Genomic DNA, 144,179 nt, shown 5'->3' with positions numbered 1-144,179 from the left:
ATAGTTCTAATATCTTAAATTAACCCATTTCTATTCATCTATAAGTCGCCACATGGTTGTGGCTTACTGGTCCGCTAGCATGTTGTTCCTTCAGTGGCGGCTAGCGTCTGCTCTTTTTCTCCTTTCTCTTCCTGTCTGTTTGGATTTTCTGTCTGCCTCTAAGCTGCCTTGCCATAGGCCAAACAGCTTTATTTATCAACCAGAGCAACATATTTTCACAGCATATAGAAAGATATTCCCCCATCACAAAACCAGATACCAATGCCTGGAATTACAATCGTCCCAAACCCAGATGCCTAGACACCATTGTGAAAACACAATAACAGCTAGGACAATGTGTCTCCTTCAGAACCCAGTAACCCCACTCTAGTAGGCCTGAGAAATACAACACAGCTGAAGCACAAGACAAGGACTTGAAAGTAGCTATTAGGACCATGTTCAGGGCCCCTAAAGAGGGTATGGATGAATTCATTAATGGAGTCTATAAAAACACAAACAAACAGTGGGATGAAGTGAAGACAGCAGTTCAAGACATGAGAGCAGAAATAGAATCATTAAAGAAAGCTCAAATAGGTAAAACTGGAAATGAAAAACTTAGGAAGTCTAACAAAAACCTAAGAGTCAAGCCTTACTGACAGAATGTAAGAGATGGAAGAAAATCTCAGGCATTGAAAACACAATAGAATAAACAAGCAACTCAATCAAAAAACATGTTAAACACAAAAATTTAGCCACAAAACATCCAGGAAATCTAGGGAACTGTTAAAAAATTTCTGTGAATGAATAAAAAAAAATAGAGGAAGGAGAAGAAACATAGGTCAAAGGCACAAAAAATATATTGAACAAAATCATAGAATAAAATGTCCCTACCTTAAAAAGGAGTTTCCTCAGGCCTAAACATAATATCTCCATCAAATCCTTCCCCTCAGAGTTCAGGGAACCCTATGAAAGAGGAGGCAGAAATAGAGTAGAGTGAGAGGGGATGGAGGACACCAAGAAAGCAAGGCCCTCTAAATCACCATGAGCAAATCTCATATGAAGTTACAGAGACTGAAACAGCATGCACAGGGCTTTCACAGATCTGTATCAAGTCCTCTTCCTTATAAATTATGGCTTCCAGTTTAGTGTTTTTATTGGATTCCTGAGCGTGCAAACAAGTGGGTCTCTGATTTTTGTGCCTTCTTTTGGGCTTTGTTCCTTCTGTTGCTTTCTCCTATCCAACTTTGATGTGGTTGTTTTTGTTTTATCTTATTACAATTTATTTTGTAATATTTAATATTATCTTTTAGAAGCCTGTTTTTTTCTAATGAGAGACAGAAAGAGAATAAATATGGATGGGGGGAGATGGGAATGATCTGGGAAGGGTAGAGGGAAGGAAAAGTATAACCAGAATACATTATGTAAGAAATGCATCTATTTTCAATGGGGAGAAGGCATAAAAGAAAACACAAAAAGGAGTTGCCTATCTAGTTACAAGAAGCATATATAACACCAAATAGACAGGATCAGAAAGGAAATATCTGACACAACACATAATCAAAACACTAAATGTACAGAACAAAGAAAGGATATTAAAAGCTGCAAAGAGAATAGATTAAGTAACCTATAATAGCAGACCCATTAGAATAACCCCTGATTTCTCAGTGTATACTATAAAAGTCAAAGGGACTGGGAGGATGTGCTACAAATTCCAAGAGACCATAGATGCCAGTCCCGACCCCTACACCCAGCGAAACTTTCGATTATAATAAATGGAGAAAGAAAAACATCCCACAATAAAACCAAACTTAAGCAATAGCTATCTACAAATCTAGCACTGCAGATAGTGCTAGAAGAAAAATTCCAATCTGAAAGGAAAAAAATAATTCTAGACCAGCAAACCAAAAGTGGGGCGGGGACCTATATCATACCAACAAAATAACAGGAATCAACAAACATTGCTGACTGATAATTTTCAACATAAATGGTCTCAATTCCCCAATAAAAAGAAACAGACTAACAGAATGGATTGAAAAACAGGATCGGGGTTGGGGATTTAGCTCAGTGGTAGAGCACTTGCCTGGCAAGCGCAAGGCCCCGGGTTTGATCCTCAGCTCCAAATAAAAAGAAAAAAAAAGAAAGAAAAAACAGGATCCATCTTTCTTCTACATCCAAGAAATACACCTCAACATTGAGGCTAGACATCACCTCAGAGTAAAAGGATGGAAAAAGTTATTCAAGGCAAATGAACCCAAGAAGCAGGTTGGTGTAGTCATTTTATAAAATAGACTTTAAGCAAAAACTAATCTGAAGAGAAAGGGAAGAACACTAAAGAGTCATCAAAGGAAATATACACCAAGAGGACATTGAAACTCTAAATATTCATGTACCAACACAAGAGCACCCAAGTTCATAAAAGAAAAACTACTAGCAACTAAAATCACATATTGCCCTTCACACAATGAGAGTGGGTGACTTTGATACCCTACTCTGGAACAAGAAGACAGGTGATTCAGACAAAAACTAAACAAAGGAATTCTAAAGCAAAACAACATCATAAATCAAATGGACCAACCAAAAGAATTATAAACCAATAAAATATTTGCAAACTGAATCCAAGTACACAGCAAAAACATCACCTGCCATGATCAAGTAGGCTTCATCCTAGAGATGCAGTGTTGGTTCAACAATGTAAATTGATAAATGTCATATTAGTAACTTAGCAGCATACCTGAAAGCTCTAGAACAAAAAAGAAGAAATAACATCCAAATGGAGCAAATGGCAAGAAATAATCAAACTCAGAAATGAAATCAATACAAGTTTTTAAATGTTTAAAAAAAAAAAAAACTAAGAAACAAAAATACAAAGAATCAATGAGATGAAGACTTGGTGGCATTGAAATCAAGAACAAGACAGAGTTGTCCACTGTCCATATATCTATTCAATGTAGTACTTGAGGTCTTAGCTAAGGCAATAAGACAACTGAAGGAGATCAAGGGGATACAAATAGAAAGGGAATAAATAAAAAATATCCTTATTTGAAGATGATATGATTGCATACATAAGTGACCCTAACTAAATTCCTAAGGGAATTTCTATAGCTGATAAACACTTTCAACAAAGTTTCAAGATATAAGATTAACACACAAAAATCAATAGCCTTCCTAAATGTAAATGATAAACAGATTGAAAAAGAAATCTGGAAACGATGGGAGCCCACAAAAGCTTCCTAGTGAAATCTGAGCTTGCTTTACACAGCAGAGCTGCATTGGGAGATGGCTTGACCACATGCATGGTCACCAGGTGTTTAGGATGGTCTGCACTTGGCTGTGCTGGGGAGTGGGGAGGTTTTTTGCTCCACCCCTTGGCATTCCTTTAAAAGCCCTTTAGTAAAGATATAATGGGCTGGTAGGTTTACCCAGGTCCTTCCAAGCTATCCTATGTTTCTGTCTCTCTCATCTATATTTCTATCAATGTATTTCTCACTTATTCCTCCTCAAAGGTGCCCTGGGGGAAAATGCGGGAGCTGTCTCCCTCAGGAAACAATGTTTCACAATAGCCTCAAAAAATGTCTTGTAATTCTATCCAAGCAAGTAAAAGACTTGCATATTAAAAATTTTTAACATATCAAAGAAATAAGTCAGGGAAAGTATCAGAAGATGAAAAGATCTTCCATGCTAATGGATTGGTAGAATGCATACAGTGAAAATGTACCTCCTACCAAGAGTAATCTGAATATTTAATGTAATTCTTATCAAAAGTCCAACATAGTTCTTCACAGAACTTGAAAGGACAATTTTCACCTTCATGTGGAAACAAAAAAACAAAAATCCAAATAGCTAAAATGATCCTGAGAAATAAAATAAATGCTGAAAGTATCATGATCACCAATTTCAAGTTTACTACAGAGCTATAATTACAATGACAGCATGGTCTTGGCATAAAAACAGACATGTTGAACAACAGAATCAAACTGAAGACCCAGACATAAATCACACACCTTTGGACATCTGACTTTTTTTAATAAAGGAGGCAGAAATACACAGTGGTTAAAGCATCTTCAACAAGTAATGCTGGTCAAACTAGTTAGATGCATGTAAAGGAATCCAAATAGACCCATATCTATCACTGTGCACAAAGCTCAACTCCAAATGGATCAAAAACCTCAACATAAAACCAGATACACTGAACCTGATAGAATAAAAAGTAGGGAATAGCCTTGAACTCATTGGCCCAAGAAAAGGCTTTCTGAACAGAACACTGATAGCACAGGCACTAAGATCAACAATTAAGACATGGGACCTCATGAAACTGAAAACTGCAAAGGAGTTTAGACAAAGTGGCAGAGTGGGGAAGGATTTTTCCAACTGCATGTCTGATAGAGGGCTAAATTTCTAAATTATATAAATAATTTAAAAACCTGAACATCAAGAAAACAAATAACCCAATTAAAAATGGGGTACAAAGAGTAAAAATGGGGAACACTATGACTGTAGAGCATTTAAATGTCTTCTTTAGTCATCAGAGAAATGCAAATCAAAATTACTTTGAGTTCTCATCTTAAGTCACCCCAGTCAGAGTGGCCACAATCAATAGAACAAATGATAGCTCAGGCTGGCAAGGAGTAAGGGGAACCCTCATCTACTTCTGGTGGGAGTGAAAACTTGTATAGTCACTAAAGAAATCAGCATAGCAGTTCCTTGGGAAGTTGGAGATAAATCTAATGCAAGAGCTAGCTATAGTACTCTTGGGCACATACACAAAGAACCCTAAATCCTGCTACAGATATTTTTGTTCAACCATGTTCACTGCTGCTCTATTTGTAGTAGCCAGAAAGTGGAAACAGCCTAGGTCAGTCAACAGATGATTGGATTGGATAAGGAAAATGTGGTACATTCACACAAAGGAGTATTACTCAGCCAAAAATGTCATTTGCAGATAAATGGGTAGAGCTAGAAAAAAATTATTCTGACTAAGGTAACTCAATCCCAAACCACAAATACGGTATGTAATCTTTTGTATGTGGATGTTAGCTGTTAAGTCTTTCATAAGCAGGCTATAACAAGTACAACCACAGAGGTTACACACAGAGTAAGGAGATAGGAGGGATGGAAGGATCTCCCACAGAAAGGGGAAATAGAATAGATATGAATGATGGGGGTGTACTGGACTGGGAGGATCAAACAGGGAGGAGGAGAGAGGAGGGGTGTAATGGATGGAATATGGAGAGGTGCAGCTAAAATAAAGCACCATTTGAAGGATCATATGGAAACCTAATATACTATATGCATCTTAAAATGTGTACACATAGGAATGAAATCTAAGTTGAAATCACCAAGTAATGAGGGAGACAAATCCTCCCACCAACAAACAGGACCTCCCAGTGCTGCAAATGGGTGGCACCTAATTGAGTTGTTGGCCTAAGGAGTTCCATGGAAATGCACAAACAACCTAGGCTATTGCCAAGACTATTGGTTGCTCTCCACAAACTGATAGTAAGGCCTGCTGAAGACACCTACACAAATCACCAAACACAGACAAGTAGAGCTGGTGCCAAATTAGCACCTTCAAGCCTACTGACTAGTTAGTATTCATGGTACTGGAAGGCACTCTACATTGCTACCAACAGAGAAAGGTAAACACTAACCAAGCAACAAACCTTTTAATCTACAGTGGTGACCTTCCTGCAAGACAGGCTGGTACAGTAGTGGCAAAAAGCTCGTGAGTGTAACCAACCAATATGTAATTTGAAATAAGGCCCACTCCATGAGATGGAACTCATACCTACTGCTTATTGGGTGGTCAAGAATCTGAGACTAGATTGTTGTAGAATATTATTTTAAGGGGTGTTACTTTTGTTTATGTGACATTTGTTTAACTCTGTAAGGCTGTGTTAGTGTGCCTGTGTAAAACACCTGATGGTCTAATAAAGAACTGAAAGGCCAATTGTAAGGCAGGAGAAAGGATAGGCAGGACTGGCAGGCAGAGAGAATAAGAAGGAGAAACCTGGGAGGAAAGGAAGAAAGACCAAGGGAACGAGAGAGGAAAAAGGACTTCAGGAGCCAGCCACCCAGCTACACAGCCAGACATGGAGTAAGGAGGAAAGAAAAGGTATCCAAGAATAGAGAAAGATAAAAGCCCCAAGACCAAAGATAGATGGGATAATTTAAAATTAAGAAAAGCTGGCAAGAAACAAGCCAAGCTGAGGCCAGGTATTTATAAGTAAGAATAAGCCTCCATGTGTGATTTATTCAGGAGCTGGGTGTTAGGCCCTGAAAAGAGCAAAAACAACCAACAACACTAGATAGGCCATGAACCTATGGGAAAACCAAATACTACTATTCTACTAAAGAAAAATACCAACAAAATGACTCCTAATGATATTCTGCCACCCTCACAGATCAGTACCTTGCTCAGCCATCATTAGAGAAGCTTCCTCCTGCATCAGATAGGAGCAAAGACAGAGACCCACTGCTGGACAATGTGTAGAAAGTGAGAGACCTTGGAACGCTCAGCCCTAAATGGAATGTCTCCATTAATTCCCACCCTCAGGGTCCAGGGAAACGTGCAAAAGAGAAGAGGAAAGATTGTCAGAGCCAGTGGGGATGGAAGACACTAAGGAAACAAGGTCTTCTAGACATAACAGGACTGAGATACATATGAACTCACAGAGACTTCGGCAGCATGCACAGAGCCTGCACAGATCTGAGCCAGGTTGCTTCTAGTGCTGAGAGAAGTGGACATAAGCTCCATTCCTAACCCAGTTGATAACTGCTCAAAAAGAAAAAATTGTTTTCTCAATGGAGTCTCACTGGGTATAAGAACCACACTTACAGGCAGGCTCCATGGCCAGCAGTAGATGGCCAACACAAAAATGAACCCAGAGGTTTTTTGTTTTTTGTTTTTTGTTTTTTTCTTGGTTTTGTTGTTGTTGTTTGTTTGTTTGTTTGTTTGTTTGTTTTGGAGAGTCGTTCATTTGTTTTTGTTTGTTTGTTTAGTTCAACCTCTTTTTGTCTCAAAATGCTCTGTCTGGGCTTTTTTTTTTTTTAACCTTACAGGTCTTTTACTCACATATTATAGTTCCTGATTTTGTTTCTATGGGATTTCTGTGTGTGTGAATATTTGTTTATCAGTATCAGTAAGTGTTTCCTGCACTACTTCTTTTGCTGTTTTTTTCTGTTTGTTTGTTTCATTCTATAACATAAAGATATGTTTGCTTTTAATTTATATTATTATTATTATTATTATTATTTATTATTATTATTATTATTACTTTAGAAGCATGTTTGTATTCTAATGAGAGAGCAAAAGAAAGAATGTGTATGGGATGGCTGGGGAAGTGGGGGGATCTGGAAGGAGTTGGGGAAGGGGAACTATAGTTGGAATATGAGTACAAAAAATACCTATTTTCTGTAAGAAAGAAAGATATAAACCAAGGGTAAAGAATTGTATTTAAGTACTTTGAGGGGTTAGCATGTGCATACTGTGTAACATATCTCTAAAGGCAGGAGTAGAAGATAAAATAACACATATATTAAAACTTAGCCAAAAAACTAAATAAAAAATGTATCAATGAGATCTAAATTTTCAGCAGGGTTAAACACATTAAGAATGCTTGAATTGGGTAGAATTCAAAGCTCTCTTGTTGTGGTAGTCATAATTTAATTAATATATTGTGGTATTAGCACATAAGAACATCAAATTTTCCACAGAGGTTATCGGTTAAACCAACAGACAATATGAAACAAAAAAACAAATACTTCAATTGTGATGGCTACTCTTCATTGTCAACTTGATTATATCTAGAATGGACTACAATCTAGAAATGGAGGGCACACCTATGAGAGATTTTCTGCTTGGTTTGAAGTAGGTGAATCCACTTCTAGTCCTGACCTTTGAGGTAGGAAGACACACACCTTTGATCCAGATCTTAGGCCTTGCTTTCTTGTGGTAGGGGAGGCAGGAGGAGGGAAGAGGGAGATCTTTGATTGGTATGAAAATGAATGAAAAATTTTCTTAATTTGAAAAAAAAAGGCTGGAAGACACAGGCCTTTAACCTAAATCTGGATGTGGAAAGACACACATTTAATATGAGCCATACCTTCTGCTGGAAGGCTATATTATAAAGAGCATAGAAGAAGGAAGCTTTTGCTCCTTACCTACTTGCCCTCACCCTGTCAGCACAGCCATTCCTTCACTGACACTAGAGAATACTTCTTCAGGATTCCAGCGCATATAGAAAACCAGCTGAGACACTCAGTCTTGTAGGACTGAGCAACTACTGGATTCTTGGACTTTTCCTTCACAGCTAGACATTGTTGGGTTATCTAGACTACAGCCTGTAAGTCATTCCAATAAATCACACACACACACACACACACACACACACACACACACACACACACACATGCGTGTGTGTATGAGAGAGATTCATTCCATAAGTTCTGTGGCTCTAGAAAATCCTGGCTAATAAAGCAATCATATGAAATCAATGAAGTGAAACATCAGTTCCAATAAAAAGAATAAAAAATTCTTTAAATGAAAGAAAGCAGTCAGAAGAGGAGCTTGTTATGTAAGCCTAAGGCTAAACTTTTCCTTATTTTAAGAGCTAAGCAACAGAGTGGGAGATGCCCTTTCAGAGGGAAATTAAGAAAAGCCAGGTTACACTGCTTTGTAAGTCAATCTTAGGAAATTCCCAGAGGGTCATGATATGACCCAGGGAAATTCATAAAGTTTAGCCTACCTTCTGTCCAGGTATCAGAGACAGAACATGGTTCATTTTCCCTCTAGGCTTTATGTAAAAAGAGGTCATAGTAATGTTTCTTGGGGCATGTGGCCTTGCTCTTCTAGTGGATTCTGAAAGAAGAGACTAGGAAAGAATAGTGGAGAAGGAGGAGGAAGAGGAGGAGGAAGAGGAGGAGGAGGAGGAAGGGGGAGGGAGAGGAGGGAAGGTAAGAAAAAGAGGTAAGGGTGCAATGGGAGAGGACTTGGATTCTTTAGCACCTAAGATTTTCTTAGTAATCTCCCATCATTTAACATCTGTTTTTAAAATTGTAATACTATTTCAATTTTTCTCTTAATAATTTCTCTAAAATTAGCAGTTTCATGGTTATTGTTGCTGTTTTTCCCAGTACTTCATCTATCTTTCCTTAACTTTGAGTGAAATGTTGTGTCTTTTTTTTATAATTAGTAACTTTATTTTATTTGTTTTATTTTTCTTGAATAAAAAAAAAAACTTTTCAGGCTGAAGAGATGGCTCAGAGGTTAAGAGCACTGACTGCTCTTCCAGAGGTCCTGGGTTCAATTCCCAGCAACCACATGGTGGCTCACAACCATTTGTAATGGGATCTGGTGCCCTCTTCTGGCCTACAGGCATACATGCAGATATATATATTTATTTATATTTATATTTATATTATATTTATATGTATACATAATAAATAAATAAATCTACAAAGCTACACAGAGAAACCCTGTCTCAAAAAGCCAAAAAAAAATGGAAAAAAATGAAAGAAAAACTTTTCTCATACCATATATTCTAGTCATGCCTGATAGTTGAAAAGATATTAAATCAGACAGAGAGGTGGACAACAAGAATAGCTATTGGAAATACTACAAGCCCAAGACAGTGTAGCCCTGAGTCTCCAGTGTTCCAGCTCTCCACAACCATGCTGCTCTGCTCAGTCCATCAGCCTTATAGAATTCTCAGCATAGGTGTGTGTGTGTGTGTGTGTGTGTGTGTGTGTGTGTGTGTGTGTGTGTGTTTTCTGGAAAACTCAGTTTAGACCATTCCAAACTAAAATCTCCTTGAGGGGAACATTTTTCAGTAATGAGTTGTTGACTGAGGCTCATTTCCCAGGCACATGTAATATTATTTTTAGTTGGAATATAAAAACTAGATGCCATCTGTAGTAGATATTAAAAAACTGAAAAAAATCGTAATTATGTCGCTTATTCTTAAGGTTCAATTTTCCAGTTTCTGTATCTGTTGAGATTTGCTTCGTGACTGAGTATGTGGTCAGTTTTAGAGAAGGTTCCATGAGGTGCTGAGAAGGTATTTTCTTTTGTGTTTGGGTGAAATGTTCTGTAGATGTATGTTAAGTCCACTTGAGTCCTAACATCTGTTAGTTCTCTTATTTCTTTGTTAAGTTTCTGTCTGGCAGATCTGTCCATTTGTGAGAGGAGAGTGTTGGATTTTCCTTATGTGTTTAATATGACCTTTAAATATGTTAGAATATTTTCATTTGGGTTACCTTTACAGCCAGATACCTGAAATTTGTTATTGATGGACTGGGCACTCATTTCTAGTATCATTAAACTGTAAAACCTGTTCAGGACTGTTGGAGAAATCCCATTTGTCTAAAACCTTTAATGTTATCAAGTTTTAATTTTCTGTAGCCAGAAAAAAAACAAATAAGAATTGCTTCGTTCTGAGCACAAATGAGCAAAGCAGACAATGAATGACATGGAATGAGCTGCTTTTCCCTAACAGCTATGAGCAACTGCTCTTTTTTTATTTATCATTAGCTTTATTCATGTTCTGTTCCGGTGATTTGTCTTTCTGCCCAGATCACTAACTGCCACCCGCTCAGAATCAGCAGTTGATTTCACTTCATGCTTGCAAGAGGAAGTGGAACTGCATGCCCCCTACACTCTACCTTTGCTGCCGGCCTACAGATATGACTGGCTCCCCGTGATCTTGCCTGTTCTCTTCCTCTGGCTTATGCACATCTGGTTTCTTCTCTCCTCAGACTGCTGGCATGATTTATCTTTTCATCAGTAGCATCCTAATTTATAGCACATGGGTGCCTTCCCTCATGTTATAACTGGCATGCCCAGAAAGAATGTGGGCAAGATCATCACCAGCAAGCTGTTTCCAAGGGGACTCCAGATCCTATCAAGTTGACAATTCAGATTAACCATTACACTGAGACAGAGGAAAATTTTTATTATATCTCTAAAAGATATCTGAAATTGTAAGATGAGTAAACAGTAGCTTAAATTTATGCTGATTAAAAGAAACTCTAAATAATATACGTGAAAATCTTTTTGCTGGATTATTAGGGTGGTTTTGTTTTGGGGGACTACTTCTGATATGCAAGTAATGAATATGAGATTTTTATTATACCTGTGACATATAACATGGTAAATATATATAACTATATATCAAAGAGCTTTATATTAAATTTTCTCTCTGCAATGGAACAAAGCTTAAGCCTAATCCTCCCTACTAAGGAGGCTGAGGCAGGATTACAAATTCAAAGGCTGCCGAGGCAACTGTGTGAGGATTTATCTCAAAAAAAAAAAAAAAATGCAACAGTACTAAAAATGCAGACCAATATTATTAGGGCATTTGCCTAGCACACCCTGGGTTTAGTTCTCAGCACTGTAAAATAGATAAAGATTCATTAAAAATAGTTACAGATTCAAAGCACATTTGTTTCATACCTGTCCATCTAAAGCTTCCCAAAGGACACCAAGGCCCTACAGCAAAGGGGCCTATAATTTCATTGTTCAATCTTTTTAATATTCACTACTTGATTTTATTTGAGTTAAAATTTAATGGTAGATCTATCACATAATCCTGGCCAGTGTTAACTATTTCTAGATCCTATCTCTAATTTCCTCCATGCCTGTAGTTTTATAAATTGTCTTTAATTTCCACCTACTTTGAGAGTCTCAGTAAAAACACAAAAACAAAAATTTACAGTGATCATACTATGAATCAGAAGGTGGTCTAGATAATAGTGAATCAATGGACATAAAAGAAAAACTTTTAAATACTGCATACTGGGGGGTTTCTTCCCCATTTAATTTTGGTTTTCTTCCTGGTATCCCATTATTAAGATAATTCGGTGTGTATATGCTCTGGAAAAAAATCTATCTTTCTGTGTACAGACTTGGGAGAAGGGCAGAAGTAGATTTGGAAAGAATTTCTTTCCAGTCATATTTACATTTTTTAATTTTTGCCATAGTTTTAAATGTGCAGGAGACATTTTTAAAATGGCCCCAGACTTATTTCACATAAACACGAGATGTAGCCTTAGCATAGCTGGGTCAGTGTCAGACCAGGTTAAAAACTAACACAACAGCCAAGTGTTTTGTGTTCAATAGCCTGGTACTGCAATTTTGTGTATGTGTTTCTCTTACCAAAGTAAGGAATAAAAAGATCTAATGTATCCTATCTTACTGATTAATCGGTAGCCTTTATCTAATATTTAGGCTTTTAGGTAGTTTTCACCTTCATTTAAGGGGAAACGTGGATGCCCTTTTGCTACACAACAATATTGTAAGACCAATTAAGATGTCCTGTGCAAAGCTCAGAGCCTGAGAAGATGAATGAACACAAACATCAACAATTATTCTGACCCAGAACCATTTGAAAATATAATGTAGGGAAGGGAAGGAAATTCTAGCTCCATTGAGCTGACATTAAAGGGTTAAAATTTATCAGAATATTCCCTTGCTTGACCCAAAACTCCCATCAAAATGAATCTGTGGGCATTAGAACTACAGTTCTTTGATGACCATGATACTTCAAGTTCTCAACAAAAATATTGTGTTTTCTGATCATATCAGGATTACAATTTTTTTACTATTGTATTATCATGGTTTATTTTTGATTGCTGGTGTTCTATAACTAATATAAAAAAGATTACCTCTGCCCTGCCTTCTTTGTTTGCTAGCCAGAGAGCAAAGTGTTCCCACGAACTAAGTAAGAAATATGTGAATAGCCTGACTTGCTATAATTTGTTCTGTTTTCTCCATAGTACATCCAGGAGGCAAAGACATAATAATGTTTAAAACTAAGTATACATATTTTCTGTACTTCCTTACTAGAAAAAACTTGCCTGAATCTTAAATGTGTAAAAGAGTTTGGGTTAATAAGTTGTGATTAATAAGTCTTTATTTATAAAGGCCCACCATTTCAACACTAAAGAACAATAGATTATGAAATGTGATTCAAGTTTTGTTTAGCCAGGGGAAATCTGAGTACATGAGATTATGCTGCTATTAGTCTAATGTCTTAATTCTCCTTTCAAGTGACACACAAAGATTAAATAATTAAAATAAGATAATGCATTGATTCTGACTGGGGGTGGTTTTAAGACAGGGTTTTGCTGTGTAGCCCTGGCTGGCCTCGAACTCCCTCTGTAGACCAGGCTAGCCTCAAACTCACAAAGAAGCACCTGCTTCTGCCTCCTGAGGGCTGGGATTCAAGGCTTGCACCACTACACCTGGCACTGATTCTGATTTTTATAGCTGTCAAAATATCCAGTATGTAGATCTAAATAGTGACTGGAATTAGTGACAAAAAATGGCTTGTTTCTTGAGATTAAATCACAATAGACTATCCTGGGATATGTAGCCTGTGGTCACTAAAGCCAGCTCACCATGCATATTTAATAGGTATTCATATGTATATATGTTTGAATAAACAAATGTAGTTTATTCTCTTCTCCAAGAACACCCATTAAGAACATGAAAATAAGACACTGTGTTCCCTGTGACTTTAGCTCTTAGAAGCAACAGATGCCTTAACCTACTTTCAACTTTATCAGCCTTAATATGACAGACAAAATACCACAACCAAGCAGGCTGAGCAACAGCACACACACGCCCCTTAATCTAACTCCCTGGCATACACATGTTTGTATGAAAATGAGAGCATGCGAAAGATTATATCCCAATCACTCACATGCAAACCAATTGTGTTAGTATATTAATAAACTATTCACTTGAGTTTTGTATTTTAGTTTGGTTTGGTTTGTGATGGTGTTGAACTCACTATGTAGCCATGGCTGGCCTTGAAGTCCTGATGCTCCTGCCTCCACTTCCCAAATGCCAGGATTACAAGTGTAGTGCCACCACCTCTGATTAAATTATTCATTTGAGTGCTTTTCATTTTTCCTAATTGGAGCATTTTTTATTCTCTGAAGATAGTCTTTTGACTTGAATTTAATGCCCCTGATGCTCAATATTATTGTATTTCTGAGACAAGGGTGCAACGGAACATGTCTCACCATCACAGCTGTGTTGCCTAGAATACAACACAGATGCTACCTGTCTGCACAGGACTTCACTTCAAACGTGAGATACAACCAGTGTTACAGCTGGAGAGACCAGACACTGATAGACAACACGTCATTGCCATCTGGTAAATTTATGCTCAAAATCTGCACAATCACATTACCAAAATAAGGTTACATTAAAACGCCATGAACTTTTAAGTAGATCTATGATTTTTTTGCGGGGAAGAGGGGCTGCATTTATAGCTTTTCCTGCCTGCATGTTGGAATTTTCCAGCTTCCCATTTAGTCTGTGGCTTTTCAAGCCACAGCATTGTTACAGCTAGAAAATAATTAAATTACCACCCCATCAAGCAATGAAAAGTGTCACCTACCTTTCTATAAGGGTTTTCATACATAAAGTTAGGATATGCAAGTTTTGGGGGTGCCCTAACTCAGAGAAAATAGCCATGGGAAACCAATTATGTGGAATGATGTGGAGAAATTTATGTTCTTAGGTATTAGGAGTTCAAGGGTTAAAGTTTTGAAATACTGGAACCCGCCTTTTTTTTAAAGTTTTGTTTCTTTTTTATTTTAATGTGTGTGTAAGTGGTTCTTCTACTTGTATGGGATGCACCATCTGTATTCCTGGTGCCCACAGAGGCAAGGATAGGGCATCTGATCCCATACAATGACTTACAGATGGTGATGAGCTCTGTGTGGTACTGGACACTGAACATAGGTCCTCTGCCAGAGAGAAAGCATGAAGTGCTCTTAAATGCTGAGCCAGATCTTAGCCCCTGGAAGACTTACATTTAAAGAGAAGTATCTTGGTAACCACAAGTACCTTAAGAATTTGGAGGAAGCACTCAGGCCCTTGAGGAAGTATTGGCAGACCCACATAGCCTTTTCTAATGCTTTCTGGGGAACAAGGAGAGAGACTTGAGGAACGAACGTAGTCTGTGAATAGGGGAAAACGGCCCCCTACGATGACCTGCTGCTGCTCAAGCATGGTAAAGAAGTTCAGAGGCAGAGGGAAGACTGTCTCTCTGCCACCATGCTGTCCTGTAGTCATACTCTTAGTTTCTTATTACACTTCTCTGATCACTAGTCCTAGTGAGCAGACACTAGTCCACACATGTGTGCAGTGAAACCTAAATCTGAAGGAGTAAAAGCTCTTAACACTTGTCAAAGCTTTCCATGGAACTAAAGTTTGTGGCCAATGTTGAGAGCCACCATGATAGGAGCCCTCTAATAAATGGACCTCTCTTCAGCTCCAGAACCATAAAAGAGGGCAAAAGCAGGATATGGAGTCAAGATGATAACTGACTGACTCTCTGAAATCGGCCAACACTTCTCAGGAAAAAAAAAAAAAAAAAAAGGACAAACCAAGTTGCAGAAATAGTAACAGGAAAATTTTTGAAGTTTAGATAAATTTATGACAATATGGCTAATTCAGAACAAAATGTGAAAATGTATATGAGTCGAAAACTCCTAAGGACCAAAGCATACCATTTCCTAAGGCAATATATTATATAACCTAATCGTTTGACCTTTGTAACTTAGAGAAACTTAGAGAAAAGACTGAAGGGGCAGCTTAATGGGTAAGAGCACATGTTGCACAACCAAGAAGAACTGAGTTCAAATGCCCAGAACCCACATAAGAAGATGTGGTCCAATAAGTCTGCAATCCAGGGCTTTGGGAGAACAGAGAGAAGAGGATGTCAGGGGATTATTGGCAATATAGGTTCAAAGAAAGACCCTGACAGAGAGGAGGAAAATGAAGAGTAATAGAGGGAGATACCCAACCAATGGTCTCCAAACATACACCTGGGTGCATGCATCTTCACACACAATTGTACATATATACATGAATACACATATACACAAACAGACAAATAAAAATAAACCTATAGAATAATTTTTAAGGAATATGTAAAAGATACGATTTAATATCTCATCCTACTCTGTTACATATTTTTTTAAAAAATTGAATAATTTGTTTTAAAAATGTATACCTAAGATATTGGTAATTTTCATAAAGAAATAGGATATAGCTCATTTAATATCCAGACTTTATTCAGTATACAAATAACAAAATTATTTTAATATTAAATATGTTATCATCTTTCAACTGACTTAAATTTACTGTATGAGTAAAGAAATAAATTCTCCTTCCACCCTGAATCCTTGAATGCAAATAGCTAATTTTACAATTGTGTTGGCAGATACTCTAAATTCTGTATATACCTAATTAGGGCAAATATATATGAATCATCTTCAAAATCTGGTTATTACATAATGCAATGCACTCTGCACATACATCATAAGATTAGCCAGGGTTCAGACAATCAATATAAGGAAGAATTTGCAAACAATTTACTATGAGACAACCCCTTCCTTCTTCTCCTGTCCCAATGTGTGTCACATGGCTTGCTTCCCTGCCTCCCTTACCAGAGGTCCAAACCTATAGGGCTATCTAAAGTTGCATCTGAAATTCTGAAACTGTGAGTTAAGTAGACTTTACTATTCTAAGTAGACTTTACAATTCTAATTGCAAAATCAGGTAAAGAAGCAACAAAGAAAACTATAGGCCAAATACCTCGGATGAAGATAGATGCAAAAATCCTTAATAAAATACATTCACAAAATGAATAGAGACATCTTTCAGAAAGATCACCCACCATGGCCAAGATAGCTTTATCCTGGAAATACAGGAATGGTTCAACATATGTAGGTCAATAAATGTAATAAATCATACAAATGAGCTACAGGCAAAAATCACATGGTCATCTCAATATGCAGAAAAGGCCTTTGGCAGTGTGCCTTCATAATAAAAGTCTGAGAATAAGAGCAGAATAAACATCTTCCAACATAATAAAGGCTACATATGACAAACCCACAGCCAACATTATCCTAAATAGAGAAAACCTCAAAGCAACTCCATTAAAATAAGAAATATGAGAGCACTATCTACTGCTCCCATTCTTCTTCAATACTATTCTTCAAGCACTAGCTGCAGCAGTAAAAGCAAGCAAAGGCAATTAAGGGAACAAATAGGAAAGGAATTAGTCAAATTATTCTCATTTGCAGATTATATAATATTATATATAAGAGATGCTAAAAAAAAATTCTACCAAAAATTTCTAGCAATGATCAACAATTTCTGCAAAGTGGCACCATGCAAAATTACAAAACTTAGAGCCCATCTATACACCAGCAACAATCACACTCAGAATGACATCATAGACACACTCCCATTAACAACAGCCTCAAAGAAAATAAAATATCTAGGAACAAACCTAAGAACATGAAAGACCTCTGCACTGAGAAATACAAATCTCTGGAGAAAGAGATTAAGGATTGGTGTGTACTAAAAAGTGGAAAGTTCTCTCATACTCATAGATTGGTAGAATTACTATTGTATTGTGACAATTCTACCCAGAGCAATTTAAGATTCAACGCACTCTCAATCAAAATATCCAGGAGATTCTTCATGGAGGGGAAAAACATACTAAAATTCATAGAGAACCACAAAAGACCCAGACAGCCAAAGCAATCTTGAGCAAAAGAACAATGTTGAAGAGATTATCTTTACAGATTTTAAGATATATTACAGAACTATAGGCATAAAACAGCATGGAACTGGCACAAAAACTGATATGTAGATTACAGAACACAGTAGAAGACTGTGTACACATGTAAACATGAGTACACATAACTATAACTACCTGGTATTTAACAAGGATTCCAAAAACACACACTGGAGAAGAGTTTCTTCAACAAATGGCACTGGAAAAACTTGATGTTTCCACATTTAGAAAGATGACATTAAACCCATAAATATTACCTTGAGCAAAAACTCCAAATAGATCAAATTGAAGCCTGAAATTTTTGTTTTGTTTTGTTTTTTGAGACAAGGTTTCTCTGTAGCTTTGGAGCCTGTCCTGGACTAGCTCTGTAGACCAGGCTGGCCTCGAACTCACAGAGATCCACCTGCCTCTGCCTCCCGAGTGCTGGGATTACAGGCATTCACCACCACCGCCCAGCCTGAAATTATTTTTATTAAGGAATTTTTATTCATTTTACATACCAATCACAGATCCCCCTCTCCTCCCTTCCCCCACCCCTCCGGCATTCTCCCCCCTCCAGCCCACCCCCATTCCCTCCTCCAACAAGGTAAGGCTTCCTGTGGGGAGTCAACAGAGCTTGGCACATTCAGCAGAGGCACCTGAAACCTGAAATTTCTAGAAGAAAACATACGCCATACCTCTAAGATGTAGTTGTAAGGAAAAACTTTTGGGATACAACTCAATTTGCCAAGAATTATGGCCAATAGTTGATTAGTGAGATCTCATAAACAAAAAGCTTCCATACAGCTAAGGAAACAATCAATTATGGAAGAAGAAACCCACAGGGTGGAAAATAATTTTTGCCAATAAATACATCTGACAATAGATTAACATCTAGAACATATAAAGGACTCAAAAAAAAAAAAGAATGAAGTAAATAAACAACATAAATTTAAGGAAAAAAACTGTGGATCTGAACAGAGAGTTCTCAAAAGAAGAAATTTTAAAAAAAAATGGTTAAGAAATACCTCAAAAATGTTCGACATACTTGTCAATTAGAGAGATGAAAAGTAAAGCTACTGTGAGATTTCATCTTCCCTTGGTCAAGATGGCTAAAAGCAACAAAATAACTGATAAGAAATGCTAAGGGTGTCAGAAAAAAGGGAATGAATCCTCACTCGCTGCTGCAAACTGGTCTAGTCACTATGGAAGCCATTTTTCAAAAAGCTAAAATGGAAACTACCACATGACCCAGCCATACCACTCCCAAGCATTTGCCCAAAGGACTCAACTTCCACAAATAACTTGCTCAGCCATGTGCATTGCTGAGATAATCCTCATCCAGTAAGACATACAACACAAAATTTCTCCAATTTGAAGCTCCTAGCCCCAAATTCTTAGATTGAGTACATATAACCTGGAATAACTTGAATAACCAGGAAACTAAAAATATAGTGTGGGCTGGTGGGAGAAGGAGCACTGGGAAGCTGGATAGCAGGAAATGAGGACAATGAAGGTGAAAGGGGGGAACAGGGGTGTTCTTTCTGGGGAGGGGGAAGGAGTCAATCCAGAGGGAGAGGGAGGCCAGAAGGATAAATAACATTGAGGATGTTTGGAAAAGTCCTAGGAAATCATACAGTTGTATGTTTACCTAAAATTACATACATTATATTCAAGAGAGAGAGAGAGAGAGAGTGTAGTTTAAATGAAGTTATACCAATGTATCTACTATTAGAGGTGATAAGTTTCCACCAAGAACCATAGACTACCTAACAAAAACCCCAGTACAAGTTTGAGAAACCTCCTTTCAAACTGTTTCTCCCGGAAATGCAAGACACCCTCAAAACAATGCAGGCTATTGGTGTTGCCCTTGGTTGCTTAAGATGGCACATACTTCAGACACGGGATTTGGAGGAACCTGACCAGATCTGCCCTCTCTTCTCTGAGGACTAGCTCACATAGTTTCTGAAGGAGATATGTAAGCTGTCAAGGGAGGAAAACAGTTAATGGTCCTACCTAGATGCAATGCTTATAAACCACAATAATGACCGCATGTCAAGATATCCCCCAAAATTGCAATAGTAGCACTTATATCTTCCATTAATATGGGGTTAACCAACAACTGTCTAATTGGACTTAAGACCTGTTCAACAGCAGCCAAAACTATGCCTCGTTCTGTAAACACAGCTTATGAGCAGAGTGCAGTCAGTATACAGTCTTCCATTGGTTATTGGTTGGGGGTGGATTACAGGAATGGCACTTCCTCCCACTGAATTCCAAATTTCCTGACACTTATTAAAATGATATAGTGTTTGCATATAATATGTACACCACCTCCTATGTACCTTAAATCTAAATGCATAAAACAATACAAATGCTACATGTATTACAGAAATACTGTCATTTAGTGAATAAGAAAGGTCTGTACCTGTTCATTAGATGCATTTTTTTCCCTAATATTTTCAGACAGGGTTTTGATTGAATCCAAGGACATAGAATACGAACTGTATTCCATTTTGGAAGGCAACAGTTAAAAGGAGATGGTATATTCTCTCTTAACAGCACAAAAACTGAACTAACAGGTTGGGAAATTTAGTCTTGCTGCAGGAAGTCAGGAAGACAAAGGTGAGGAGGGGCTTAGAGCCAAGGAAAGCAGGTGACATTGTCAGAGCAGATGCGTGTTGATTTACAAGGTTATCTGGGTTCTTACTCATTGTTTCTTATTTCTCACATGATCTCCTCTTTATCCATCTATTGCCACCCCCAAGCACCCCATTATCTTTCTATAGACATAGTACTTACTAAATGCCTGTGAAGTGTATTCACTACATAGAATAAATCAAGATAAAAGCTACCAGCAACTCACTCAGAAGTCCTTTGAAAAGAGAAATGCAATTAAGATAGGTCACATGAGAGGCAGATCACATGACTGTTGAGACTCATGCTGCATGATCACAGTGTCTCCAGAAATGTTTCTCAAATAGAACCTTGGCCTCAGCTCCACCTTTCATTAAGGTTTGCTTCCCTCCTAGACTCATCTGTGGAGAAAGAGCAGCCACACAACCAGTAAGAGCCAGGACATCCATCTCCTCGGGATCAGAATTAGTGGAGGCAAAGATAATTAACAGATAATGTCAATGCAGTGAAGTGTTGTCACAAGATAATGGTCTCCTGCTGCTGTACAAATGTGAAGTGGAGCTCATTCTTCAGAAACAAATTTCAAAGTTGAGAAAGGGTTTTCTCCCCGTAAAATAATAACCTTTATACAATGCTCTATTGCAGAAATGTATTTCTAGCACATTGTACTTTGCTCTAAGAAAATGCTGAGAAAAAAAATAATCTTTGAATAGGGATGCTATAATTGTATCGCTTGTTATTTTTACAATAGTCAATGTTATGGTTATTCAACTTGGTCTGAATCTGGCTGGTTTTATTCTTGATGATCACAAAGCCTCTGGCGAAGACAGCTAGTTCTCCATGTGTGTGGGTTCCTTGTAGAAGCTCCCCTTGATAGTATTATTAGAATGTAAAAGCCTGACTGGCAGATTTATGCCCCACTCCACCCCCATTATCAATAAGAATGCCTTGCTATTAATGGCGCATTATAAAATTCATTATTACAGTTAATCAGCTATCATTAATTAACATTATATTATAATATGTATATTTAGGCAAATAGTTTTTCCTTTTAATAAATGCATCTTTCTAACTTCCTGATAATTGAAAGTAAGATCATAGCCCAAGAAAATGAGAACGCAATCAAATGAAATACAGAGGATAGTTTTTACAGAGATAAAATTATCTAAACTCATTTTAGTAGAATAATTTTGTGCCAGTTATCTATTTACTGTCTCCCAGATGAAACCTCTCCTTAACTCCCTGCTATGCAACAGTGTAGGGAAATCCAGAACATACACCTTCACTAGCAGACATGGCATTATGCTTTGCAGTACTCAGTGATGGTGGCCAACATCGAGACAGAAAGACAGGCCTTCTTTCCTTGGCTTCGTTGTGTTCCTTTTGGTGACCCTCAGAGTGCAGCAGGCAAGGGCACTTCCCCCATGCATAGCTTCTCCCTCAAGGCATGCTTATCATATTTCTGATCTTAGATTTCAGATTTTCATCACTAAGTATGCTGTTACAGGGCTTTCTTAAGTTCTTTAATACTGTGTGGAAGTTCTTCTTTGTCTTTGTGTTTCTATTGCTGTGATGAAACACTAGACCAAAGAGCAAGTTGAGAAGGAAAGGGTTTATTTGGCTTACACTTACACATTGCTGTTCATCATTGAAGGAAGCTAGGACAGAACTCAAACAAGGCAGGATCCCAGAGGCAGGAGCTGATGCAGAGGCCATGGAGGGTGCTGCTCACTGGCTTGCTTCCCATGACTTGCTCAGCCTATAGCACCCATGACCAACAGCCCAAGAATGGCATCACCCACCATGGGCTAGGTACTCCCCCATTAATCACTAAATGAGAAAATGCCTTAGAGCTGGATCTCATGGAGGCGTTTCCTCATCTGAAGCTCCTTCCTCTCTGATGACTCTATCTTGTGTCAAGTTGACACAAAACCAGCCAGTACACCTGACCTCTTGTCAACTTGACACACAAGCACATCACCATTAAGCCACATCCCTTCCTTCTTATTCATCCCCAAGATCTCACATTAAAATCATAAATAATTTTTAAAGTCCCACAATCTTTACAAACCCAATCTTTAAAATTTTAGTCTTTTTAAAATATCCAATCTCTTTTAAAAGTTCAAGTCTTTCATCTGTGGGGTCCTTTAAAAATCAAAATTAAATGCTTTCTTCAAGAGAGAAGAACCAGGGCACCATTACAATCTGAACCAAGCAAAACCAAACTCCAACAGTATGAAAAACTCAGTGTCCAATATATGGGATTTACTCACAATCTTCTGGACTCCTGCAAAGGGCTTGGGTCACTTCTCAGGCTCTTCCCTCTGCAGCACACACAGCTTGTCTTCTAGGCTCTGGCTGGCTCCACTCCACTGCTGCTGCTGTTCTTGGTGGTTATCCGTGGTAGTGGCATCTCCAAAATGCTGGGGTCCCCTTCTGCAACTGGACTGCACTTTCACCAATAGCCTCTTATAGGCTCTCTTCATGGTGCCAAGCCTCAGCTGCTATCCATGACCCCTTCATGCCTTCAAAACCAGTACCACCTGTGTGACTCTTACACATTACCAAGTCTGGCTGCCAGCATGAGGTATAACCTTGGCCACCTCTGGAAAACAGCCTTTCTGTGCTTTCAGGAAACAAAATCCTAGAAGATTTCACCTCAGTGAAATCTCTTCTTAATCACCACTAATTTCTTAGCTCCAGCTGACCAGCATCAAGTATCCCAACAAAGCAAAGTTTTGCTTTAGTAGTTCTGATAGCTTGTTAATCACAGCTGATTCTTCAACCACAGCTAACCAGAACCACAGAACCTTGATTCAAAATAACAAATGTCCCAATAGTCTTTATACTTCCCTCTGAAACTTTGTAAGCCATGCCTCAATCCTCTGTACTTCTCTCAATGTTCTTATCTTCCAAGTTCCCACAGAACATTCCACTGAGGTTTCAACACTCAGTGACTTTCTAGCTCAAAGTTCCAAAGTCCTTCCAGAATCCTCCCAAACACATGGTCATGTGTGTCACAATAATACCCCCACTATGCTGGTCCCAACTTGTCTTAGTCAGGGATTCTATTGCTGCAATGAAACACCATGACCAAAAAGCAAGTTAGGGAGGAAAGAGTTTATTTGTGTACACTTTCACATTGCTGTTCATCACTGAAAGAAGTCAGAACAGAAACTCAAACAGGGCAGGATCCCAGAGGTAGGAGCTGATGCAGAGGCCATGGAGGGGTGCTGCTTAATGGCTTGCTTCCCATGACTTGCTCAGCCTGCCTTGTTACAGAATCCAGGACCAAAAGCCCAGGGATGGCACCACCCACCATGGGCTGAGCCCTCCCCATTGATCACTAAATGAGAAACTTTGCCCAACAGCTGGACCTCATGGAGATTTCCTCAGCTGAGGCTCCTTCCTCTCTGATGACTCTAGCTTGTATCAAGTTGACACACAAAACTAGACAGTACATTCTCTTAGTTTACCTTGAATTTTTATTGTGAAAACATGTCAAATTTCAATAAATGACTGTTCTAGATGGTTCACACTGATTATAAGAGTTCTCTCCATGTGTCTCATTACAGTGATTTTTTTTTTCAAGTTGAAATACCCTGTCATTGCTGAAACGAACCCTCCAGGTCACAATGTGCAAGCCTTTCCTATTAATTAGACTTGGTTTGCTTGAATTGTATAGATTATATTTTCATATTTATTCAAAAAGAATTAATTTTATCTTATTGCAGTGTCTTAGCATAGCTCTACTAATAAGGTAATATTGACCCAAACAATGTAGCGTGACATATTCCTCCACTTTACACTCTTTGGGAAAGTTTCAAGAGGAGTAATTTTAATTCTTTAAATGTTTGATAGGGAAGACCTGCAGGCATCAGGCCCTGGATTTATTTTGTTGTTGTTGTTTTATTGTATATGTATTGGAATTTTATCTGCATGTATGTCTTCCACCACATGTGTAACTTGTACATGTGGAAGCCAGAAGAAGGCATCAGATTTCCTGGAACTGAGGTTACAAGGGACTATAATAGAACCCAGATCCTCTGGAAGAGCAGCCACTATTTTTAGCTATTGAGCCATTTGTCTAGCTCCAGGGTGTCCTCTTTGGAAGGTTTCTGATGTAAAATTTCATCCATTTAGTTGTAATGAGTCTATTTTGCTTAAGTCGGTTTCGATTCCTTAAGTACTCCTAAGAATCTGTTCGCCTCATTCACACCATCTAAACTGCTACCGGTATATTTTTATGGCTCTTAATTTCTGTAAGATCAGTATTAATATAATTATTTTTCCATCTCAGTTATGTTCACTTACTTTTGTTTAATATGTCTAGATAAGCATTGTCAAATTTCTTGCTATTTTCTAAAACTTGATTTTTTACTTTATTGACTCTACTGTTTTTTTATTTTCTATTTATCACCACTATATTTCTGTTCAATTCTGGCTTATTATTTTTATGTAATGCCTTAGAGCATGAAGATAGGTTTTTTTCCATGTTAGTTTTAAATGTTGACACAGTCTCAGCTAGAAGAGAATCTCAGTGAGGAATGATCTGGATGGGTTTGCCTATAGGAATATCTGTCAGCAACTGTCTTGATTGTTAATTGAGGTGTAAAGACTCACCCTGAACATGGGTGGCACCATTTCTTGGGATTGGCCTTACACTGTATAATAGTTGCTGCACAAGCAAGCAAGCAAGGATCCCTACCTTTATTTCCTCTCTGCTTTGAAGCGTGAATCAGATGCTTTAATTTCCTCCCTTGATTTGCTCATAACAATGGACTATAACCTGAAATTATTAGCTTAAATAAGCTGCTTTCCCTCCTAAATGGCCTGTTAGGATATTTTATCACAGAAAATGAAACAGTGCTAGGACAGTTATTGGTTTGACATCTTTTTTCTCACTTAAATCTATTCCTCCCCTACTGACCATAAGAAAGATTTTCTTATAGTGTGAGTTTGTTTTTCTACCAATAAATTTTGTTCTTAAGCAATTTCATACATGTGCATAAGACATTCTGATTATTCTCTCCTTACCCAACCCTTGCCAACCCCTTTTCTTCCTTTCAATTTTGTCCCCATATTCATGGCTTTATTTTAGTGTCCTACTGAGTTAAACCTGTGAACATTTAAGTGTTTCTCAGCCATTTCTGTTTCCTCTTTGAGAATTCTCTGTTTCGATATATAATCCATTTTAATTGAGTTATTTGTTTACTTGATATCCAGTTTTTTGAGTTCTTTGTATATTTTGGAACATTAACCCTATGTCATACATGTAGTTGGCAAAAAAAAAAAAAAATTCCCCATTATATAGGCTGCTGCTTAGTCCAAATGATGCTGTTTGCTGCCTGCCATGCAGAATCATCACAGATTCATGAGGTCCCATTTATTAATTATTGATCTTATTGCCTGTGCTAATGGTGTTTATTTAGAAAGTCTTTTCATGTGCCAATGAATTCAAGGCTATTTCTCACTTTCTCTTCTATTAGATTTAGTGTATCTTGTTTTATGCTGAGGTATTTGATCCACTTGGACTTGAGTTTTGTTCAGGGTGATAAGTATGGGTCTATATGAATTATTCTATGTGAAGACATCTACTTTGACCAGCACCATTTGTTGGAGATGCTGTCTTTTTGCCAGTGTATATTTCTGGCTTTTTTTAAATAAAAAATCGGATGGCCATGTATGTGTGAATTTATGTCTGGTTCTTCAACTCAATTCTCTGAATAATGTATCTGTTTCTGTGCAAATACCATGCTACTTTTATTACGATAGCTTTATAACACAACTTGAAATCATGAATGTTAATACCTCCAGCAGTATTTTATTGATCAGAATTTGGGGTGGGGGGGAACTATCATGTGTGTGGGGGGGGGGGATGTGCTTCCATATAAAACTGAAAATTATCCTTTCAAGATCTTTGAAGAATTGTGTGGAATTTTGATGAGATTGCATTGAATCTGTAGATTGTTTTTGGTAAGATGGCCATTTTTACTTTGTTAATGCTACCAATATATGAACATGGGAAATCTTTCCATCTTCTGAGAGTTCCTTCAATTTCTTTCTCCACTGACTTGAATTTTTTAGTATACAAGTCTTTCACTCACTTGGTAAACGATACCCCTAGATATTTTATATAATTTGAGGCCACTGTGAAATGTTTCATTTCCCTGATTTCTTTCTTAGAACATTTGTCATTTGTAAATAGGAGGGCTACTGGTTTTTGTGAATTAATTTTGAGTCCTACTTTGTTAAAAGTGTGTATCAGTTGTAGGAGTTTCCCAGTGGAATTTTTAGGGTCACTTATGTATATTATCATATCATCTGCAAATAAAGATAATTTGACTTCTTCCTGTGCAATTTGTATCCCTTTGATCTCCTTTTGTTGTCTATTGCTGTAGCTAAAACCCAAGTGCTATACTGAATTGGTCTGGAAAGAGTGAACAACATTGTCTTGTTCCTGCTTTCAGTGGAAATGCTTTGAGATTTTTCTCCATTTAAGTTGATGTTGGTTATGGGTTTTCTGTAAAGTGCCTTTATTATGTTGAGGTATGATGTCCCTCATATCTCTAATCTCTCTCATACTTTTATTATAAAGAGGTATTGATTTTGTCAAAGGCATTTTCTGCATCTAATGAGATGATCATGTTTTTTTTTTTTTTTCCTTTCAGTTTTTTTACATGATGGATTACATTTGCTGACTCTCATGTATTGAACCATCTTTTCATCTCTGGGATGAAGCCTACTTGGTCATGGTGGATGATCTTTTATATGTGTTCTTAGATTCATAAACTACTCTTAAGGGTAGTCTGCATGCCCAGAGTAGATAATAATATCTATCCTTGATATTGAGATGCAGCAGAAGGATAGATCCTGTTTCCAGAGTCATTCTGTTAGCTTTAAAAAAAAAAAAAATAGGGAGTGGAGACCATTGACATTGAGAGATATCAATGACAAATGATTGTTGATTCTTGTTACTTTGGTGGTGGTGGTGGTGGTGGTGGTGGGTCTGTGTGCTAGTAAGTGTGTGTGTTAGAGAGAGAAAGAGAGAGAGAAGGAGAAAGAGAAAGTGAGAAAGACTATGTATGTGTACTTCTCTTCTTCTGGTTTTGCCAATATGATATTATTTCCTATATTTTCAAGATTGTAGTTAACCTTTTTAGGTTGGAGTTTTCCTTCTGTAGGATTGGATTTGTAGATATTGTTTAAATTTGGCTTTATCATGGAATATCTTATTTTTTCCATCTATGCTGTGCAAGTTTTTCTGGATATAGTAATCTGGGCTGGCATCTGTGGTCTTTAAGTGTCTGTAGTACATCTATCTGTACAGGCCCTACTGGCTTTTAGAGTATCCATTGAGAAGTCAGATGTTATTCTAATAGGTCTGCCTTTACACATTACATAGTCTTTTTACCTTGCAGCTTTTAATATTATTTCTTTGTTTAGTACTTTCAGTGTTTTGATTATTATGTGCCAGGAATCCTTCCTGGCACAGTTTTTCGGTGTCCTGTATGCTTCATGTACCTTGATAGGCATTTTCTCCTATGATTACTATTGAAAATATTTTCTGCGCCTTTGACCTGAGTTCCTTTTTCTTTATCTATTTCTATTATTCTTAGGTTTGTTCTTTTCATAGAGTCCCAGGTTCTTGAAAGTTTTGTGCCAGGAGTTTTTTTTAGATTTAACATTTTTCTTTGACCCATGTATCCATTACTTCTATTGTATCTTCAATGCCTGAGAGTCTCTCTTCTATCTCTTGCACTATAGTGATGCAGCCTGTCTCTGTAGTTCCTATACAAGTTTCTAAATGTTTCATTTCCAGGATTCCCTCTGTTGGGTTTTCTCTATTGATTTTATTTCCATTTTCAGCTCTTAAACGTTTTATTAATTTCCTTCCTTGTTTGTTTGTGTTTCATAATTACTTTAAGGGATCCATTCATTTCTTCTTTAAAGACCTCTATCATATTTTAAGGACCTTGTCTTGTGCTATGTTTCAATTCTTAGTAGGATTGATGGATAATACATTTTCCTGGCTGTTATTGTGTTTTTTCACCAGCATCTAGGCATCTTGATTTGGGATGGTTGTAGTAGTTGTTGGTGTTGATATTTGGTTTTGTCTTTGTTGGGTGGGTGTTTTCTTCCTTGGTTTCTTTTGCCCTCTCTGGTTCTTAGGAGGGTGTTGTGGCTCTGTATTGCCTGGTAGGATATTCTTCTGGGGTCCTAATAGGTGTGGCCAGTGGAGTTCTGGGTAAAATGGATTTATAGGTATTAGGAGCTGACACTTAGGAATGGGAATGGGCTGGCTAGGAAATGAGGGGTTTACTGGAGGGAAGAAAGAAGAATTCTACCAGAATCTGCTTAATCTCCTGCAAATGTGGGCAGAAAGTGAGGAGAAGCCACAACAAGTAGTCTGCTACAGAGCTGGGGATGAGACTGGAGGATTGATTTTGGTGGAAAGAAGAGAGAGTTAAGCTCTGAATCTCACCTACCTGCTTAGCTGACTAGGGTGGCCTGTGAGTTCCCAAGAAATGCCTATTAGTGTTGGGAACTGGGATAAGATGATGATTGAGGGAAAGATGGTTGGAAGAGAAGGACTATATCCATTTCTTTATCATTTTTGAGACAGAATCTCACTCTATAGACCAGGGTTGTCTTGAACTCATGAAGATCCTCCAACCTCTACCTCCTGAGTGCTTGGTGTGTGCTACCACTCCCAGATTTAGTGACAGTGCTTTAGTGTAGATTTTTTTTTTAAACCATAACATTCTTCCTTTGGAGACATGAGAATTGTCTCCCTTGTATTTTAGGACCCTTTTCATTAGCAGCAGTTTTCATTAAAACTTCTGACGCACAAAGAAGAAGAATTACAGGACTTTTCAAAGATGCTCAAATTGTTCTCACAAATAATTTCTCGTAGTTATGGAACTGAGGAAGCTCAATAAGAACAAGAAATTGGTCCTAAAGATGGCCAAGAAATATGATGTCTTTATTGCTTCTGGTCTCTGATCAAGCAAATCCCATAAATTCTGGGCCTAGGCCTAAACAGAGCTGGTAACTTCCCTTTCCTGGTGTCATACAATGAAAACACAGTGGCCAAAGTTAAAAGTCTAAAGTCCATAATCAAGTTCTTTTGAAGAAGGCTCTATGTGATTGGTTATGTGAAGATGGCAGGTGATGAACTAGTCTACAACATCCATTTCAGTTTCTTGGTATTATGGCTCAAGAACTGGAAGAATCTAAAGGCTTTATATATCAACAGAACTATGGGCAAGCCACAACACCCACGTCAGGACACATCTTAATAAATCCTAATCCTACCAACCACAAGCAAATAAGAACAGAGAACACTGAACTCAGAGAAAGAATTGCCCAGCTCTGGGTACACATAAATAACCTAAAGCCTTGGTGTGTGTTCTGTGAAAAATCTCTCAAGAAGCCTTAGGGCTGAGAAACTAAACTCAAAATTCAAGCTCTTATCAAAATAAATGACTTACAACACAAGTTAGAGTCTTAGACTCAAGAGTCTTGGCAATTAAAGTGAAGGCACTTATTGGGAAAGATTCAATAGTGTAACTTGGGATGAAGGACCCTGGTGAGGCTCAGGATATTGAACTCTCAGATTACCATGGGTTTATTTTGACTGAGGAACTAATCTCCCTAGCATTAGTGATGGATGCATTCATATTTTCCCCCTCTGCAGTATTGCCCTCTCCAACCTTGCCTTGGGGAAATTAATCTTGCATTGCTATTGAAATCAGCAATGACCTTGCCTAAAAGAGATATCCAGGAAGACAATGCTGAAGCTCCTCGTGACCTCTGTATCTGCCCCTCTAGACATAAAACCACACTCAAAGCTCAACATACTACTAGAGAGGGAGAACTTAGAACCCTAAAGAACTTCTTGAGTTTTCTAATTCATACCAGTGTAAGTCTGGAAGTAATGTGTAGGAGTAGATTTTTTTAACAGTGTGGAATAGTGGTAAAAGGAACCTAAAAGTTCATCAGGCATATTTTATCAGTATGAATATAATAAGGAGGTTAGATGAATATATATTTCATTATCTTCTATATACACCTAACAAAATCAAATTACTACTCTACTATGATAGTTTAATAGAAATCTATGCCTAGAACTATAGGGTTATGTGGGAGTTAAATGGGCTTAAATTTGACTTAGGTAAGCTGAGTTTTGCCAGCTTGTGAAAACCCCTACCCCTTATCTTGGAAAAGCAAATATTTGCCAGAAACTGCCTAAAGGAGAGCTTGTCAGAGCTACTAAGACAAAGGTCCAGATGCAGATCCTATTTCTGTTTGCTAAGAAAAGAATCCTTTTACTCTCCAAAGTGTACATGTTTTTATTGCCACTTACAAATTGCTTTATTTAGGGTTACTATTGTTGTGCAGAGACACCATGATTAAGGCAACTTATAACAGAAAGCATTTAAGTTAGGGCTTGCTTACAATTTCAATGGGTTAGTCCACATTATCATGGTAGGGGAGCATGGTAGTAGGCAGGCAGGCATGGTGCTGTAGCAGTAGATGAGATCCTACATCCCAATCTATAGACAGGAGGCAGAGAAAGAGAGAGAGACTAGTCCTAGTGCGTGGGGCTTTGGAAACCTCAAAACCCAACCCCATTACATAATCCTCCCACAAGACCATACCTCTCAATACTTTCTAAACAGTTCCACCAACTCAGAACCAAAACTTCAAGTATATGTGCCTACAGGGGCCATTCTCATTCAAACCACCACATGTTACATATTCACAGAAACATAATACAGCAGCCCACCATGATATTTCCACAAGGTTATAACACCTCAACACCAGAAATGAAACACAATCAAAGCTGAAATGCCAGAAAATGATTTCAGAGTACTAATTTTTAATATGCTCAGTGATCAGATAAAGGACTTAAATATCAGGTGAGTTGAATAAAGAAATAAATTCAGAAACTAGAAAAGAAAATTGCTAAAGTGAATCAAATGTTCAATAACCTTGACAAAAATTTTAAAAGATGGAAGAAAAGTTTAACAAGGAAATTATGCTATGAAAATAATAAAATAAAAATTCTGGAAATGAAATAATCAATAAAATAGCCAAAACCTAAAACAAAAGAAGAAACCTAAAGGTGTGTTTTTTCACCAGCATCTAGGCATCTTGATTTGGGATGATTGTAGTAGTTCTTGGTGTTGATATTTGGTTTTGTCTTTGTTGGGTGGGTGTTTTCTTCCTTGGTTTCTGTTGCCCTCTCTAGTTCTTAGGAGGGTGTTGTGACTCTGTGCTGCCTGGTAGGAAATCTTACTGCCAAAGATAAATACTATCTTAGGGGAAAGGATGGAAAAAAATATTCCAAGCAAATAAACCAGGAAACAGGTGTTGTTATTCTAATACCTGACAAAATAGACTTCAAAACATTTTTTCCAATGAGATAAACATATTTACTTCATGTTGATCAAGAGTTCAATACATCAAGAAAAAAAATCACAGTTCTAAATATATAGGTACTGAATATAAGCACATCAAAATTTGTAAAGCAAACAATATAATATTTAAAGTCACAGATTAACACCAAAACAATACAGTGTGTGAGTTCCTTACCTACTCTCACCATCAGACAAAAGAACTCTTTAAAATAAATAAAGAAACACTGGAATTAAATAACATCATAAATCAAATGGACTTAATAGAAATCTATAGAATATTCCCTCTAAATACCAAAGCATACATATTTTCTTCAGCATCATATAGACCTTTCTCTAAAGTATATCAAATATCAGAACACAAAGCAGGTCTTAACATATATAGGAAAATTGATACAATATTCTGTATTCTATCTTAAAACAATGGAATAAAACTATAAATCAATAGCAGGAAAACTACTGATGGAGATTAAATAACACACTACTGTGTGACAACTTGGAATCAATAAATAAACTTAAAAATAAAAAATTAAGTGAAAACAAGATATCCAAATCTACATGATACAATGAAGACAGACCTAAGATGGAAGCTTGTAAATTTAAGTGTTTACATTTTTAAAAATCAGAGAAATAGAAAATAAGACCAAAAAAAAAGCAATCTGATGATGCATCTAACTGCATTGGTAAAACAAAAAACAAACCAATCCCCAAAACAGTAGATGGAGAGAAATCCTGAAGAAATTGGTGATAGAAAGGGGGGGAAATAGAATCAATGAAACAGAGCTGTTTCTTTGAAAAGATAAAACTGACAAGCCCTTAGCCAAATTAACCAGAATAAAGAGAGAAAAGACTCAAGTTAATACAACTAGAAAGGAAAAAGGGGACGTGAGGACAGATACTGGGGAAATTCAGAGAATCACAAGGATAGTCTTTAAAATGGGGTCAAGAGCACTAATAGGTTTTCTGTATCCTGATAATAGGTTTCTCTGCTGACACAGTAAGCCAGATCAAGCTGAACTGAAAAAGTAAAGGACCAGGTTTCTTTGGGCAAAGCAACACCTGGGTGATCTTCCATCCCCAGAGATAGAGGTGGGGGAAGAGGCAATTACATGGCCCATCTAAGGCAGGGTGCTCAAATACCCTGTGTGTGTGGTGGGGGAGGGGGAGTAATGATGCATCACCACAAGCTGGCTTTGTGCCCAATTATGGTACACTTTTAGGTGGGGTCTTGGGCTGCTGGCAACTTCTGGGGAGGAGCCATCAGGGATGAGGAATTCGGCTTTTTGGTGGTCGCCCTTGGAGATTTTCAGAGAGAGAGAAAAAAATGGTGACTTTCCAAGGAGTGATCTGGAAGTCCCAGCCAAACAGGTGGTACCACAAGAAAACCCACAGAACCAGGCAACCTAGGCTCATGGGGGCTCATGGAGACTGGACTGACAACTAGGAGCTTGTGTGGTGTTAGAGTCCTAGAGAAGTCCCACAAAAGACCACCATCCATGAATGCAATTAGCAAGACTGTTTTATTATCTTGAAAGTAAAGGTACCAGCATGCTGGGGCCGCACATCCAACATAAAGGCAAAATGGTGACCCGGAGAGAAGCTCACAGGCTCCTTTTAAACAGAGCTAAGGGGAGTTTCAGGGTCAACTACATAACTGGTTTATGCAAGCCGTGGTTACATTAGTATATTTTTAATTGGCTGAGGTTTAGTCTTTATCATTTTTTGGACACATCTACACAACCTTGGATATGTGACTCAGAAGGGGGGTGCTGGGTTTGTCCTTGAGACACTGTGAGGGTGACCTAGGCCCTCTGTGTTTGTTCTCTCCCTCCACCCTGAATGTAGATAAATGGCCCTTTGTTGGAAAAGACACCAGTTTGTCCTTCTCAGATAACTGGAACTTAAATTCAGTTGTGAAAGAAGAAGAGTTTAACCCCTTCATGTGGGACTGACCTGGGCCCTCTACATGTGTTACAGATGTGTAGCTTGGTCTTCTTGTGGGACTCCTGACAGTGGAGTCTGACTGTGTTGCCTGCTTTGGGATCTTAATCATCCTGCCAGATTGCCTCGACCAGCCTTAATAGAAGAGGAGGGGCCTGGTCTTAGTGCAGCTTGATATACAGTGGCTGGCTGGTGTCCATGGGAGGCCTGCCCTTTTCTAGGGAACAATAGAGGGAGAGGAGGGGATGTGAGGAGAGGGGGCAGGAGGAGAAGAGGAAGGGAAAATTTTGGTCAGGATGTAAAAACAAAATAGTAAATTTTTTAAAATTAAATTTAAAAAATTTATATTCCACTTAATTGGAAAGTCTAGAAGAAATGTATGAATTTATAGAAGCATATGACCTACCAAAATTAAATAAGACATAAAGTCAGTAATTTATACAGGTTTACAATAGCCAATGTGATAGAAGCACTAATTAAAACTTTTCTAACTAAAAAAATCCAAACAACCCAGGGCCCAACTGATTCAGGGTATAATTCTACAAGACCTTCAAAGAACTAACACCTCAAATCATTCCATAGTACAGAAAAGAAAGGAACAGTTCCAAGCTCCTGTACCATTATTATTCTAATACCCAAACTAGGAAAGGATGAAACAAAAAAAATGAAAAGTCATAGGCCAGTCACCCTGATGGAATATTCTAAATAAAATTCTTGCATTTTATCATTCTTAAAAACACATATTTAAAAAATCATCCTCATCTAGCTGGCTTCATTCCAATCAGTAAACATAATTCTTCACACTCAAGGACAAAATCACATGGACATTCAATTGATGGAGAAAAAAATAGATTCACAATAAGACAGATTCAGATGGAACAAGATTTTAAATGCTTTACAATGTGTGTAAAAATGTACGTAGGCTTGGAAGAGAGAGGAAAAAGGAATATATACAGCTATATAAAAAATAGTTTTTAAAAATAAAGTATTTAAAAAGATAGTAAAGGTAGTATAAAAAATAAGCCACATAAAGATGGATATTACACAGAGAATCTGGATTGTGTTGTCTTTGGGATTCTTAACTGCAGAAAAACATTTGATTAGAAAAGCTGTTGAGTTAAACAAATATGTATATTTTAAAGATAACTTGACTTCAAAATTTGGATCTAAGGATATGTTGCTTTGGAAAGGAGGCTCTTCTTTTGTTTCCACAGAAAGCCAGAGGCTATGGATTTGTTCCAGATTAAGATACATCAGGCTTGACCAGCCAAGACCTCCTGAAAGGTCTCCGATGACACCATGGCCCAGATGATCCAACATCCAAAACAGTTCCAAGGCAACTGGCTCAGATGATACACCCTCACAGACTACTCCATAATCATAAAATTTTCTTTGTGCCCCCAAAAGATGCAGCACCCCCTCCAGCAGGAAGTAGTAAGAGAAGCTACCCCCAAATTTCCAAATATACAAAGCAGGCTTTGGAGAGGGAATTGACTCACTCCTCTAAATCCAAGCATATTACTAAAAGAAAAGGTTAAGAGATTCTTGTGTCCCATATCAGAAGAGCCCTCTGGTGTGGGACAGAGAAAAACCAATATTTTTATTTAAAACAGATTGATTATAAATTCAATCTCTTTCTAAAGAAGAAAAGGGGATAGTTTAGATATGATAGGATGAAAAAGAAGATTAATGAACCTACTTTTAAAGAGTAACAACTTGTTTAAAATGTTTTACATTGCTATGGATTTTAGTTTATTGATACAAGTTTAAACTTAATTTTGTTATACTGTATATAATTTCTATTCTCAATTAAGGTATTATATTTCTGTAACTCATTTAGATTATAATGGATAATTAAGAAATATAGATTAATAATTAGTCTTCTATGATAGTCAAACTTGTAGCATGTTAGTTAAGTTTTCTATAGATATATAGATATCTATATAGATAGATATATTTCAGATAGACAGGTAATCTTCAAACACTTCAAAGACCTACAGAATATGGCATTTAAAATATTTTTAAAATTTAGACTTTCTGGACAGTGAGACATGTCTGCTCCTGGCAGCAATGATTTGCTTCAGAGAGGAGGATGGGCATCAAAGACACTCCATATGGAGTTTATCTTCACCTTGACAAAAATAGCCATTTGAGCAAGAAACTGTTCTTGCCTGGACTGCTTGATTGACTAGACATGCAGGACCCATAGAAAGGTGACCACTGAACTTTGCTTGGTGAAATGGTCCTTCAGATTCTTGCTTTGCAGAGGAAACTGCCAGACATTCTACAGGACACTGAGAGAAATGACCGAGAGACTCTAGCCCTGTGGGCTGAAGACAGATGCCCCAACTTTACAGAAAAAAACATTAGGTGACTATCCAGGCTGCCAGCTGTCTCTGTCCACTCTCGTAAGACTCTTGAAAGTTGCTTGCACCCTTCTCCCATTTCTTGAGTAATATTATATCCTTCTGAGGTCTTTGATGTGGTTGAAGACCAGATATTTATAGTTTTCCTTAGTTATGATAAAAGATAAGTTAGATATGAAACCTTAGACTCACGAATATAGGATCAATAGAATATCTTCTTTAATTTTGCCAAACATAAATAGACTAGATGTTGTAACTGTCATTCTTGCTTGATAATTGTTTTGTTATATGTAATTTTACTATATGAAAGTTAAAACCTTCCTTTTAAAAAAAAAGAAAAGGAGAAGTGCTGTGGATATCACTCTGTATAAATAAAATGCTGATTGGCCAGTAGCCAGGCAGGAAGTATAGGCAGGACAAGCAGAGAAGAGAATTCTGGGAACAGGAAGGCTGAGTCAGGAGACATTGCCAGCCGACACCATGAGTACCAACATGTAAGATACTGGTAAGCCACGAGCCATGTGGGAAGACTGATAGAAATGGGTTAATTTAAGATGTAAGAACTAGATAGCTAGAAGCGTGAGCCATTAGGCCAAACAGTTTAAATAATATAAGAGTCTATATGTTTATTTTATAAGTGGGCTGTGGGACTGCCAGGGCTTGGCGGGAGCTGGAAAGAAGCTCTCCAGCTACAAATCCATTCAACTGATGGAGAAAAGGGCCTTTGAAAAAAAAAATCAAACAACCTCTCATAATTAAAACCATTTGTAGAAACATAATAAAGCAATTATTGGCAAACTGAAAGCCACCAACCATTATGGTAAATGGAGAAAAAGTTGAAGCGACTGAAATCAGGAACAAATAAAGGTGTCTGCAATGGCCACTCCTATTCAATATAAAGCTTGGAGTCCTGGCTAGAGAAATCAGAAAAGAGAAGGAAATAAAAGGGACACAAATAGGGAAGGAAGAAGTGTAAAAGGGTGTCAGTGGAGCGCTAGGCACAAATGAGACGTCTACTACTCCTCACCACACACGCATGCACACACACACACACACACACACACACACACACACACACACACACCCCAAAAAGATGGTAAGAGCTAGAGGTCAGAGACAACTGATCAAAACATGTCTTCTAGATGTGACTAAACTGCCCTCTAAACTCATGGACTTGCAGTAGCTGTGGTTGCCTGAACAAGAGCTGCAAGAGATCCAGCTAGTTAACATTCTAACAATGGGGAAAGGGTTTGTGATCCTTTTCCTTCAGCTGAGAAGCTAGTGACAGTTGATAGCTTCTTGAGGAGAAAAAGACATTTTTAAGGGAAGGGCCCTTGATAAATCAACCAAGCTCTATTGTGTGGCTTCAACATCAGAAGTATATGGTCAGCACAAATTGGACTTGGTGGGTTATTTTCTTAAAAATGTTCAAAAGAGGGCACGAAACTGAGAGTGGGTAGTGAGGGAAGGGCGTATCTGGAAGGAGCTACAGGGAGGCACAGGGTGTGAATATGGTCAGAATACACTGTATGACATCCTCAAAGAACAAAAGGATATTTTAAACAAAGTAATAAGAAAATTATGATTCTGAGTTGGGTGTAGCACATAGAAAAGGAAAACATTAAGGCAAAATTAAACACTTGACTCTGATCTTCATTCAGGCTGAGATTTCTTCTAATCATCCTCTTAGTGCCCATCTGGGGACTGGGATCAAGTAATAGCCGAAAATCTAGCCTTGACAATGATTCCATGTATCCCTTATCTTGTGACTCTTTCTCCTTGAGGATTGGAAAAGGGCCTGAAAATGGGAAAAGAAGGAAATGAAAGAGGCTTGAGCAAACGGGGGTGGGGAATCACAGTATTGAATGTTCAAAATCACCACTAGGGGTTTCTCTTAGAATCTTCATTTCCAAACCAGTTTCTCTTACACGTCATACAAAAGCCACTGATAGGAATGGTTTTGTAGTGTGCTGTTGTTGTTGTTGTTGTTGTTGTTTGTATTGTTGTTGTTGATGCTGTTGTTGTTGTTTGACAGGATCGCATTCTGTAGCCCTGGCTGGTTTGGGATTCACAGATATGAGTGCCACCTTGTTAGGCATAAGCAGCATTTTTAAACTAATGGTGTTGAGTAACGTACTTGTAGCAAACACTTCACTACTTCAGGATTTCCTTCACTATGTGTGTGGATCAGGACATGAAAGCATGTTTGTACTGCTGCGTTTACTTTTTAAGTTGAAATAATTGGCAAGAAATAATAGTAATAAAGACGACTACAAATTTAAATCCTTGTCATCTTTGCCTTCAAGGGGTGGGGATGGAGGGGGGGACCATCTTGAATGTAGTGCTTTCACCAAACTGCTACTGCTCTGTATACACACAACAGGTAACAATGTTTTGATTCATTTGTTAATGAATGATTTGTGGAAAGAGCCAAACAACTAAGAGAAAAGACAGATCCTTAGGGCATTCATTTTAGATGAAAATATGAATAGCTTCAAACAAATGAGTAGTCATTTGAATCAACTGTTCCCAATCTGTGCTTCAAGTCTCCTTGAGGGTGGAGGGACCCTTTCACAGGAGTTGCCTAAGACCAGGGGAAAACACAGCTATTTACATTAGGATTCATAACAGCAGCAAAATGACAGTTACAAAGCAGCAACGATCTTATGGTTTGGTGGGGGAGGGGGGGTCACCACAAGATGAGGAACTATACAATAAGTCTCAGCATTAGGAAGGTTGAGAACCACTGAGAAGTTTACCCAGGTTACAAAAACACCAATGAGAGTAGCAGTGGGCCCAGGATATTGTAAACAAGTTGCTTTCAGAATGTGTTTGCTTAATACTGAAGCAGAGATCCAACAAGAGGGTTATTAGAGGGATCTGCATCACTCTACTCAAGCAAGTGGAGTCTGGAAGTTTGTTCCTCCACATAGCATTTTACTCACCAGCGCTTTCAAAAGCACAATGCACTGCACACTGTTCTGACCAGACTGTACATAAACGGAGGGCAAAGGCGATTGGGAAAGGCTCTACTAGCCATTAAATTATTTTTTTTATTTTTATCTGGAAACCACCACTCATTATGCAATAAAGAAAAAAAAAAAAAACATCACATGAAGCCTGCAGATTTGGGTGTCTCTTAGTCCGTGGTAAAAATAGTCTCAGACCACCAATTTTCCTATGAATCAGGTAAAAATGATTCAACTAATGACTACTTGCCCACAGCACAGCCTTGCCTAGTACTTACTGTGAGCTTTACCATATTGTCCATCCAACAGATGCGAACCATGAACTGACTACTAGTTTAAAACAAAATTATACATTTTGCCAGAATGGACAAACAAGCAAGTTCAGGATTTTCATTTTCAGAAATTCTGTCTCTCCTGCCTAATAATAGATAATCAAATCCTCGGTTTACAATATGGGAATAAACCATGTGAAAATGGTTTCATTTCCTTCTATCTCCTTTTACTGAAATGGATTTCTTATTCACATAATATATTCTGATTATGGTTTTACCTCCCTCAGCTCCTCCCAGATTCTCCCATACAAATCTACGCCCTTTCTTTTTCTCTCTTGTCAGAAAAAAAAAAAAAAAAAACAGGCATCTAAAAACTAATAATAAAATAGAGTAAAAGATAAAGAAGTAGGCTATGACAAACAGAAGAAAGAAAGCCAATGAAAAACACACATAGATGCAGAGACACGCATAAATCCTGCAAAACCACAAAATCATAAACCATAATATATACACAAAGAACTGTAAGGTTAAAAAAAAAAAAAAAAAAACCTGAGACAAAGAATCTCCAAAAAATTCATTTTGTGTTGACCATCTACTGCCAGGCATGTGACCTGGCCTTAAGTATGGTTTGTATACCCAGTGAGACTCTGTTGGAGAAAACTACATTTTCCTTTACACAGTCAGCAATCGGAGAGAGCTTCTGGGTAATGAAGGGAGGTTGTGTGTACTTCTTTTCTCTATGCTAGGACACCCAATGTGCCCCAGGCCTGTGCAAGCCATCTCTGTGCGATCATCCTCTCTGTGAATTCAAATGTGTGTTGGCCCTATTGTGTTTAGAGGGCCTTGCTTCCTTGGTGTCCTCCATCCACTCCGGCTCTTACACTATTTCTGCCTCTTCTGCAAGGTTCCCTGAGCCCTGAGAGGAGAGAGTTGATGGAGACATCCCATGAAAGACTGAATATTTCAAAGTCTCTCACTCTGTGCCCATTGTCTGGCTGTGGGTTGTAGTTAGAGTTTCCTGCCTGGCCCAGTCAGGACAAATCTCTCTTACCCGCCAGTCCCATAGTCGCTCAGACCCAACCAAGAAAGCACACAGAAACTTACATTGTTTACAAACTGTATGGCTGTGGCAGGCTTCTTGTTATCTACTTTTTCCATCTTAAATTAACCCATTTCTGCTTATCTATACTTTGCCACATGGCTTGTGGCTTACCAGTGTCTTTACACATTGCTTCTCATGGCGGCGGCTGGCGGTGTCTCCCCAGCCTTCTACTTCCCAGCATTCTCTTCTCTCTTGTCCCGCCTATACTTCCTGCCTGGCCACTGGCCAATCAGAACTTTATTTACACAGAGCGATATCCACAGCAGTGGGTCGTATTTATTCTCGTCTACTGCAGGAGGAAGCTTCTCTGAAGGTGGCTGAGCAAGGAAACACTGATAGATGAGTACAGTAGAATGTCATTAGGAGCCCTGGTCTATCTAGTCTTAGGTTCTTGACTACCCAAGCACCATTGTGTATGAGTTCCATCTCCTGGAGTAGGACATACATCCAATCAGATATTGGTTGGTTATTCCCACAACTTTTGTACCACTACCACCCCAATGTCTCTTGCAGGCAGGTCACAATTGTAGACGGAAGGGTTTGTAGCTGGGTTGGAGTTTACCTTTCTCCAGAAGCATGCAAAGTACCTTCCAATACCATGAACACTAACTAGCTCATAGGGGTGAAGGCACTATGTAGGCCACAGCTCCACTTCTCCATGTTCAATGAGTTGTGTAGTATCAATGTGTTGTCCGTATCAATGGGGCTTTACTGTCAGCTAGTGGAGAGCCACCAATAAATAATAACCTTGGCAATAGCTTGGGTTGTTTGGGAGTTTCCATGGCACCCTCTTCCATGGACAACAACTCTGTTAGCTGTAACTTATTCCTGGAACTAGAGGCTTCATTTGGTGTCCAGGTGGCGCTCTGTTTCCTCTGTTATTTGGCGATTTCAGTTAACTGACCTTCATATGTGTATATATTTTAGAAGCTTCTACTGCATTAAGCTTCGGTATGACCCCTCGAGTAGCTCCTAGTTTTAAGTGCCCCTCCCCATATTCCCTCTCTTTCCTCCCTCTTCCTTCCTCCTCCCTGTTTGATAGTCTGTTCCAGTACCCCCTCCCTTGGGGTGGGAATGAGAATGTCTCCTATGCCCTCATAGATCTGAATGGTTGCTCACTAGGAAGTGGCACTATTGAACACATTAGAAGATGTGCCTGGTAGGGAGTGTTTGTGTGACCCTGTCAGGTATGGCCACTGAGGTTTCTGGGGTAGAAAGTATTTCTAGGTATTAGCACCTGACCCAAGAAATGGGAATGGGCTAGGAGCAGTGAGGCTGAGAAGGTTCATTGGAGGGAGGAAAGCTGGGTCTGTTGGCAGGTTCTAAATAGTCCCCTGGGGTTAGGAGGCAGAGAGGTAAGTGAGGCCCTAGCAGGTGGCCGGCTTCAGGGATGGGGGTGAATCTGGGTAATTAGGCTTGGAGCATAGGAAGAAAGTGAAGATTGCCTATCTGATTCCCAGGCGGGTGTAGCCAGAGGGGTCCCCGGAGCGCCTCTGGAGTTTGGAGGCTCAGACGGATGGGGTGAGGGTCTAAGGCTGAGAAGATCTGCCTAATCCCCTCAGAAGGAGGCCGAGAGGAAGGTGAGGTAGCCGCGGGTGGTCTTGCCACACAGCTGAGGATACGACTGGGGAATTGGAGTTGGAAGACGGGGAAAAAGAGTGAAGATCTACCTGATTCACTGGCCCGTGTGAAAAAATGGTTTTTAAACTAGGTCTCCTAATGTTTTTTGTATCTTCAGCTTCATTTGTACCTTACACCCATTTGAATTAGAGAAATTCTGACGGGGGCGGTTCATGATGCCCCCAGTTAAAGCCTTTTGTTCTAAACAGGCTGAGAAAAACACTTCGAAGCAATTTCTTTACAATTAAGCGCGTGCCTGTAGTAGATTGCACATAACCTGATCCCCCTCTCTCCTCCTTTTAACACGGAAGTCTTGTCTTTGCACCGTTTAAGCCTTAGCAGAAGAGAAAGGGGGAGCAAGCCGCGCTTCTCAGTCACCAGTTAGGATTTTAATAAATAAAACCCTGACGGGTGGCATGCTTCGTTCTGTTATCTACCTGAGAGGGTTAAATGCAATGAATTAAAAATGTCATGTTCACAGCGTCGGGTAAACCAGCTTCGGGGAACCAGACTGCTGCTGATTAAGTGCTCTCACCCAGAAAGCTCCCTATCCCTAAATCATCATTGTCCCAAGTCCTTTGAAAACAAATTTTTAAACAGGTGTCTTTCTGCTTTGCGTGGATCTGTCCTTTGGTTACTCTTTTATTTAAAAGGGAAAGAAAAAAAAACAATATTTTCATCAGGTCTAGAATGGGGAAGGGCTAATTTTTTCTTTTCTTTTTTTTTTTTTTTTTCTTTTCCTTTTTCTTCTTTTCTTTTTAAGAGATGCAGAATCTAGGAGAGAGCAGGGAAAGTTGAATTGAAAGGGGGAGATGAGAAGAGGGTAACGGGCTTCAGGTAGGTGTGTGGGACCCGCGGGAGGGCCGGGTCGCCGCTGCCACCGCTGCCCCGCGCCAGCCTGCTATTGGCCGAGCCGCCTAGCAGCCGGGAGGCGCCGCTCCGCGCGCCGCCGCCCCTCGCTCCCCGCCGGCTGGGCTCCGCGCGTCTCCGAGCGCTCCGAGGAGAAGCGCAGACCTGGCAGCAGCGTCCGTCGGCGCGCGCCACCCTCCTGCGCCCTCGCCCGCCATGGGGCCGACTCGCAACTCCTAGGGCTCAGCCTCGGGCCAAGGGAAATCAAAGAAGCAGCAAAGAGAAGCCAAGATGAGTTTCCGCAAGGAGGATGGCGTGAGCAGCCTGTGCCAAAAGGCACTGCACATCATCACCGAGCTGTGCTTCGCGGGCCAGGTGGAGTGGGACAAGTGCTCGGGCATCTTTCCCGCCGACAGGGCCAGCCAGGGAGGAGGTGGCACAGGTAAGGGGATCGACCTGCGCTGCCCCGGGACGAGGGGTATCTTAGGGCAACCTTCCTGGCTGGCCCCCCAGTCTCGCCCAGCCGTGGCGACTTGCTGGCTTGGGTTGTCGCCAGCACCTGCTGGGTCTTTCTGCTCCCAGGAGCCTCTCGCGCTCTCCCACCTGCTGCTCTGGCGCCCCAGGGACTCAGTGCCCTGGCGTGTCCTGCAGGTCGCAGCTGGACCACCCAGCCTGGCGGGAGAATCTGCGCTTGGCTTCAAGGAACCTGCTCGTAGAGGTCGGGCTGAGTCGGCCCCAAAGACAGAAAGGATCCCTCAGCTGTAACTTTCAGATGCAACCTGTCGAGCTCTCTGTAGCTCCCAAGGCCTTTCATAACGCATATGTCAATTTTCTAGGGCTTCTTGGCAATGGTGGTTGAAGGGTAGGGATTATGGATAACTGATGCTCGGGTCACTTGTCAAGGAAACGGAAAAGAGATGCTAAATCTTTTCCACACTACTTACTAGCGTCCAGAACCGTGGAAGCAAATGGCGAGGGGGGAGGGGAGCAGGCGGGGGGGGGGGGGGGGAGAGATGTGATCAAATGACCCCAGGGTTACTTGATGGCATTAGGAGATGCCCTGTTTCCTTATGTAGGGTCTTGTCGCATTCACTTTGTTTTCTCCGGTCATTTTGGTCTCGGGGCAAGGATTTCTGGCTTGAGCGGGAGGATAACCAGGGCAACAGGTAAACGCAACCGCAAAGTCAGGCTCAGAAGAGAGGCGCGAAGATAGAAGGGGAGCACGGTTCCTTCTCCACCATTCACCCTGATCGCTAGACAAAGGAAGAGAAAGTGTTGTGGGGTGGGAATGGGTTCCGTTTAGCTGGCACTTAGGGTTGTTTACATGGACTGTCTCTGAGGTTTTCAAAAGCTCTGCCGATGGCAACAGAAGCAAAGAGGGGGGTTGTCTGGACCTGTCAGAAGGAGGGATTCACTAAGCAGAATGATACATTATTGCTGCTGTCAGTGTGATGGAAGCAGTCATTTTTATTTTGAACGTGTAAACACAACCCAATGTCATTTCTGTTGTTTGGTGGGTGTCAGATTCTTAAATGAAACTGAACAGTGGAAGGGGCCGTTTAAGTAGCGTGCTTGTGCTTCTTCTGTGCGTGTGTATGTGATATGCGTGATGTGCTAAGGGTATAAAAAAACCCGAAGTGCTGAGACTGTAGAGACCTCTATAAAGGAAGTGAGTAAGCTCTTCTGAAATGTCTTTAAGCCCCCATTAAGCCAAGGTTCAGAGTGCAGGAAGCGAGAATACTCAATTCCAAGGACATGCGTTTTGGTCACTAACATTTGATGCTGAGGCTGTATCTCCTAGTTCTTATTCTTTCTTGGCCCTTGTGACCACACAACAAGAAGTGGTGTCCCGGCTCTCATTGTCTAGCAATGCAGAAATTGCTTGACGATTGGAAACTGAAACAGGACTCGGTTCTAAACTGTCCAAATGTGCGATTGTGTAAAATTCAGGATAATGCACGGTATATAAACTGGAAAAAGAGTCTGAGGTTTTCCTAATCACTACAGTGCATCACTATAGTCCGAAGTCTGCAAGACATTCACTTTGAAACGAAAATGAAGAAAAATGACTCTAAAACAATTGTGTGAATATTTTTCTCTCTTTAAGGAAAATATGTATTATAAAAGTGGGATGTTCTAATATGTGAACATACAAAATAGCTCTCAGTAGAGAGTAGTCCCCAAATTGCATATGACATATGAAGATAAGATTACTCTGCTCTTTCCTTTTGTAAACTGCAAAACAATTAAGAACAAACTGTTCTAATTTTAAAGTGGCATTCCACTATTAATGGATCACTGCAGCAGAGTCAATGATTATTTGCTAAATGCTTAATTACATCAGTTAGGCACTCAGATGCACATTGTTCTGTAGATTTTCTTAGAGTGTGTTCCCTTTGTTAAGGTTCCTACATGAAAGCACTTCCAATAGTTGATGTTGACTGCATTGTAGGTAAGAGAGCATCAATGACTTTTATTGATACAGTAGGGTTCACTTTTAAAGGAACCAGTTCATGGTGTTGATTTTACATTACGGGGTGGTAACAATCTTGAGATTTGAAATCACATTCCTGTTCATTCTTTCATGTAGTAATAGCAAGAGAAAGGTTAACATAATCTCAGATAAAAGGCATTACCACAGTAAGGGAGTTAGAATCAGAGCATATCACTAAGACAGAGATGTGGCCCCTGAGGGCCCACAGTCCAGCCAACCAAGCCTAAGTAAATCATTGGAGATTTAGCTTGTAGCAGATAGTGCTAAGTAAATTGCCCTTTTAAAATGCCTTGTAAAAGTTACTATATGAATCAGCATTACTAGTACTACAAAGCACATTGTGTGTAAGTTTTAGAAAATTAGATGTGGAAGAAGTTTAAAAACAACAACAAAAAAACACTGATCGATTGATTGTCTTCCCCAAAATGGATGTTATCCTACAAATTCACTTAGTGCACAACATGATATAATTAAGAAAGCTTATGGGAAATGTAAAAAAAAAAAATGGCTTTGTCTTGGGTATTATTTCTAAAATATACTATAATAATATACATAATCATTTTAAAGTGGTTTTAGGCTCATTTCTGGACAGTATTTGATTGCTGCTTAGACGTTTATTGAGTTTAAGAAACTTGTATTGCTTGAAAGTCAGAGCTCCCAATCCACAGCTAATCAAGTTGAAGTTCACAGCCACATTCACATCACAGCTGTGGTTGGCTAACCTTAATATAAATATTTTAATGAGCTTTTAACCCATGAGCGTTTCAGATTTGGTTTTGTGCAATTTCAATATAGGAATATAGATTCTTAAAAAATGGAAAATTATTCCAAGTTCATTCTGTTCTCTCTCTAGAAGTGTATTATTGAGCAGCTATTTAACAAAAATTTTCTTTCTAATCAACATTAATACAGTTAATGTGCACATTAAGTCCATAATTCTATGCCTAGAAAAATCTGGGTACATTCTAAAGACTCAATAAGTATTTGCTGAGTGAGTAAAGTATCATAAAGTAAATGTACTGAGTTTATCGAAATTCTAGCTAAGTAGGAATATCTGTATAAAAGAGCTACCCTTTGAGTTATAACGAGGTTGTGTCCCAATTAGAAGCTGATAATAAAAGTCTAAAGTGCACTTAATAAACGCACCCTACTGAGCAGAAACTGTGATCATTTTATCTTAACCTATACTAAATAAGCACAAATCATTACTCAGCCTACAGCCAAGCATCTCAAGAAGGTTATACCAATATTGCTGAATTCAGAAAAGGCCAGCATTCCAAATTCAAAATAGGGTCTCTACCTTGCCTCTTGTACCATTATAAAATAAAAAAGTCATGAATCAGAGCCACTCCATGACAATTGTCTGTATTTTGAAAGCACAATAAGACTCTCTCTAGATTTACACTGGTAAGATTAATGTGCACTTTAAATCACTAGATTATTATGTCTTTGAAGACAGAGGTTTGTTTACTGTAAAATCCCCAGTGCTGGAAACGTCTGGGGCGCACCACTAGAGACTTGATTGATAATTTGTTGAAAGAACAAAATGGCTTCCTTAATGATCCCAGTAGCAAAGGAAAGCATGTGACTTTGCTGAAGCAGAAAGTACTCGATGTAATAAAAACCCACCATTAAAACTTTCGTGAGTTATTACAGCTTAACCAGGAGTCATTATTTTTTAGATATGAAAACAGAAGCAAAAAAAAAAAAAAAAAAAGAGTTTACACTTTAACCACAAGTCACTAGTTAATGGTGAATGTATTTAAGAGCCTTGGCCTTAAATTCCAGCCTTCTTAAATCCTAGTTGTTACAGCAAATACTGGTAAACATGGAATTTTAAGTATTTATGTACTGTTCGCTATAACATATGAGAAGATACCAACAAAATTTTTCCACTTACAATTAACTCAAAGGCAGAATTTTTTATGTTAGATTTCCTACCACCCAAATAGAACATGGGTTATTCATTTGTCATACTTGAACATATGCATTCATGTGCACTTAAGTATATACAACTATTTGTTTGCCCATACTCTGGTGTAGTGGGCTTCCTCCTCGCCCCCCCCCCCACCTTGTGGGCGTGACCGTTACCGAAGCCTCAATGGGGGTTGAAACTTCCAGGCCAATGCTGGGATGACTATCTACTACATCCTGGTCTAAATAAGATTGATTCATATGAACAATGAGACCATGTGAAACATTATTATTAATTTTATTGTGGATATATGGGTGTTTTTCCTGCATATAAATATGTGCACCATGTATAGGCAGTACTCACAAAGGCCAGAATGTCAGATCCCCTGGAACTGGTGTTACAAATGGTGGTCAGCTGTCATGTGGGTGCTAGAAACCAAAGCTGGATCCTCTGCTGAGCAATCTCCCCAACCCAAGATGAAGCATTATTAAAATGTATGTAATTTTTTTATTTTTTTATTTTTTGAAACAGGGTTTCTCTATGTAGCTTTGCGCCTTTCCTGGAACTTGCTTTGTAGACCAGGCTGGCCTCGAACTCACAGAGATCCACCTGGCTCTGCCTCCCCAGTGCCAGGACTAAAGGCGTGCGCCACCACCGCCCGGCTAAAATGTATGTAATTTTGAACTCATACAATTTCACATATGACTCTTTTTAAGTGCTCATCGATAAATGTATAATGGAAAAATTTGTTAGAACAAAATTATTATTTTTCTAATTTGTAATTTTTTTTAAAAAAATTCAGTAAATACTCTGATTAGTATATTTTCATGCCAAATTTAGGAACTAACAATCTATATTATTACTAAAATTTATTATTGTGAAACAATGAACACTGTGTGACAATGCAAAGGAGCTAAATTCCTCTTCTCAAAGATTCTGAAACATAATTAGTTCATGCACCGAAGAGACTGGATTCCCTGATAACAAGTATTTTAATAAAGGTCATTAAATTATACTTTCTCATTTCTCATTATACAGTGCCAATTGTACTGACCAAGTTTAGAAATTTAACTCCTGTGCAAAGGTATAGATTTTTTTTTTATTACTACCAATAGAATTCCTTTGCTTTATAGAATATATCATAAGGACCCCGAGCTGTGAGAACTGAGAGGAATATGGGTCCAGTAGATGGTCATGAAAAACTACTTGCACACAGTCTATTACCTGGGTGCTCAGTACTAAGTCAGCCCCATAAGTCCACGGGCTCCACACCAGCGGATGGATAACACTTACAGACACAACTGCACTTAGGTTGTGCAGGTTCGTTTCCTGGCCGTTACTCTTTGAACCATGTAGCGGTTATCTACATAGACAGCATTTACATGACTTCAGGTACTGCAGGGAATCTAAGGGTGATTTAAAGTGCTCTGGAGAATGCGTGCTGGTCTGGCGATAATACCCCATTTTATGTAGAGAAGGGAGCATCTGGAGAATCATTTCCACTCAGTTCTGTGAGGCAGTAAACCCCATCCCTCTCTGCAGCCCTCCTTCTTCTCCTCTGTGAAGTTGTGCTAAGATGGTGCTGTAGTCAGAAGGACAGAGTCACCTGGGATAGAAGGAAGAACGGAACCATTATTATGTTATTGTTGAATAAGAAACATGACTGCCACTTTTTTAACTGTCATCCCCTCCCTGGTCTTCCCTTAGTCCTGTTTCAGAACTCAGAATTATAGGAGCAATAGGCTAAATATTCCAATTTTATTGTCATTTTTAGTCTATTGCAGTGGGAGTTGTTAATACATCTGAAAGACAGTTTTAGCCTTGTGCTTTCACTCAAGTGTGTGATGATGCACCATTACTTTATATGGCACCAAGAAAACTAAGAGAATGTTGTCAATAAAGTAGGATTCAATGTTTTCTTTTATATTTAATTTAATTTATTTAAAAAGTTATTTCTTCTATTTTTTGAGCTCATAATATAATTACATCATTTTCCCCTTCCCTTTCTTCCCTTTGAAGCAGTGGTTCGCAACCTTCCTAATGCTGTGACACTTTAATACAGTTCCTCATGTTGTGATGACCCCCAATCATAATTTCTTTCTTTCTTTCTTTCTTTCTTTATTTATTTATTTATTTATTTATTTATTTATTTATTTATTTATTTTGGTTTTTCGAGAACACAGGGTTTCTCTGTGTAGCTTTGCACCTTTCCTGGATCTCAATCTGTAGCCCAGGCTGGCCTCAAACTCACAGAGATCTGCCTGGCTCTGCCTCCCAAATGCTGGGATTAAAGGCATGTGCCACTACCACCCAGACATAAAATTATTTTTATTGCTACTTCATAACTGTAATTTTGCTACTGTTATGAATTATAACATAGATATCTGTTTTCTGATGGTCTTAGGCGACCTCTGTGAAAAGGTCATTTAGCTTCAATGGGGGTTCGCGACCCACAGGTTGAGAACCACTGCTTTAAACCCTCTTACATAACTCTCCTTGTGTTCTTCAAAATTCATGGCCTCTTTTTTTCATTTGTTATTACATGCACATACATATAGGTATATATACACATGTATATGCCTAAACAGAACCTGTTCAGTCTATATGTTATTTGTATGTGTGTTTTTAGGCTAACCATTTGGTTTTAGATAATCAGTTGGTGTGCTATTCCCTGGAGAAGGCTGTTTCTCCCACTCCTGGCATTCTTCAGTTGCCTGTTGTTTTTCGTTTGTTTGTTTGGTTGGTTGGTTGTTTGGTTGGTTGGTTGGTTGGTTGGTTTTTAGAGGGATGAGGCCTCCTGGGCTTTCCCCTATCCACTTTGGCACATCCATTGTGTTGACCTTGCTTAGCTCGTGTTTAAGAAGTCATGTTGGTAAGACTTTATGGCTGTAGCTTCTGACATTCTGAGAAGACACAGTCCTCACAGCAAACTCCCTAATATTCTGGCTCTTCTGCTCCATCTTCTGGATTGTTTCCTGAGCCTTAGGTGTGGTAATTCAGTGTTTTCTTATCAGATGAAATTCTAATATCATACATGTAGAAAGGTGTCCTTTAAACTCAGATTTTTTTTAATCATGTATCACTTTCCTAGACCTGTTAAGAAGAAAAGAATCCAAAAGAAATAAGTAGATTGAAGTAATTTTAAAACTTAACTTCTTTATATTTTCCTTTACAGTGTGGGGAATTGAACCTAGGGTCCTGTGTAGACTGGCCAAACATTCTTACCACTAAGCTATGCCTCAGGCTTCAAAGCTAAAACTCTGAGTCCAATTCTTATTATTGGGAATCTCTGCTCCAGCCCCACTCCTCCCATCCAGACCCCCCCCTCAGAAAGCCCGCCAAGGGTCGGATCCTCTCCAAGAGATACACAGGACCATGCCTACAAGGTATTTAAGATGTGGTGTCCGGACCTGCCAGGTGATTTTCTCCTGCTGCCTTTCTCTGGAGTTGCTTTGCTCAGATTAAACCTGGTCTTATTATTTCGGCCTGATCTGATGTATTGCATTGTCAGAGAAACCAAATTTTAGACTATGGAAACCCTTCACTTATGAGTGGGTTTTTAATTCAGAATCAATATTGTAATTGTTCTTCAGCTGTTTTCAGACTGTGTCACAGAGAGAATTGGAGCTTCATTTCTTTCTAAAAAGAATTCAAATTAACTTAAAAATCCATTAGTTATTGTTCTATATAGCTTTCTGTACAAAATGTCGAGTGTTAGTCATGTTGCCAAATAGATCATAGACCACACCTTTGTTTCTGGCACCATATCACAGATCGACGTTTATTACCAATTTACACTAAGAACTTAGTGTATAAGGATGAAGTACGATATTACCTGAAGTACATTTTTCCACACTGAAATTCTTACATGGATTTGTATGTAGACACTTTTGCTTTGGGGCAGTCATAACAGCTTCCTGGCTGTTAGAAACTTTACAAAACTTTTCAAAAACATAGCTAGTAATAAATATTGCAGTGTTTCTCAACCTTTCTAATGCTGGGACTCTTTAATACAGTTCTTTACATTGTGGTGACCCACAAACATAAAATTATTTTATTGCCACTTCATAAATTTTGCTATTGTTATGAATCATAATGTAAACATCTGATATTTGGTATGTGGCCTCCCCCAAAGGGGTTGTGACCCACAGGTTGAGAATCACTGATATATTGCGACCTCAGCAATGGGAGATATTTTAAAATACACATTTTATCATCGTAAATATGATATTAATGCAAACTTTTTTCATTTACTGTAACTCAAAGGAAGGGCAAGGGGAAATGAAATTAAAATGGAACTCCTCGGAGGCACTGTGCAAGGGCATGCTGATTGTATTACATGTCTAATGTAGAAACGAAGAGCAATAATCGCTTGCCAGTGTTCAGATCCCTTCCCCTCATAGTTATAGAACTCCTTGTGCTTAGTTGAGGTTGTGATGTGAACGTCTGACTAAAGTGTGAAGATGGGAAGATCAGAATGTAAGCAAGAGTATGATATTCCAGCTATCAAGACTGTATCCTTCAACGCCACGCTGAGGTCTCCCCTCATCCTCCCTTCCCCTGGATATTTCAGACACCGGGGATGTGGGCATGGTAGCTTTCTGTGTAAAACTGGGAAAGAAAAACTGACCAGTGGAACAAAAAACTCCTTAACATTGCTGAATCTGCCCTTGGTGGCTTAAGTTTGCAGTCTCTCTCCCTTAATGAGAGGAAAATCTTCCTGTGTAAGCCACTATTAACTTGGTCCTTTGTTACAAAAACCAGAACTGCGACTTAACTATTACAACGGGAATACCAAATGAATATTATAAATAAGTTAGCTTCATCAATAATCCCCAAATGCCTTTTCATTTAATAAAATGCATTGATTTGAGTTTTATTCTCTTCTCCGTCACTCTGTGATATGGTGCCATAAACAAAGGTGTGGTCCATGATCTAGAGTCTGTGAGTTGCTCATTTAACATTTTGACACATTTGGAAAAACTAAACTGAGTATAATTTTTTAAATTAAAAGCTAAAATAAGATGTCATGAATTTGAGAGGGAGAGGAGACATAGTGGGAGTTGAGGAAGGAGGGAGGGAGGGAGGGAGGGAGGGTGGGAGGGAGGGAGGGAGAGGTATGATGTAGATGCATTGCTCATAAATGACGTTCTCACCAAAACGTTAAAACACTAAAATAATCCAGAAAGGCACATGTAGAAAATACCATTAACCAAACAGAGGCTGCTGAGTTGAGGGCATGACATTCATTGCATACTTTTCTAAGTGATTGCCACCAGCTGTGTAGGTTGAAGGCAGTCAGATCTGACATAACCCACAAGCCATAGTGAATCCTGAACTTCGAAATGTGAAGACCAAATCACTTGGTTTTCATCTAAGATTCCATTCATCTGGAAGTTTCTGAAGACCCATGCCTTCTTAGATGGATGGTCTTTCAGCTCTTTTCAGAACTCTGATGCTTTATTTTGCTGTATTAAAACACGATAAAGAGGAAGAGAGTGTGTACAGTCATGCAGACATGCCTTTGTACATAGCATTAGGACAATACTTATGCAAATGTATGTACTCAAACCACAGTTTTAATAGTTCTACTCTGATTGTCTGGAAGCCTAACATAATTTCTATAAACGTTACTTACCGCCAATCCTATCAAGATATAATGCAATGACAGTTGTATAATGAACTCTTTTAAATTGTCTGGAGACTTGGAAAATTTCAGCTCCAGAGAGCCTACCCCTCAAGCTTGCCCATTGTAGTGGGTAACTTGATTCAAAAGCAAGGTGCTCAGACTGTCACCTGGGCACAGGCGCTGAGCATTTTTGCTTAGTTGTCTCCCCGTCTCCTCCTTACCTCTCTTCTTTAACAACCTTGCCCAAACTCACACCACTGGGGTAAACAACACTGCCACAGACTACAAATTCCAATATTCCAATTCTCCAACCATGTGTCAGGCTTCTCACTTGGAAACCTCCACCCATTAGCCTATGCTCTCGCATGAATCCCCTTACTGAGGACAGACCCATCCTTAGGTTGTGCCATTTCATAAATATAAGCACTTATGCCCTTGGGGTTTATCACACTCTTCTAGGGAGCCAACCAGCAAACAAACAAAAGCCAGAGACATGGACAGCTCCAGCTGACTCTTGTACCAAAGCAATCATGGCTTCCAGGTTTCTGAAGCAAGCAGGTGTATACACAACCACTCTGTGCTTTTCTATGTAGTTTTCTCCATCCTTTCTTTATAGACTCTTTAGTTTTTCACTCTCTTGAATTCCCATAGACTATCCTAAATTGATTGACAATTGACTGGAAAGACAATAGTTCTAAATAAGAACTTTTTACTTTTCCTGTCCTAAGACTCTTCTCACACCAGCTTTCAGGACCATCGGGTCTTTCCTGAAAAGCAAAGTGGACCATAGCCAGAGGCAGAATCACACAGGTGCTGACAGATGTCCTAAGAAAACCGGATTTATCTGGAGGTACACAGACTGAGAGAGGCAGAGTGCCCAAACACCTCAGCTGCAAGGACAAGACTTGCTGCTTTCTGCAATCCCGTTTGTGCTGATAGCATAACCTGTCATTGTCAGAAAGGTCCTGGTGGTTTGCAGAGATACTTGATGGCTTCCAAATGATGTGATATTTTAGAAAGAAAAAATAGTAGAAGACAAATAGAAAATATACTCAGGTTTACACAAATGAACAGTTTGAATGTCAAGGCCATCTCTTTGGGATAGTGCTATTATAGGATTTTTCACTGAAACCTGTAGCCATTAGGAAAAGGAGAATATTTCCAATGACCACTAAAAACTATGCCCATCCCACATGAGCCTACAGGTCTACATCTTGGTTCTTGGCTCCAACTTTGTTAGAATAACTTGTTGAAAACATTTAAATATACAGAATCATATAAGGTAAATGGTACGGGAAATACATTAAGACCACAGAGTTGGGCCTGTTTTTAATGTTACTCCCATAATAACACAGGTCACATAGTTGGTAAATAACGACTTTTTTCATAGTTCTAAAGTTAAGAAGTCTGATATCAAGGGCCTTTGTGCTGGGCCAGAATTCACAAGCCTAACAATCACCCTCCAGTTACTAACCACTCTTGGAATGACATCAGCCCACAACTGAACCAGGGCCCTCACGACTACAGTACCTCTTAGGTAGCCCTACTTTGCAGCCCTGCTCTTCTGTGATAATGTTTCCAAGAGAAGAACTTGAGGAAATATTTTAGAAGCATAGTAGACATGTCATTATCTTTATTTGTCTTGTGAAATATAATTAATAGACAGAAAGCACATTATCCTCATAGGTTTTTCTCTTTTCCTCAAGTTATGGTAATAATATGTAATACAACAGTAAAAAAAATAAACTCTAAAATGTTAAATAAAGCCTTCCTTATCAATAGGCTACAAAATAGGAAGCATTCAGTAGTTGCTCTAATAAGCATAAAGAAATTTAAGAGAAATATTAATGTCTATCACAGCATGTTAGAGACATTCTATTTTCATAATTAGGTAGTAGAAAAAATGGAAAGTTATTCATTTCAAAATGGCCTCTCATTTCAGTCAGGAAAAACAAACCTTTGGAAGATTAGTGAAAAATTAAGAGACAATATTTTTCTAAAATTGTAGAAGTTTTTGTAAACCCATATGGCATCTCCTTTACAAGTGTGGAACTCATTTTGGAACTATGGAAATATCTAGGAAAACTAAATATGTACATAATCTATGACCACGCAATTCTATTTTGAGACCTTTGCTTTAGAAAATCAGTCACAAATATTCATACAAGGAGAAAGATATGAAGATGCTTAATGTAGCTGTGTTACACTCCCAAACTGGGCTTAAGCTATAGATCTTAATTAATTATTATAAAAAAATTACAGCAACATGAAATTTAACCCATTTCTGGGGAAAAATACAAATTAAAGGAAGAATTATGCAATAAACATAAAATATATATTTTTAATATATGTTAAAATAATATTATGTAATTGTAAATATTTAAGATTTTATAAGATATATTTTTGTATGTAGGTGCTAGGCTTAGACACATGTATCCAATTAGTATCAGTGGTTAATTCCAAAGAATGTGGCATTCTATATCCACAACAGTGTTTAAAAGAATTTGGAATTACTCAGCATTGGTGTACTGGGACTGCCATAAAAATATACTCCAGAATGAACGCCATAAATAGGAACTGACTTCTCCATCCAAGCAGCTATAGTTGAGTCAAGGTACTGCAGGGTTGAGTTCTTCTGCGGCCACTGATCTTGTCCCGTGTGCTGGCTAGATTTATGTCAACTTGACACAACTATGGTCGTCTGAGAGGAGGGAACCTCAACTGAGAAAATGCCTCCATAAGATTGGGCTGTGGGTCAGCCTGTAGAGCATTTTCTTAATTAGTGATTGATGGCGGACCCAGCCCATTGTGGGTGGGAACACCCCTGGGCAGGTAGTCCTGGGCTCTATAAGAAAGCAGGCGGAGCAAGACATGATGAGCAAGCCAGTAAGCCGCACCTCTCCATGGCTTCTGCATCAGTGCCTTCCTCCAGGTTCCCACTTGCTTGAGTTCCTAACCTGATTCCTTTGATGATGAACCATGATACAGAGTAGTTGAATAAACCTTTTCCTGCCCAGCTTGATTTTTAGTCATGGTGTTTTGTTGCAGCAATAGAAACCCTAACTAAGACAGTCAGCAATGACTGTCCCTACGTCTTTTTGTAAATTTTCTGTCTGTATGTATTTGTGTCCTCAACTCTTCTTCTATTTAAATGTGTCAATGGAGTAAGACAAGTTCATTGTAGTTGGAGTTTTCCTGCCTGGTCCAGTCAGGACAAATCTCTCTTACCCACCAGTCCCACAGTCGTTCAGACCCAACCAAGTAAACACGCAGAAACTTATATCGCTTACAAACTGTATAGCCGTTTCAGGCTTCTTGGTATCTACTTCTATCTTAAATTAACCCATTTCTGTTAGTCTATACTTTGCCATATGGCTTGTGGCTTACCAGTGTCTTTACATGTTGCTTCTCATGGTGGTGGCTGGCGGTGTCTGTCCTCCCAGCCTTCCACCTCCCAGAATTCTCCTCTCTGCTTGTCCCGCCTATATTTCCTGCCTAGCTACTGGCCAATCAGCATTTTATTTATACAGAGTGATATCCACAGCACTTCCCCTTTTCTTTTTTTGTTAAAAAAGGAAGGTTAACTTTCACATAGTAAAATTAGAGATAACAAAACAACTGTCAAGAAAGAATTACAGTTATAATATTAAAGAAGATATCCTATCTATCTTATATTTGTGAGTTTAAGGTTTTATATCTAACTTATCTTTTATCATAATTGAGGAAATTATAACTATCTAGTCTTCAACTACATCAAAGACCTCAGAAGGATATAATATTACCTGAGAACCAGGAGAAGGATGCAAGCAACTTTCGGGAGTCTTGCAGGGTAGACAGAGACAGCTGGCAGCCTGGATAGTCACCTAATGTTCCTTTGTAAAGTTGGGGCATTTGTCTTCAGCCCACAGGGCTAGAGTCTCTTGGTCACTTTTTTTAGTGTCCTGTAGAATGTCTGGCAGTTTCCTCTGCAAAGCAGGAACCTGAAGGACCATTTTGTCAAGCAAAGTTCAGTGGTCACCTTTCTATGGGTTCTGCATGTCCAGTTGATCAGCTATTTTTGCCAAGGTGAAGATAAGATATGAAGTGTCTTCAATGCCCATCCTCCTCTCTGAAGTAAATCAATGTTGCCAGGAGCAGATACGTCTCACTGTCCAGAAAGTCTAAATTTTAAAAATATTTTAAATGCCACATTCTGAAGGTCTTTGAAGTATTTGAAGATTACCTATCTATCTGAAATATCTCTATGTATACCTAGAAGACTTAACTAACATGGCTATGAGATGATTATCATAGATGATTAATTATTAATCTATTTTAATTATCCATTACAATTTTAAATGAGCTATACAAACATAATACCTTAAACACGAGTAGAAATATACACACAGTATAACAAAATTAACTTTAAGTTTGTATCAATAGACTAAAATCTATACCAATGTAAAACATTTTAAACAAGTTGTTGTTCTTTAGAAGTAAGTTCCTTAATCTACACTTTCATCCTATTATATCTATATCATATGCTTTTTTTTGAAAGAGATTACATTTATAATCAACCTGATTTAAATAAAAATATTGTTTTTTCTCTGTCCCACACCAGAGGGCTCTTGTGATTTGGGACACAAGAATCTCTTAATCTTTTCTGTTCACAATATGCCTGGGTTTAGAGAAGGAGTGAGCCAATTCCATCTCCAAAGCCAGCTGGGAATTTGGGCATAGTTTTTCTTACTACTTCCTGCTGGAGGTGGGCAGTGTATCTTATGGGGACACAAAGAAAATTTTAGGATTATGGAGTAGTCCATGAGGGTAAACCTCTGAGCCAGTTGCCTTGAAACCATTCTGGATGTTGGATCATCTGGGCCATGGTATCATCGGAGACCTTTCAGATGGTCTTGGCTGACCAAACCTGATGTATCTTAATCTGGAACAAATCCATAGCCTCTGGCTTTCTGTGGAAACAAAAGCAGAGACTCTTTTCTAAAGCAACATATCCTTATATCCAAATTTTGAAGTCAAGGTACCTTTAAAATTTATATATTTGTTTAACTCAACAGTTTTTACGATCAAATCTTTTTCTGTAGTTAGAAATTCCAAAGACAAGACAAACCAGATTCTCTGTGTAATATACATCTTTGTAAGACTGAAACGCCACTGTGGCTGCTGGCTCCACCCACCTCAGCTTCCAAACATGGTGGTGGTGCAGTTTACCATTAGCCCTAGGTCTGGAGCCATGTGTACCATCAACTATCAGAAGCAGTTCTATCAAAGCAGTGCATAGCTCAGAAACCTTTTTTTTTTTTTTTTTTTTTTAACTAGCAGAGATTAAATCCACCATGCAGCAGAGTAAAGTGACGCTTGTAGACTCCTCATTCCCGCCACACTGCAGGTCAGACGCACACTCCAGGAACCCGCCATAGTAGCTCAAACCAGCAGGCTGCCGCTAACTTGAGAGAGACAACTAGGAAGCTACAGTTCATATTTCTTGATTTTACCATAATTGCTAAAAGTTGCTTTTCTCAAATATAGTCATATTTTGAAGTATTGACCGTGATTACATCAAGAGATAAATTTAGAAAAGGATAAGAGACAGACATGATCAGTTTGTGATATATTCCTAACAATTTTACTTAAAACAAACAAAGGAAATTGGATTTATATTTGATATTGAGGGTAAACAAATTTGGTAATAGAAAAGTATAAGGTTAATCAAATCTAGAAAAATTGTCCTTTATTGAGAATCTATTTGACATTCAAAATTTTAATAATGCTATAATGCCATATGGCTAGCTTGGGTCACTAAGGTTAATTTGTATTTGTTTAGACTTTATGTTTTCAACAGTTTGAGACTTATAGAAAAACAACTTAGTAGAGACTCCTATCCTATCCATGTCCAGTTTCTCCTAATACTTATGCCTTACATTGAAATGACACATTTGTTATTATTCATATATTGGTATTGGGAGATTAACTAAAGCCCACACTTTTTTCTTTGAACTTTCTTTCACCTTTGGCTAATGGCCTTTTTCTATTCTAGGACTCTATCCAAGATGATTTACATTTGGCTAAGCCTGCTTAGATGCTTCTTGACTGGAACATTTCATAGAACTTTTGTTGATGACTTGATAATCTATAGGAGTATTGGCTGGGTGTTTTTAGAATGTCTATTTTTTGTAATTTGTCTAGTGTTTTTTATCATGATTAGACTTGGTATGAGGCATGATGACTACAGATGTAAAGGACTGCTTACATTATTCCATGTCAAGATTGCATGCTGTGGCCACCCGTCATTACTGTGGATTTCCATCACCTTCATTGCCAATAGTATTCTTGGAGGGAATGTCACCATGAAAATGTTCAGCCCACACCAAAGACGTGAGGAGTTACGCTTTCTCCTGTATATGTAGACTATATACAAAAATTGCTTAGAATTCTTCTAAAGGGAACTGTGTTGCTTTTCTCCATTTATCTGTTTATTTAGCCTCAACGTATAACTGTATTTCTTTCTATCATTTTACATAATAAACATATATTCATACTAATTATTTTAATGGGAATATTTTTTAATTCCTGAATAACAGTACTTTAGCCTATTCAGATTGCTATTGCAAAATATCATTAATTGAGCAGCATATAAAGAACAGGAATTTGTTTCTCAGAGTCTGCAGGCTGGGAGTTCAAGATTAAGTTACTGGCAGATTCAGTAGCTCATGAGAGCTTGTCTTTGTTTTCTTTTACCACTGGAGAATACCTAAGAGTGGATAATTTGTGAAGGAAAGAGATTCACTTTGGCTCATCATTCTGGAGGCTGGTGAGTCTACCTCCACCTAGTGAGGGCCTCTTACCACTTTGGCTCATAATAGACATTTAAAGTTGCAAAGCAAGGAGCAGTCTCACGATTTTAACGATCCACTATCAAACCCGATAGTCTAGTCCCCAAAGAGGTAAAACTCTGGTATTATAGTGGAGCCATTCCTGAAAACTCTATCCTTGTCACCTGCACACCTCCCACAGGGTCCTGCCTCCCAGCACCTGGCATTGAAGAACAAGAGTTCTAATTCATGCATTTTGGAGGAAACACATTGTAGTTGAGCCCTAATCTTGATTCACTGGTGGCAACTACTATCTGTAACCTTCTGTGGCAGAAGGACAAAAGAACTCCCTTGGACCTATGTTAAAGAGCACTTATAATCCCGTTCACAAAGGCTCTCCCTTCATGACCTAGTCCCCTCCCCAGAGGCTGTATCTTCTATGTGCTAGCACTTTGCATTGTTGTGTATGTAATATCTGAGAGAACAACTTGAGGAAATCAATGCTTTACTTTGTGTTTCAGCTCATCATGATGGCGCAAGAGACAGAGAAGAAGAATGTCAAATCTCACCCGACTTTCTCTTTCTTTCCTGTTTGTTCATTTATGTCTCTAGACAATGGGGTGGGGTCATTCATTCACATTCTAGGCAGTTTATCTCCCTCACCCCACTTAATCATGTCTGGAAATGTCCATAAACATGCCCAGGGGTGTGCCTTATAATCTTTGAGGTGGTTCCAAATTCTGGCAAGGTAACTGAAGTTAACCATCACATCCTGATGACATTGCCTTGGGATTTAGGATTTAAACGTAAGAGTATTAGGAGGACCAAGACATTCAGATGATAGTCCAATTCATTTATTAACTCAGGACTTAGAAATATATGTGTACTAGCTTAAAGTGGCATACATACAAAGTTATTAGGAAACATTTACTAAGTTTGAAAGCCTTATTATATTTTCCTAGCATGATGTTATTCTCACTTACAGTACAGAAAGATGGGCTCAGTACTTAATGATGTTCTCTGAACACACAGGGGAAGAAGATCATTAAGTAAAAGAGGAAGCAATGGTTTCTATTATATACAGCTTCAGAGTTTAACTTTCTGGCTTTGTGGCAGGAGGCAAGTTAGCCACCCTCACTTGCAAAATCCCTTGTGGTATGTTTGGGTATGATATGCATGTGTTCCCTGAATCCAGCTGATACATTTCCATTCATATCACCATTTATGCTTCTTATTTATGATGTCTACTGATGTTTCTTTCGGTTACGATTTTTTTTCCAGATGTTTCAGTCAGCCTGTTGGCAGTTGTCGTAAGCTTCTGTGGTCTAGCCTTGCTGGTTGTCTCTCTTTTCGTCTTCTGGAAGTTGTGCTGGCCATGCTGGAAGAGCAAGCTTGTGGCTCCCAATGTCAGTGCCCTCCCACAGAGCATTTCAAGCGCTCCAACGGAAGTTTTTGAGGCTGAAGAGAAAAAAGAAGTTGAAGAAAATGAGAAGCCAGCTCCCAAAGCTATCGAGCCTGCAATAAAAATCAGCCACACTTCTCCTGATATCCCAGCAGAAGTACAGACGGCTTTAAAGGAACATTTAATTAAACACGCTCGTGTGCAAAGACAAACCACTGAGCCCACGTCTTCATCCCGGTAAGGAAGGGTCACATTTGTGATCCCATGGGTGTGGTTTCGGAAGAGTAAACACATGAGTAAGGGAAGAGAACAGAAAAGATACAGGAAAAATCAACAACAAGAATGGGGTTGGGTGGGGTGGGAGAAGAAAGGAAGGAGAAACGGGAGGGAAGGAAACCTATAAGCATATAAGGTAGTCAAGAAACAAAGGGTAGGGCACAGAGGAGATGCAGAGGGAAAATGAAAAGCAAAGAAGCAGACAGGGAGTGGCATCTGAAAAGGACTTGGTAGTATTGGAGCTATCTCAGTGACATCACAGCACATTAGTTATTTAACTTTTGCCCTTGAGAGGTCCTCATCCCACAGCTTCCACTTGCAAATTTTCAATTCTGTTTTGTTCACTAATAAGTAGTGTACAAAAAGCCATTGAAAATGTGTATCACAGAGTGTGAGTACACACACACACACACACACACACACACACACACAAACGAGGACTGTCAAGCCACTTGCAGTAAAAACAAACAGAGGATAGCTTTTAGTCGGCAGTTAGTCAGCACCTAAATTGCAAACATAAAAATGCATTCTTTATCTGAGCCCATGTAGATGAAACTTTCATACTAGACAATTCTTCAGGAGCCTGAATGTCACAGGCATACCACGCAGCACGCATCTCTTTCTGAAATGTGTTTCAGAGAGATGAGTAAGAAACTGTAACCAGTGAGATAAGGAACTTTGGACAAGGAAAGCAGGTAGAACTGTCCCCTAGGCTAGCCTCCTATGCTGGTTAAAATTTATAATCAAGCCACAGATGCTAGCTAGTTTTTTTGAGAACATTTTTAACCAGTGGCACTGATGGTCATTTTAAACTGTGCATGTGTGTGAAATGATCCTATATGCCTCCTTGACTATTATGCTATTATTCCTGAAAACCACAAAGCAGTTTTTAAAAGGAACAGATCCCCCTGTCCACCAAGGATGTGTTCTGAGACCCCAGTGGATTCCTGAAAGCACCGAGCTCTATAGATGCTGTGTTTTCCTGTGTGTACACACCTATAGTAAAGCAATAACAACAGTGGTTAATAGTGAAATAGAATGGCAATAATTAAAACTGTATGAACCCAGCCCCCTCGTCTCAAAGTGTTGTATTTTATTATCTATATAATAGCTTTCTTCTTGTTGTGAAATGGAACAATGTTCCCTCTGTGATGCAATAAAGGGTAATGAATGATGCAGGTATTATGACAGTATTGGACTTTTACATCAGAGTAACTTGAATATAAGCATGGTGGTACATAGATACAGCTGTGTATCTGACCACCAAAATGACATGTTAGTGACTGAGAAGCAGGCTACATGAACGGCATGGATGTGATGGGCAGTAGAGTGAGCCGCATCCCCTGGAGGACAGAGCAAAGTGAAGGATAATTCATCTCACCAATCAGAACATTTTAAAATTTATGAATTGTCTACTTCTGGAATTTTCCATTCAGTGTTTCCAGCCCTCAGTTGGCCACTGGTAACCAAGACAACAGTTGACAAAGACCAGAGAACATAAAATAGGATGAGGAACCACTGTCCTAACAGTTATGAATAAATGGCAGCATGGTGTTCAGAATTAGTCAACTTGAGTTGAGAAGTATAGATCCCCACATAAGTTCAGGTGATGAAAATGAGGCAGGTGTTCTATTTTGGGAAACATCATAAAGGTGAGATTGTATCTCCAAAATACTATCTTTTGCGTATAAAGAGGCCATCTGATTATCCCTAGTTAAGGGAGAATAAAAGACTATGTACTGAAAACACATATGAAGGCTGAGCTTTGGCTATGGAATGGCATCTTGCAATCAACAGAAATAATTTAATCTTAGATATTTTAGTAACTATATGAAAAAAACCAGCAGTTAAGTCAGAAAACTTCTCTTCACACAGTCTTAGAAAACTTAAAAATAGGTTGTCCACATCTGGTATTTTCTAAGTGAAGAAAGACTGCACAAATAGTGATTTGGTCTGGATGTTGCTGTTTGATCTACTTCTTGAAGTGTCCTTGTCTAGATGGGAGGCTGTGAGAAAGGAAAGGAGAACTCTCCTTGCTGTACCTTCACTATCCTGCAGAAAGTATTAGGAATGGTCTCTATTATTTGTGAATTACCCAAAGCCCAGGGAGATTAAATATTTTGCCTGACATAATGAAAGCTTCCAGGACTGGTAATTCAGACTTATCTAGATGGATGGAACGTTTCAATTTTTTAGACGTGGGAATTATACAAAGAAAACTGAGTTACAAAGTCGGCTGAAGACAAGCAGTTTGGAGTTGAAAAATATCTTCCTGCTTGTTCCACTTAATTAAGGGTCAGAAATTGGGTGTGGCTACTGTGAGTGACTGGGGTCAGGATTCTAAATATTCTTGACATGGGGATGAATGCCTTGTAGAAAATTTCATCCTTCGTACTTCTCAAAGTTCCTCATCTCCATCGATCACTTCATCATGTTATGTGTTCCCTTTATATGAAGAAGAGGAGATTGCAGGACTTATTCTGCAGTCACCTTGGACACGACTTGAAGATTGCTTTTTAATAAATCAAATTGTCCAGCCAATTTTGCCTGACATAGCAAAATCAAAGCTACATGAATATCCATGCAAACGTGTCCAAAATAAACTTAACTTTAATTTTCCATTTCCACATCTTATTAGTTCAGACAAGATGACATCATGTTCTTTCAAGGCTCAGTTATCCATTTCTCTATTGAAATAACAGTCTGACAAGTCTAGAAATTAGCAGCATTGCTGGACACTAGGAAATGTTTCGATTTCTCGTCCCCGTTTTCAAATCCCTGGACATTTGACCCCTCCAGCTGTCAGACAAACTACTCAGCTTCACTTGTGTTCCTTTGTTACAAAAATTCTCATATGCCCCTCCTGGTTGCCCCTACATTCACTCAGAACACTTATATGTTTACTTCTGGATGTAATAAATGTGTTCTGTCCTCTATCCACTCCACGACTCTGAGGCTCTGTAAAGAAATTTACATCGTGTGATATTGACTTCAAGTTGAGTAATTATAAATGTCACCTGTGTGATGGAGAAGGCAAACTTCAGAGCACAAAGAGGTTGTTTCCAGCGGAGTCATGAAGAAGTGTGTCACTAAGCTCAGAGGCAAACAGGAGTCCATAAATTTCCCATGGAGACTTAACTGTATTGCTGATGGAAAGAAACACTTACACAAAGTCATAGAATACAATGTACTGCCTTAAAAAAAAAAAAAAGAGTGATTGAGTCAGCTGGAATCAGAGTATATGAGGCCTTAAAATCATGGCTGAGATGTTCAAAGGCTGTCCTTTCAAATATATATTCAGTAGACATCACTAGTTTCCAAGAGTTCTGTTTCAGGATTATTAACTCACCAGCTCCTTATGGGAAAGACTTAAGGGATGGCGAATCTTTTGAAACTAATGTAGTAAATTTATAAAGGGAAGAAACATGAAGTCTTTTATCAAAACTTAGGTGATACTTTAGTAATCATATGTCTCATTGAGAAACTTGAAACTGCAAGATTTTATAATCTAACTTTACCTAAATTCTGGATGTTTCGCATGGATAGCTCTGTGCATTTCCCTGATATGTATTCACTTTTATTCTGCTTTTCATAGTAGAGAATGCACTGCAGAAACTCCGCACAGTGTAGTGAATTTGAAAGTCAGTGCATAAATTCCATCACTTTGTCTTGCCCACCCAAATGGATCTCTCATGGTTTACATACTAGGAAGGGTGCCTCTTCGAGGTCTTCTGAAAACCTCTACCTCCCTGTCTATTTTTATTCATGTTGTTTGATCATCATTTTATTTACCCTAAAATCTTTACTGAAAATGTATGAGTCTACTTTTCTTCCCAGACATAAGCTGTTATCCCTGCTACTTAAAGTTGAAATTATTGTCTAGCATAGTGTCTCAATACTGAGTTCATAAAACTAAATGCTAAATTCTCAAACTACAAGGACATGTACCCTACTTTTATATCTTCCTGTCTTCCAGCACTGTGTAGGTAGGTTCACAGTAATTGTCAAAAGGTGTTTTTGATTGATGGATCACTGCTTTATTTCAGTTTAATCTGCTAAACATCAGTTGGTAAGGGGACACTGTGCTCAAATTAGAAGGAGGTTAATAGTGATGTGCTCACAAGATGAGTATGAAAACCTATTTTCTGTTCATTCACTAATGGTGTAAAGATTAAATGAATAGTCACATAGGTTCATCACTGATCAAGGATTCTAAGGACCCACCAAAATGATTAAAAAATATGAGAGAGCTAATCGAACATGAACAAAAGCAGGGAAATATGTATAAGATAAATTCTGACTACATGTTCTGATAGAATTAGCTATGACTGATTATGAAACAATTCATGAAATGGTCATGCACAATTTTACAAAGAATAATTCAATGTACCTTGTTACAAGGAAAATGAAAAATTATGTAAAACTGTGAGTACTGTGTAATTTTATTTACTGTAAGGTTTTTTTTTTATATAAATTAAATTTCTTTCAAAAGAGAACAAAAAACTGAAATTACTCATTCCAGGTCATTGCAAGAAATAGAAAACAAGATATAATAATAATAATAAAAGGGAGCATTTGAAAAATATGTAGCTAGCTACAATATCAAGAACCAATGTTTGCCCAGAACAATAGACAAAACTAAGTTCAATCTCCTTGAGCTGAAAGTTCATAAGACATGTGGTCATGAAGTCAGTGCATAAGCTCTCTTGTAAAAGGGGTGTATTGGGTGTGTGCACATGCTGCTTTTCTCAAATGGGGTAACTTCTTGCATTGAGGCTGTACCTAATACAACAACCAGAAAACATATTCTTCAGGTTTTACTCTATTTTAGTTTTCTGGCTCTAATAAATAGTATTTTTATTAAAATTAACACTAATTTTAGGTTGACTGGCTGCTACTTCTTTATGATGCAGATGAGCCCTAGAATGTTTCATGGTTTTCGTCACAAGGACCCTAGCATAAATCATTTATGTAAACGGCCATTCAAATGGCCCCATCATGCTTTTAATTAAGAATATTGGAAGATGAATAGTAATTTTTGATATTATGGTTACCACAGTCTAATAAAGTACTGAAGAATGGCAGACAGGAAAGAAAAGAGGTAATCCCAATAGGCCAGGGCTGTTGTGCCAGAGGGCGGGGGAGGGGAGGGACAGAAAGGTGGCAGATAGGAGGAGGTCAGCTCAGCTCAGGATTACATCTGTTCTTCAGAACCTAGCTCAGCTCACCCCAAGAGCGGGGCTCATGATGGTCAAAAGAGTGTTGCCATAAAGGGAAAGCCTAGACTGGCACACTGAATACAGAAATTTAAGGCCAAAATACATTTGGTCAGAACACTCTTGAAGGTTCTAGAAATAATGTAAAATGAATCTAAGATTTGTTATATTAATCATGTTATTGATAATTTTTTTTTAAAATTTACTTTGAGTTTTTAATGTAATTTCATCATTCACCCCTTCCCTTCCCTCCCTCCAAGTCCTCCTATATAACTTTACTTGCTCTCTTTTAAATGTATGGACTCTATTTTCATTCATTGTTGTTATATATGTATATGTCTATAGTCATATATATTCCTATGAACACAACTTGCTCAGTCTATGTCAAGTTACATCTTTTCAGGGCTGAGTATTTGTTGTGCTCTTCCCTGGGAAAGACTGCCTCTCTTACTCTCAAAATTCATTAGTTGTCTGTAGTTCTTTGTGGAGGGTTGAGGCCCTCTGGGCTCCCCGACCCACTTTGACCTGTCTGTTATTTTCTTGTTCAGCTCATGTTTAGGCAGTCATGTTGGTGAGACTTTGAGTATAGCTTCTGACATTTCTAGGAGACACTGTCTCACAGCCGACTCCTTGATCTTAGTATCTTTTTTGCCTCCTCTTCCACAGTGTTCCCTGAGCCTTAGGTACAGGAGTCTTTTATAGATTTATCATTTGGGGTTGGGCTCCACATCAATGCATTTTAGTTGGTTGTGGTTTTCTGTGGCTGTCTCCCTCTGTTGCAAAGAGAAGTTCCTTGATGAGGGATGAGAACTACACCTGTCTGTGGATATCAGGACAAATATTTATAAATTTCAGTGATTTTGCTGGCTTACTAATGCAGTTGTAGAGTCTCTAAGATTTATGACTTCACTAGTCCTAAGTTAGCTAGGTTTCCAGAACCAGGCATTATTTCCCACTTATTGAGTGAGTTTTAAGTCTTGGAGAGCTGTTGACTGCCTCCAAGGTGGCACTAATGCACCTTCAGAGTTATCATGCTGGTCATTGTTGTGGTTCATAGATGCCATGGGCTGGTAGGTCTGCTGGTTGCTTCCTTCCTTTGGAAGCTTGCATGGAAGCTTCTGGTACCATAAAAGCTAGTCCTCGGAGAATAAGTGGGCTTTCAGGTTTCAAGGCTTCTGGACCTTGTGTCTAAAGGTGTATGGATTCTTCAGCAATAAAAACTTCCATTGCAATGGAACAGCCAAAGGCAATAACAGTAGTCTATAAGGTTTGGGGAGCCTTTTGGACTACCTTACTCAAAAGGGGTCTTCCTGTGACTAGTGTTGAGGTTTTGTTTGTCAGCCTTTGGTTCTTGGAAGGAGTGTTGTCAGCCAAGATAGGAAAATTTAACTTACAGTATGATGCACCAACTTACTTATATTGATTGTAAGTATTTTATGTAGGTAATAGTTGTATTATTCTTTATGACTTTTTCAGACATCTTTACTCTGTTTTTCCCTCTTCTGTCTTCTGTGTTTATCTCCCTCCTCCTCCCTAATTAGAGACCCACTGATCTGCCCATTTCCCCCTAAGATCCCTTGTACTCTGGTAGTTCCTCTCTTTATTGCCCCTCCACTCTGGCAATGGTGCCTTCTTATTTTCCTGGTTTTTGTAGTTACTCCAGGGTATGCACTCCCATCTGAGCATCTGGAGTTAGGAGTCTAAGAAGAACATGCAGTGTTTGTCTTCCAGGGACTGGGTTAACTCCCTCCATATGATCATTTCTAGTTCTGTCCATCTACTAGCAAATTTCATGGTTTCATTTTCTGTGTAGCTGAATAAGTATTTCATAATGTACATGTGCCACATTTTCATTACCCATTTGCCTGCTGAAGGACATTTAGATTGTTTCCATTTCCCAGGTATTGTGAATAGAGAGAGCATCGATGAACGTGGCAAACATCTGTGAAATAGAAAATCTAATCCTTCACATATATGCCAACAAATGGTTAAAGCTGGGTCATATGGCAGATGTATTTTTAGTTTGCTTTTTTTTTTTTTTTTTTTAAGAATTCTCCACACTGGGGGACTGGAGAGATGGCTCAAGGCTTAGGAGCACTAGCTGCTCTTCCAGAGGACCAGGGTTCAATCCCAAGCTCCCACGTGGCATCTCACAACTGTCTGAAACTCCAGCTCCAGGAGATTTTGACACCTTCAAACCAATGCACATAAAATAAAGTTAAATAAATTATTTTTTAAAAAAAAGAATTCTCTACATTGATTTCCAGAGTGGCCAGACCAGTGTGCAATCCTCCCAACAGTGAAAGAGGATTGTTTTCATCACCCTTCCCCCACCACTGCACCCCCACCTCTGCACCCCCACCTCTGCACCCCCCTTCAGTGTTCACTGTCAGTTCTTCTGTTGATCTTTACCATTCTGACTGGGGTAAAGTGAAATCTCAGAGTTGTTTTGATTTTCATTTCCCTAATTGGTAGGGGCAAAAAACATTTTTTAATATATTTCTTACTTGTTCTTTTTTCTTCTTTTGAGAACTTTCCATTCAGGTCCCAGGCCCATTTTCTGAATGACTCACTTGTTTTATGACTTTTTTTTTTTTTTTTAGCTCTTTGTATGTTCTGGATATCCATACTCTGCCAGATGTGTAGCTGATGAAAAGATGAAGATTTTTCTCTCATTTGGTATACTTCCTCTTCACCTGGTTGATTGGGGTTTTTTTTAAGCTGTGCAGAAGCTTTTTAGTTTTATGAAGTCCCACTTGCTAATTTTTGGCCTTATGTCTTGGGCAAATGGGAGTCCTATTCATCACATCCTTCACTACACCAATATCATCTGCAGTTTCAGTGTCTCAGGCTTTACATTTAAGTCTCAGATCCATTTGCAGATAGTTTTTGTGCAGGTTAATAGATATGAATCTAATTTCATTCTTCTGCATGTGAGCATCCAGTTTTCCTAGAACCATTTGTTGAAGATGCGTTCTTTTCTTCATCTTATGTTTTTGGGAATTTTGCCAAATATTGAGCGGCTGAGGTTATCTGTCCTCATGTTTGGGTCTTCAACTTTGTTACATTGGTCTAATGTGTCCATTTCGGTGCTAGTAACATATTGTTTTATTACTATGGCCCTGTAATATATGGCTTATGTCTTTTGATAGGAGAACTGCGACCATTAATATTTAAAGTTATTATTGAAGTGTGTGTGTTAGTTGAAGTCATCATACTGTTGATTTTTGATGTTACTGTTTGTGTTCTCAGTGGAACTTCATGGTTTGGTAATTATGACTTAATATTTCTTTCCACGGTCTCTGTTATGCTCATTCTTTTTTTCAGCCTGAAATGTTGCTTCCTGTACTATCTTTAGGCATGGCTTGTTGTATATAAATAGTTTTCAAACTGTTAATATAATGGAAAGTTTTCCTTTCTCCTTTAACTGTGAGAGGTAATTTCACTGGATATGTTAGTTAAGCTTGGCCGTCAAGGTCTTTCAGGTCTTGGAATGCCCTGCCCTGCTCCAGGCTCTTCCTGCATTCAAAGTTTCCATGGAGAAGTCCTCTGTTATTCTGATGAGTTTTCCTTTATATGCGACTTGCATTTTTTCTCTTTGCCACTTTGAACACAGGTTTCTTATGCTCTGTATACTTAGTGTTATAACTATGATAGGCCACAAGGATTGTTTGTTTTGTTGTTTTGTTTTTCGAGACAGGGCTTCTCTGTGTAGCTTTGCGCCTTTCCTGGAACTCACTCTGTAGCCCAGGCTAGCCTCGAACTCACAGAGATCCACCTGCCTCTGCCTCCCGAGTGCTGGGATTAAAGGTGTGCGCCACCACCACCTGGCCACAAGGATTTTCTTTTCCGATCTTGTCTACTCAATGTTTTGTGTGCTTCTTCTATCTGTATGTGTGTGTTTTTTCTTAGTTTAGAGAATATTTCTTCTATGATTTTGTTGATGGTATATTCTACGTCATTAGCTTCAGTTTCTTCCCTGTCATCTATGCCTATAGTTCAGTAAGTTGGTCTTTTTATGGAGTCCTACATTTTCTGTATGTTTATTTCTGTGCTTAATTTTTTTTTCATATTCCTTGCTTATTCAGCCTGGATCTTCTACTTTTTCTATGAGTCCTGATAGTCTATCCTTGGCTTGATTCATTCTACCTGTATGGCTTCCTTTCCTTTGAGTTTTGTAGTTCAGTTTAGACCTATGAGTTCTGGTTTGACTTAACTGTGATTACCCTTAGGTCTTCATTCTTGGAATAAGAAAACATGTGACTTGTTTTTTTTTTTTATGTTACAGAAGCCCACAATTGAGAGATTTCAGGTCTTTTCAAGAGACTGAACTTTTAAAATGTTTGCATTTTTAAAGACTGTAGGACTTCTAATGTTATTTATGCTTGATATTGTAATATTAGTATTAATATATTAGGGTTGAACAAGAAAAAAAATGTTTATCATTGAATAGGGATGTATTTTTGTGCCAAGTTTCAAGGAGTCAAATGTCATGGGGTTTTTTTGTGTTTGTTTGTTTGTTTGTTTTTGTCAACTTGACACAAATTAGAGTTATCAGGGAAGAGGAACCTCAATCATTCAAATGCCTCCATCCAGACTACCTATAACAAATCTGTAAGAAATTTTCTTGATTAATGATTGATGTGGGAGGGCCAGGCCCTTTGGGTGATGTAACTCCCAGGAAGGTGGTCCTGGGTTGTATAAGAAAGCAAACTGAGCAAGCCATAAGAAGCAAACCAATAAGCAACATTACTCCATGGCTCTGCTTCCATTCCCATCTCCAGGTTCCTGCCTCGAATTCTTGCCCTGGATTCTGTCAGTAATAGACTGTTCCTGAGAAGTGTAAGATGAAACAAACCCTTCCCTCTCCATGTTGCTTTTGGTCATGGTATTTTATCACACTAGTGGAAACCCTCTCTAAGACAACAACCAATGCCTTGGTCTCCTACCAGACCACCACTTGTTGCTAAGTCTTCTTCGCCTTCATAACACTTAAAAATGCTCCTCTCTGACGCTGCATCATTAATTCTCTTTTCTTAATGTTAATTCTTCAGTATCAAAAGAACATGGAAAGGTAGGAAATACTGATTAGAAGTATGCTCAAAGTTGGAGCTGTGGAATAGTTTCCAGTTAATGACAAGGCAGAATCTAACTATTTGCTTGATAGAGATTAAGAAATAAGATGTCACTGTAGGGGAATAGATCATTGAACTTAGAGTTCAAACTTTGGGAAGAAACAAGTATATGGTGACAATTATAATGGAAGTGTCCAAAGTGATATGGAACCAGGAGACTAAAATAATGTAGTTTCAAGGGAATGGTTTGATTAGCAATACGAGGCTAAGAACAGGTGATTACCATGAAGAAGTGCTCAGCTGATCAATCGGCTAAGTAGCATTTTATTTCTGTACTTGGGGGACAAGAGCTATGGAGTATTCCAGACCAAGATGCAGTAGAATAAGAAATGTAGAGAAAGCATCAGCAACCACATGAGAAGGCTAGGGCAGGTTTCTAGCAAGCAATAAAGTTAAAAAAAAAATTCATACACTCAATGGCTTGTGCAGTTAGCCTTTACACACACACACACACAGAGAGAGAGAGAGAGAGTCCTTTACAGTCTAGCACTTCTCCCAGAGTGCTTGCACAGGCCTCCAGAAGTTTGAGGGGTAAGAGGTGCAATGGTTCACATTTTCATTGTTTGAAATTTTGCTCATCACTGCCATTCAAAAAGAGAAAGGGGGGAAGAGAGGAAAGCTGTGTGTTGTCGATGGTGCTAGTTCAACACTGTAGCAATGAGTGCTCTTGTTAACCTACTAGCTGAACTGACTTGAAGTGTGCACCCTTCACCCTGTAGTCAGGACAATGCCCCTTGAACGAAAGCGACACTACAGTTTTTATCCCATTAGAAGGAGCCCTGTAGGAGTGAGTCCCATCAGTAGCTTTACAACAATGCACATCACATTCAGAGGTATAAAGAAGAAAATTCCAAGTTTTGAGAGCACAGAGAATTAAATTATTATATTTGAAAGTCTTTGAAATTATGAAATAAGCTTATAATATTCAGTAATTAACATCTTTCAGGTTCTGTTCATACAAATTAAAATCGTTGGACAAGTGAAAATTATTTTAATAGGAATATTGTTCTCAAGAAGCTAAGGGTTGCCCCATTAAGTAGTGATTAGCACCCTGGACTTGATTTGCAAATTGGATTATAGTGGGCCACTTCAATGCTTCATAACAACCATGGAGCCTATGGGAAATTTTTCCTGCTATCTCATAAATTCTCTCTGGCCTTTCTCTGAAAATAATGTAGGCTTCTGTTCTTTTATTTTGGGATAAGTTTAGGGTCAATATTCATTATATTGAATATTTAATGAATTTTAATGGAATAGGTCTAAGGAGACAGATTGCTTCAGGATTTACAGTCAAGTCTTAGTAAAGATTTCTATATATATGTTTATATGTTCAGTTACAGAAACTGGAGTATTGAGGTTTAAATTAACTATAGTTTAAATTAATAGATAAGTTATTAATCTGACCTGAGATTTCTAGCATATTTCTTTGTATAAAAATATTATTTCCTCAGAAAACCAAAAACAATAATAATAACTTTTCAATTATGGTCAAATTTTAGTTTAGTCATTATTATTATATAATAGCATAAATTGTTACAATATTTATGTTGCTGTTTTAAATATATTTTGAATATATAAACATATTAAAAAATATACTTTAATAATATACTTAGAATTTTTTTACACCATGGAACCATTATGATTTGGCTTATAAATTCAGCATCCTTATGCCATTTTGATTTTAGATAGCTATTTAAATAAGTGAAAACAAAACCTCTAAATTTATACCTTAAGATATTTCCAGCAAGTAAGCTTTCAAGTTTAGTGTATATAAGTATGTTATACATAATGTTTAAGGGAAAATGTTATATAAGGCATATATGAACATTTTTTTCAGTATTTTTATGGTTACTTAATACAACACATTATTTAGTGCTGCTAGAGATTGTAGGAGAGGAATTTGCTGTGGCAGCAAAAAAGAGGAAATAATGAATTTGCTTAAGTTTGAGGGTTATTGGGACATCTGTTTTGAAATCTTGGAGCTTTAGAGACATGGGGGTAGAATCTTATGTAGCCGGGACATATCTGTGGAACTTTCTAACTCAACCAGGAATTAGAATCCAAAACGGTAATTTTTTTGATGGCTACATTGAAGAGAAAAAGACCCGGAATGAAGCCTGCAAGAGGTTCACAGACTCGCCTAGCTCATACTAGCCAGAAATCACAAAGGGTGTATAAGGGAAATGGATCTCAGTTCAAGTTATACATACATGACACTCACAAGATTAGTATATATAACATTTGGAAATGTGTAGGGATAATAATGAGTATGATGTGTTCAACTGGAATTTTTAAGACTTATTTTTGCCCCATTAAAATTGTTAACTCTGATTTTGTCCTTAAAGTCTTGAGGCCCACTCCAAGTTAAACAAGGGAAATATACTCACTTGGGTTGTCACTACTCTATAAATTTTAAAAGTAAATATTCATCTAGTTAACTTAAAGATGAGAAATAATTGGCATGTAAGAATATGTTTTTATAGGGTTTTGTTTTAAGAGTGGAGTTGCTAAAACGTGAAATTTAAATATCCAGATGTAAAGAAGACGACCAAGTAAATAACTTTCTCCAGTCTAGATGGGAGCGATGGATGAAGACATGCATGATGTTTGTGGAGTAGAACATGCTTGAGAACGCTGTTTCTTCACAATGGCGTTTACTGATGTGTTTATGCGTGAAAAAAAAAAAGGCAGAAACTCCCTAAAATGTATATCTATGTGTCTCAATTATTTATCAAAGTTTAGATTTTTTACTTTGACTATTGCCACTCTGGCTCTTTGCATCATGTGAGTGTGGGACACTGTTGACATAGACATAGGTCTAATCATCCTACACGAGGACAATAGCATTTTTTTTTTCTGATCCTGGCTGGTGGGGAGGGTATATATGCCACTCGATAGCTACCGTCAGAAATGACTAACCAAAATGATTTTGTGTATGTGTGTATGTGTGTGTACAGCCACAATTCCTTCAGGAGACACCTACCAAGGCAAATGAACGTCTCCAGTGTTGACTTTAGCATGGGCACTGAGCCCGTCTTACAAAGAGGAGAAACAAGGACCAGCATCGGGAGGATAAAGCCAGAGCTCTACAAGCAGAAATCAGTGGACTCCGAGGGCAACAGGAAAGACGATGTGAAAACCTGTGGGAAACTTAACTTTACGCTCCAGTATGATTATGAAAATGAACTCCTAGTTGTTAATATTATCAAAGCTTTAGATCTCCCAGCTAAAGATTTTACAGGAACTTCCGATCCTTACGTGAAGATCTATCTTCTTCCAGACAGGAAAAAGAAATTCCAGACGCGTGTCCACAGGAAGACCCTAAACCCTCTGTTTGATGAGATATTTCAGTTTCCAGTGGCCTATGATCAGCTAAGCAACCGGAAACTACACTTTAGCGTATATGATTTTGACAGATTTTCCAGACACGACATGATTGGGGAAGTGATTCTTGATAACTTATTTGAAGTCTCTGATCTCTCCAGGGAAGCCACAGTATGGAAAGACATCCACTGTGCTACCACGGTAAGTGATAAACTCACCAACTTCTCCTTGACTTCTGCTGTTATTTAAGACCAATCATTGCCCACATTATTGGAGTAAATGCTATAAAGCTGTTGAACTTGAACCCCAAGTTCCTGCAAAGGTAGTATTTGATCCCACAGCAATATAACGTGGGCACCTAAGGCAGCGTAGGGAACATTTGCAGGTGCAAAAACAAAGCAGTTTTACACGTTACTCCAAATTGTTAAGACTTTTCTTTCACAAAATACTCACGTGTAACCTGTTCCCAATACCAGTTTCTCCATAGTTGATGGTGAATTTCATTATCTAAAGTGACTTTGTTTGACAGGTCAAATCTGAGATGTACACTGATGTGTCATGTGGTTTGATCTGAAACAACACATGACTATAGAAGCTTCCATGGAATGCACATGGTTACAGTACCATGGGATGCTAAAGGATCAAAAGATAATTCCCCATGTTAGAATTCTTTTTTCATGGCATGTATTTTTTAGTTACAAAATGATATCAACTCCAGCAAAGAAAGTGTTGAAAGCAGTAAAAACACAATAGAAACAGTAATCAACAATGCTACCAATTGTGTAAATGTTTGGGGTATTACTTTCCTGTTTCTGCTCTGGATACACTGAAATAATTGTGATTACTCTGAATTTTTATTTTCACACTGATTTTATTCCATGCTAATTTGTTTCAGTGCATGATGCTATAATTTTAAAGTTTTAAACTATGTGCTCGCTCTCTCTCTCTCTCTCTCTCTCTCTCTCTCTCTCTCTCTCTCTCTCTGTCTCTGTGTGTGTGTGTGTGTGTGTGTGTGTGTGTGTATGCAGTGTGTGGGTGCACTTACCATGGCATATACCTATTGAGGAGGTCAGAGGACTCATCTGTGGAGTTAGTTGGTCCTTTTTTACCTTTACATGGGTTTCCATGGATTAAATTTAGATTCCCAGACTTGCACTACAAGGGCCTTTACCTGCTGAACAATATCATTGGCCATATAATAAACGATATCTAAATATGTTATCCATTTACATAACCATTTTCTTGTTACACACCTCAATGAAACATAAACTTTGTTTTAAAAAGTGAGTTTTTTTCAGTTCACTCTTATAAGGCTGTGCTGTTTGTCTGCCCCAGAATTATAGAAGAGGAATTAGAGAATTGCTTTCAGGTTAGATTATTAACTTGTTTTAATTTATTAATTTTAAAGTCAACCATTTTACTTTTTACTATCAGATTGTCTTTGTATATTTATTACTTCTTGTAACACAAATTGCTAAATGGTCTTTGAATTAAAAAAAAAAAAAAACAGAGCCAGATATTGGGGTAGATGCTGAAAGATCAGAGAGACAAAGAAACAGGCCACAGCCACCACCTCTTACCTCACTAACTCCTCAGCCTGAAAAACCTTCAGGTGATAGGCCTCTAGCCAAATGCACTTCCTCAGCCAAAAAGCTTTAGTTTCTATCTCCTCATGACTTATATGCCTTTCTCTACCCACCATATTACTTACTTCCTGTTGCTGGGATTGAAGGCTTGTGACGTCCCACATACTGGAATTAAAAGTGTGAGATCCCAAGTGCTGGGATTAAAGGTGTATGTCATCACTGCCTGGCCTCTATGTTTAATCTAGTGGCTTGTTCTGTCCTCTGATCTTCAGCCAAAGTTTATTAGGGTACACAATAGATCACCACAACTTCTGCTTAACATTCATTTTCTAACTCGGTATTTGCCAAGTATTATGTAAAAGAGTCGACCTTGACTTGAAAAGTTAAAAGGATTATCTTGTTCCTGGTGCCAGCCATTTGGAGTATGAATGCTCCCATTGATCTTCCAGTTGAATATAAATAAATACATTTTATCATTTATTATTAAATTTTTTTGAGTACTTAAATCTTTTTAAATGGATTTTCTCACTTCTGGTGCCATATTCTTCATTTTACTTTCAGTCATACTTAATGTAACACAGGATCCATTTTTAGATCGTATCCAATGATGCCATTTTTTCAATTTTGCTACTAATGAATTTTCTTCTAGACTTTAACTCTGAGATGCTATACTCACTGATGCAATTTTCAAAATGACCACATTCCAGTTTCCTTGGTGGTGAAAGGTTGGTGACTGGGGTGTTTGTCTCATGGCTTAACCGGGAGACCAGTAGGCAGTATTACAGGCAGCACAGGCTGCAGGTTAGCAAACTCTCCTTCCTCCCACTAATTTGTATTAGCTGTGAAAATTGGAACTCATCTTGACAGCAGAGAAAATTAAAGTTGAGATAAAGTTCAGTTGGCTGGGTGTTTGCTTTGTATGCAAGGCCTGAAATTTAATTTCCAGCATAACTGAGTGTAGGGGCACACACCTGTAATCCCAGCTGAGAAACAAAGGCAGAAGGATCAGAAAACCGAGGGCATCCTTCAACAGACTAAGACCCTGTCTTACACACCAGGAAAACAAGCAAACAACACCACACCCCAGAAAATCCAAGTTCATTATGTGCTTCAGAGGACAGGCCATTTAAAATACAGCTAGTGTTATCAGTATCATTCCAGTTGCATTGAGAGACGTTGCCCTGGAAATGCTTGCTGCATGGTCTGATCCTTGTCAATTCTCCCATCCCAGAGCCTCTGCTGAGGCTTTCACTGCTTCAATACACTTTCCTTCTCCTCAGATTATTTGCCACCCTCCTTTGAAAATTAGAAACATTGGTAAGAATTAGATAGGTTTTTTTTTTTAAATCATCGTCCTATTATTTAAACCCCCCCAAGCCCCTAAGATGCTTTAAGATGATAAGGACCTGTGTTTTTATTCTGTGTTGTCCCCTAATTAATTGTGTGACATTTTGAAAGGTCAAGTAACTTGTTCAGAATCAGCTGTAAGAGCCTTGGGAGACAGCATTTATCTTGCTCACTAGTGTCCCCATGACTAGCCAAGTGCCTGGTGTTTGTGGGTGTTCTCAGTAAATGTGAGCATGGTAATGGATGAACAAATCTTTAAAGATTGATAAGGTATTTGATATGGTTGGAATCAGAGTTTGGGGTTAAGAGAAAAATAAGGAATCCATAATGATAATAATAAGCCAAACTTTCAGGGGCCTGTGTGTGTCATGATATGAAGTTTGGACTTTGTATTGTAAGATTTCTATTAAGACACACACCACATCCCTTTGAGGATTTTAGCAGAACGAAATGTTACTGGAGTTGTTGAAGGTCAGAGCCTGTAACTGGATGACCCCAGTAAGCCATATTTGACCAGTGATACTTAGTAAACCAACTAGGCAAACAGGCAATAGTAAAAAAGCAGTAAAGGCAGATTCAAGGTGGTCACACTGTAGAAAGGGATTAAAAACATCCAGTGACACCATCATTTCATTCCTCCCCTCCCTTGACCAAGTCCATCTTCAGGGCTCTGACATGAGGGTAAATTTTAAGTTGAAGGAAGAGACAGATGCATCACTAAGTAGTCTTGGCTCTGACCAACATTGACCCAATCTGTCTCCCCTGACAGGCAGTCTTAAAAGTTGTTGTTAACATGTGACATCTCTTTTCAGAAGATGAGCTTCCTCTCTCTGGAAGGCTCCAGGATTCAACCTTCCCCTTTTCCCAGTGTGAGATTTCTTGGAGAGAAATCCCAAGTCCCTGGGTGCCTTGTTTCAATAGTCCAGATTGTTAGAATGAGGAGGAACATCTGGTCTCTTTAGAATGTTCTTATTCCTTCCAGACATCCTAACTATATACCCGAAATCTAAATAACACTGTACATCCATTAACCTTTATGGCTTTCCTCATTAATTTCCACTTAAATGAACCTAAATGCTGACTGATTTGAGGATTACTGCCTCTCATCAGGCACATTTTCTAGCAATTGAAGCAATATCTATATTTTGTGATTGCTTTTTCTTCTCTTAAATTTGAGCTATTAATGACAATTGATCCTTTACAGGCTTTTCTGACTCTCCATCCACTATAGCAAACAAGCCTGAAACTGTTGCTCTGAGATTACTGTTTTTATTTTAATGTATTTATATGTACGGGTTTTTTGCCTGCATATTTGTCTGTGCATGCCTGGTATCTGTGGGGGAGCCGAACAGAGTGTGAAATCTTTTGAGACAGGCATTGCAGGTGATTGTGAGATACTGGTGGGTGATGGGAATTGAACCTTGATCCTCTGGAAGAGTAACCACTTCTCTTACCTGCTGAGCCATCTCTCCAACCCCAGGTTCAGACATTCTTGAACATGCTTCAACTAGACATCCTCCATGGGCCTCATTTTTATTAGTCCTTGCAGTTATAAACATTGAGCTTGAAAACAAATTATTTCACTTTACTGAACACCTTCATTTTATACCAAAGACAGAGAGGCCAAGTAAGGGTAGGTAGATTGCTTAAGATTAAATTCCATAAGGTATATTAATAAAAACATAATAAGAATTTTATAGTTCTTTGAATGCAGTACACCATTCTGATTTTCACTATAAATACGTTTCCTTGAACATGGACAAAGGACTAGTAATTTGATGAAGGGGCTCACTTGATCTACTTAGTAACACATCTTGCTTTTAGCAATCTACTACAGAAAACCATTTGTTTTCTTACCCTCAAGGAAATGTGGAAGGCAGGCTACATTTAGGGTGCTAAGTAGAAGTGATGACTGCTGTAACCATAGCAACCAGTGGCTTTTTGAAGTTTTTTTTTTTCAATAAGTCTTCATTAGTCTACTTCCTAATATATCCCTGAATTCAGAGACTTTTTCTCAGCCAAAAACCCCCATCCCTGTTTCACTTAATTTCCCTCTTCTCTCTTTTTCCTCCAAATCTAGGTCACAAAAGATAAAGTTGTATTACAAATAGTATTGCTATTGTTATTATTGTATCTGTTTACATAAAGTACTTGCTTGACCTTATAAGGCAAAAGTTACTCCCATTTTACTTCCAACTAAACTCATGTTTAAGGAGATCAAGTTTTTTGCTTTATGTTTGGGAATTAATACATGGAAGATGTGCGTTTTTTTTGTTGATATCTGTGTACATATCCATACATGTGTGGATAGATGTACATGCGTACTAGCATGCATGAAAGGCCACAGTTTGAGGCGGGTATCCTCTTCAATCATTCTCTACCATATTTTTGAGACAGTGTCACGTGCTAAAGCTAGAGCTCAACAGTTTAGAAAGAGTGTCTGGCCGGTGAGCTCTAGAGATGCCCATGTCTTTATTTCCCTAAAACTGGGATTACAGTGGTGCACTGCCCCACAAAACTTTTGCATAGATGTTTTAGGTGCTGGGGATTGAACACAGGTCCTTATCCTTGGATGGCAAGCACACATTGTGATTGGCCAATCTCACTCATCCTGAAGATTTACAGTTTCGTCTCCATCATTTCTGACTTAGGACTTGAACCCTTTCCTCTTTGCCAAGCTCCTGCTCTTCCAGCTCACCTCTGGTTTCTGGCTTCCTTAGAAGCCATCAGCTGCCTATCCTCATTGGATATCATGACATCTCTTTTTCCCCGTGTATACTACTTATGCTTATTTTTCAATACTTATCACTATATATATATATATATATATATATATATATATATAATTTTTACTCTTTGTGATGTCTCATCACTTTAATTCATTAAACCTGTATAAAATGATGGTGCAGCCAACACAAAGAAATCAAGTGCACAAACCTGCATCATTGCTGCCTTCCTTCATACTCTTTACTTCCCAACTGTGTTCTTAGAGTACTGCCCCAGTAAGCACTTAACTAAGTTAGTGTGTGCATAGATTAAATTGGTTAAAGATACTCCTTGAAAGAAAAGTTATGGAATACCAAGTATTAGACTTCCCAGTAGGTTTTCAAATGGTTGTTTTCCCAGAGATACAAGAGTTTGTAAAGTTCTAAGAAGGTGAACTCTGACTATAATATTACAGAGAGTAACACAACATGAGCAAATTTTCAGGCATCCCTCAGGAATCAGCCTATTTTGAGCACTTTAGAGAACAGTAATTGCAACAGTAGTGCATAATTCTCTACATAAATGAAATACACAAAATGCACTTCCTTATCTTGATGACACAGATCATCAGTTAGTGTTGATTTTTGTTTACGCTTCTTATAAAATGTTAAGAACATAAATTGCTGTGTATTTATTTAGGGCTATTTCCCCTTCTTCATTACAATATCCAGAATGACTCTAGAATATTGTTATTTTTAGAACATTCGTAGCATGAATCTTAAAGGTACTTATTACTTAAGTCAAACCTGAGGCCAGTTATTGGGGTGAATGCTGGAAGATCAGAGACACAGAACAAGCCACAGCTTCCTCACCTCACCAGTTCCTCGGCTGGTCTTGTTTCCTCAGACTGGAAGCTTCTGAGTCCTCATCCAAATGGATCTCAGCTGAACTGTGCTGCTCAAAGCCTAAAAGCTTAACCAGCCAAATGCTTCTAGTTTCTGGTCTTCATGCCTTATATATCTTTCTACTTTCTGCCATCACTCCCTGGGATTAAAGGCTCACTTCTTGGGATTAAAGGCGTGTGTCACCACCCCTGGCTGTTTCCTATGTGGCCTTGAACTCACAGAGATCCACGGGGTTTCTGTCTCTGGAATGCTAGGATTAAAGGCATGTGCTACCACTGCCTAGCCTCATGTTTAATATTGTAGTTGTTCTGTTCTCTGACCCCAGTTAAGTTTATTAGCCTGCACAATATTTCAGGGAATACAATACCACCACAAACATTTGCTTCTTTTTATCTACATTGTATCTTTATAGGTACTTTTTATTTCTTTACAACTATTTTTATTTCTACTATTAATCGTCTCCTTAGATTTCAAGTGAGCTTTCACCTGTGGTAGATTGACATGGCAGATAAACATTCTTGTTAGAATTTTCTCTAAAGTAATAATAAATAAGTATTTAATAAGAAGTTGTGGCCTCCTCAGAGAGAAGAACTGTAATGTACATTTCCTGTATTTATGCTGCATGTTTAAAGACCTTTCAACTTGACTCGGGGTTATTTACTGTGCACCACATGGTAGGGCTTCAATGGGGCTTTATAAGCTACAGCGCTACGAGACAGTAATTGGAACTCCTCCTGCTTGTTGTGGTAGGCTAGCAACATAGGAGTGCCGGGGCATGGTGCTCACTTAGTGCACAGGACAGCTCAGAACATCACAGCTGCATACACAGGTATGCGTTAGGTCATCTATGTTGTGGGGCCATATGAAGGTCATATGGCTGTTCACCCTCATTAGATTCATCTCTCATGACTGTAGCCATGATGGTCTCCTAGATAACTGTGCATTTTATTCATTCATATCTACACTTCTTGGATGGAAAAACACCCTTTCTTGGGAGATTCAACTTGTGTGGCATTGCTATGCAGATGCACCACATCGTTTTTACCACCACATTCCTTCATTTGCCTTTAAAATGCCTCACCATATGGCGTGTAAGCATCTAAGTAGAACTCTATGACATAAGACATGAGCTATGCTGGCTCAGTCTCTAGAAGCTGCACATTCATTGTGTGTTTTGCTTTGTGCATACTCCACTGGGTGCTTTGACCAATTCAACAGTTTCATGTCTATGTTTACCTGTCAATGACAGTTAGCCAAATTATATTGTTTCTGAAACCACGAAATGAATCGCTGAATGATGAGATTCACCAGTCAATAAGTAGTAAAATTAATAGATTGTGTGAGGAAAGAAAAGAACATGATCAGTTAGACGTGTGATTGTTTATTCATTAAACTGTTTAGATGATTCTGGTTTTGTTTTGGTTTTTTGTTTGTTTGGTTGGTTGGTTGGTTGTCTGGTTGGTTGGTTGGTTTTTTGAGACAGGGTTTCTCTATGTAGTTTTGGTGCCTGTCCTGAATCTCCCTCTATAAACCAGGCTGACCTCAAACTCACAGAGATCTGCCTGGCTCTGCCTCTAAGTGCTGAGATTAAAGGCATGTGCCACTGCCACCCAGCTAGTTTTGTATTTTTAATCATTTATTTTTCAAATATATTTGTATTAGTCATGGTTGCCTAGAGAAACAGAGCTGATAGAATGAACATATATATGTATGTGTATGTGTGTGGGACTTTGTAGTTGGCTTTTTTACTCTTTTGGGGGCCCTCCATTGAGCTCCTAAATGAATACATGGAGACTTATTCTTACTTATGAATGCCTGGCCTTAGCTTGGCTTATTTCTAGCAAGCTTTTCTTAACTTAAATTATCCCATCTACCTTTTGCCTCTGGGCTTTTACCTTTCTCTGTTCTGTATTTCTTTACTTCTCACTCTGTGGCTAGTTGTGTAGCTGGGTGGCTGGCCCCTGGCTTTCTCTCTCCTTCCCCCTTTTTTACTCCTCACTCTTCCTCTTCGCTTGAGCCTAGATTTCTCTCTCCTCTTATTTATTCTCTCTGCCTGGAAGCCCAGCCTATCCTTCTTCTGCCTCCCTATTGGCCATTCAACTCTTCATTAGACCAATCAGGTGTTTTAGACAAGCAAAGTAACACAGTTTTACAAAGTTAAATAAATGCAACATAAAAGAATGCAACACATCTTTGCATCACTAAAAACATTCTACAGCATAAACAAATATAACATGTCTTAAACTAATTAAACTAACAACGGGATTTATTAGAGTACTTTCCAGGTTATGATCCAACTATTACAACAATAGCTGCCTGGATTGGGTCATTGTAGTTCCTCGTTAATTTTAATCACAAGACATGGTAGCACCAAGAAATGCCAAAGGGTCTCACACACACCACACATAATCTTTCTTACCTCCATTGTGGAGAAGCAATTTCCCCTTAGTAATCTGGATCATTCACCCCTCCTAACACTGTTATTCCCTTATTAGCCTATTGGTTTAAAGGCACCAAAAGCCCTACGTAGTCAGTGAGAAGTCCAAGCTTCTAGTTCAAGGTTTGTTGTGTCTCCTGGCAGGCGTGCTCCCTGATACAGGCCAGAATAACTTATGGCTGTGGGAACAAGAAGCAAAATGTTTTCTAGTGGGTCACTAGGGGTGATAGTGAGTGGAACTCTTTCCTTCTCCACCCCTTGATTTCTGTACTCATAGATCCTGACTATGGAAAAAAAAGCATACCATATATTGGATTGGATGCTGATTCAAAACATATACCAGCCAGGCGGTGGTGGCGCACGCCTTTAATCCCAGCACTTGGGAGGCAGAGGCAGGTGGCTCTCTGTGAGTTCAAGGCCAGCCTGGGCTACCAAGTGAGTTCCAGGAAAGGCGCAAAGCTACACAAAGAAACCTTGTCTCCAAAAAATAAATAAGTAAATAAATAAATAAATAAATAAATAAATTTTAAAAAATTTAAAAATTAAAAAAAAAAAAAACATATACCAACTTCTGGATAATCCTGCCCCATACCCAGGCTTCTGCTACCTAATTGACCCTATAATTATATCTTCAAAAGGTCACTCCATTGTTATATCAAGTCATCTACTTTGGGATGATGGGGAACATGATAATACCAGTGGATATTGTGATCATGGTACACTCACTGTCACACGTCTTTGACTGTGAAGTGAATTCTTTGGTCAGAAGCAATACTGTGTGGAATACCATGACAGTGGATAAGGTATTCTGTAAATCTACAAATGTAGTTTTGACAGAAGCATTACATGCAGGAAAGGCAAATCTATAACCAGAATGAGTATCTACTTCAATAAGGACAAAGTATTGTCCTTTCCATAGAAGAAGAGGTCCAATGTAGTCAACCTGACACCAAATCACTGAGAGGTCACCCTGGGAAAGGGTGCCATATCAGAGTTTCAGTGTTGGTCTCTGCTGTTAGCCTCTCTGACACTCAGCAGCAGCTGTAGCCATGTCAGCTTGGTGACTGGCAGTCCATGTTGTCAAGTCCATGCATAACCTCCACTCCTGCCACCATGGTCACTTTGTTCATGGGGCCACTAAGTAAAGACAGGGATGGCCAGGGAAATAGGCTAACTGTCCACAGAACTGGTCATCATTTCTACTTGATTATTGAATTCCTCCTCAGTTGAAGTCACCTTTTGATGAGCATTTACATGGGGCACAAGAATCTTCATATTCTTCACTCATTTGAGGAAATCTATCCATATACTTCTTCCCCAGATATCTTTCTCACCAACTTTCCTATCATGGCCTTTCTGAGTCCCTGACCATCCAGCCAATCCTTTGGCTACAGGTAAATGAACTATCACACATCTGACCAGTTCTTCTTCCAGACAAAATGTAAGATCATGTGTACTGCCTGAAGTTCTGCCCACTGTGAAGATTTTCCTTTGATAGTATCTTTCAGGCTTGTCCCAGAAAGGGATTATAATGCTATAGCTGTCCACTTCTGGGTGGTGCCTGTATAATGTGCACAACCATTGGTAAACCACGCCCTAGTCTTGTCTTACCCAGTCAACTGATCATACCCATGAGGCTACAGATGCATGCTTGGAAGCAGACAGCATTGTAATAGGAGTAGAAACCATAGAAAGCATTTGGGCAACTTCTTCTTGTAACTTGATTGTCTCTTTAGGACCTTCCCAGGCCTGATCACATATATACCAATTGCTAATAGATGGCTGTTGTGTGTGTCCTCCTTTATGGTATGGCAGGTCAGATAGTACCCAGATTATGACTCCCAGCTCTTGATGGCCTCATGGCACCTTGCTGACCTATTGTCAAATATTCAGTTTCAACTAAGAACCAACAGCAGGACAAGAGCTGTCTCTTAAAGGGAGAATTGTTATTTGCAGATGAAAGTAGAGTCTTGCTCCAAAATCCCAAAGATATCCTCTGATTCACCTAGAGGAGCCTGCCAAAGGCTCCAGACAGCATTCCTAGCTGCCACTGACACCTCACGTACCACTGAGTCTGCTGAATCATGTGGTCTAAGTGGTAAAGCAGCCTACACAGCAGCCTGGAACTTTCAAAGAGCCTTCTTCTGTTCCAGGACCCACTCAAAGCTAGCAGCTTTCCCAGTCACTTCATACATGAGGCAGAGTAACATACTCAAGTGAGGAATGCACAGTCATCTGGTGCAGCAGCTGTAACTGGAGTCACTACTTGATTCATGATTTGATTGTCAACTGTCATTCTCCATAATTCATCTGTCTTCTGCACTGGCCAGATAGAAGAGTTAAAGGGAGATGTGATGGGAAGTACCACCCTTGCATGTTGATGGTTGGTTGCACTAATTTCTGTAATTCCTCCTGGGATGTGGTGGTGTCTTTGGTTCACTATTTTCCCTGGCAACACTGAAGACTTCCATTTGGCCTTTTCATCCATAATAGCCCTAACTCCACAGGTTACGGAATCGATGTGGGAATTTTGCCAACTTCTAAGTGTATCTTTCCCAATTACACATTCTGGAACTGGAGAAATAACTGCAGGATGATTTCAGGGACTCACTAGACCTACTGTGAGTCGAACATCAGCCATAACTCCATTAATCACCTGACCTCCATTAGGCCCCTACTTTAACTAGAGGGCTTCAGTGTATCTTTGAGTCTCCTGGAATCAGTCTCAACTGTGAACCAGCATCCAACAGACTCCAGAATGTCTGAATGGATGGAAAGACTTTTATTTCAACAAATGGCTGTCTCTCAGTGGAAAGGCCAAGAATCCAGTAGTTGTTCAGTCCATGAGGATAGGTGTCCCAGATGGTCTTCAGAACCCTGAAGAAGATTCTAATATTTATAAAGAAATTAATTTGCCAGAGAGAGCAAGGGTAAGCAGGCAAAGAGCAAGAGCTTCCATCTTCCATGCCCTTTATATAGGCTGCCACCAGAGGTGTGGCCCAGATTTAAGGCAGGTTTTCCTACCTAAAAGATACAAATTTAGGGTGGGTCTTCCCACTTCAAGTGATTCAATTAAGAAAAATCCCTCACAGGTGTATCCAGCTGCTTGAATTTTAGTTAACTCCAGATGAGTCAAGTTAATAACCAAGAATAGCTATCAAACTACTGATTCTTTGACAATTTCATACATATATACACTGTATTTTGAGCATATCTTCCCCCAGCTACCCTCTTCTACTCCTCCTGAACACTTCTCCTTCCCCATCCATCCCCCCTTCCCTTCCCAACTATCACAGTCTGCTCTATCTCCCATCTCTTTTCATTTTTTTCCTTTTATACAAGATACTTTTTTCTCACATAATATATTCTAATTATAAAAATCTTAAAGTTTTTTTTTTTTTTTTACCATGTCTTCCAAGATGGTCTCAGAGGCTTTGGAGCAAGGAATAAGATGCAGATGTTCCATTTAGGACTGGCACTTCTCACTGAATTATTCTCTGTATTTTGACCAGTTGTGGGTCGTTGTAGTAACCTCTGTCCACTACAATAAGAAGTTTCTCTGATGAGAGGCAAGAGCTGCACTAATCTCTGGCATAAGGCAAAAACATAAACATGACTAAGACAGTAAGTCCATGCCAAGAGTGTTCAGTGAGAATGCATGGAGTTGGCAGCAGGAGTCTGGAGTCCCTACCTGAAGGGAAGCAAGAAGGCAGCACAAGACACATGGTCCACAGGCAGGTCATGATGTCAGGGAGAATTCTTAGTGTGGGTCCTGGTCTCTTACTTGGAGAGAGGCTGCACTTGGGTCCTGGGTGTGAGTGAAGTTGGTAGCACAATTCTAGGGTCCGTGCCTAAAGATGGAGTCAAGAGCATGTGCCTCTAGAAGGCACTCTTTTGTTTATGTAACAAAATATTATAGCAGGTTCTCCCCTTGGGAGTATATAGCTTCCCCAGCCAGGGATTACAGTACCAAAGAGGAATCCTTTCTTGTGGAGCAGGCTTTAAATTTAATTTTAAAAATTATGTTGATTATCCCCATGACTTAATGCCACTATGTCACCTAAGGGCTGCCAGGGTTCACAGCTGCCTAAGACCGTTCATGATTTTTCTCCCTGAACAGCCTTCACAGGACCTTCCTGCCATACCATCCTGAATGCTCCTGATCATGTCAATTAATTTTTAATACTCATTTCATTTTAATGACTCCCTTACCTCATTACCCTACATCCTCATCTTCCCAGCCCTCTCCCTGTTCCAATCTTTCTGTATCTAATTTACTGTTTCCTCTTCATTTTGTCTATGTGCTATTTCAGCTATGTGCTACCATTGACTTCCTTTAAGGCAAGACATCTCTAAAACTGTCATCTCTACTCTAGTGTCCTGGCCTTGAGAGGAACTTCAAGTTAAACACCCACAACTAAAGAGTCAAGTCTAGGATCTGAATAGAAGAGAGAACATGAGCATTTTTGTTTCTGAAGGCAGTTCACCTCATTCTGTATAATTTTTTGTTTCATTTTCTTCTTTAAAGGTGAATAAAATCCCACCGTATATATTTGTCACATTTCCATTCTCTATTAATCTGGACACCTGAGCAGATTCCACTTCCTGTCTATTGTGAATAAAGTGGCAATAAATATAGATAGGTTAATGTAAGTATCTCTGTATTAAGATATAGAGTCATTTGGGTATATGCCAAGGACTGGTACAGCTGGGCCATGTGGTAGATTCACTTACAGTCTTTGATTTCCAAAGTGACTGTAGCAGTTTGCATTCCCACTAACAGTGTATAAAGTTCTCTTTTGCCCATATCCATGCCAACATTTGTTATCATTAGTACCCTTGAATCAGATATAATCTTAGACTAGTTTTAGTCTGCATTTCTCCTGATATCTAAGAATGTTGACTACTTTTTAAATATTTCCTAACCATTTGTTATTCTTTTATTGAGAACTTCCTGCTCAGTCCAAAAATCCCATTTTTTTTCAATCTGGTTGTTTACTTTGCATTTAGTTTTATGAATTTCTTGTATATTCTAGTTATTAATCCTGTATCAGATATATAACTAGCTGGGAAAGATTTTTTTCCCATTCAGTTCGCTCCCTTAACAGTTCCCTTTGCTATAGAGAAGCTTTTTAGTTTGATGAGGTTCCCTGTGTCAAGCATTGGTCTTATTCCCCATGTTACTGGAATCCTGTTTATAAAATCATTACCTATATTTATATTGCAATCAAGGCTAGAGTGAAATTACTAGATAGACCCCATCATGGGTGGAAAGGAAAAGTTTATTCAAACTGCCAGGAATATCTCTTGGGAATCAGAGAGAAAGAAAATGACAGGGAGATTCTTGACAGTTATAAGGGGTTATGTTGCGGAAGGAGGTAGGCAAGTTAGCTGGAACAGCCTGAGAACTATCATGGGGCTTTGATCTGTTGAAGGCTTTGAGTTGAAAGGAAACTAGATGCCCATCCCAGAGGTAGTTGGCTGTAGGGGACAGATAAGGGAAGTACCAACTTTTCTAGACCAATAGAAACCCACTTGGCAAGGTTTCTGAGCAATGCTGGTTTTAGGCAGCCATCCTTCTGTGTACCTGGTGAGAGTCCAGCCTGAACTGAGCCCAGACTGTCATTTAGAACATTGCCATTTCTGGACCTAGCATATGCATTGTAATCCCTACTTTTACCTTTAACAATTCTGAGGTATCTGGACATTATAAGATCTTTAATTCATGTACAGAATTAAGTCTTGTACAGGGCAAGATAATATGATTGTAGTTTCAGTCTTCTACCTGTTAACATCCAGGTTTTTAGCACCATTCATTGATGATGCTGTCTGTTCTTTAATGTATATTTTGGATTCTTTGTTTAAAAAAAAAAAGGTAGTCATAATTATTTGTACATATATCTGATTCCTCTATTCTATTTTATTGATCTATATGTTTATTTTTTTATGTGTTCCAGTGTCATTCTGTTTTTATTCCTGTGGCTCTGTGCCTGTAACTTAAAATCAGGTACAGTGCTACCTAATACTATTTGCAAATGACTGCTGCTTTAGCTATCTTTGGTCTTTTTTTTTTTTTTTGCATCCATACATGTCTTAAGGTGTGTGTGTGTGTGTGTGTGTGTGTGTGTGTGTGTGTGTGTGTGTGAAGTATGTCCCTGGGATCTTGATTGTGATTTCTTTAAATATATATTACTTTTAGTAGAATGGCCATTGTCATTGTCACTGTTTTGAATCTTCCCATCCATGAGTAAGGAAAGATTTTCCACCTCTTAGTGTCTTCCCCAATTTCTTTCTTTGGTGTCTAAAAGCTTTGTCTTGGAAGTTGTTTATAAAAGTTTGTTATAGAAAGCTTTTTCATCAGACTTTTTTTGTACCACCAGCCCACAAATAATGACACAGAGACTTATTATTCATTATGAAAGCTTAAGCTTGTTTCCAACCAGCTCTTATAACTTAATTAACCCATAGTCTTTCATTTATGTTCTGCTGCATGGCTCTTTACCTTTCTTCCCTACAGCATGTCTGACTTGCTGTGAGTCTGCTGGCAAAATCTGCACACCTAGATTCCCCTTCCCAGCACCTCTCTCTGCCCAGAAGTCCTGCTTATCCTCTCCTGCCTAGCTATTGGCCATTCAGCCTTTTATAAAACCAATCAGCAGGCACTTTAGGCAAAGACAGTGTACAAAAAGATCGTCCTACAACAAGAAGTCTTTCATTTCCTTTGTTAGATTTATTACCAGTTATTTAATTGTTTTAATGGCTATTTTGAATGGGATTGATTCACTGATTTCTTTTTCAGTACACTGTCATTAATATGAAGGAAGGCTACTGATTTTTGTGTGTTAATTTTGTATTCTTCCTTTTTTGAAGCTGTTTTTTAGTTCTCAGAGACTTTTGATAGAATCCTTAGGGTCTCTTATGTATAAGATCATGTTGTCTACAAACAGAAGGACTTTTAATTCTCTTCGTATTTATATCCCTTTTATTTCCTCCTTCCATTTTATTGTTCCAGATAAGACTTCAAGCCCTATTTTGAGTAGGAATGAAGAGGATATGCATCCTTGTCTTATTTCTGATCTTAATGGGAATGCTTTGAAGTTTTCTCCACATAGCATGATGTTAGCTACAGGTTTTTGATACACAACATTTATTATGTGGAAGATAATGTACCATTCACTGCCAAGGTGTAAAAATGAATATGAAAACATCCCCTATCATATGCTGATCTATGTTGAATTCCTTACGCTTTATTTAAATTATCTCACTCAATGTTTACAATCTTTGTGGGTGTTGATCAATCAGCAACAAAATATTTCTCTAGTAGAAAATGTGTATGTGCATGTGTGGTTATAGACATGCTTTATGTATCTATATAAAATATAGCGACTATGTATAAGAAAAAACATGTATCTGTCTTTCTGACAGTGGCTTAATTTGCTTGATATGATTATCTTCAGTTGTCTCTACTTTCCTACATATCACATAACTTTGTTCTTCTTTATAGCTAAAAAAAAAAAAAGCCATTGTGCATATTTCCTCCATTTCCTTTGTACATTCTTCTGTTGTTAGACACTTGGTTAGTTCTGTACTCTAGCTATTGTGAACACTGCTGAAGTACACATTGATGTGTAGTGTCTCTGTGATATGTTGCCTTGGAGTTTTGGCTAAATACCCAGGACTAGTACATCTGGGTCACCGGTAGATCTATATTTAATTTTATGAGAAACCACCATACTGATTGCCACAGTGACTGGACTAGTTTACATCCCCACCAGCATTAAATAAGGCTTCTAATTTCTCTATGTCCTTGACAACATTGGCTGTTATTTGGTTTCCTTCTGACTGGGGAGAGAGAGAATCAAGGTTGTGTGTGTGTGTGTGTGTGTGTGTGTGTGTGTGTGTGTGTGTGTGCTTGCACGCACATGAGTGTGTGCACGTTCATTCACATGTTTTAATGCAGGTGCCCCTGTGCGATGGTACATGTGTGGAGATCAGAGGACAATCTTGGGTGTTGGTCCTTGCCTTTCACCTTGAGACAGGGTCTCTTGTTTGTGCTTGTGTATAGAACAGCTAGCCTGTACCTTCCCAGGTGTCATATTCCGACTCCACCTCTTGGCATTGTCAGAACACTGAGATGGCAAATGTGTACCAATATGCCCAGCTTTCCATGGTTCTATGGATCTGAACTCAGAATCTGATCCTTTTCTGGAAAGTGCTTTCTCCATTGAGCTGTCTCCGAAGCCCTTAATTTGCATTTCTCTGATGTCTTGTGAAGTTGAGCATATTTCATATGTATGCTGACCATTTATCTTTTGAGAGCTTCCTGCTTGTTTCACTCACATAACTACTGACTGGGTTCTTTGATTTATTATTTAGTTTTTGCATTCATTGTATATTCTAGGTAATAATCCTTCATCTGATACATAAGTAACATAGATTTCTCCCACTCTCACATGCTGTCTCTTCACTTGAGTATTTCCTCTGCTGTGCTGAAGGTTTTTAATTTGATAAGGTCTCATTTGTCCACTTCCAGCCTTATTTCCCAAGTGACTGGATTTCTATTCAGAAAATTCTCCAGTGCCAATATCTTGAAATGTTTTCCCCACTGTTTTCTCTAACAGTTTCAGAGTTTACAGTCTCTGATCTGTTTGGATTTGATCATATACAGGATAAGAAATAGGGATTTCATTTCATTCTTCTAGATGTACATATCCAGTTACTTCTCAGAACCATTAGTTAAGAGGCTTCTTTGCTACTGTGTATTGTTGCCATAATGTGGCTGTTGCTGTGGGGTCTTATCCACGTCCTTTATTCTACTCACCAATCTCACTGTGCTTGTTTGCTCGAGATAGTTTATAGCGTCACTTAAATTTAGTATTGTTTTGCTCCTGAATTATTCTTTTTGCTCCAAATTGTTTTCACTCTATGGAATCTTTTGTGTTTCTACAAACCTGTCACCACCATTATACTAAATAGAGAAAAGTCTCCAAGAATTGCCACTAAAATCAGAAACAAGACAAGGCTGTCCACTTTCTCTGCTATTCAATATTGTGCTTGAAAGTCTTGGGTCTTAGTGAGCAGTAAGATAAGAGAAAGAGATAAGTAGAAAAGAAGAATGTCAAGTATTCTGTTTGCAGATGCTGGGATTCTATGCATAAGAGACCCTGAAGACTCTTAGAAAGCTAAACACTTTCAGCAAAGTGGCAAGATACAAACCAACAGACAAAAGTCAATAGCCTTCTTATATACCAGTGAGCAACATGCTGAGAAAAAGATCAAGGGAACACTCCCATTTAAAAGGGGGGAAGAATATGCACAACCAGGGAAGGAAAGATCTTTGCAATTAACCTTTAACACATCAAAGAAAGAAAAAGACACAAGAAGGTGGGAAGCCAGTTTATGGACTAGAAGAATCAATTCCACGAAGGCTGCTATACTACCAAATGCTGAATGCGATGCCAATCAAATTTCTGACTACATTCTTCAGAGAAATAAGGTTTTTAAAAATATTTTATACTTCTTATTTATTTTGGGGGGTGGGGCATGGGTATATGTATGCCAGCATGCACTGTGGCAGTCAGATGTCAGTCCACAACTTGAAGGAGACTGGAGTCAGTTCTTGCTCTCTAGCATGTGGCGTGTGTTTAAAAGACTGAACTCAAGTCATTGTGCTTAGAGGCATTTTTCCAGCCCCAAGAAACAAGGAACTTTTAAGAACCTACTTCTGTGGTCCTCAGTACTGAGTTAGGAATTTATTTTCTACAAATTAAATCAACTTCAGAATTTTTCTTTAGGAATAATTTCCTCGAACCCTTTCATCCACCCTTAGAACAAAATCCTTAATTCTCATTGTGCACATCAGTTTTCACTTGTTCACCATCTATGCAGTGACAGCATACAACTCTACGTGAGAATGCTAGGAACCTTTCTAATGTACTAGTGAAATTTAATACAAGTCAGTTTGTATCCAGGGTAATTAAGTCATTTATTAATTCCTTCAAAGAGTATGGTACTAAATGGTTAAGGTTATAGTGCTATGGTAGAGTGGTTGCCTAGCATGCTTGAATCCTGGGTTCAATCTCCAGGACTACAATGTTTTTTTAAGTACTAGCAGTCAGCAATGCACCATGCCTTTCTAGGATATTGAAAACAAGATAGGATCCCTGCTATCTTGGACATTACATATGAGCAACAGAGAAAGAAACCCAAGGGGGATTTTAGAAGATGATTCCAGATGATGCTGTGGTTGTTATGGAAATCTGTGAAGAAGCTGGGAGGAGCATGGGCAGAAGACAAGGCAGCTGCTGCCTTAGGATATCTCCCTGAAGAGTGTCTGAGCAGCCACCTCCCGGAGAAGTTGAGATCTGAGGATATAGTTCATTGGTTTAAATGCTTGCATTGGTTTTAGTGTGAGGACCTAAGTTCAGATCCCTAGAATGTATATAAACAGCAGGTGGATGTAGTGGTTCACCAGCAATTCCCAGCCTTGGAAGGCAGGGACCGGATTTCCCGGGAAAGCTGGCTTGCAAAACTAGCTACATCATGCTGGTGAGTTCTGGGTCTGATTGAGAGACCCTGCCTTAAAGACTCAGGTAAAATAGCAATAAAGAATGATTCCTAACATCAATCTCTGGCCTCTATGTGCATGAACACACAAGTGCACATGCGATAAGTATACAGAGAGGGGGGAGTGGGGACACAGACAGAGACCAAGAGACATGCAGAGAAACAGACATGAACAAACATATACACATGCACACACACACACACACACACACACACACACACACACACACAAAGACAAAAAGACACAGACACAGAATAAAAGAAAAAGAAGTCAAGCAACTGAACATGAGAGATGGTTAAGTTCCAACAAGCAGTGCCTTCAAAAGCAGAGGCAAGCGTCACATGATTTGTGGGAATGAGGCTACAGTGCTTATAACAGGACTGGTTGGTACACTGGAGATGAAGTAGAGAGGTAGGATCCAAGCAGTGTGGGTCTGCGTATAGGGCTTTTCAGTGAAGACACATGGAAGGGAAGCTCTTCACGGTCACACTAAGACCTATGAATCAAGAACTTTACAGGCACATTGGAGCTTGTTCTCTCTCTCTCTCTCTCTCTCTCTCTCTCTCTCTCTCTCTCTCTCTCTCTCTCTCTCTGTGTGTGTGTGTGTGTGTGTGTGTGTGTGTGTGTGTGTAAAATTTGCTTTTCATTTCATAAATGATCACTTTGATATGTGAAGCTTAATTAATGGAGAGATGAGTTTTAGAAGCCATTCAATCCTGGTGGGAGATAGTTGCTTGAACAGTCACAGTCGATCCCAAAAGAGTCAGTAACAGATGACATATTTTGTCAGTAGTGTAGAGAAGTCCTGCTCTGGCGAGGCTGGATGCAGAGGTAGGAGAAAATGGAGACTCATTTCCTAGCAGGTGCCTACTGTGTCTGGCTTCAGCTTCTGACAGTCATGCTGTCATTTGTTCGTTGTGACAAACTTGAGACTAAGGTGGGCAGTGGGTGGAATCAGAGGTCTGGTTCTCTCTGCTAAGTTCCAGATGGTAAGTGAGCAACTGGGATATAGTCTTTTCACTAATTCCATTCATCAAAACCTTGTTACAATGTATCTGAATCCTCAATGAAATTATTTCGAACTTTATAAGATTCTAATAATGTGAAATTTTTTTCACTTATCTTCCATTTCATTTTGCTCTCACGGTTTGTTGTTTGAAATTGCTAACATTACCATTTGCCAATCTAGGAAAGCATAGACCTGGGGGAAATCATGTTTTCCCTTTGCTATTTGCCAACCGCCGGGCGTATGACTTTGACGGTGATCAAATGCAGAAATCTGAAGGCCATGGACATTACTGGGTCATCAGGTAAGTACATAGCACAGTCAATGGCACATCCCTACTAATTTTACATATCTAAAACCATATGGCTTTTAATTATTTCTCTGCTACAGGGTAAAATAAAAGCAGAAAGAAAGATTGCAAATCAAAATGTTACAAATCACCTTTTTAAGATAACATGAAAATTATGAAATCTTTTGAAAACTATCAATAGATTGACTTTGAACTTTGGTTTTGCCTTTCTTTCTTTCTTTTGTTTCTTCTTTCTTCCTTTCTTTCCTGATCTAGTCTATCTAAATGCCTAATTTACTTTGTTCTCCCAGCTAGTTTGCTTGTAAGGGAAGGTCCTTACACTTTCAGCTGTGAAGGAAGTCCACACAAAGATATGTGTAAATTGAACCAATTTCCTTTACTTGTCTGCAGAGAAACAGACAAAATGTAAGCTCATCATTTGTGTTTGTATTCTTGACTCCTTTCCAGTAAAAATTTGGAACATCTAAAGAAACTACAAGAAACTAACAAAAACAGTATGTCAAGAAACTCTTGAGGGAAATTTCTCCTGTGGGAAATTTGACAAAGGAATGAAACACCTGGTGCTTCCTTCTCCCTTCCTTTTACGGTTTTGAACATAAACTTATGTTGCAGTATTTGCCTGAAGAATGTTGAGGCAATGCAAACCAGCAAGTGGCAAGGGAAGGGACCAATTATCGGGGAGGTTTTTTATGCATATTCCACTGACATCTTAACTTGGAGACTACATCATGAGCTACCTATTCCTTTTTAAAGGTTTGCAAATTATAGAATGAAGAAAGAGGCAAAAGAACAATTAAATTTTTTTTGGTAAAAAACTTTGGGTCAGTATATATTGTTGAACCTCAAGAAAGCACCCAACAAGCTATTGTTTATTCTGTTCTTTCATGGTACATTTTAAGCCAAGCAGAGCAGTGTTAGAGTTGTTGTAAAATTTTAAGGTTATGTGAAGCTTTTCCTCATAAAAGTCTGTGTTTGAGAGTATTATCTCCTTTTACCTCACAACAGGCATGGGCATCAACCAAGCAGCCATTGTTCTTGTAAGAAACAAAGAATATCATCAGAGATGTAATGGGGGAAACAGAAGACAACAAGATTTTATTTCCTTATTAAGATGTTGTGGCTCACTCAAAGAATGTCTTCCTTAGTATAGTCTTCTAAGTGTTAAAAAAAAAAAAAAAAGTATTTCTGAGCAGGTTAGATATTAACATTGCCCTCTTACATGTATGTGCATAATTCCCATAAGAAAATACCTTCTGCTCCTTGAAAAATACAGATACATTTTTCTAGAGTTTAAAATGTTCATACTTGCCCAACAAATTAAAATCTGATTCTAAGGAAGTAAAAGTTATGACTATAGGAAGAGACAAAATAAGATCAAGAATCTGCTGTCCCAAAGTAAGTGATTTAATGATAAAAACTATTAGTGCTAAAGGGTTCACACACACTTTCTTATTTAGTAAAAATGAAATACAGTGTTTTATGCATAGCCTGGATGCTTTAATTTTAGTAAAATTACCTCCCTTCTCATAGACCCTTATGTCAAAGTGTCTTTGATGTGTGAGGGCCGAAGACTTAAAAAACGAAAAACAACTACAAAGAAAAACACTCTCAACCCTGTGTACAATGAAGCCATCATTTTTGACATCCCTCCAGAGAATGTGGACCAGGTCAGCCTGTGCATTGCGGTCATGGATTATGACAGGTGGGTAGAGAGAGGCGGCTTGCCCCGATGCAGATCTGCAGGTTGTCATAGCCGGGTCACATCTGCTTTCCAGGTTACTCACTGTTACAGCAGATCTAACTTAAAATAAACAACAGGGCCATGATTCATGAGAATCTATACCTATAGTTTTGTTTGGGTTTCATCTCCAAAGCAGTCTAACTTAACATTCACCTGTGGCTGAAGAAAGGGTGAGTCTGGCAGTAGTATGAAGTTCATGACACGCCAAAGAACTATTCAGAAGTCTTTCTTCAGAATGACAAATACTGCAGTCCAGAGTTGGCTTCACAGAGGAGCTACCACACAAGGACAGGGGTGCTCACCCCAGCTCTAGAATGCACTGGCTTTGAGGGCTGGCAAGTCTTTCAGATTCACTTTCTCCACTGGGAAACTGTTTAGATGCTGTGGAATGTGGATGATGATGGAATTGGAAGATTCATAGCCATCTATTCCATGGTCTAATATATTGCTTTCTTGGTAACTCTACCACTTGTGTAGAACATGAATATAAAATGCCTAAGAGAACACTCACTGAACTATGAGGAGTGGTAGTAATATACCATTCAGTGTCTCAAAGTCAGCCCCTAAAAATAAAAATAAACAAATAAATGATTTTCTGATCTATTTGAGTGTATACTAAAGGAAAAACACCCATGATGACTTTTCAGTGGTAGAAAAAAATCTTGAATTATTCCACACTTCAGATCTTTAAAATGTTGTAAATGTTATCATGAATGGCCCTATTTTGCTTTAGCACCTACCCCTATTGACTTCTCAAAGCAGTGAGTTTGGGTAGGTACAGCTAAGCATGTCATTGACCCAATGTTAAGGCAATAGATCTTAATACCACCTAAATCAGGAAGATAGAAATCATTTCTCCAAATAGCCTTGTTGGGAAACTTCATAGGAGAAGACCAGAAAAACATACTGGAGCATCCTAAAATCACTCCCATAGCACCATCAGAGAGGCCTATCCAAGTGACTCTGTAGAAAGCCTTTCAGATTCTTTCAACTTACATTGTTTCAAGAAGGAGCTTGTGAAGGAAGTTGTGATGGCAGAGACATGTAACCTGAACATTCAGGAGGCAGAGGCAGGAGGCTCATCTCAGCTGCATAGTGAGTCTGAGGGCAGCCTGGGCTGCATAAGACCTGGTCACAAAAAGATTAGGAAGAAAGAAACCCTGCTTGTCAGGTGCTGTTTTGACTTTTCTGGTGGGACCCAGCTTCTGCCATGAACTCCTAGGAACACTTTTGAGCATCCAATTTGTTTGTTTATGAAATGAGATGCTAGTAATGTTATCCAGAGCCAGAGTAGTGGACTTGGAATTAATTATGTCATTAAACTCAAAATTATTGGAAAACTATCTGTACATAGAAGATTCTCAAATGTATTAGTCACCCCCAGTCCCAGTGGATACATCGACAGACACTTCCACACCCAAGGCTCAGGAAGCAATGCAGAAGAGCAGGTGGAAGATCATAAGAGTCAGAGGGTCAGGCAGGTTGCTGGGAGACTGTCTCCTAGTAATGTCAGAAGCCACACCCATGAAATATCACCAACATTGCTGCCTAATGTGAGCTGAACACGGACTACACTAGCTGACATGCCAAAGAGGATAGAGAAGAGCCTACCAGGCCCCAACCCTACACCAAGAACTATAGGTGACTGAGGAAAGACAAGAGCAGGAGAGGTGGTCTTCTCCAGGGAAGAGCACACCAATAAGTTGTCCAATGCCAAATGGTCAGCCCTGAAAACACACATGCAAGTAACATTATACAGACAAAGAGCTTATATTTAGGAATTCATATATATCATATATATATATATATATATATCATATATATGTATGTATGTATGAACATATACATAAATGCATACAATAGCAATTAATGAAAGAAGAGGCCATGAGTGTGAAGGAGAGTGGAGAGCAGTCTATGAGACTGTCTGGAGGGGAAAAAGGAGATTTTGGTGTAATTATATTTTAATATCAAAAATTTTTTAAGTCAAAATAAATATCAGCTATCATTTTTATTGCTTGCAGTAAAAATGGGGCATAAATAGAAAATAGTAACATCAAACAGTATGCTTTGTTATGCAATGATAAATCATAGTGGTGAGACTAAACATAACCCTGCCCCACTTAATTATATTGCCAGCAATAGCATACTTACCCATATAATTTAGAGTCAGTAACATAGAGACTATTATGCAAGGAAGTGAGCACTGTCCTCTTGGCATACAGTCTAACCACCATTACAGGAAAGACTGGGATTTGCTTTACAGTGTGGGGGTTTACTAGGCCTCATTCCCAGAGAGCAGGATCATCAAAATGAGGAGTCTGCTGGTTCCCCATGCACACACTTTCATTGTCAACATTGCAGAGAACTGAATAGCTTTGTGAGTTTTTAATATAAATTTATTTTTTGCATTGATGTTATTTAGTTAATTGTCTGTGAGCCTGTGTGTGTGTGTGTGTGTGTCTGTGTGTGTGTGTGTCTGTGTGTGTGTGTGTGTGTGTATGTGTTGAGACAAGATACCATGTACCCCAGGCTGGCCTCAAACTTTCTCTGTATGTAATGATGAACTTGAACTTTTGATCTTCCTGTCTCCACCTCTCAGCCATGTCCCACACCTGGCCTAGTAGTAATTTTTATTTAGGAATTTTCATTTAATCAAAACTGGTACATAACAATCCCTTCTCTGTAGGGAATATGTTCCATCATATTCCATAGATAATAGAAACCAACAGTAGTGAGTCCCAGATAGTCTGTTCTTCCTACATGTACAGATCTTTATAAAGCCTACTTTACAAATTGTGCATGAGAAGAGATTACCAATAACAAATAATAAAATAGGACCATTAGAGCAATATATTGTATAAAGCATTATTTAATATTGATGTGTTATTTGTTTCTATTTGATATTTTCAGACAGTGATTGGCCATGGATCACTGAAAGTATATCAAGTGAAATCTGGGTCTGGAGACTGCCATAGTGTGCGGAATCTATTGCTCTTAATGATGTGTTAAAAATTGTACTGAAATGTGGAACATTCCACTTACCTTTGAATTATGACAGTAAAAGTTTGATATTCCACCAATCCTAGGGTGGGACACAATGAGGTCATAGGTGTGTGTCGAACTGGACTAGACGCCGAGGGTCTTGGGCGAGACCACTGGAACGAAATGCTGGCATACCACCGGAAACCAATCACACACTGGCACCCTTTGCTGGAGGTAAGGATGTGGATGTTGCCTCTGCCTTCAGTTACACTGATGTTACTTAAATATTTTTTTATCTGCTAACTTTCATTTGACATTTCACTTACTCACCTTTCAAAAAAAAATGCTTTCACTTTTGTTTCAGAGTCTCTCACATCGTCTATTCAAAGTTCTGTGTGCCTCAGGGATTTAAAAAAATGATTAGATGTCTAGGATTTCTTACTCAGTAAGCCTGTGCAAGGAGTGTGTCATTTCCTTCCACAGCCTTAGACTTACATTGGTGACCAGGGTCCATTGTCTTAAGTTCATTACTCAGTGGGAACTGAGCTCAGCTACTGCTTCTCTGTGAAAAAAGTCACGTTGCCTAAAGCCCCTTTCCATTTTTAAAGCCTTCATAAAGCACTGCTGTCTGGTACATCTATATAAGGGACACACATGTCCTATCCAACTCTGGTCAGAAAGAATATACAGACATTAAAGTATCAAGGTACCAACTTGACTGCGTTCAAGGCCTGGCCCTGCTGTGTGGCTCTTATTATAAAGCTTTGGTGAGTGACCTGACCGTCTCTGAGTTTTGGCTATGCCTGTTCAATAGGAGTAATTAGAGTGTTGATGATGAGCACCGTGTTGCACAGACTGACTCAATATGAGGTCTTCACGGCTGTGTCCACACCTGAGTTGTGTTAGTAAAGATGAGTAACCACTTTCACTTAGAACTTTTAGTCAAAGTTAGTCTACTGGACATATTAAGTATTGCTTGGCTGAACGCCTTCCTTTCCAACAAAAACAGTTGCTGGAACCTCTTCAAGAGCCACAACGTAAACTGAGACAGAATGTATTCACAGGAGGATGAAGGACTTTGTGAATTTCCGTAAAATGAATACTTGTAATAGCCACAAAATAAGTAAATAATAACTTAGCCTTTCTGAGGGGTAAGTTGCAGTTCAGTACACTAAGCTTTGGTTTTAAAATGGGAGAGAGACTGTGCACTGTAACTGACTGAATATATCAGTAGGGCCGGGTTTCATTCTCAGCTTAGTTACAAGAATGAGACCATGGCTGAACTTTTCAAGACATTTTGTGGAAACTGAGTGAACATGTCATGCTCAGGCCATGGAAGTAAACTGCCATCACAGATCTCATTTATATATAAATGTCCAAACACTCTACTTGACTTCATAATTTAATGTAAATCAAAAAACACAGATACACACTTATATAGGCAATACAGATACAGACACAGACACACACACAGCAGACATGCACACACAGCAGACATGCACACACAGACAGACACACACATACACAGACCTACTTATTTACAGAGCATATATACACAGCCACATAAATGCACATACATAGATACATATACATGTTATTTTAGTTTCTTTTCTATTGCTGAGAAGAGACACCATGACCAAGGCAACTTAGAAAAGAAAGCACTTAATTGGGTCTTATGTACAGGTTCAGAGGGTTAGTCCATGATTATCACTGTGGGAAGCATGGAGACAAGCAGACAGGCAGGCAAGGTGCTGGAGCTGAAGCTGAGAGCTCACTTCTGATCCATAAGCACAGTAGAGACTGGTGTAACCTGGTGTGGGCTTTTGAAGCCTCAAAGTGACGCATCTCTAACAAGGCAGCACCTCCTAATCCTTCCAAAAGTGTCCACCCACTTGGAAATAAGCATTCAAATATGTGAGCCTATGGGACCCATTTTCATTTAATCCACCACACACATATACATATACACATATACAGACACAAACACACATGCACACAGACACACACATACATAAACACACAGACACACAGAGGCACGCACATACACAAACACACACACATGCAGACATACACACATATATAGGCACAGACAAACACCTACAAACAAACATGTGCACACAGACATGGATATACACTGACACACATACACAGACACACACTCATGCATATAATACACAGATACATAAACACATACACACAGGCATAGATATACAGAAACATATAGACACACACAAACACATATATACACATAAATGAAAACACACACATATATACACAAAAATCTATATATGCACACATGTACACAATCACACAGGGTATTCCCCTGAAATCTTTCAGAAGTAGAGAAGTATTTGCTGGATAGCTCAACACCTACTAAAGTACATTTTATTTGGTCTTGGTGGTAAGTATTGTCTAAAGCATACTTCAATGCTTGTTATATAATTGTGCTTTTTCCTGGGTCTCATTTTTTAGTTTGAAAATGGAGGCTAAGCTCCAGAATATAGAAAGGGAAAGAAAGCTTTGCTACATGGGGAGCCACACTGAATGGAGATGTGAACTTGGGTACTTGTCCCTCTGATATCTGATCTTGGAGAAGCTGAGTGCCCTTCCATGCCAATGAGATGGTCCAAGGAGAAATGGGAGCATATGAGCAAGATTTAAACAAGTCTAAAGAAATCATACAGTCTGAAGTATATTAAATATATATATATACATACATACATACATATTATATAAACATGAAACTGTCTGTTGAAGAACCATAGGCATTGTTTGTATCAAGAACAAGAATAAAAGAACCATTTTTCAGTCTCCTTTCCTATATATATATATCTTGTGATATATAGGAACACAGGCCATAATATGTCATTAGCTCACACATTGTTTTCTAGTAACTGGATCAGGGACAACTGGTATTAAAAGATGAATGTACTTTTCTCTACAAATATCTTTTTCTCATCCCCTTTATCTCTGTTCAGTGGACAGATTAAATGGACCACAGACATATGCACAGCCTGAATTTAGCATTATAGGAAAAATTAAGAATTAAATTATATTTTTCTTGTTAGAGAAAGAATAAATGAGAAAGTAATAGTTATTCAAGAACTGAATAAGTTTGTCAGCAGAGATGAAGGCCTCATTTAGAAAAATCTACTTACTTCAAATTCATTAATTAAACTTCATTAAACTCTCAAAATACAGATACATAAGAATCATGAGAATCAGTCTTGTCACCTGGGCCTTTTCCGTTTATGAATTTCCCAGATGAAAATCCCTTCCTGTCAAAGCAAGGGGAAGACAGCCTTGAATTAGTTACAATCTGTTGCTGTAATAAGACACCAAGACCACAAGTGACCTCTGGAAGAAAGAGCTTCTTTTTGGCTTATGGTTCTGAGGAATATCCACATCACAGAGAAGCACAGTGGCAGGAGGCAAGAGGAGGAATCAGAGAGAGCACATTTTTATCCACATACAGGAAACAGAATAAACTTGAAGAGAGACACTGAGGCTGTAAACCCTCAAAGCCCACCCAACAAGGCTATACCTTCCAAAGGTTCCATAAGCCTCCCAAACAGTCCTCAAATATGTGAGCCTATGGGAGTCATTTCTCATTCAAACTATCCTAAGTATCTTATGTCTACAACTTCCTGTTGTTCTCACCCTGCACTATGGTAAGTGATATTACAGAAAAAAGAAAAAAACTAAAGATCTCCCATAAAGTATGGGACTCTTCTAAAGACATAAAAGTTGCCATTGGGACATGATTCTGTGTACCTTTTATGTTACAAGCACTGTGTTTTAGAGGAAATATTTGTGTTTTCCCTCTCTGCCTTGGGAGGTGAGTTCTGAAGAGTGTGGAGGTTACATAAATCTCTTCTTCAGAAATTTGCAAACTGTGTTTGACTATCCACTAATCACAGAGAGACATGATTGTCATTATATGCTTTTCTTCATTGGATCAGATATTCTGAAATTCTTCTCTTTCAGTTACCTGGCCGGGCAACCAGCTTTGATAGTCAAGGATCCTGTTCATCTCCAAGGCCACCATCCACACCATAAAGCCTCCAGTAAGACCATGTCACAGAAAGACCTAAAATCATGTGCTCATTGAATCAGACACACACACACAAACACGGAACATTCGACTTCTTCACTTAAAATATACCCATAATAAGGAATAACTTGATGTATAATTTCTTTTTGTTTTACCTCTTGATTTATTTTTGTTTTTAACTTTGAGTATATCAATACATTTTACCTGAGTATTAATAGTCCTTAGTTACATAAGGTGTCCTATATTTCATGTCATCTATGAGCACAGTGTTTTAATATGTTTTAATTCTTTGCTTAAGCAAAGAAATAAGTATTTGACAAGAGAATCAACATGTGTAAAATTAAATATAGTTTATGCCTGTGTTGGATGAAATAGTAAAATGTGTCATTTCCAACTGTACACACAGTTCTATGTAAACTTTAGTGAACATATTTAAATTAATTCCACAGGTTCAACTCCTTCAAATTCTAATTAATGTCACTTGTCTGATAATAGTTTTCCCTTCATAATCAGCATTTTTGTCATTGAGGTTCATTCCTCAAACTTCTTTTTTGGGACACTCAGCTAAGCTACAAAATGAAAAGTCATTTTGAATATAAATGTACAAAGTGACATTGAGTAGCTGATAAACAAGACTACCAGCTTATAATGTCTTACTGTCCACATTAGTTCAGGCACCTGCTGTAATGCTTATTTGGTGGTTTTAAAACTACTAGTAGTCTTCACCTCAAGTGTAGTGTTGGTATCCCTAAGTAGCTACAGTCATAACTTTGTCTTTCAAGGGTCTTCAATACTGTGGTGTGTCTGTTTCATGACTTGGAGCTGTCATGTGACTCCTATGGTTTTGATGGATCACAGTTCACAGAAACCAAAGGTCTAGCCAAGTTCTCTGTGCCATTGTCCTTAGACAGGCAGGTGATGACTCCTCCATCCTCTCAGGAGCTCATCACGAGAGCTGGAGAGTCTCCAGGAAAGCTGGACTTGTTGCTCACCAAAACACTGTTTGTAAACAGTACAACTTTCACATGTAATAAAAACAAATACATTCCAAGCGACCAAACATCCAGTCCTTTAATAAAAAGCATTGACCTTCAAAGAGATTAATGATCAAACCATTAGAAGTAAAAACTATGCAAATGTGTTTTTTTTTTTTACAAGAGAGAACTTTCTTTGAAATCAGATCAGCTTTTTATTGTCTCATTTTAAGACCCCATTGGAAGGAATCTATATGGAATTTTTCTAACCTTACTTTTGAGGTGTGCATATTTAAAGTTTATTCCACAATAAGATTTTTTAAAGGGAAGAAAATTTATATTTGGAATTTTAAAACAAGTTCATTGGGATGAGAACGTTTTTGACAAGTAATGAATTTTTATATTTGTAAAAATCCCTTATTTCAAATATTAGGACAGATATTTTAAAAGTCTTGAAATTTCTCTCATAAAGATTCAGTTACTGTTAACCAGTATAAGTATGTCTCACATTAAGATTTTCAGTGTAAACTCAGTTCTGCCTAAAATGCCTATGTCAAGCTAATGAAAATATACTACTAAACTTTTTCTCATTAAAAAAAAAAAATCTGTCTGAAAACACTTGACTATCCCGTCAAGCCAAACAACAAACAACAAACCCTACTCATTACAGAGAGACTCAAGAAGACAACTAATCTGAATGTCTTTGTTTTATTGTAAAATGCAAGCTGTTAAGAAAAAATGTATAATCTTAGTGTGGTAACATTTAGGGAAATGTTTTATCAGTAGATATAGCTGTGACATTTCTTCAGTCAGGAAAGTATGCATTTTCACTCAAAACGAGATCTTACAGACTTACCCCTTGTAAAATTACAGCGTGTTTCCTAAAGAGAACAGGCTAAACCTTCCGATGAACAAAAGGGAGCTGTCAGATAACCAGAATATTTTAAATAGGAAGCAAATAGATGAAAATTAGATTGGAAAAAAATTAAAACCCAAAATTATACAAGATTAAAGTCATTTATTTCTCATGATAATTACATCAAAGCATTTGCTAAATCTATGAAAGAGATTAAGGAGGGAAAATTCACAACTTCCAGCTAATATGTGAGAGTTTTCTCTCAGAGTAATAAACAAATTCATTAGAACAGTTCATGCTGAGAAAATACATTCCTTATGCATCTTACGTATCACCACTCTCCCCTCCTCCCATTTTACCCATCCACACACAGAAACTTCTCTCTGCTTGTGAGGTACTGTTAGTTTCTCAGTATTTAAAATATGGTTCAGTGTTCCAGATGCCCTCCACTAAACTTGTGGGATGGGATGTACTAATGTAGGTCAATGCAGCATGAAGCTGTAATTTAGGTATACAATAAACTCCTGATTTCAGGGACACATTCAGGGACTTACCAATATATGCATCTAGGAAATAAGATTCAGTGTTGCTTTGTGGGCATAACAGCACAGTTGCTAAGTATACTGGATATGAAAGACACCAGTATGTGTCTAGTGCACAATCATTTTACAAAACCAGCAGTTGATTCATTTGGGGTTTTGATATGTTCCTCGTTGGTGTCCTACATTTGATTTTAGTCCAAAGTTCTGGGCATGATCACTGGCTTCCTGAATCACTTTTCTCAACAATTATTGTTTTCTTTCTCAGGCTACCCTGTGTTGCTGATACTTCCCATGTAAAACTCACCATATTCATACACACTCAGTTCAGGAACCAATGTTAGGACAAATGCCTGGGAAGTAGTGGGAGGAAGCACAGACCATCGTGTACCTTCATGTGGTTTTGTGGTGTGTGCACATGCTAGTTACTACAGGGAGCTCACAAACGATCGATACTGACTCAGGGTTTATATTAGGGCAGATGTATTTGAACTATTTGGTTGTGATATTTAATTGATATTTACAACTACACTTGGTCTCCTGTAGTGTTTATTCTTTTCAAAGTTTCCAGGCTCAATTAAAAAAAAACTCTCCATCTCTTGAAGCTTTCATTTAATCGTTACTTTGAAAGTAAAAAAAGTCAAAATCCCATGCCAACTCTACTATCTATAAAACAAAAAATAATTTACTCCAGAATGAGATGTCTGAGCAGCCAGGGATTATTGCAATAAAGGAACATAAAATCATAGCATTGAACACAAATCAATTTCTTTCTACCTCTTCAAAAAGACCACTTGATATTATTCTTGAGCAGAATTTGTCTGATTTTTATCATAACAGCTGTGATATTACCAACCAGTTTAATTGCAAACAGTTAGAGAACTGGGTTGGCATGGCCTCAAGAAACCATTCGGCCTCTTCGTTAAACATAAAGAAAATGACACCTTATGTCACAACTTGGTCTTGTAACAATTACAGTTTTTCTGAGCTAACCTAGTTGGTTTCAATGCTTGTGGTTTTTAAAATAAAAGTGTACTGCTATCAACAAGTAGATTTTGTTCAAACCTGAAAATAAAATAATTTAAAGAAACCACATAGCTAATGAAAAAGATATTAAAACATAGCAAATAAAGATGTTGAGAAGTCAAAAAAAAAGGAACTCTTCGTATAAATAAATATCAATAAATTCTCAAATAATGTCCCAAAAGTCCATGACTCAGCATTCAATTGTTACTCAGAGACATGACTCAGGATACAATTTATCTGAACCTGCCGTAAGGACCTAATATTTAGGAGAAAATGAATTTAATATTTTACACAGGAAAAAGAATTAAATAAAATGGTATTTCCAAAACTTTATCTCCTAGGTATTCTATTAGCTAAGAAGATCAATATTTATCCAATAATCTGTCCATTAAGATTAAGGTAATTACTTATCATCTACCATTAACAGTTAATCAAAAAGATATGCATTTGAACAGTGGCATTGTGTATTTGATCAAAATGCAGTTAAATCATTATTTTCCTTTCATTATGTCTATCATGTAACTAAAGAAGTTTGATTTGGTAGCATGATAGTACTGTGCTAAAGAGATAGAGAAAAACATTCAGTTAAGGACCAAGGTAAGCCTTAATGATTTACTTAATGAAAATATTTGAATACTAAAAAATAGTGACTGAAAAATAGGTAAAAAATGTTTAAGAGAAATGATAGTATTTTGTATGTCTGAGATGATTAAATACATTCCTCGAAGGGGGAACTATTTATATAAATCCTATTTTTATCTCTATGGTAACAAGAAAATGAGTTGCTCTTGATATATTTATATGGAAATGTTTTAATCTCAAGCCAACAATAATTTTTTATGCAGACCATGAGACCCTTTCCAGATAGTGAAACTATGTCTGATTTTATCACAGAGGGTAGGAATAACCTGTTGTCTTCTGACATTCTGTTGAGTCACATCTACTGTGCACAGAATGCCCTACTTATTGAATATAAGATTGAGTTTTAATTATTCAATATCATGAGGATTTTGTTTCCTGAAAATAATTTACTGATTATTGTACTGATGCAATTTATAGGTATAAGTCAAAACTCACTAAGTTTTGATGTTGCAAAGTTAATGCATGAAATGGATAGATTCACTGAGGCTTTCCATATTGCTTCTTGTGTGCCTCATCTGAACATTAAGACAGGGAATTCTATCTTTCCATGATTTGCTGAAAACTTTGCACACCACAAATAACTGCCACCACCACCACCCCACAGATTATATAAAACAACAAAATAATCATTCTCTATAAATACTTATGTAAATTATCTCATAGGCTTCATTAAGACTTGCTGTTTTTCTTGTAAAGTCCTTTAAGCTTTGCATTTAAAGAATGCAGTAGTGCAATGTGAGAGCTCACTGCGCAAAGGAGAAGCAGGCGATACTCCAATGTGTAAAATACTTGCACTTGTAGCTCATTCCTTAAACAAAGAGTACAACATGCAGGTTGTCAGCCATTAGCTGCTGTTAACACAACAGAGCAATGACTGGGTTCACATTCAAATATGGAGAAACCACAGAACGCTGTGAATTCAGAACTAAGATAAGTCAAACTAGAAAAGAACTGGCTCCCAACGTAAGTGTGGTGTTTCCTCGAACTCCCTTACAAGTCCATGTGTACTGATAGGAACTGCTAGTGTTCTTCTTCCCACAGAGCCTCAGGTGATTTGAATTCATCATAGCTCATCTGTTCTGAATACCTTTAAGTCATTGTTCTTAATGTAACACTTCAAGTGAAGTTTGTGATTTAATACTTAGCCATTGTTTAAAACAGTATCTTTGACTTCTACATTATAGAAGAGAAATTGAAGTCTTGAAATTTGTGTGTCTGACTTTTGTACATGGTGACCAGTCATTTGCGAACCTTGACATCTTATATTACTTAGAGCAGATGTTTCTGTAAACCCTCTGAAAGATGTTATACATTGTATTTTGGTATTTTTACTGTGTCTTCTTTAGAGTGTATGAACATATTTGTCAGGATCAGATGAATTATGTAACAAAGAAACCTCAAAGCTGTTATGAAGGATAGCTCATAATTACTTTTGTAAAAGAAATGGAAAAGCACTTGAAATTTTACTGTTTCATATGTATTTTAAAAAAGAAATAAAGTGATTATAAATAATTTTATCTGTTACTAACAAAATACCTTTTCCAGATTTAATTTTTGCAAGATAAATATGAAGCTTTTCTTGAATGTGAATTAAGCATAGTTTCCGGTTGCCTTTAATACTCACTAAAGGGGACAGATAAGCGCAGCCCACTTCTGGGCCATCAGAAATGCCTCTTAACAACACGCATTTTAATGAGAGACAAATATAAACAGTTGACTGAATGCTTTCCAGGGTTGGAATGCAGCTCAGTCGTAGAACATTGGTCTAGAAAGCTTGAAGTGGGCTCCAAAGCCAACAACACAACAAAGAAAACTGTGACCTGGGATGAAAGCCTTCCACTGCGATAGTCCAGAGACACAGACAAACGGCTTCTGTGGGTAGCTGGGATGAATGGGCAGCTATAGAAATGTGGTAAGACTAGAAAGACATACTCAATGATGAAACAACAGGAAACAAAATTTAAAATCTGGACAGAAACCCCAAATGGCACAGGGAAGTTCCCCTGACTGTCGCTGCAGCTGACAATATTTTAAAATATGCTTTTCTTGAAATTAAAAATAATCATCCAATTCTAAAATTACCAAAAATTTTAGTAACAGAAATCAATTGCTATCATTAATGTATTTAATGAGTCTGGTTAATAAGGAGCAAGGCTTTGGTGTAACACGAATTCCTAAGTAGTCTTTTAATTAAAAAATAATAAAAAAAAAAAAAAACTGGTACCAGATATTGGTGTAAATGCTGAAAGATGAAAGAGACAAAGGATGAGCCGCCTCTCACCTCTAGGACTCCTCAGCCTGAAAAACTAGTTCCTGTCTCCTCACGCCTTAGACACTTTTCTCCGTCTACCATATTACTTACTTCCTATTGCTGGGACTAAAGGTGTATGATGTCCCACATACTGGGATTAAAGATGTGAGATCTCAAGTGCTGGGGTTAAAGGTGTGTGTCACCACTGCCTGGCTCTGTTTCCCTCCTAGACTGAGTCAATTTCATGTAGTCCAGGGTGGCTTTGAACTCACAGAGATCCAGACGGATCTCTGCCTCCCAAGTGCTAGGATTAAAGGTGTGTGCCACCACTGTCTGGCTTCTGTGTTTAATCTAGTGGCTTGGTCTGTCCTCTGATCTTCAGGCAAGCTTTATTTGATATACAGTATATCACCACACTTTAGTGTGCTCAGTTGGTTCTCTGGGGAAGTATCTTTTTAAAATAAATTTCCAAATATACACTAATAAAATGTTTACCTTACACAAAAGGGCCACCAGATTGCCCAGCTCCAGCAAGTGTCACTCACAATGCATGTGGTCTGTCTGAATGGTGCCACCAGGAAACACAAAGGCCAACACTATTGCTTAGTAAATAGTAAGGTACAGACACAAGTGAAACCCTAGAACTTCCTTAACTAGAGGCTATCGCTGAAAGTTTGAATCAACAAGAATTTAAATCCAGGTTATTTTAATTGGTTACAGTGCCTGAAACAAACAGAATATGAGTCATGAATCAAGTTTGATGACATACTTTACTCCTACTCTGTACAAAATTTTAAATATGATATGATGACCTTTTTAAAAAATGGAAGAAAGTTGTGTTGATACACAGTAATTAATGGCAAAGAATGACATTGCTCTAAACTTTGTACTATATTCAAGTCTGAGCTTTTATCCTACACAAGTCATGAACTATGGGGGTAAATACTTCAAAATACTTTCACATACACTTCCCTTAATCCCTAAAATAATTCCTCACTTTCATTTAACAAAGGTGGTCATCGCAACCGAGAAGCGAAATGAAAACCCAAGGTCACGTAGTTGGAGTTGGGTTTCAAATCTAGATCTTTCACCATCAGGTACACATACATGTTACAACCTTGTGCTTTGCCAGGGAGGTTCATTAAACAGACAATGAAATACAAGAAGATGGTTTCCTCTTGGATAAATCATCAGACTCTCACTTGTAAATGAAAATCAACTGTGCCTGGCTGACCTAGCAGTTAGTTAATGCGTGTACCACTATGTAACCAGCACCACTCCCACTGGTAATGGCTAAAACCCACAGATGACATAAATAGTTTTGAAAGTCAGAAGATCAATGCCTGTATGTATCCAATGGCGAAGAACTAGACAACCTTGATCTGACTAACAAATAAGAGAGAAAGAGAGAAAGAAAGAGAGAGAGAGAGAGAAGGAAGGGAGGGAGGGAGGGAAGGAAGGGGGAAGAAAGGAAGAAAGAAGGAAGAAAGAAAGAAAGAAAGAAAGAAAGAAAGAAAGAAAGAAAAGAGAGAGGGGAGGGAGGGAGAGAAAAGAAGGAAGAAGGAAGGAAGGAAGGAGTGAAGGAAGGAAAGAAAGAGAAAGATTGGTTTAAAAACTGTGCAGTGTGCTGAATGAAATCAAATCCAGATACCCAGTTAGTCACTTTTTCATTTTAATTTTCTTATTTCAGTCTTTGCAACCCCTTTTCTGTATTTTCTGTATAATCCTAAAAAGTATTGTTAAAACTTCTGGATTTCCATAGAAAGATTCTGTAGTATACAGCTCTACCTCTTTAAATGTGTTTATGGATGTCCTATAAGCTTACTCACAACCCTTTAAATGAATTTTAAATGAGTAAAGTGGTAGCAGAACAGATGGAACTCTGTGAAGAGTGAAACACTTTGAATTTTGACCCTACTCTAACAGACACAAAAAATGGATTCCATATATGTACCCTCTGCCCTCTCCTCCAGTCCCACCAATGATTCCAAGCTGATTCTATAGTAGATTCCCTCTGGTAGGGGCTTTGGAAGACCAGCTTGGTCCCTACCCTACTCCTTCTCACCACCTCTCTATTCTCCTAACCTCCTGCCACTTTCTCAAGAACTCAATTCTTGTGTGTTTACCTAGATTTTCCATTTTGGAACACATTGGATCTTCCTGGGAAGGGGAAATAGAATAGATTCTTGTGGATAGACTGGGGGAAGGTGGAGATGGGAACAGGAGGGATCAGACCAGGGAGAATTGACTTGAATTTGAGGGGTAATGTGGAACTAGTGCAGTGGGAACCCCATGGATCTATAATGGTGACCCTAGCAAAGATAATAAGGGATATGGAGCCTGAACTGGCCACCTTCTGTAACCAGGCATAGCTTCCAGTGGTGGAACTGGGACACCAACTCAGCCACAAACCCTTCAACCTGCAATCTGTCCTGCCTGCAGGAGGTACTGGGGTAATGGTGGCATAGAACTTGTTGGAGTAGCCAACCAAATGACTGGTCCAACTTGAGGCCAATGCCATGAGAGGGAGCCCATGCCTCACAGTACCTGGATGACCAGGAACCAGAGGCTGGATAGTCCAGAGACCTTGGATAGAACCAAACACAACTGGCAAAAAAAGAAAAGGTAAATAGGTAAATGAAATGACTCCTAATGATATTCTGCTATACTCATAGATTGGTGCCTGTCCCAGTTGTCATCAGAGAGGTACCACCTAGCAACTGATGGGAGCAGATGCAGAGCCCCACGGCCAAAAACTAGGCAGAGCAAGGGGAACCCTGCTGAAGAGTGGATGAAGAAATGTAGGAGCAACCAACTAACCAGCACTCATAGGGGCTCACAGAGACTGAATCAGGGACATTCATGGGTCAGCACTAAGTCCTATGCAAATATGTTATAGTTGTGTAGCTTGGTCTTCTTGTGGGAGTCCTAACAATGGGAGTAGGTGGTGTCTCTGACTCTTTTGATGGTCTTGAAACTCTTTTCTTTCTGCTGGGTCTCCTCGTTCAGCCTCGATAGGAGGGTAAAGTGCTTAGGCCTTTTGTAACTTGTTTTGCCAGGTTCAGTTGATATCTCTGGGAAGCCTGCCTTTTTCTGAAGGGAAATGGAGGAGGAGTGGATCTGATGGGGAGGAGGGGTTAGGTGGTGGGGGTGACAGGGAGAAGTAGAGGGAGAGGAAACTGCAGTCGGAATGTAATATATGAAAGAAGAAATTTTTAAAGGCCTCACTTCTTGCAGGACAGTCTCTTCTAAAAACAATTTTTTTTTTAATTAAAAAGGAGGGAGAAAGGACAATAGGGGCCGGGCCTGTGAGAGGCTGGGAGGAGGAATGGGTGTGAATATGATCAAAATATATTGTACAAAATTCTCAAAGAATTAATAAAATATATTATTAAAAACAACAGTCAATTCTCAGGTTTCTACAGACTTTCCTGTTTAAACAGGAAGCTGTCCTTAACAAAGTTGTAATAGTCAGGGATATCTTTCACGCTCACACTCCTTTCTCCCTCTCTGACCTTCCCCAGATTGTAGAATGATTTGATGCTGGTACTGGGGAAACACACCAAGGCATTACAACACACCTCACACCTCTACAATCTGTCTTTCCAGAACATTGATGTTTTTTGCTCCTCTACCATGCTGGAATGAAAAACCCACATCTAGGCACTGTCTTTTGCAGACTCTCCATATCCAGGATGTCTACTACATGCTTCTGGGGGAGGGGAAAGGCCTCCTCTTCTACCAACCCTAGGTGGAATCATCTTGACTACTCCCTGATCTGGTGCTTATGCCCCATTTCCTTGCCTTTCTGATCCAGGGTGTCTCTCAAGGCAGGATCAGATCCAGAAATTACCCAGAAACTTTCACAAAGTGCCTTGCAGATTATTTCCTTAAAAGTTCTAATCTAGAACCTGCTTCTAAGGCACGAAGACTGTACTTGTGTGCCCACTTAATCTCTCAGTCCTCCCTAAACATTAGTGGGGTCAGGGGGAGACCTCTAAGAACTAGAGGGTGTTAGACTGGTGTCTACTGCTGCAACAAAACACAATGACCACAAAGCGAGTTGGAGAGGAAAGGGTTTAGTAGGCTTACACCTCAGCTGTTCACAGAGGGAAGAACAGGAACTCAAACAGGGCAGGATTCTGGAGGCAGGAGCTGATGCAGAGGCCATGGAGGGGTGCTGCTTACTGGATTGCTCTCCATGACTTGCTCAGCCCACCTTCTTGTAAAACCCAGAACCAGCAGCCCAGGGATGGCACCACTCACCATGGACTGAGCCCTCCCTCATTGATCACTAAATGAAAAATGCCTTGCAGCTGGATCCCAAGGAGGCATTTCCTCAGCTGAAGCTCCTTCCTCTCTGATGACTCTAGCTTGTGTCGAGTTGACACACAAAACCAGCCAGTACAATTGGTTCTGATGGAGGTGGTATGAAAATAAAAGCAGACAGTCATCTCCAGAAGCAGAATTGTCCTTTAATCAGAATGACTGAAAAGCCAGAGTCTCTCTATGGAATGAAGACGATGCACATGGGTGTGGTGGGGGGGGGGGGTATAGGATGGAAAAGGGGAAAATGTGGGGCTAGAAGAGTCCATTTGCAGGTCAGTTCCCCTGCAGTGGGGAAGTGACTGATGCCAGGTGGTCTGTTGTGTGGCTCTCCTGATTAGAAGTTTGCAAAAATGTCTGTCAACTCAGCTTTCCTGTCCAGAGCTTCTCAGTCCACCTGAGATTTTTAGGCCATTAACCCTTCATTCCAGACCCTGAAGACAAATAAAAAGAAGAGGGATGTTATGTTCTCAAAAAAAAAAGCTGGGCGGTTGTCAATTCTTATGGTATCAGGGAAGACTAGGGTCAATCAGACCACAGAGAACTAATTCCTTTGAAGCAAGCCTTGGAGGCTGCTTAATCTCAATGGGGAAGGTGACGGTCATAGGTCTCCTGTAGCTCAAGCTGGCCAACATTAGCTGAAAATGACTCTGCACCTCTGGTCTCTCTTGAGGATACAAAGAATGTGGACATAGATTTCCAAGAGAACCTAGGGAAGAGAAGTCTGTGCCTGTTGCTTCTGTGTCCAGCTCCGGAACCTGACAGCCAATGTTTTCCAGGAGAACCCCAATTGGTGGCAAGTCTTGGGTGAATTCCTACTTTCAGAACTCTGCTTGCTTTCTCCATGCATGTAAACTGCACGATTTAAGATTAACTGTACATCTTTTGTATTTGTTTCTGTTTTTTTTTTTGGGGGGGGGGGTTGAGACAGGGTTTCTCTGTGTAGCTTTGCGCCTTTCCTGGAACTCGCTTTGTAGACCAGGCTGGCCTCGAACTCACAGAGATCTGCCTGCCTCTGCCTCCCGAGAGCTAGGATTAAAGGCGTGTGCCACCACCACCCGGCTAAGATAAGGAATTCTTTACAGAACTGTTAACAGAGTTTTGACACCGATTGACCCAGAACCTTGTGTTGGACCATTTCCACTATCATCATGGTACTTCTTCAAGTTATTCTAATTCTACCACGTTTATTATTTTGTGACCTAATAATAACAATTACTTTGTGGATGATAATTTAGTCCATATAATTCAAAATAATTTAGATTATCTTAAGTACCAATGATTGTCCAGATAAACTAGTTCCTTATACATTTTAAGAGCATTTTATTTCTCCAATGTGTTGAGACTAGACACTTCATTTTTCTTGGAGTCCAGAGGGTCTGGAGTTCTTTCTCAAGCACAAACCCTGTTCCAGATGTGACCCCAACTGTGGGAAACTTCAGGAATGAAATACAGCTTAGGAGGAATGTCCTCCAGTGTAAAGCGAGGCCACAAGGGCAGGGAGTGCAAAAGGAAAAATTCAGATAAGGTGGTCGAAGATACCATTTGATCAAGCTGAGCTGGCCACGCTTCCTCTGGTGTCTAGCTAAATAAAACATAAGCGACAGTGGAAAAATAAGAGTTATTCATCCTGGAAGTGACCCAGAGCCTTTTGTCTTGGTCTACCTCTACCCTCCTTTCCAGGAGGTCCCTGTGGTGCCCATGGCTGCATTGGCCATGGAAAGTGGCGCTAACATGGGGCTTGAAGGATGTTCATCTACTCAAAACGCAAAACCGTTTAGGTTTAGACAAAGAGTGTGTAAGCTTGGGGAACACACTGATTCATGACCCATTAGTACCCAAAAAACATGGAGAATTCTGAAAAACCTTTGGAAATATTATGTCTCTTTACTTAATTATATGTTGAAGTTAAGAGAAGTTAAAATTAATGAGGGTGACTTAGATCAAAGTTTAGTCACTAGTACTGAGCATAATAACTGGTTTCTAGAAAAGGGAGTTTGAGATCCTGAGAATTAGCAGAAAATAGGGGGAAAACTGTAAAACAGAAACATGAGCAAGGTGAATTAAGGCCTGTGAAATCCGTTAGCATTTGGCATGCTGTTACTGTTGCTTTGCAGCAACAATCTAAGAGAAACAAATCTAAGTTGCCTGCCAGGAACCAGATAGTAAACAGATTGCTGTCACCTTATTTGTTTTGTTGACTTACGAAAAGATAAATTCTGGTGAGGCCTCTAAGTGTTTCAAATGTAGAAATGAGACCTTGCCTTTTCCTAAACTAACAGGCTTCCTACTGTGATAAGTAAGCTCATAAACAGATTTGGGGAAAAAAAGAAAAAAGAACACTCAAAATTACCATGCTGTTATTACAGACTAAAAAATTGCTTTTTACTCTTTTCCTTTATGCTCTATTGGTGATTTTTAAAAAGACTCACTTTTTCAAGGACTAATTTCAGTGATTAAACACCCATGTCTCATGATATTAAGGGGAAAAAACAGTAACTAAAGGGGCTAAATGGATATGAAATATTAAAGATTTTTTAATAAGAAAGGATTTATATATGAAGGTTTAAATCAGTGGTTCTCAGCCTGTGGGTCAAGACCCCTTTGGGGGGTCACATATCAGATATCCTCCATGTCAGATATTTACATTATGATTCATATCAGTCACAAAATTACAGCTATGAAGTAGCAACAAAATAATTTTATGGCTGGAGGTCATCACAATGTGAGGAACTGTACTAAAGGGTCACAGCATTAGAAAGGTTGAGAACCACTGGTTTTAGTGTATGTGTGGTATGTCCAGATTTAAATATATATTTAAACCTCAAAGCCCACCTCCACAGTGACATAATTCCTCCAACAAGGCCACACCCACTCCAACAAAGTCACCTCCTAATAGTGCCACTCCCTTTGGGGGCCATTTTCTTTCAGGCCGCCATAGCAACTTATACTTTAAATTTTAAAAACGTTTCCTCTCAGTTTTATCCTGACACCTACAAAAAAGCATCCCAAGAAGCAAAAAGTTTTATTGAAACTCATGGTTTTATATAAGCTCCCTCACGGACCCAACCAAGGTCTGGATCCTATTCCCTTCATAACTTGGAGCTTAGACCTCATGTCTACACTTTCCTACAGGGCTTTCTCTGGATTCCAAGAGGACCAGTAATGCCAAACAGTGAACTGACACCAGAAGACAACAACAACCTGGTAACAAAAGAGGGACCCTTTCCTGAATTCCAACTGCACATTGACTGTCATGTCACTTCTAATTCTTTCATTTCACTGAGTCCCTGGACCTTATTTCATAAACTTCTTGCAGTACTCAATGCACTAATACCTCCAACTCTACTTTTATGATATTAAAACGACCCTCCCTTATAATAAATCTAAATATCCAAGAAAATTGGTTAAGGACCATCTCACTGGAGTATGGTCTCAACACAACTGTTGACCTTGGACAATTATATTTGTTTAAACATTCTCATTAGTCAATAGTTTGCAGGTGAATTACCAAGCACCTTACAAAGTCTCAATTGGTTTAACATTTCACATGATCAAGATGCTAAAATCCTAATAAATTCAGGATTTATTGCTTTTTAATAGTCCATTTCAGTATCCAAAGCATCCAGAGAAGTTTTTTTTTTTCCCAAGAAAAAGCTGATTATATTATCAGTGCTACAAAATCAGAATGGGGGAGGTGCTGTGGTCCCAAAGATCTGCAGTTCTTTCTTTCTCAAGCACAAACCTTGACCCAAATGTGACCCATGACTGTGGAAACCTGTCCTCCAAGGCAAAACAGAGCCAAAGGGAGTTTAACACAATAAATTATGAATAATTCCTCATTGTATATCTACCAAACATTCTTTACTTATTTATTCTCAGCTGACTCTTAGATTGTTTCCATGCCTTGGCTTGTGTAGCTAGTACTGAAATGAACATAGGGAGGGCAGATATTTTAGAAGCTGAGGATATAACGTTCTTTGCATATATACCCAGAAGACAGATTACTGAGTCATATGGCAATTCTATTTTTTAATTTCTTAAGAAACTCTGTTCTCTTTTCTATAGAGGCTTCGCCAGCCTACATCCCACCAACAGTGTACCAGAGTTCCCAACACTTATCTTTTTGATCATAGCTGTCATAATGGGAATGAGTTGATACAGCAGATGAGAATTATGATGTAAGATACAGGAAATGGGGAGGCGTAGACCTCAGAGTATAAAGTAGCAGGTATGCAGAATGAGCAGATCTGGAGCTCCAGTGCACAGTATAACACTATAGATAAAACTATAGGTAATGAGAGAGTCTTGTTAAATAAGTAGTTTGGAACTATGTGAGATGAGAGATTATTCATTTCCTTAATTGTAGTATCCATTTTACTCTGTGTGTGTGTGTGTGTGTGTGTGTGTGTGTGTGTGTGTGTGTGTGTGTGTTATATACTATCACATGTTAATCCATTCCCTCTCTGGTATCATGTTTTTTCCTGGTTTCACTATAATCATTAACACAGTATACAAACATCTTAACATCGATCGTCTTTCTCTTTCTCACTGCTATTATGTTCTCATTGGAGAAGAAAACTAAGTGTCAGCTAGGAAAGAGTATTCAAAGTATGCAGAGAGAAAATATACAGCATTCTGTGGAATATGAGGTCTAGAGATGAATGTTAAGTGGGAGTGGAGATGGAGTGGTGGAGGGGTGTGTTCCCACAGGACAGTAGGTGGCAAAGCTGAGAACTGGAGTCCAGCAGAAGGTCACTGGCCCTACTCTGGACAAAGCAAGCTTCCTCAGGGAGAACAGTAGACACTTCAAGGGAAATACTACACTGTGCCTGCAGGAAAAGAGGTCAGGTCGAGAGAGTCAGGGGTCAGAGGGACTACCAGGAGAAGACTTACAACTTTCCCTGCACCCTAGGCAACAAGCACATAAAATATAGGAGGTACAGGGACCAATTGCTCCCACTGAGCCCCTCCTGCTGCAAGAGCCAGAGGCCTCTGAAAGCTCCATCATGCAATTCAGGGAAGCTGGGGCAGAAATGAACCCCCACAGTGTTCACTTTATCTCTCGGAGTCTATGACTTACTCTCCACTCTTGCATACATGTCTCATGATGGTTTTGCTCTTGTTTGTATACTTTGCAGTTAGGTCTTAGAATTGCTGCTTCTCTGACCAGTCTACTTAAGGCATATTTTTTTTTTTTTTAGTTTTACAATATATTTAAAACATCCCTTCCTTTCTTCCCTTTCCTCCCTCCAATTACTTCCACATACTCCTCCTTTCAAATTCATGGCCTCTTTTCTCATTATATGTTATTACATCCATAAATGTATATGTATATGCATACATATACCTAAAGATAACCTGTTCAGTACACATAATGTTACTCATATGTATGATTTTCAGGGCTGACCATTTGGTATTGGATAAACAATTGGGGTACTCTTCCCTAGGGCAGACTGTTTCTCTCGCTGCCAGTCTTCCTCAGTTGCCTGTAGTCCTTGGTGTAATGCTGAGGCCTCCTGGGCTTTTCTCTTTCCACTTTGGCACGTCCAATAACATCATCCTTGTTCAGTTCACATTTGGGCAGTCGTGTTGGAGAGGCTTGATATGTGCGGGATCTGACAGTACTAGGATGCACGATCTCACAGCAAACTCTTATCCTTATCTCCGGAAGTGGCTGGGGTCTCCAGAAGATGGGTGTGGGGGAAAGGCACTGAGGTTGTAGTGTCCACCGGAGGGTCTCTCTGGCCCAGACGGGAGTTCCGGGGCGGATGGGAGCTGGGGGCTGGACTCTGAGTCTCAGGAAGTCCCTGGGGTCTCCTTATCTTGTCCAGATGGGAGCTCCTCTTATCCAGATAAGAGTTCCAGGACAGGATGGAAGCTCTGGTCCAGATGGGAGTTCCAGGGCGGATGGTAGCTGGGGGCTCTCACGGCAGGATAAAATGCTGGACACTGGTCTCTAAGTCTCCAGAAGTGGCTGGGGTCTCCAGCAGATGGATATGGCACAAGGCGTTGAGGTTGTAGTGTCCACCAGAGGGTCTCTCTGGTCCAGATGGGAGTTCTGGGGCAGATGGGAGCTGGGGGCTGGTCTCTGAGTCTCAAGAAGTGGCTGGGGTCTCGGGCAAATGGGTGTGGGGGCAGGGTGTGGAGACTGCAGGGTCTGCCTGCAGTCTTGGAAAAGGGGAGCCTTCCCACTGGGCCTGACGAATGGCCGGAAACTGGGGCAGAGTTTGGCAGGTCCTCCCGGGATGGCTGGTGCCCAGGGTGGGACCCAGAGATGGTTGCCTCTCTGACTACAACCCGAGGCACTCACCTCTGGTCCAGATGGGAGTTCCAGGGCAGGATGGAAGATGGGGGCTGGTTCCTAAGTCTCAGGAAATGGCTGGGGTCTCCAGCAGATGGGCGTGGGGGCAAGGCGTGGAGGTTGTAGGGTTCACCAGAGGGTCTTGGAGAGGGGGAACCTTCCCAGTGGGGATGGGGCATCCTGCCTTATGGCCAGAACCTGGGGCCCAGTTGGGCAGGTCTTCCCCGGAGTGGATACCCATTGAGATAGAAGTAGTAATTAAAGTCTCCCAATAAAACCTGACCAAGACAGGTGACAATTCAATGCAGAATTCTCTCAGACACCCAAAGAAGAACTAGTATCAACATGGATCAAACTGCTGTGCAAAATAGAAAAAGGAAGCGACCTTCACAAATTATTTTTAGGAAGTCAGTATGGCTCTAATTAAAACAAGATAATGAACCAACAAGAAAATAAAACTACAGGACATTATCTCTCATAATCATAGACAAAAAGTTCTAAATAAAATATTTGCAAACTGTATTCAAGAACTCATCAAAAAACATTATCTGAAATGATCAAGTCAGCTTCATCCCAGAGATGCAAGATTATTCAACACACATAAATCGCACATATAGACTAAAGGACAGAAATTGCATCATTTTTCTCTATGTCCATTCATGACAAATGTCCCGGAAAGATTAGTGGTACAGGAGACATGTCTTAATACAATAAAAGTAAAATACAGGAAGCCCATAGCCAACATCATCTTAAATGAAGAAAAACTCAAAACATTTCCACTAAAATTAGAAACAAGACAAAGCTGTCCATTCTTCTCATTAGTGTTCAACACAGGACTTAAAGTCATAGCCAGAGCAATAAGACAAAGGAAATGAAGTAGACACTGTGGTGATATATTGTGCACCCCAATAAAGCTTGCCTAGGGATCAGAGGACAATGCCAAAGCCAAGGACTATATTAAACATGGAGGTCAGGCAGTAGTAGCGCATGCCTTTAATCCTAGCATTCAGGAGGCAGAGATCCCCGAGTGAGTTCAAAGTCACTATGGGAACAGAGCTAGGCATAGTGGCACACGCCTTTAATCCCAGCACTAGGAAGGAAGGAAGGAAGATGTCAGAGCACAGAAAGGTATATAAGGCCTGAGTAAACAGGAAGTCTCTCTCTTGAGGCTGAGGATTTTGTAGAGGTAAGCAAGTGGCTGGTGATCTGTTTCTCTGATCTTTCAGTTTTTAACCCCAATATCTGGCTCCAGGGGTTGTTGTTGTTGTTGTTGTTGTTGTTGTTGTTGTTTTAATTAAAAGACCTTTTAAGATTCATGTTGCAGTGCATAGATAGGAAAGGAAGCAATAAAGCATCTTTGTTTGCAGGTAATATGATTCTTTATATGAAGGAGCCTGAAAAACTCAACCAGAAAACTACTGCGCCTGATAAGTACATTCAGCGACATAGCAGGATACAAAGTTAGCCCTCAAAACCAATAGCCTTCATATATACAAGTGAAAAACCATTGAGAAAGAATACCCCCAGTCACTTAAAAAAAAACAAATCTTGGAATATACCTAACCAAAGAAGTGAAATGAAACTTTAAAACACTGGAAAAAGAGAGAAATTATCATAACATGGAAAAACCTACCATGCTCACAGAGGGGCAGGTTTAATGTGAAGATAGTCATCCTACCAAAAGCAATCTACATTTTCAATGCATGCTACATCAAAATCCCAATGCAATTATTATCAGAAATTGAAAAATATCAATACTAAATTTTATATGGGATTGCCAAATAAGTGGGATAGCCATAATCATACTAAACAACATCAACAGCAAAATCACTGGAGGCCTCATCATTCCAGATTTCAAGTTATACTACAGAGCTATAGTAAGGAAACCAGCAGGGTACTGGAATTTTTTAAAAGGCTCATTAAATTGAGACCTCACTTATAAACCTACAATTCTGGTATCTCCTCTCCTTGGCATTGAACAAAATTCTTTGATGACACTGTTGATTAACCATTTGGTGGTTGGTTCAAAAACACAATGTTCGAGGGCAAATAATACAGTGTGGAAGGAAATATTCCATGAGTTGCTCCTTTAAAAGAGCAAGGTCCGTGGCCCCAGGGTCCCAGAATGACCAGCATGGCTACTAACCAGGCCCACAGCCAGGTCTTTGGTTGACCCACCCTAGCATCTACCCCATCTAGCATCTACTGGAACAGGTGAAGGGACTGGTCCTGTGGAAGGATACCTGCAAGATCTCCAAGACTCATGGCATCTACAGGATATCCCAGAGGAGTTCTGGTAAGGATTCAGTAATGATGGTGTACCAGAAACCAGAGGCCTTGAACCAGACCAATGACTCATTGAAATAAACTTTTGCCAGTAAAACTGATGGGACAAAGAGGTCTACTACATGACACACTGTAGCCTCCATTGCCACCAAGATGAATGAAGAGATGTTGGAGAAGCAGAGATTTTTCTGTTGTGGTGGTTTGTGGTTTGGTTTGGTATGGTATTGTTTTTTTTGTTTTGTTTTGTTTTTGCTTTTGCTCACTTGCTGGCATACTTTGATTTGTTTCCTTATGTGGGGGCCAGGGTGACAGGGCTGAAGAGAGGATATATAGGGGTATAAGAGGTGAACAGAATTGGAGAGCATGATGTGCAACTCCCAGAGAGTCGATAAAGAAGTTAAATTAAAAAAAAAAAAAAAGAGCAAGGTTAGGTGCATCTGTGTGAATGGGAAGAATTTTCTTAAACCTCCATTATCCACAATCTCATAGAATAGCTCTTCCTCAACTTGGATGCTAACATGGGTCTTTCTTGTATTTTTTTTTAACCTCAATGGAGTTCACTAGGCTTTTCAGGAACAAGTGGAAGTGGGGTGATACTCTGGCCCAATGTGCCCATTGCTCAGGTAGCCCCTTTATTGTCTCTTCTTCAGTCATGCCTGGCTGCTAAGAAAACACTGCGTGGAGCAATGATACTGCTTCATTGCTCTTATAAACCTTACATGCATTTAACTTTGTAAATTTGTACTCTATATACCCATCTATACACCTATCTAGTTACAGATGCATTGAGCATTAAATGTGCTAAAAAAAATCACTTTAAAATAATTACTTGCAGAGAAGTCATTGAAAAGACTTTAACAAAGATCAATTCTTAAATGAACCCTGGCTTTGTTAAGATAATTTTCAAAGTAGCCAAAGTCTGAAACACAAACAGCAGAAAACATAAAACAGTATGTTTAACAAAACCTAAAATCTTCTCAGGTCTTATGATAGTCATAAAATGTCACTACTAGCAAATGTTCTATAAAAATGTCTGATTGCTGTGGACCCAAAAATTTGCTTCTGGTTTTACCCTGGTGTCTTTATACTAGAACTTTCTGAAAAGATGAACTCACTTTATGTTTTTGTGATTGAGATGAAAAATTAATTTCTCTTATATTTGTATCAACTTTGATCTAAGTACAGGTTAAAGACAGACTCAGTTCTCAAAACTAAAACAATCCAAGGAGCTGATAGTCCTTCATTGTGATCCAAAGGCAGCAAAAGTGAACTAGCATGAGCTTCTGAGACCTCAACACCTGCTCCCTCAGTGACACACTTCCTCCAACAAGGCCACACCTACTCCAACAAGGCCACACCTCCTAATAGTGCCATTCTCTATGGAAGAATTAGTCAAACACCTAAGTCTATGGGGGCATTCCTATTCAAACCATCACATGTGCTGACAGGATTGAGTCTGAAAGTTGGATATGGTGTGGGCAGGATAAAGTCAGTTGTATACAGGGGACTAAGTTGGCATGATGGTTTTGTTCCCTTGCCCAAGTCTGAGATTGGGGACAGCATGGATGGGGTTGATCAGAACAAGTCAGGGGCTGTGGATATGGGATCCAGGATAGATCTAGGGATTGGAGATAGTATATGGAAGGAAGGATCAGGGAGACTCACCTGGATGGGACCTGGTGGATGATACACAGGACCTGACAGGACACAGAGGTTAGATGTGGCAGAAGAGAAATGAAATCAGGTGGTCAGAGCATGAATATTATTGATTCATTTTATTCTATGACTATGAGTGTTCAGTTGTGTGCTTGTCTTTGTAACATGTGTGCTTGGTGCAGGTAGATGTCAGAAGAGGTTGTTGGATGCCCTTGTAACTGGAGCTAAAGACAGTTGTGACCTTGGACCTCTGTAAAAACAAGTATTCTTCACAACTGAGCCATCTCTCCAGCCCTATGAATATTTTTAAACTACACATGTAAACTCAACAGATCCAGATCCTACCAAATTGAAGCTTAGTCTGCATGTAGAAAACATGTATCCATCTTGAATGTGGCAGCATTTTAATATCCTGTGTAACAGGAAGGCCTAACCTGGTGTAGGAGAGGTCTCAGCCAGCAGAATGTGTGTCTTAGTTGAGAGTGAAGAGCAAGAAGGTCTAAGACAATTTCCAACTATAACCATGCCATGGTGTGAATGTGACGTGACTCCCCAAATTAGCCCATTTACTGAATACTTGGTCACCACTGGTGACACCCTTGAGAAGTGATAGTTTGACAGGGCATCCATTTCTTCAACAAAATAATCCAATTATGTGTTTATACTGAATGTGTTTATCAGAAGGTGGGGGCCACCTGATGGTGGGAGGTAGGTGGCTGAATGTGTGCCTTTGTCCATAACTGACATATATCTGCTTCCTGGCTGCCACGAGCTGAGTAGTTTCCTCAACCATGCTCTTCCACTAAATTGTTCCTACCTTTTTACTGGCCTTTAAACAACAGAGCCAGCTGGTCATGAACAGAGACTTCTGAAACCGTGAACTAAAATGCATAGCTTGTAAATTCACTCAAGTGTCTTGTCACAGTGATGAGAAGTAACTAACACAAGCATCACCCAGCAGTGAACACTGACGGGGTAGAGTTCCTGGGAACTTCAAAATTGCTGGTTGTGAGTGGAACATAAAAACTGGCAGTGTGAGGAGCAACGAAAGATGAGGAAGAGAGCTAGGTGATCACCACACAACTCAAGGGACAAACTATCATGAACTTGGACTGCCTTCTTTTTGTGTGTATGGCCATGCATACATGTGCAGACATCAGAAGAGGATGGACATGAGTACACATGTATGTGCAGGTGTGTGTACCTGTGAGCACATATGCAGAGGCCAAAACAGGAAGAAGAGTGTCTTCCCTTATCACTCTTCCTTATCCTCTTGAAACAGAGTGTCTCACTGAACCAGGATTTTGCTGTTTGGGCTAGACTGATTGGACAGCAAGCTTATAGGGTCCACCCATTTCCATCTCCTAATGCCAAGGTTATTAATGTGCACAGCTATGCCTGGCTTTTTAATTAATTAATTATATTAATGTGGGTGATAGAGATTCAAACTTGGGTTCTTATGCTTGTTGTAGCAAAGGCTCTTAACCACTGAGTTATCTTCCAAGTCCAACACTTGGACTTTCTAATAGGAAAATAAGTTGTCCATAGACAGAATTTTCTGGCTACAATTCTAAATACCTGGCAAATTACAGATGTGACTTAATGAGAAGAAGAGGGTACAAAGGAAGAACACTATTGATTTAGGAAGAAGATTCAGAAGAGCTTGCCGCACATACTGAATCTAAGTAACAGAGAACATAAATAGCTATTCCAGGCAGAAAGATATCAAGCTTAAATCATGAGTAGTTCAGAATAAAAAGATTAGGTTATTGGGTCTTGAAAGGAAGGTTTGGAAATAGTTATAGAAATAGTACAGGACCTAAGGTTGATACTGAAGAGCCAAATCATAAATATAATAGTGATGTTAATCAGTTATATATGACAACATTAAATATACATTTCAATAAATGTATGTCTTGGGGCTTTAAGGACAAAAGGGACAAATCACATTCATGAATAGGGAGGATCTTGGATGAAGAAAAGAAACCCTTCCAAAGTAGTTGGCCTGGGAATTAGCAACCTGATGATTGCCATGATCTGACCTAGAGATGAGTGTCATGTGACTAGATGAGCAATCCCTGATACCTTTGAGATGCCACGGGAAATTGAGGCAAACATTTAGAAATGCATGAGGCTGTTTAAGGCTTCTGACCATCTGTCTAGAATATAAATGTCACAGTGGAAAACAAGAAGAATGAAAGACTTAATCAGAGAAAAGGCACCCCAAAGTGTGGTTCAATTGTAAACCCGCAATTTATTGATCAGGTCTAAGCAGAGCAAGAAAATGGTAGATGATGCTTTACATCTGGCAGGAAGTGAACCCCAGCTCCAGGGCTGCTGCAGACTGGAAAAGATGTCTGATGTGTAAGGATGAGAGTGAGGCAAGTTTCCAGATCTCTGGATGACAGCAACAGGATGCTCCCAAAGAGTTATCTTCTTATTGAATTGCATTACCCAACATGCATAATTATGCTAAATTTCTTTGACAATGTTAACAGCTTTCTGAAAATGGAAGACTAATAGCTCTTAGTCAGGGCTGGGAACATGAGTCAGTTCATCCCTAAAGTGTCACTCCTGTCTTTTGTGGACCAATCTTCAAAGCAAGCTCTCCAATATAAACTATGTGTTTTTATTCTGCTCAATGTCATTTAACTTGGGGGGGGGGGGTATTCGTACCATATATGAAGACTTTAGATGAGATAGCCAGGCTTCAATTAATCGACTTTCTTCTTTTAAGTAGTTTCTGACAAAAGTCAATTTATGCCACCCATTTGGGCTCAGTGAATCATTGCTGCACTCTTTTAAGATTTACCTATATCAGGAAAGCAAGGACTGGAAGGATTGACAGTATTCAACATCGCTTTACATAACATCATTTGTTCACCCAGATAAGAAAAGTTTCATAATGTCAGACAGCAAAGACACTGAGTTGTGGAGACTGTCAGAAGAAAGTGATCATCCAAGCTTCTCAAGAGAAGTAGTGCTAAATGAACGTTGTCCCAGGGCTCAGTGGGTCTACTAATGCAAAGAATCTATCTCATTTGAATGATAAAAGCAGTGGAAGGAAGGAAGGGGTTATTTCATCTCACAATTCATGGTATACTTCATCGTGGTGGGGAAGTCAAGGCAGAAGGGGGTTGAAGCGCTTGGTCAAACTGCATCTACCATCAGAAGAAAAGAATTCATCAAGTGCATAACCTCTCCACCTTCTCCAGGCCAGGATCCTCCTGCAGAGGGAATGGTTCCACCCACAGTGGGCAGGTCTTTCCACTTCAATAAGTATAGTCAAGATAATGCCCAGAAGAAATGCTCAGAGGCCCATACCTCAGTTGATTTTAGCTTCTGTCAAGTTAACAACACTCGTGGCCACAGAAACTCACACCAATTTCAGTTCACCCAGGACTCCTGATGCTTCACTGACCCAAGGGGAAGTCAACCAAGTTGCATACAAACTTCCCAAAATACCCAATACCATTCATGGTCCCAGAAATTTTTAAATTAATGATTTTTTTCTTAAAGACTTCAGCAAGCATATTAAAAAGAGAAAAGAAGTTGAATGAGACAAATTTAGAACTAAGGTAAAAACAAAGAGGTACAATATATAAAAACAAGATCCTGAGAGGCATAAAAGTAGAGACTAAAGATGTGATGGCAAACAGGATCGTGTAGAAGGAACAGCCTCTATCTCTTAGTGACGTGTGAAGAGGAGAGGAAAGGAATGGAGTGTATAACTCAACGATCACTGGAATATTACCTGAAAAATGGGAAAGTAGGCCTAAAAAAGTACACTAAGAGGTATTGGTGGGAGGTAGTAGCAAACATGAGAACCTGAATATACCAGGTAAAGACTTATTCAGAATTGCTAAATTAAAATATGGTTCTGTTAGAAGTTGAGAGTTAAACAAACCAGCTATTATGGTTGATGTACTAAGGGGAAAAAGTTGGACTAATTTTATAGTCTGTTCTTGCAGCTAACACATTTGGGAAAAATAGGATAAATATGAAGGCTTAAGCATCTATAAATTTTAACTTTCAGGAGAGATATTGAAAACGTTACAGCTTAGTGAGAAAATACATTCTTAATATACAATCCTCAGGTAAACAGTAGTAACCACATGATTGAAGATACTCCTGTGCCCTAGAACCATAAATGACAGTGAGTGATAATACATCACAGGAACTTTTGGTGTCACAAAATACAATTAAAAGTGATGGTGCATTTCACTTGCCCTCAACTTGTACAAAGTAGAACATTTTTCTGACCTTTAAGCATAATAATTTACTCAACATATTTTATAATTGTTTGACAGGAAGGATCAATAAGCTCAATAAGAATCAGCAAGTAGGTCCAGTTGCTTGAGAATAGTCATTCTACAAACATTTCAGTCACACCTGCCTATACAATGTTGCACCTCCCAGTAGAAAAACTAGTGTGTCTGGTAGATATGATACACACAAAAAGGATCTGGTAAATGTAATATACACAAAAGGGGTGACACTTTTCTTTCACCCAAAAGAGAGATGCTTAGCTTTATCCCCATTTTGTAGTTCACATGAACACTGAAATTATTTTGCATGTTACAGAATAAAACTTTCCAAACTCCCCCAAAGCCCCAATTTAAATAGCAATTATTCACATCCATAGTTTCTGCTACCTGCAGAACTTAAGAGCCCTACCTTTCTTCATGCATACCTTCTTTCCTTGGTGTTAGACCAAAGCTTTTCTGACACTTTCTCTAAATACCATTTGGACATTTGTTGTATCAATGATCAGCATTCAGCTTCTCATAGTTTCTGTTCTCCATTCCTGACATTAAGGATCTTACAGGCACAAATGAAATAGCCTAATAAGCTCAAGGCCCACCTTTATTAGAATTGGGAAGCACAAATTATTTTAGATAGAGATAGAAATGAAAAGGTATGACATCAATAACTTTTTTTCATTTCTACAATATGGTTACATATAAAATAAAAAGATTCTTAAGAAGAGAAGGAGGAGGAAAGGGAATAGTGATATAGAGTGTCATACTCATAACATTCCTAAGAATAATATTCATGTTCCTAAGAATAATGTAAGAATTTCTACGGACTTGAGTGTGGTTTATTGGTATTTGTAGGCTCAGCTTTTGATCCTTAGCAACACAAAACTTGTGTCCTATTACAGTACTGTCTGATAAACTGTGTGTTTACATCAAAAATTATTTTTGAAATAATCAATAGTAGAGTAGAGCGAAGTATATATAATAGGTTATTTTCTCAAGATGAAGTTGATTATATCCATAAAATTTATTCACAGAATTTACCTAAAAAATTTCCTCAGGAAGACACCTGGTGACTCTTGGTTCCTGTTATTTAAAGAGATTGCTTCATACTGTTATTTAGGTTCTAAGTCTTGGAAAACTGCATATATTTAGACCTGTTGCTATAGCCCTCCATTATTTGAGTCTAGAGTACTTGACTAAAGAGGATGACCTATGCTGGGTGTTTCCTGACCCTCGGGAAACTGGCACATATTTGGATGAGAGAGATTAAATAAGATTCAGTTTTGATATTTTCTAACTTTGTATCTCTTGCTTTTCTTAAAGGAAGAAGTTTTGTGTGGGCTTATGGTTTCAAATGGTTGTCATCCATCATTCTGGGGAAGATAGAGAGTGGCTCATATGCCAGGAGCAGCCGGTGGAAGAGACTTCATGTTGCCTGGACTAGAATAAGACAATGACAATCATCATCTTCAAAGACATACACTCAATGATCTGCTTCCACCAGCCAGTCTCCACCCCCTCTGAACAAACAAACCAATCATCAGTCTTAGAATGAAATGAAGATAGGTTTTTCTAGCACCTAGACATTGACTGGTAGAGTCACTTAAAAGAAGAAGTTCTGAAAACAATTTTTTAAAAGTAGTCCTCTATCTGCTTTTTCAACCTATCATGTACAGAAGGTTATCTTCACTGGCATAACATTGCTACTCTGAACTTCTTTGCTGTCCTTCCAGCCTTGTCCCCTGCTGTAGACAGTTGCTCCAAACCCTAGTTAAGTGAGTAAACACCTCTTTCTGAAAATTCAACAAGTGCAGTTATTCTTGCTGGGATTCCTTAGCTCTTACATGCTTTTGGTTTTGCTTGCAAAATCTTTGTGGACAAAGAGTTTGTGGCATTTTAAGCACCTATGCTATTTGTGGATTCTTGGCTCATTATTAGAAAGCCCTCAAGGGAGGGCTTTTTTTATCTTAAACTTTGTACCTATATTCAACAAACTGCTTTGTAGACTTCCTTTGATAAGAGGTTACATTTAGTGTTACTGCTCTGTCATCATGTTCTGAGAATGCACCTGTGAAGTGAAGATCTCACTCTCTGGTGGCAAACATGATCCAGTAGCGACAAGCACTGCCAAGCACCCATGCATTCTGTTGCACTGTGCTGAACCAAACACCAAATGAAGTGTGATGCAATGCCTAAAATTTTCCATTCCTTCTGGCTTACTTCACATGTATCTGCAGAACAATTCTTTTGATGAAATAAGTGCCATTCAAGTGTAAAATATTTTGAAAATAAAATTACTTGGAATTACCCAAATTGAAACCACAGCTTTTCAGCATTTATTACATACCAAAATTGTGCTGTGTACTCTCAAGAACACATTTTTTTTTCTTCCAGGAACTCAGAATCTAGGGTAGAGGAGAAATAAAAGCCATGCAAGATAAACTCAGTGAATTGCATAATAAGGTAGAATGGAGGAGTTCTGGGAAAGCACAATGGTGTCCTGCCCCAGGAGTTTACAAAATGTCTTGACAAACAGAGTCTACTAGAGCTAGCTCGAAGCAGAATGACTTATGAGTCCATTACGAGTCCCAGGTTCATTTGTTTCGAGTATACACATTTGCTAAGCTTTTGTTGTTGTTCAGTATCTATGCACAAGGCTTATTCATTAGCTATTTAAATTACAAAGTACCATTAATTATGAGAAAAAAATGAAATATCAGGTAGATATAGAGATAAAGCAGTACAAATGCAACAAACGTTCATAATTCCGGTCACCTGGTCTGGTTTGTAGAACTTCTATTTTCCAGGGAAGGTATTCAGGATCCATGGGCATCAAGCCATTACCATGAACACTGTTGGATACTTCGACCCATCAATCTAAAAAATATGAGAATTATACACTAATGAGGATAACCAAACACAAATTTAGTCAGCACAAATGTATTTCCAGTCTTAAAATCTTAATTATTCTACATTTTGTTTTATACCTTGACAGCCATGTTTATAGATTCACAGATTTTGGATCAGGGTTTGTTTAAGTCTGTGGCAGATATTATCAGATCAACAATCTACCCTAAAAACTGATAAAAAAAAAGATAAGTCTAACTAAAATATCTAAAATCTTTGGCTTTTAAGTCTACCTTCATGTATGATATGTACATATATGTGTTGTCTCTATGTGTTAATGTTTTTATTGTTTTTATGTTATCAAATTGGAAATAAGTGAGTGTTCATATAAATTCAAACCACTAAATCAGCCCACATTCCTTTTAGTTCATAGTCTAACGGGAATTTCAAGGTGGAGAATACTGTAGTTATTGCTGACCCCATAGCTTAAGCTTGGCCATGAAACCAAATATTCTTATTAAAAAGACAGTAGTGGTGAAAGGCAGGGAGACTAATTCAAATCAGTGTGACCAAGTTGGGGGAAAATTGATGAATTATTGCAGACCATCCTTTGGGAGCACCAATGTAGCTGCTGTTCTAAGATGTATTTCTAGGAAACAAGGTTAAAGAAAACAGGGAAATACTTCCATAAGACTAGATATTGCTAGATGCTTGTTTTGGTAGTTCACATGGTCTGGACATTACAGGGAAGCTATAAAAGAAGACAATGGGAACCAATCACAGCCAAGTTTAATTTGGAATTTTAGTTTCTCAACAACAGAAATAAAAAACAGTCCAAAAAGCCAAGGAGACTTTATAGACACAATGACAAGCACAATTAATAACGTTAAAGCTAGGAATAATACATTTCCCACACAGATAACAATCTACCACCTCAGAGAACCTAGAGCTTTCAATAACCCTCAACTATAAACAATTAGGCATATGAACTTTACAACCACAAACCAATGAACATAAGAGCACTGTAATCTTTATTTCTCTAGCAATAAAATTAGGACTAGCACCATTTCGTTCATGATTATCAGGAGTATAGGATCCTAAAGAGGCAATGTATGTCACAGCTGTGGGAAGTCATACCCTGGGAAAGAACTCACTATAGGAGGATTCTAAGAAACAAGGCTTTGAGCATCTGCCCCACCCACACTGCAAAAATGAAAGTCACCATAAGAAAAATGTCTCATTCTCTGGAGAGAATGGGTCTTCACTTCCAATGATGGTAACCCTTAAAGAATAGCACTGCCCAAGATCTCCTAGGAAAAGCCACATTTAAGTCATTACAATGGCTACTAAAGTGTCTCATGACTCAAAATGACACCTAGCAATATAAATTTTCTTTCAGATAATTGACTTCATTCTCTACCTTAATTGATAGGTTTCCTCCCTCAGTGAGCTTAAATAGGAACCAGTTTTGCTGAGAATTCTTGAGAGCTAAAGAACTTATTTCCAGCCCCAGCCTTGAGGATAGCTCCAAGTATGGAATAATAACAAGCTATAACATTGGGAGCTAAGAAACATTCCTAAATCTGTAGCTTATTTATTTCTATAGAACATGTAGACATCTAGCTTGCTTATAAATTACAGAAGCCAGAGTAATGCTGATATATGAGCTTTAAGAAGATTATAAATATCTTCAGATGTTTGTTGACATTCCAGGGTGGATGAAGACCTACCCTACCCATGTAAAAATACTCAAAAGTTATTGTCAAAAATAAAACTTTTAGCTCTTTGTGTCCCCACAGCCTCAAGAGTATCTGAAAACCAAGACTTGATGATACTTACAGACTGCTATAAGACTGTAAAACTTAACAGTTCTCAAGAAAAATGTCTTAACTCTTAAATACAAAGATGCAGTTCACTTATAACTCTATCAGTGTGACAACCTTACATAATATCTTGTATTTCTTCATTACTTTTTTGGCACTGTTGATACTCATTACGACCTCATCCTATTTTCCTTTTAATCTATTCTACATTTTGATACTTTCTTAATGTTTTTATTTTATAATCCAAGGGATCTCACTCCCAAGAGTAAGGTACACAACAATTGCTCTCCTAGAACAACCACAGTCATGGGCTTTACTTGCCCTTGTCCTTTCTGAGCCCATTAGTTGTCATAATCACATTACTCTTGCCTAGACCTTCTATTTTTATTTTTGTGAATTATCTGTCTTATAGGCTATTACAATTTCAATTTAAACTCCTTGTGACTGAGAGACTCCAAAGAGCTCCTGTGACAGAGGACCAATGCTTCCTTCACAGTTGATGGATGAGGCAGGGAGAAAAGTTCACAAGCTTTCTAGGCAGGTATTTATACCCCTATATCTGTACTTATGATATTATGGAAGGTTGATTATTAACTCATGGATCCTCTTAAAGATTTCTATGACCATAGCTCTTAGGGGGCAATTGTGACAAGAACATGGGGGAATATTATAAACTTAATGTATGTAGAATACCAACGACAGAAAATAAACTGACACTAAATGTACAGAATAAAGAAATAATATTAAGGGCAGCAAAGGAAAAAGGCCAAGTGACTTATAGAGGCAAACCCATCAGAATAACACCTGATTTCTCAATGAAGACATTGGAAGCCAGAAGGACCTGGACAGATATAATACAGACACTGAGAGACCATGGATGCCAGCCTAGACTAATATACCCAGCAAAACTTTTCAATCATCATAGATGGAGTGAACAAGGCCTTCCAAGACAAAACCAGATTTAAACACTACTTATCCACAAACCCAGCCCTACAGAAAGCACTAGAAGGAAAATTCCAACCTAAGGAAGGCAGATACACCCATGAAAACACAGGCAATAGATAACACCACAGCAGTAAACTCCAAAGAAGAGAAGTACACACACACTACCACCAAAAAATAAAAATAACAACAGGAATGAACAATCACTGGTCATTAATATCCCTTAATATCAATGGACTTAATTCACCTATAAAAAACACAGACTAACAGAATGGATACGAAAACAGGACCCATCTTTCTGCTGCATACAAGAAACACACCAAAAACTCAAAGACAGATACCTCCTAAGAATAAAAGGCTGGGAAAAGACTTTCCAATCAAATGGTCTTAAAAAGCAAGCTGGTGTAGCCATCCTAATATCCAGCAAAATAGACTTCAAACTAAAATCAATCAAAAGAGATGATAAAGGACATTACATACTCATCACAGAAAAGATCCACCAACATGAAGTCTCAATTCTGAAATTTATGCCCCAAACACAAGGGCACCTACATATGTAAAAGAAACATTACTAAAGCTCAAATCACATATAAAACCCCACACATTAATAGTGGGAGACTTCAACACGCCACTTTCACCTCTGGACAGATCAGCCAAATTGAAACTTAACAGAGAAATAATGGTCTTAACTGATGTTATGGCTCAAATGGACTTAATCGATATCTACAAAACATTCCACCCGAACAAAAAAGAATATACCTTCTTCTCAGCACCCCATGGAACCGTCTCTAAAATCAACGACATGCTTGGCCACAAAGCAAATCTCAACAGATACAAAACAATTGAAATTGCCTCCTGTGTTCTATCAGACCACCATGGTTTAAAGTTAGATTTCAACAACAGAAAAAACTACAGAAATCCTACAATCTCATGGAAACTGAATAATGCTCAACTGAATCACCAATGGGTTAAGGAAGAAAGAAAGAAAGAAATTAAAGACTTCCTAGAGATCAATGAAAAAGGATACACCATATACCCAAATTTATGAGACACTATGAAAGCAGTGCTAAGAATGAAATTCATAGCACTAAATGCCCACACAAAGAAGCTGGAGAAATCTCATGCTAGTGACTTGACAGCACACCTGAAAGCTCTTGAACAGGAAGAAGCAAAGTCTGCCAGGAGAAACAGATGCCAGGAAATTATCAAATTGAGAGCTGAAATCAATAAAATAGAAATAAAGAGAACAATACAAAGGATTAATGGTTCTTTGAGAACATCAACAAGATAGACAAGCCCTTATCCAAACTAACCAAAAGACAGAAAGAGAACATCCAAATTAACAAAATTAGAAATGAAAAGGGGGACATAACAACAGACAATGAGGAAATCCAGAGAATCATCATGTCATACTTCAAAAACCTCTACTCCACAAAACTGGAAAATCTAAAAGAAATGGATAATTTTCTGGATAGGTACCACATACCTAAGTTAAATCAAGACCAGATAAACCATTGAAATAGTCCAATAACCCCTAAGGAAATAGAATCAGTCAATAAAAGTCTCCCAACCAAAAAAAGCTCAGGACCAGATGGTTTCAGTGCAGAATTCTACCAGATCTTCAAAGAAGACTTAATACCAATACTCTTTAAATTGTTCCACACAATAGAAGCAGAAGGAATATTACCAAACTCCTTCCATGAGGCTACAATTACCCTGATTCCTAAACCAAACAAAGATGCAACAAAGAAAGAGAACTACAGACCGATCTCCCTCATGAATATGCATGCAAAAATAGTCAATAAAATACTGGAAAACAGACACCAAGAACACATCAAAACAATTATCCACCATGATCAAGTAGGCTTCATCTCAGGGATGCAAAGGTGGTTCAACATACGAAAGTCCTTCAATGTAATACACCATATAAACAAACTCAAAGAAAAAAACCACATGATCATCTCATTAGATGCAGAAAAGGCATTTGAAAAAAATCCAACACCCCTTCATGATAAAGGTCTTGGAGCGATCAGGAATACAGGAAACATACCTAAACATAATAAAGGCAATCTACAGCAAGCCAACAGCCAACATCAAATTAAATGGAGAGAAACTCACAGCAATACCACTAAAATCAGGAACAAGGCAAGGCTGTCCCCTCTCCCCATACTTATTTAATATAGTACTTGAAGTTCTAGGCAGAGCAATAAGACAACATAAGGAGATTAAGGGGATACAAATTGGAAAGGAAGAAGTCAAGCTTTCCCTATTTGCAGATGACATGATAGTATACATGAGTGACCCCCAAAATTCAACCAAGGAACTGATACAGCTTATAAAAACCTTCAGCAACAATGCAGGATACAAGACCAACTCAAAAAAATCAGTAGCCCTCCTATATACAATAGACAAAGAGGCTGAGAAGGAAATCAGAGATACATCACCCTTTACAATAGCCACAAATGTTATAAAATACCTTGGGGTTACTCTAACTAAGCATGTGAAGGACCTATATGACAAGAACTTTAAGTCCCTGAAAAAGAAAATTGAAGAAGATGTCAGAAAATGGAAAGATATCCCATGCTCACGGATAGGCAGGATTAACATAGTAAAAATGGCGATCTTACCAAAAGCAGTCTACAGATTCAACGCAATCCCCATCAAATTACCAACACAATTCTTCACAGATATGGAAAGAATAATAGTCAACTTCATATGGAAAAACAAACCCAGGATAGCCAAAAGCATCCTGTACAATAAAACAACCTCTGGAGGCATCACAATCCCCGACCTCAAGCTCTACTATAGAGCTACCATAATAAAAACTGCCTCGTACTAGCATAAAAACCGACATGTGGACCAATGGAATCGAATGAAGACCCTGACATTAACCCGCACACCTATAAACATATAATTTTTTACAAAGAAGCCAAAAATGTACAATGGAAAAAAGAAAGCATCTTCAACAAATGGTGCTAGCATAACTGGATGTCAATGTGTAGAAAGCTGCAAATAGATCCATATCTCTCACCATGCACAAAACTTAAGTCCAAGTGGATCAAAGACCTCAACATAAATCCAGTTACTCTGAACCTGATAGAAGAGAAAGTAGGAAGTACTCTTGAACTCATTGGCACTGGAGATCACTTTCTAAATATAACACCAGTAGCACAGACACTGAGAGAAACAATCAATCAATGGGACTTGTTGAAACTGAGAAGCTTTTGTAGAGCAAAGGACACAGTCAACAAGACAAAGCGACAGCCTACACAATGGGAAAAAGTCTTCATCAACCCCACATCTGACAGAGGGCTAATATCCAGAATATATAAAAAACTCAAGAAATTAGACATCAAAATGCCCAACAGCCCAATTAAGAAATGGGCTATAGAACTAAACAGAATTCTCAACAGAGGAAGTTCAAATGCCTGAAAGACATTTAAGTAATTGCTAAACATCCCTAATTATCTGGGAAATGCAAATCAAAACGACTCTGAGTTACCACCTTACACCTGTCAGAATGGCTAAGATCAAAAACACAGAAGACAGCTTATGCTGGAGAGGATGTGGAGCAAGGGGAACTCTCCTCCACTGCTGGTGGGAATGCAAGCTTGTACAGCCACTTTGGAAATCAATATGGTGCTTCCTTAGAAAATTGGGAATCCATCTCCCCCAAGACCCAGCTGTAGCACTCTTGGGCATATACCCAAGGAATGCTCAATCATACCACAAGGGCATTTGCTCATCTATGTTCATATCAGCATTGTTTATAATAGCCAGAACTTTGAAACAACCTAGATGCCCTTCAACTGAAGAATGGATAAAGAAAATATGGTACATATACACAATGGAGTACTACTCAGCAGAGAAAAACAATGACATCATGAGGTTTGCAGGCAAATGGATGGATCTAGAAAAAATCATCCTGAGTGAGGTAACCCAGACTCAGAAGGACAAACATAGTATGTACTCACTCATAGGAGGATGCTAGATGTAAAACAAAGATGACTAGACTGCTACACAACTCCAGGTAGGCTACCTAGAAAACGGGACCCTAGGAAAGACACAGGGATCACCCAATGACAGAGAAATGGATGAGATCTACCTGAACAACTTGGACAACAGTGGAAGTAATGAAGGGCAAGATTTGAGGGAAAGAAGGCTTAGGGGAGCAGGAGATCCCAGCTGGATCAAGAACAGAAAGGGAGAATGAGGAATAACAGACCATGATAAATGAAGACCACATGAGAACAGGAATAGGCAGAGTGCTGGAGAGGTCCCCAGAAATCCACAATGATACATCCTCTGTAGACTGCTGGCAATGGTCGAGAGAAAGCCTGATCTGACCTTGTCTGGCGATCAGATGGCCAAACACCCTAATGGGCGTACTGGAACTCTCATCCAATAACTGATGGAAGTGGATGCATAGATTCTCAGCCAGGCCCCAGGTGGAGCTCCAGGAGTCCAATTGTCGAGAAAGAGGGAGGACTGTAAGAGCATGAATTGTTGAGACCAAGATTGGAGAGGCACAAGGACAAATACCCAAACGAATGGAAGCACATGAATTAAGAACCAAAGGCTGTGGAGCCCCCAGCTGGATCAGGCTCTCTGGATAAGTGAGACAATTGAATAGCTTGAACTGTTTGGGAGGCATCCAGGCTGTGGGACCAGGACCTGTCCTTAGTGCATGAGCTGGCTGTTTGGAACCTTGGGCTTACACAGGGACACTTTGCTCGGCCTGGAAGGAGGGGGACTGGACCTGCCTGTACTGAATCCACCAGATATAAATGAATCCCCAGGGAAGTATTGGCCCTGGAGGAGATGAGAATGGAGGGAAAGGGATGGGGGTGAAGTGGGGGCGGGAGGGGGGAGGACAGGGAAACCCATGGCTGATGTGTAAAATTAAAACACAAATATAATTTTAAAAAATTTTTAAAAAAAGAAAAGAAACTGACAACTACTCCACACCAATGCTGAATTGTAACAGAACACAGAGAGAAACAAAGGACCATTCTACTGTCCCAACATGCCCAGCATAGGTGCTGTTCAGCACATAACTTTCCCCCAACTCTCCAGCCTACTTCCTTGCTCAGAAATTCACTCATTCTCAATAAACCAACTCTGTTCCTACCAGTACCCATATTCATTGTTCTGGAACCTAAGAATCTAGTTACAGTAGGTACCCTGCAGACCAAATCGTTACTCAAAAAACTCCTATTATTCAAATTTCTGTGTAGTTCTTTACCATACCATACCATACTGAGTTGATCTGATGTATGAGATCATCAGGATACTGTGACAATAACATTGCAGCCTCCAAATATAAATATGTATCTTTAAAAAAATTTGGCTTCCACCTTCTCTCATCATGTCCTCAAAGAGAATCCATCTTCTACTTTTTTAAAACAATCAATTTTATGTAAGAAACTATGGAACGACAAGATAACATCTTGTTGCCCATAAGACTGACTTTCAAGACCTATAATTGACTTACCTTGAGTGGAAATGAAATTATTCATCTCATACAAACCTTTAGATGACTGTAGCATGGGATAACACCATTCAGGAGATCAGAATAACAACACTTGAACTCATATCCCATAGGGACATTGCTTTGTGTTTATGAATTAGTTACAACAGTGAAAGTTAGTACATACTTGGTTCATAAATGTGGAGTCCTGCTATAAAGTATGAGAGTGGCATTGTAGCAGCAAATGAAAGCTAAAATGTTGATGAAAGATCTAGCAAGACAAAGAATTTAAAGACATTACTAAAATATATCCAATGGTCTTTCAAGATATGAAGATGTAAAGAGTAGCATTACATAGTGTGTATTGCTATTAATCTCTTTATATTTAAAATTTTTTTATTTTACATATCAACCACTGTTTCCCCTTCCTTCCCCTTCTGCTAATAATCTCTTTAACAATTGCAACCTACATTTTAGCACATGACTTGGTTCCAGCACTAACTTCCTTGTGTTCTATTCCTCTCCAAGCTACACGGTTTTTACTTCCTTATATACCATTTGTTGTTTATTTTCACTGTAGACCTGTATAGGTATTATCAGTGATAACCATTCCACAGCCTTCATGTTAATGCTCTCTTCAAATTTCCTCTTCCAAAAAACTAGCCCCCCATTTTTAATTCAACTTTATGCAAGTTCTCAGCACATGGGTAGAATGCAACCAGATTCTCTGCTACAACATCACATAAATGACCCTTAGCTCTAATTCTGATACAGTCCTTTTCCCCTCTCTGAAACCTCACAACCTAGGCTTCTACCTACCACATTTCTCTCAGCAATTTTTTTTGTTTGTTTTTTTCAAAACAGGGTTTCTCTGTATGGTTTTGGTGCCTGTCCTGGATCTTACTCTGTAGACCACACTGGCCTCAAACTCACAGAGATCGGCCTGTCTCTGCCTCCTGAGTGCTGAGATTAAAGGCAAGCGCCACCACCGCCCAGCTTCTCTCAGCATTTTTATCTTCTAATTTCTTACTAGAATGGCCCATTAAGTTCTGCTTACAATATTTAACACTATTTCCATATTAAAATTTCAACCTCACCCACAAAATAGTCCAGAACTTAGAGACACATGGGTAGGTTTGGCATATCAATACTCCATGCCTGGTACCAATTTCTGTATTACTTTCCTATTGCTGTGTTAAAAATAACATGAATAAAAGCACCTTAGAGAGGAAAATGGTTTGTTTTAGCTTATAGTTCCAAAGAGATAGAGGCTATCATCACAAAAAATATATAACAGGCAAGAAAAGTATGATGTTGAGGCAGAGAGATGGCAGCTCATACTCAATCTTTACTCAAGAAGCGGAGAAATGAGCAGGGGGTGGAGCAAGGCTCTAATCATCAAATCCCGCTTCCAGCAATGTATTTCCTTAGCAAGGCTCCATCTCCCAAACATTCATAACCTTTCAACACAATGCCACAAACTGTGAACATGTGATCAGATACATGCACCTATAGCAGCCATTTCTTATTCAAACCACCACAGATTTACTGGGTCCCTTATGTCTTCCTCTACCAGAGGTTGACACATTTAAATTAATCCCATCTGCCTGCTTTTCACCACTACTCATTTCTTGAACTGGTGCATCAGCAGCATTGCCTAGACTAGCCTGTTGGAACTGCCAGTGGCATGAAATTTGTCCTAAAACTTGTTACAAATATTCTGGTGGGGTCGAGATAATGGCTTTTGAATAACATCTACTTAGAGCACGTTGATCCTGGATGGGGAGAAAAGACTAAGTGATCAAACAGGGATGGTGAGACAAGCATTCACTGTTTTCTACATCTTTTCAATAAGGTAAATGAACGAGTGTTTGGAGTCTACATTTCCTGAAGCCTCACCCCTGAAAAATTCTCTCGTTAATGTACTACAGACCTTGCCCTTCCTTTTCCCTGTCAGTGTAAACAAATGTTCTTAGAAACAACTTCACCTTACACTAAACCTGCAGAGCTGATGAATTGATTTGAAAGCAGTAATTCTTGAAATATTAGAATATTTCAAGTCTAGAGCATAATTTCAATTTGTCTTGGGACATCTTTAACCTCTTACCCATTTCTTGCCCACCTTTGTGTCTGACCAAACAATTTTGTGACCATGAAGGGAAACTGGAAAGAAGCTGTGGATGTAAAGAGTGATTAGAACTGAGGTGCTATGGAAAGATCAGAATGTTGCAGGTCCAGAGCTTAATTACCTTATCTCAGCCTAACTTTAGCTTCCTGAATGGTCATTTCTTAACCATCTCAGTGTCAAAACTAACATCCTGCTACTAGTGATTAAAATGTTTTGGAATGTTTTAACTTAGCAGACCACTAGCTCCAACCAACTCAAAAGCTAAGAATGTCATCAGACAGCATCTGATGCCTATAGGAGAGCTTCTCTGTGTGTGTGTAACTGCTTTTCTGATGTACCCACTGATGTGTTTTTAAGTTCTTTAGTTATGGTTGTCTTTATTATGTTGCTATAAAACTTTATGAAACTTCTTTCACATGGAAACTGGGGAAACCTAGCTCTGTGTTTCCTAGAACATGATCGCTCAAATTTGGCTCCAGAATAAACTTGTAAGAGCTGTGTTTTTTGTGTTGACATAACTAGCAGGTGAAATCTTTTGGAATGTATTAACATACTGTGATAGGGCAAGACAGTGCAGAGGTTCCTCCATCTTGTATTCTTGCTGAGGCTGTTTCAGGTTTAACTAAAATTTGATCTCCTTAATGGAGAATTTGATTTCCTTAATGGAGAATCTCATGGAAAATTACCCAATTCTACACTGAGATAAAGATACCCCAGACAATTTATCTTGGCTTCTGTTAAATTGCTTGCTTGTGCAAATCTCCCCCTCCAGCTAACTGCTTATATGGGCTTCTGTTAAATTGCTTGCTAACACGAAACCTTCCAACCCCCTACAGCTGCTGAGTAGATGCCAGGACATGGATTCTGCCTCAAAAACCCTATGCTCTGGACTCTCAGTGCTACACTGGGGCCCCAAAAACCTATGTATAGTCCCAGCCATCTGGAATAAAGACTTTCAGTTGATTAAAAACTGTGTCTGAGTGGTCATCTCTGGTGAGCTCCCCATAGTAATACTATGAGCTTTCATCAAGCAAAAGGCTAAAAATGTGATTGGATGGGATCTGAATCCTATAGCAGAGACTTCTTCCTGTGACTTCCACTTAACTGATAGTCCTACCAATTCATTTGAAAGGTAAATTGATTTGTAACTTTGTTGGTTCTGTGACTATAAAAACTCCATCAGACTGTTACCACATCGGAATTTAGGGTGACCTGAATCTATATCCCTGACATATGATCATGAATCATACTTGATTCTAGAAAAAA

At 38.8% G+C, this 144,179-nt stretch overlaps 1 protein-coding gene and 1 pseudogene across 1 annotated transcript; both read left to right on the top strand.

The window, feature by feature from the left end:
- Positions 1 to 29,108: 29,108 nt before the first annotated feature.
- LOC118596731 lies at positions 29,109 to 29,500 on the top strand (annotated as a pseudogene).
- Positions 29,501 to 42,877: 13,377 nt separating this feature from the next.
- Positions 42,878 to 110,067, top strand: Syt10 (synaptotagmin 10). The gene is made up of 7 exons (XM_036209016.1): positions 42,878 to 43,182; positions 60,869 to 61,226; positions 74,574 to 75,141; positions 95,678 to 95,798; positions 97,335 to 97,506; positions 100,632 to 100,761; positions 104,515 to 110,067. Exons 1-7 carry the CDS (start codon positions 43,032 to 43,034, stop codon positions 104,584 to 104,586), a joined length of 1,572 nt encoding a protein of 523 aa, XP_036064909.1. The 5' UTR covers positions 42,878 to 43,031; the 3' UTR covers positions 104,587 to 110,067.
- Positions 110,068 to 144,179: the final 34,112 nt, after the last annotated feature.

This window comes from Onychomys torridus, chromosome 16 (genome assembly GCF_903995425.1).
Source record: "Onychomys torridus chromosome 16, mOncTor1.1, whole genome shotgun sequence".
NCBI lineage: Eukaryota > Metazoa > Chordata > Mammalia > Rodentia > Cricetidae > Onychomys > Onychomys torridus.
The sequence above is the reverse complement of the archived record's forward strand: the minus strand, read 5'-3'. Positions and strand labels throughout refer to the sequence as shown.

What these genes read in the sequence shown, in the direction of transcription:
- Syt10 (XM_036209016.1), top strand. Translation starts at nt 43,032, where the DNA reads ATGAGTTTCCGCAAGGAGGATGGCGTGAGCAGCCTGTGCCAAAAGGCA. An exon ending in CCAGGGAGGAGGTGGCACAG is followed by an intron (nt 43,183 to 60,868) that starts GTAAGGGGATCG and finishes TTTTTTTTCCAG; the next exon opens with ATGTTTCAGTCAGCCTGTTG. An exon ending in GGACATTACTGGGTCATCAG is followed by an intron (nt 95,799 to 97,334) that starts GTAAGTACATAG and finishes CCCTTCTCATAG; the next exon opens with ACCCTTATGTCAAAGTGTCT.